Source organism: Beta vulgaris, chromosome 5, assembly GCF_026745355.1.
Source record: "Beta vulgaris subsp. vulgaris cultivar EL10 chromosome 5, EL10.2, whole genome shotgun sequence".
Lineage (NCBI taxonomy): Eukaryota > Viridiplantae > Streptophyta > Magnoliopsida > Caryophyllales > Amaranthaceae > Beta > Beta vulgaris.
Window position 1 is genome coordinate 6,249,528 of NC_079206.1, and position 144,179 is coordinate 6,393,706.

General features: G+C 35.7%; 11 protein-coding genes and 1 long non-coding RNA gene across 18 annotated transcripts in view; 7 read left to right on the plus strand and 5 right to left on the minus strand.

The window, feature by feature from the left end:
* Nucleotides 1-117: 117 nt before the first annotated feature.
* LOC104892422 (methylsterol monooxygenase 1-1) lies at nucleotides 118-5,233 on the minus strand. Its single transcript, XM_010678351.4, has 5 exons — nucleotides 4,710-5,233; nucleotides 3,683-4,005; nucleotides 1,061-1,208; nucleotides 931-963; nucleotides 118-584 (listed from the first exon to the last, which is right to left on the minus strand). Exons 1-5 carry the CDS (start codon nucleotides 5,037-5,039, stop codon nucleotides 531-533), a joined length of 888 nt encoding a protein of 295 aa, XP_010676653.1. The 5' UTR covers nucleotides 5,040-5,233; the 3' UTR covers nucleotides 118-530.
* A 9,311-nt stretch (nucleotides 5,234-14,544) lies between these two features.
* On the minus strand, nucleotides 14,545-16,765 carry LOC109134941 (uncharacterized). Its single transcript, XR_002039821.3, has 3 exons — nucleotides 16,524-16,765; nucleotides 16,361-16,432; nucleotides 14,545-14,827 (listed from the first exon to the last, which is right to left on the minus strand). It is a non-coding gene; the product is annotated as an uncharacterized LOC109134941 (long non-coding RNA).
* A 7,517-nt stretch (nucleotides 16,766-24,282) lies between these two features.
* Nucleotides 24,283-28,348, plus strand: LOC104904164 (uncharacterized). The gene is made up of 3 exons (XM_048645674.1): nucleotides 24,283-24,362; nucleotides 24,600-26,757; nucleotides 26,849-28,348. Exons 1-3 carry the CDS (start codon nucleotides 24,283-24,285, stop codon nucleotides 27,083-27,085), a joined length of 2,475 nt encoding a protein of 824 aa, XP_048501631.1. The 3' UTR covers nucleotides 27,086-28,348.
* On the plus strand, nucleotides 27,186-28,052 carry LOC104897314 (uncharacterized). The gene has a single exon (XM_010684174.2). It carries the CDS (start codon nucleotides 27,186-27,188, stop codon nucleotides 28,050-28,052), a length of 867 nt encoding a protein of 288 aa, XP_010682476.2.
* Nucleotides 28,349-28,515: 167 nt separating the features above from the next.
* Nucleotides 28,516-35,256, minus strand: LOC104892706 (uncharacterized). The gene is made up of 3 exons (XM_010678694.1): nucleotides 35,137-35,256; nucleotides 34,757-34,800; nucleotides 28,516-28,936 (listed from the first exon to the last, which is right to left on the minus strand). Exons 1-3 carry the CDS (start codon nucleotides 35,254-35,256, stop codon nucleotides 28,516-28,518), a joined length of 585 nt encoding a protein of 194 aa, XP_010676996.1.
* LOC104892423 (pentatricopeptide repeat-containing protein At4g22760) lies at nucleotides 34,977-38,585 on the plus strand. Of its 3 annotated transcripts, none has more exons than XM_010678352.4 (2): nucleotides 34,977-35,421; nucleotides 36,432-38,585. In XM_010678352.4, the coding sequence occupies exon 2, from the start codon at nucleotides 36,709-36,711 to the stop codon at nucleotides 38,428-38,430; it is 1,722 nt and encodes a 573-aa protein (XP_010676654.1). In that variant the 5' UTR covers nucleotides 34,977-35,421; nucleotides 36,432-36,708; the 3' UTR covers nucleotides 38,431-38,585. The 3 variants fall into 3 exon arrangements, with proteins under 3 accessions (XP_010676654.1, XP_010676655.1, XP_010676656.1); XM_010678353.4 differs by having other exon boundaries at nucleotides 36,490-38,585; XM_010678354.4 differs by having other exon boundaries at nucleotides 36,968-38,585.
* A 7,016-nt stretch (nucleotides 38,586-45,601) lies between these two features.
* On the plus strand, nucleotides 45,602-49,335 carry LOC104892424 (hypothetical protein). The gene is made up of 3 exons (XM_010678355.4): nucleotides 45,602-46,284; nucleotides 47,627-47,831; nucleotides 48,513-49,335. The coding sequence occupies exons 1-3, from the start codon at nucleotides 45,940-45,942 to the stop codon at nucleotides 48,794-48,796; spliced, it is 834 nt and encodes a 277-aa protein (XP_010676657.1). The 5' UTR covers nucleotides 45,602-45,939; the 3' UTR covers nucleotides 48,797-49,335.
* A 6,196-nt stretch (nucleotides 49,336-55,531) lies between these two features.
* On the plus strand, nucleotides 55,532-59,898 carry LOC104892426 (deoxyribodipyrimidine photo-lyase). The gene is made up of 9 exons (XM_010678356.4): nucleotides 55,532-55,958; nucleotides 56,826-57,166; nucleotides 57,259-57,499; nucleotides 57,680-57,837; nucleotides 57,930-57,966; nucleotides 58,122-58,180; nucleotides 59,014-59,095; nucleotides 59,227-59,298; nucleotides 59,386-59,898. Exons 1-9 carry the CDS (start codon nucleotides 55,650-55,652, stop codon nucleotides 59,563-59,565), a joined length of 1,479 nt encoding a protein of 492 aa, XP_010676658.1. The 5' UTR covers nucleotides 55,532-55,649; the 3' UTR covers nucleotides 59,566-59,898.
* Nucleotides 59,899-79,214: 19,316 nt separating this feature from the next.
* LOC104892427 (SNARE-interacting protein KEULE) lies at nucleotides 79,215-102,388 on the minus strand. 2 transcript variants are annotated; one of them, XM_010678357.4, is made up of 21 exons: nucleotides 102,063-102,380; nucleotides 100,839-100,897; nucleotides 100,401-100,482; nucleotides 93,517-93,595; nucleotides 90,935-90,985; nucleotides 90,687-90,783; nucleotides 90,562-90,594; nucleotides 88,894-89,019; nucleotides 88,630-88,821; nucleotides 88,455-88,538; nucleotides 88,242-88,340; nucleotides 88,093-88,169; nucleotides 87,154-87,250; nucleotides 85,716-85,841; nucleotides 85,551-85,646; nucleotides 84,327-84,443; nucleotides 84,169-84,246; nucleotides 81,374-81,573; nucleotides 80,267-80,357; nucleotides 80,087-80,176; nucleotides 79,215-79,566 (listed from the first exon to the last, which is right to left on the minus strand). In XM_010678357.4, exons 1-21 carry the CDS (start codon nucleotides 102,130-102,132, stop codon nucleotides 79,513-79,515), a joined length of 1,998 nt encoding a protein of 665 aa, XP_010676659.1. In that variant the 5' UTR covers nucleotides 102,133-102,380; the 3' UTR covers nucleotides 79,215-79,512. The 2 variants fall into 2 exon arrangements, with proteins under 2 accessions (XP_010676659.1, XP_057250901.1); XM_057394918.1 differs by lacking the exons at nucleotides 79,215-79,566; nucleotides 80,087-80,176; nucleotides 80,267-80,357 and having other exon boundaries at nucleotides 81,434-81,573; nucleotides 84,086-84,246; nucleotides 102,063-102,388.
* Nucleotides 102,389-107,979: 5,591 nt separating this feature from the next.
* Nucleotides 107,980-109,810, minus strand: LOC104892428 (hypothetical protein). Its single transcript, XM_010678358.3, has 2 exons — nucleotides 109,601-109,810; nucleotides 107,980-109,505 (listed from the first exon to the last, which is right to left on the minus strand). The coding sequence occupies exons 1-2, from the start codon at nucleotides 109,667-109,669 to the stop codon at nucleotides 108,123-108,125; spliced, it is 1,452 nt and encodes a 483-aa protein (XP_010676660.1). The 5' UTR covers nucleotides 109,670-109,810; the 3' UTR covers nucleotides 107,980-108,122.
* Nucleotides 109,811-132,280: 22,470 nt separating this feature from the next.
* Nucleotides 132,281-137,336, plus strand: LOC104892429 (uncharacterized). Its single transcript, XM_010678360.3, has 7 exons — nucleotides 132,281-132,474; nucleotides 134,958-135,386; nucleotides 135,465-135,637; nucleotides 135,751-135,831; nucleotides 135,903-135,978; nucleotides 136,069-136,149; nucleotides 136,924-137,336. Exons 2-7 carry the CDS (start codon nucleotides 134,978-134,980, stop codon nucleotides 137,094-137,096), a joined length of 993 nt encoding a protein of 330 aa, XP_010676662.1. The 5' UTR covers nucleotides 132,281-132,474; nucleotides 134,958-134,977; the 3' UTR covers nucleotides 137,097-137,336.
* A 1,877-nt stretch (nucleotides 137,337-139,213) lies between these two features.
* LOC104892430 (uncharacterized) overlaps nucleotides 139,214-144,179 on the plus strand; it is a 6,156-nt gene continuing 1,190 nt past the window's right edge. The window contains exons 1-4 of one of the 4 annotated variants that reach the window (XM_019249455.3): nucleotides 139,214-139,372; nucleotides 140,539-140,827; nucleotides 143,716-143,775; nucleotides 143,860-143,942. In XM_019249455.3, the coding sequence (XP_019105000.1) occupies nucleotides 140,539-140,827; nucleotides 143,716-143,775; nucleotides 143,860-143,942 (432 nt within the window). In that variant the 5' untranslated portion in view covers nucleotides 139,214-139,372. Of the gene's footprint in view, nucleotides 139,380-140,462; nucleotides 140,828-143,715; nucleotides 143,776-143,859; nucleotides 143,943-144,179 lie in introns of all 4 variants that reach the window. The other 3 variants (XM_010678363.4, XM_010678362.4, XM_019249454.2) reach the window with 3 other exon arrangements.

The following is a 144,179-nucleotide window of genomic DNA, read 5'->3' on the forward strand; positions in this document are numbered from 1 at the left end:
CTACTTTTATATTAAAATTAGACCGTCTCTTTTAATAATTTTTGAAGAAAAAATTTCAAGAAAGGGGTCAAGTGTCGATATTTGATAGCGGATTTACTATATTCAGACCCAACTCGATAACCCAAATAACCCAACCAATTAGATACATGTAGAATATTTTAGAATTAGATTGTATCTTACATAAGTTTTGATATATTTGAGCATGGCCCAAAATCAACCCCAAATAAACCCTGAACCTGACTATTACAGATACTACCAGTACCAACCCTACATAATCACTTTCATTAAGTTTTTTCAACCCATAAAAGGGTTTCAAAAACGCAACTACAAAAGAAGAAAAGTATAACACTACAACATATCCCCCCCTCCCCCAAAAAAAAACAAAAAAAAAGGAGAAAAAAAGGAAGGGGGTAACAGTTAACTACACAGGTCACAGTTGGATGATCAGCTCAGCATAGCGAGCGTCATATACTTAAAGCTACATGAAAAAATCCACCCAGAGGAACAAACAAAGTATTCCAAGGATGTTCCTAATCGAGTTTGAGTCCGTTTTGTTGATCGTTGCTGCTTGATCCTTCTTTCAACTGCATGGAAAATCATTCACCGTGGTTATTTATAGATAAAGAAACTAACAAACTGACCGAAACCTATCTGTTAATAACTTAGTATAGATATAAACTGCATTATAACTATATAATAGAAGAAGTGTTATTCTGTTAATTATTGACTTAAATTCTAGTCCGATGAAGCATTAAACAACCAGGTGGTGAGAAAGAAAATCTCAGACTTTCTCCGTTCCAAAACTTGTTTTTACGCGGTCCTTAATGCACTTATTTGATAAAGTTTCTGTTTTATTGATAAAGATAGGTTTCATAGCAACTACTCCTTATTAAGCACAAAAGTCGTGGTATCAAATGTATGTCTATGTACCTTTGCAAGGAGTTTTTTCTGGTAACGAAATCCCTGATAAGACAATGAATAAAATAAGCATTAGCAGTGAATATAAGATGAGATTCAAAAGAAAACTAAGTAATTACTGGAAACAGAATAATGCAATCACCTTATCAGTCCCGTAGATGTAATCACAGTAAGTGAAGACTGAAGCAAAATTGCTTTGGCTTTGTCCGCCAACATAATGATGGTAATCATGGTACTCAGCACCACCATAGAATGGGATATACTTTGTGGGGCTCCATGGAAAGTCATATCTGCATGACAACGGATAAGAAAATTTATCTCCAGATAAGCAACAATGAAAACTTAACCTGAATCACTGACAGAAAACAAAGGGTGTGGAGTGCTTGTATTCCACTTCAAAGAGTGTGTTTGGATGGGAGGAAAACAATTTTGCAGAAAAGCGATTTTCCAACTTTTTGTGTTTTGGTTTGTGAAGGATGGAAACAAACCCCCAAGAATGGCGAACAGTCCTCCCAACGATGGTAAATTTTCATTTTTTCCCTAAAGGAAGTCCACATTTACCTCCTTATTTCCCAATTCTCATCCACCTTTTCGGCTTTTCCCCTCCGTGTTCATTTTTCCTTTTCTCTTTAACTTTTCTTGTAAAGAACCACACAAGAGAACACTAATTTACAATAGTATGGTCCCTTAGAGTACGTCTTTCTTGGAAAATCATTTTTCGTTGAACATATTAACCATCCAACCAAACAGAACCAACATGTACGAAGGCACTACATGATGACAAACTAGAGTACCAGGAACAAGCACCATATTGAAATTTAATAGAAAACTTCCTCAGGTGAGACTCTATAGCAGTGTAATAAGGAGTTATAAGAACTAAGAATATCACTTTATTAACATCTTATGTCTTGGATGAAGAACATCCACATTGAGATTTGAAAAATGACATGTGATACTTGAGCAAGGTAAGCAACATAGAATCTTATTATTGTTAGTGTCTTTGCAAAAACAGAGTAATCTGTTTGTAACCATGACCAACACAGAATTTGTAAATTACATGTGAGATGCTCAAAATGTGCTTTATTGTGCGAATTAAAGTCAAAGCAAACAGTAAAAGATATCCAAATAAATCACACTTGTACAGCCAAAAGCTAATCAAGCATATCATAGGCCCAAAGCCAAAAAGTTGCATCAATTGATTATTTAACATGATTAGTGCCTTCTCTACAATAAAATGGTCATACTTTCCAGATAGACATGAAAAGAACGTAAAAGGATTATGTATATCAGATCAAGTAAAAGGTGAAAAATCTTACAACAGATACTTTCTAGGGGAAAACTATATTTACCATATCACTTTATCGGTCAATAAACTCCTTCATAAATGACAAATGCTAACAGGAAAAAGACAATTCTCCCACTTTGCACACTAATCTGTTATTACTCTTCGAATAACGTTAGAACAGGTTGATAACAATCTAGCCTCAAGGATAGAAACTTTCCGTCATCCTCCGCTCATGATAAAAGTTTAAATCTATCCTATGATATTGTGAATAGTTAAATGCAAACTTTGACAGGAATTTATAAAAGCCCAAGACAAAGATGTGCTCTTTAGAAAAGAGATACCTTTGGTCTATCAGACATTCAGACTTAAGATACATCTACATGAGACAACACTGTGCAGGTTTCTCAAGTTACTTTCTTCCTTTCTTGCCAATTGTTACAGCTAGAACATTTCTATGAATTCATTACTAAGGGTGCAACCACACAATATATGTTTACAAGCAAAATTATTACTATATGATAATGAGGAAGGGGCTATGGCAATTACAATCCACAACCCAATCACGATAGACATCAATGCATGTTCCTGAAATCACATCGCTTGACCTTTTACATCCATCACATGAGCAATGCATAATTCTGAGACTCACAATCTGAATTCTGATACAGTTAAAGGCCTCACAGGCACAAAGTTTGATCACCAACTGATTCCTAAACCTAGGAAAAAGCAATAATTCTTATGCATAGTCTTTGTAAATGATTAAAAAAAAAACACACAACCAGCCTGATGGCCTAAGTAGAGTAAATTTGGCTTGTACAAAGGGCTGGAAACTAATAAAGCTAACAAATAATGGATAATAACTTCTCTATTGATTCATTGAAATGAGCTATAGTACTCGCACTCTTCATTTCACTTAAGGTACCCATCTCGGTATGGATACTTCAACACTTCAGTTTGGGAGTGACTAAGCAGGGATATGAAGAACCAGAAATTTATCAACGATGACTAGGCAATGCTATTGGACATGAAAGCCATACAATCTTCTATAACACAGAATTGACCGTGTCAAAACATATTAATAGTACAATGATAGAATGTCAAAATCATTTTTCAGGCCTGAAGAAAATAGTAAACTACATAGATGTAAGACTGATACTCACCTCCATCATTTAGTCAATGATTACAGCTATTGTATAAATTTTACAGTTCACCAACAGGTACATTTTAGGAAGAAATGTGAAATTCAAAAGGTGTACAATGAGTCAAAGAAGATAATCATTTTGATTATGTTCACTGTGGACAAGAAGCATGGTGCTACTAAAGATCATTAAATCCAAATGCCTTTCTTGATAGTCTACTTAAGACATGAAAGAAAAGAAGGATAAAAGGTAATAATCAACTATTTATAATCATTGTGTTAAAATGAATGACCATCACAAAAATTGAAAAGAAAAGAGAGAGGGCCATAAGCATGCTTACCCACTGTGTGTTTCAATTGCCTCAATCTGTCTCAAAGCAATCCACGCCCAAAAGGTAATCATGTGACCCGGAACCAACGCAGGGCCGAGAAATGACGGAATCCCAAGGATCAAAATTTCAGCCCAATGTGCATATGGGGCTGCAAAACCAATCGGCGCAGTATACTCATGGTGCACCTTGTGAATCTTCTCGTACCCCCATGTACAATGTAGAAATCTATGAACCCAATAATTCGAATAGTCCTCAACTATGAAATATACAGTTAATTGGATCAACATCTCCCACCCTGACGGCAATGGCAGTCCCGTCCTTATCCCAATTAACTGTCATATATCATAATCAATCAATTTAGTTCCAGTAATCATCAGCTAACAATCACTCAATTGAAGGAAACAAAGAAAAGGTTCCAAGAAAACTATATCAATTTACTACTAATAGTAGCTGTTTATGTTCTATCCAATCTGTTACTTCCATCCTCCAGTATCACAATATTTTGAGAAACAATTTCCACTATACATCAGAATCTGACATTTAAAGATTATGAATCCCAATTAATTCCCATTTTTTATGAAAACATTCCCCATATCTTGTGAACAATTGAACATACATATCAAATTCACAAAACCCCAATGTCATTGGACCATCACACTATTCCAGCAAAACAAACCATTATAACAATCTATATTCCAACACATCAAAAAAACAATCATTCAATACAAATTGATCAAATCTACAATCACAATCACTTCAAAAACTTCCTTAACCAAAATCAAATCAACAAAACAAACATCAAAAATCTATGTACCAATACAACAGTTCAAGTCAAGCATGTAATCACAATCAACATGCAATCAAAATTCATCTCATGTCACCCATCAACCCCAGTAAAAATAAAATAAAATAAAATCTTTACAATCTTCTCCTCAAAATCTTTTTTTAAAAAAAGACCCACCTTTGAAAAACTCAGATTAAAGAAACAAAATTACACAAAACAAAAAAAAAAGATTAAAAATTTAAGAAGATTGACCTTGACAGAAGGGTATGAAACGAGTTGAAGTGGGCCCACAACAAAGAAGAACATCTTCATAACGGTCTTATAACAAGATATCATTTCAGCAAACGATAATCTGACTTTTGGCTGGATTTTGTAACGCTCAATGTTGGTTGCGCGCATAAGTTCAGCGACGACAAGAGGGACAGGGATGAGAGAGAAAATCACGAAGAGAAATAAAATGTTGTGACAAAACAAGAAATAATCAGATTTATTAGCAGAGTAATTCAACCAAAGAGTTTCTGAGAAAGTCAGAGTTCGATTTAAGAGAGATTCAGCCTCTCCAATGGTTTTGTAAGGCAGCATTGTTGAGTTTTTGTGGTGAGAGAGAAAAGCAGGGGAGTTGAAGAAGAAGAGAGAGTATGTAATATTGTAATGTATGTAACTATGTGTGAGTTGAGTTCTTGTTTGATTTGATTTTTTTTGTTTTGTAGTTTGTTTTGTTCTGTTTTGGTGGTTGTTTTGGTGTGCTGGGTTGGGCTGGCAATTGGCAAAGGAGAACAAGTGATTGATATTTAAAGATGGGGGTGATCACTGTTTAGGTAGAATATAATGGTGGAAATGACATTTACGTTTTTTACCAAATTGAATTGAATTGAACTAAATTTGTCTTAAGTAAACTGAAGTGAATGAAATTGTAAGAGAAAACTATCCGAACAGAACTGAATTTGTCTGAATTGAACAGAACTGAATTTGTCTGAACTAAACAGAACTGAATTTTTATTAATTTAGTCCAAAAGAATTGTCACGGGTGTTTGGCAATTGGCGATGGGCGATTGACTAGTTTATTTGGTTGATTTGATCGGCTATGTGTATCAAGCGATTTATGTTGACTGTGTTGAATATTGGTTGTTTATGGATGTCATTGGTAAAATCAACTATTAGTATTGGTTGTTTAGTGCTAAATGAAAGCTAAAGCCAAACAAAGAGCAAAGTCTAAAACCAAATTTACACTTTTGGGTGAGAAACAAATTCTTTAGATGCCAAAAAGTCATTTGCCAACAAATATTTATTGTTGTTTGAATATATGAACAAGCCAAAATTAGAGTTGGGAAAAATTAATCTAATCTAAACCTAACCTGAAATAAATGGGTTAGGGTTGGGATTTTCAACCCATTTAAGTAAATGTGTTGATGCGACTTAGTCGTTTAATTTAATGAATTAGGTTAAAGTTAACATTTTTAACTCGAAATCAAGTTGCTTTGACCAGTTTAAGTCGTATTTATATAAATTTTCCAAAAAATCTGCTTTGAAATAAGTGAAAATTTAAGAAATACTAATTGTAGAAAAAAAAAATCTCTAATTATGCATACTTTTAGGTGAAGTTATTGTTGAAAAATAATTAGTTGTAAAAATATTAATAACAACAAATATACAGAGGACGAAACCAAAAAATTACTCTTAGGGTGGATCAAAAATGTAATTTGTATTTCTAAATGAGGTAAACATAAAAAATATTTTATTTTATTTTTAAAAAAAATATTTTTTTTCATCTTTTATAGAAATTTTTTAAAATTGGCTGGGACAACAGCTCCCACCCACCCCCTTGATGTTCTGCCCCTGGAGCCTTCATATGATTTCAAAAACTCTTGGATCTCTTGATTCCACTGTCTATTTTGCACAATGGAGACCAGAGATCAAATTCTAAGGACAACAAAGGGGGAAAGGGGAGGTGGGTTGGCTTTAAAGACACGAGCCTCAAACGACGCCTTAAGAGGAAAGACCCACGATGCTCCTAGTAATGTGAGATCTAGTTAGTTTCATCTCGACATAAAATTTTCAAATATAACATTGTCATAAAGTTTAGTTGTTTGTAATTACAAATATTAATGGTCAAATCATTATGTTGACATTGACAAGCATGAAAGTCAGATTGTATAGATTTAAAAGAAACAGAGGTACGTAGTAATACTAGGAAATTGTTTGAGTAACCCTTAGGGTTGCCAACCTTCTTAGACACATTAGAATAAAATTTTGATATGTATGTAATAAATGTGGAGAGAAGAGATATAAAAATAATATTTTTCCTAACCAATGAAAATTCAATAGTAAGAGGGTTGACAACCCTTAGGATCACTCAATCAATGTACGTAATAGTGCAGATCATAATGGAATATCCCATAGATTGATGTGAGAAGTTGGCCATAATTGAAATTATTCTCGTAATAGCTTAGTATTCCCTCCGTCCCTTAATAGAGTGCCCATTTCTCCAATGCACGTTTGCCAATGCACGTTTTGTATCGTTAATATCTTTAATTTCATATTAGTAAAAATTATAAAAGTTTGATTTTCTTAATGTACGTAATGAGACGAATCAAACAAGACCCCACATGACTATGTTTTTTCTTATATATTAGAAATATTTTTGAGGGCTTTCTTTACCTTTGAATAGTGTCCAAAAAAGAAATGGGCACTCTATTAAGGGACGGAGGGAGTATTTTAGAAGCATTTAATGACTCCATAATTAATCTGATATTATTGTTTTGCTAGATTTTATCGAAATAACAAATATACATTAATTAATGAAGGGAATTTTGCTAGCTTTTATTGAGTTAGATCCCACTATTTATTTATTTCTATTAGTAGTGGGTTGTTGACCCACTGGGTAGATAAAGTTTTTTCCAGTTTTATGTATATATACCTTTAAGACTGCATATAATGGAACCGTAAATAGTATAAGAATATTTTTCATTCTTTTTTCTCTCTAAAACCCTAGCCTCCCTCTTTCTTTTTTCTCTCTAAAACCCTAGCCTCCCCTACTTCTTCTTCATCAGTTAGGGGCTGCCATGGATGATTTCATCCATGGTAAGCCCCCTTTTTCCTTTTATTTTCAGTTTTTAGTTTATTTTCTTGTTTTGTTGAATAAATCAGTATCTCTTTATGAGATTTCTTCAAACCCTGTTATGGGGTTTTTAGTCTTTGTTGTGGAGATCTCCTTCTCCTCTATGGGAGTTGTGAGTGTGGTTGTTTTGTTTTTAGGTATGAGAAATTGTTCTTGTTGGTTGAAGTTCAAAACTCAACATGAAGGTATTGGAATCTCGGATGCGGTTAACATGGCTCGATCAAGAAGGCTCTTCCCAAACTATGTCAGAATGATAGACTTCCTCATCAATAGCTGTTTGATTCAGCAAATACAAGGGGGCTGCGCTGTATTGCTCGATCTGGTTCATTATAGTTTCTTCGAAGACGAATTTGATTTAACCTTGTTTAATTGTATCTTGTTTTTCTTTAATATCTATTGTAGATGCCGTTTGGCTTTCAATTAATGAAATTTCTCTTTCAAAAAAAAAAAAAAAATAGTATAAGAATATTTATTTGTTATTTTCGCTCCAACTAATAGAGGGAGGAACTATTGTAGTCTTTGTAGATGGGATTAATATAACAGTTATAGTGGCAGTGAAGTAAGCCATTAAAGGCTTAAAGCTAAGGCAAAGTGACTAAGTGAGAGTGTGAGACTAGGGACCAAAGCTCCCAAAAGCACTATATGTAGACCCCATGTTATGTTGATATGGGGGGCAATACCCAAAAACCTTCAATTTATTAAGTCATGTTCTCTAATTGTTTAGGAGAGGGGGTATTAAGAAAGGCCAATATATAGGGTAATGGATCATGCGAGTGGTGGTTTTAGTAGTTAAATCTTCATACTTAGTGATACTTCATACGTGAGTCTTATGGCCATTGCCAAAAGCTGCCTCCCCTTTTTTTACAAAAAGAAAAAAGAACCATTAATATTGAATCTTTCTTGGTATGTCATCCACTTGGTTCTCAAATCTTGATTTAGATAACTCGTTTTTTTAATTTTTATATTATATCTATAATGCTCTTTTGATCAAAGAAAATTGATATCGAAATGGTATATGATGTTATAATACTTCCTCCGTTTCTTTTTACTCGCTACACTTCTCATTTCACGGACTCCTAGGCAATTTTTGGAGAAGAGAGAGATAGAGAATAAAAAGAAAAGGGACCCATGTGGGAGGAGAGAGATAGAGAGAGTAGTTTATTGCCCAAAAAAGAAGTGTAGCAAGTAATGTGAAACTTCCCATAATGGAAAGTGTAGCGAGTAAAAAGAAACGGAGGAAGTATAACACTAGAGAAGTGGACAACAATTAATGATTTTTGATGATTTTACATTCCCCTTTAAATATGTAGTTTTCTTTGTTTGTTTAGTTGATGTCAAGAAAATTGATTTTAGATAAATTTCCTATGTATTTCTCTAGTCGGACAATTCTCGTGTTGGACAAAACGATTGTGTCCAGACATTATCGAGCATGTATGTAAGAAAATTAGGTAAAATAATTAAATTTTCACATGTAATATTTGATAATACTACAAATTGAACTATTTATTATAAACATAATAATATAAAATTTACTCTTCATCATGCCAAGTAATTTGAAGTTTAATTTTACATCAAAAAAGCATATCATACTATACTAATGGAGAATATATTTTTTTAAAAAGGTAAAAAGAAGGTGTTGTAACCGGATCAGAATTTCGCACAGGTCAAATCCGATTCGGGTTTGCAGGCAATGTTCCTTAAGAGTAGGGGGGATGGTAAGGAAAAATTCCTATCCTAAAGTGCCTCTAATAGGGTTTGATCTCACAATTTTGAGATACAAACCAAACCACTAGACATTAGTTAGTCTACAAAACGAAATTAATGTTGTCGTATACCACCATGTGACGAAGAACACATGAGTATGTGATGTGACACCTTCATTGCATCGTCGAGATTGCTTTAAGCCTCATAGAGCAATAATCCTTTAATCTTTTGCATATGAATTTTAATATACATTCGGGCCAAACTCATACGTTTGTTGCTCTAATTGTTCATTGAGTCACTCAGTCATATATTGACATCAATCTTATATGGCCCATGCTACTTGCGAGCATATATAGTAAACTAATTAAGGGTTCCTTTATAAAAATGAGTCCAACCAAATAGATAGCTCTTTTCTATGAAAAAAAAAAGGAATTGTAAAGCTTTATTATTTTAGAATTCTTGATATACTTGTAGCACATTTATTGACACAATAATAATACTTTTTTTTGCATCACACATAAATACATTTTACATATCTCCCTACTATCTCCATAGAATAACTCCTAAAATACCATAAGTGAATTATTTATATTACCCTAACTTAGTCTAGACTATTGTTTAATTTAGTAATATCGGATAACCGGATCATGTTAACTATCGAACTGAAAATTGTTATTTACCTTCTTATGTTTTTAGTTCATTACATATCTTTTTATCTAATAACTTTTGAAATCTTACACAAAAACTGAAAAGTTATAGTTATATTAAACGGGGCCCTCAAATAATTAGCTTTCTAAATCTTTTGTTTTGTTAGGGTGTAGCTTATCACGAGTACTATTACTATATTTGCCACGCACTAATTAGAAGTTCAAATAAGCCAAGGGGTAAGCATGCTAATTGCTACATCACATCCAAAACCATTACACATTTTACTTGATAAAATTGAAGCCTTTTCTCTCGTGGTGAACTAGTAGTGGAGTTCCCATCATTTGAAGATTTTCTTATTGCACTTGATGAGCCAAATATGGGGTCCGGGATGCAAAAGACTAGTACTTCTTGATTGTGATTACACTCATAATAAAAGTTCTCCAATTTTTAGTTTCCATAATATTTAATTGCCTATTTAATTCTACCTTTTAATTCTAAACTATAACTATTATATAAGGAAAGAGGAGGGTGGGGGACACTAAAAATGGTAAACCCTTTTATACCCTTAAGTAACAAAATACAAATTCACCATCTTTTACTATTATACCCTCAATTAACAAAATATTTACATCATCATTGATTTATTGGATTTCAAAAAACAGAAGAAAAATATACAATGAACTTTATGAACAATTTTTCGTATATATTATTACGCAATTGACCTTTTGTTTGTTTTCGCACGTATTGCGTGCATACAAGACAAGTTAACCATAAGCCGAGTACCTAGAGATTTTTTCACCACATAAAATTTCATAAAGGAGAAGACATGGTTATTGGTTTTGTACATCTATCACTTAATGTGTTGTTGCATTTTCTTCAGGTGTAAATACACTGTGACAGTAATAAGGTCCTGAACTTAGTCCCTATTTCATTTCTCAAAATAAAATAGTCAAATTCATTGCTATTGCGTGATTAGAGTTTGGTCAAAGACACTTACATCATGTTGTACTCACGGACTCACCACCTCAACATTCCTTCAAGCTCAACTTCGATGGCTCAGTTCGTCAACAAACAACAACCAATGGTCCACAACATCTCAACTCAGCAGCAGCAAGCATCATTATAAGAGATCCAGTTGGAGAGCTTCTCACAGCTCTAGCGGTCAACCTCGGCTCCACCACCGTCTACATGGCAGAAGTTTTGGCACTTCATCACAGTATCATCTTGGCCCTTAAACACCATATTCAACACATCATCATTGAAGGAGACAATATCATGATCATCAACTCAATCAAAGGAATTTGATCACCCCCGTGGCAGATTAATTACTAAATCGTCAGAGACATTCATACTCTCCTCAACTCTTTTACATCATGGGATATTCGTCATATCTATCGGGAAACTAACAAAGTGGCTGATTGGATCGCTAATGTTGGTCATTTAGTAGATAGTCAATTTTGTATAGAAGATTGTACTTCTTCCACTCTAGAAAACATACTTATAACTGATAAGGTAGGAGCTCCCTGATAAGTCGGTTTTTAGTTGCATATAGGTAAGTATTAAGTCTCATTTTCATGAAGATTTTAGTGCATATTAGGTCTAATTGCATGATTTGGGCATTCTTTTGAACCATTGTGTTATTTCGAGATACTTTCGGGTCTTTCATGTGATTTTCAAGTTATTGAGGCCGATTGTGACTAAGAGGAGCTAATATGGTTCGTAGATGGTCTAGATGGCGGTTTTCGGATGCGAGAAGATGAGTTTGAGTGTTTTTTGAGTTGAAGGAATGACGATATCAAAGATTACTCTCTTTGCAGGACCAAGCAGAAGTTTGCTTGCCCACGCATCAAGGCGCACGCCCAAGCAGGATCTCGCTTGCCCACGCACCAAGGTGCACGCCCAAGAGAGATCTCGCTTGCCCGTGCATAATTGTAACAAAACCATCAAAAACCTTATGTTTCGTGCGCACGCCCAAGCAGAATTCTGCTTGCCCGTGCATAGTCTTGCACGTCCGTGCAACTTCTCGCTCGAATATGCACGCTGTTACCCGAATATTTTCGCGACTTTTGATTGTTCTTTTTTTTTTTTTAGTTTAAGGAGGCATTATTAGGTTTTGTTAAACAAATTTTTTGAGTACTTTTTCATTATTAGAGAATAGAGTATTACATTTTAGAGAGCTTTTGAGAGGAAACTCCATTATTGAACCTTGAATTCTACAAGTTTGATCCATTCAAGTAAAGACTAAGTTTTTCTAATCTCTTCTTTTCCTTTATTATTATTATGTCTTTCAATTTATTTATAATTGTCTTGTTATTTCAATTATGAGTGAGTATTTTTATAATTTAGGGTTAAGTTGAATCCTAGCAATGATTAATACATGAATCCCTCCTATAATCCCAATTTGATGTGATTAATTGTTCTTGCTTGATTGAATTGTTCTTCTTTTCATTATCATATTAAGGATAGGTGATTTTGAATTGATTCCTTATGTCTTGTTTTTCAATGGGAATTGAATCTAGATGGTATTTGTTGATTCAATCAAGAGTATGAATATCTCTATGGGAATAAGTAGATAGGATTACTAGGAATTTATTTGTGATGCCATGTTTAATGTCTCTTTCTTGCATGATTCCATGGGAATAGGTTTGATTGCTTGTTTAGAGTAGCCATAGGTACTCGGGAGAGATCTTTGGTAGTTATAGAGTGCATTACTCCTTTTGAATCATTGATTATGTTTATTGGGATGAGAATTATTCATGTATTATTCGTGCTAGTGGGGATACTTAATTCTAGATGTCTTTATTGATTGATTATACCTCGTGTGTTCTGAGCAGTTGTCATAATTTAGTATTATTATTAGTTAACCTTTTTCATCATTGTTTGTCACTTGTTTAGTTAAATGATACCTAGTGTTTGATACCGTTTGTCCCTGTGAATTTGACCTTGACTTGCCCTGCTACATAGTTAGGAGGTTAGTTAGGAAATTACTTTTGTTAGGTGCGCGATACGCCTATCACTCCCCTCATGCGGAGGGTCTCCTAACCTTCTTTTTCTTACCTTTCAAAAAAATTGTTATCGGATGGATATAACTCAAGGAAAGTTTTATCCTTAATCACTTGGTAATGAGAGATAAAGTAGTTCTTAAAGCTAATTAAGTTGGTTGAGTTCTATCTTCTTCTCTAATATGGGACAACTTACATGTACACACACTTCTGGGGTTTAACACATGAAGTCTAATACTTCATAATTATTTATTTTAAGTTGGTAGGATGAAAAACCCTACCGAACTAACATCTCGTACAGGTATATCCAGCCAGGTTTGCACGTCAAACTCCTTAGAAGGAGGGGGATGGTAAGGGAACCCTCACCCAGTGAGATTTGATCCTATAACCTTGAAGCCATGGGGCCTAACTCTTATCACTAGGCCAAGCCTTGCTTGATTAATATATACTTCATAATTATATCAACCCGTGTGATGCATAATACATAATTATGTATTGTGTACAATTGTTTAGTTGGCATCATACGGGGTAACACATGACAGTAAAAAAGGGTGTTAAATGTTGAGGTCTCGTAAAACGGCTTGTCGATGAAATATATCGATCTATATCTCCAACATGGCATATTGCATGTATACATGGGATATTGCATATATACATGGCATTCCCTTAAAGAATGATGAAAAAATTTGCGTATGAGATCTCAAATCTATAACCTTTTACTTTGTAATGTTATGATTTTATCACTAAATTATGATTTGTATTTGAGATAAAATTATTAACCCCAAATTATACGTCCTTATTACCTTTATAATTACCTGGACCATATGACGAAGCACAAGAGATTGACAATTTGGCTAAAATTCGATGATAAGGTAGGTATTTTAAACAAAAAGTGTCAATATGACGTATTTTCTTAAAATAAAATAAAATAAAAATAAATAAAATGTATTTGTTTTCACAAAAAATGTAACAAATGAGCTATCTATTATTTTTATTGTTGTTGTAGTATTATCTTTTAATTAAGAAAATAAATAATGACAATGATTATACTATTAGCCTTTCTTACAAGATCAAATACTACATTATATACTTCTTCAGTCACAAACACTAAGACCAACCTACACAACTTCATCGACCAATTCATCCTAACCATCTTCATGGATTCAACAATGTTCGGGATCGAGAATGGTGTTTGAAGATCCCTAACCGTAAATAGCACTACAAACACAATCATCATCAGAACCTTACACTATCTTTTTTAGAGGATTTACACACACCCATCTAGTTAATCATATATACCAAGGATGTCTTGGCCTAGTGGTTAAGATTGAGGTGCTGTGAACAATAGGTCACATGTTCAAATCCCCTCCTTTTTTGTACTTTATGTTGCATTATTCGTGGTTCATATGAATAAAAAAACTCTAGTTAATTAATTACAGATGCTAAGAAACGGAAGAAAGCATAATTGAGTCCTCGCTCGACCTCAAATCAATATGCAAAAGGCCAATGAGACTTACTGTAACTGCCCGCCCGCTTAGTTGCTTAACTTACTCATAATCCAATCCATAATTCTCTTATTATGCATGAATTAAGCATCTAGTCGTGTGAGCGTTACTGGACTACCTCCAACTACTAGAGAGGTAGCTTCATGATATCATACTTACTCTAATCAATATCAACAAAAGTAGTTACTAAATTATTACATCCTATACTAGAGGATTTAAACTAAATTCCCAATTTAATTAATTTACATAGCTGATATTAACAAAATTAATTATTTAGATAAAGTAGTTTAGGTGACCCGCTTCTGTTCTTCTTATTACTACTACTTCATCCATAAGCTTAGACAATGAAAATGATCCTCCCACCTTTTCTCCTTAATCCTGCAAATGTGGGGACTTTGCCCCCACCACAACAGACAATCCACAAGATATTCAATCAGCAAGACTGGTACACAAACTCCACTTATCACAAGAAGTAAATAAAAGTGATCTTTCGTAAAATAATCATTTTCTGGATTTCGTTCAAATCACACAATACCAAACTAGTTCCAAAACTCCATATATTTGGCTTATGCCTATATTTGAACGGTTGGGAATAAAATAAATAGTTGTACGACTTAACTTTACAATCACGTAATCTTGACTAGGGAAAGAGAACCTGACTAGAGAGAGATATTAATCATGTCTCTAGACTGATGAGGGACGTCTCCCTTATCATTTCTGCTTGCAAGACTTTCAGGACATGTCCAAATACATATACATATTCCTTATCATATTCCTTATCATTTCACATAAATGTTCATCACTGCTAAAGCAGCTTCTTTTCCTAATCGCTTAACAGAAGGAAATGATAGCAAAATTTTAATATTAAAATATACGGAAACAAAGAATACTTAAGAAATTTGTGGAGACCTCATTTTCTTTTAGGAAAAGATTTTAGCAACTAATGGTGTCATGTGAAGTTCCCACTAGAAGAGATTCTATTTAAAAGGAATGTTTATAACAAAATCTACTAAAAGTCATCTCTCTTGAGATTTAAGAAACCGTTTAGTTGTTAGGAAAACAAGAGTAGTTCTTTCTTTTAAAACAAATTAGTTATGTATTAGTAAGTAATTGGCTCTTAAAGAAAAATCATCAAGTACTTTAAGTTAAAAAAAATATCATTCTTCAAGAATTCCACCTTATTAAGGTAATTAGTGTAATTTACGAATGTATTGTTATTCTACTCCTTCGTAATTAAGAATTCAAAATCCTTATATTGCGATTACCTTTGTAACCTCCCTCTTTATGAGATACTTGTCATTTAAAAGTCTGTTTATGTTCCCTATTTGTTTTCTTCGTATTATTACTCTTAGTAAACAAGTTTAGGATGTGTAACATGCCTTTTATTTTCTTGACTAGGAGACTAGTTTAAATAGTATAAGTTTTCAATCATGGTGATACATAGGTTTTATCCTCTCTTATTAGACCTTTATGCTACTGTCTTATACATGTTAAGGTTGCTTGGGATTTAATTTATAAAAATCTTACCATTTCAACATAATCGTTCTAGCAAATATGATAAAAATTCCCAGTTTTAGTACTTTGACTTAAGATCTATTACTTTAATCTTTTAACCATACATTTTCTATTTAAAAACAATATAGCTACTGCCCTAATGGAATTTCCATGTTTTAATTTCATAATAAGAATTTGATTCAAGAATTACAAAGCTTTAAGTCCAAAATCACGTTTTAGAGCAAAATAGGCAAAACATAAGTGGAAACTTCACATGCACTTAATTAAAAACTAAAATCATTGTATTTAAAGAACTATAACCCACATAATTCAACATGCAACTTCCATTTTCGTACCAAACACAACACACATAACAATTTTCATAAATTTAAACCAAAATAGAGTATTCTAGAGTACGTAGTGCTTGTGTACCTTGCCTTCTTTGCAAGTTTCTTATACTTAATCCTCCTTGAACTCTTGCTTACCTTCTGTATTTTCTACTACCTATATCCATGTTTATATTTCCATATCAATCTCTTGATAATTCATTCAAGAATCACCCTAAAAACAAGGTTACAACCTATAAAACACTTACCTCACTGACCTTCTTCTTTCCTGGTTTTAGATTAGCTTCCTTGGATCTTTGGCTTGTATAAATTGCTATCTATAACAAGCTAAAGTACTTAGATATTAGTTTGCATGTAAGTTTTAGGAAGTTTTGATGCAAGATTTTTAGAGAGAAGTGAAGACGTGCTGCTGTTCCAAGAGGAGGAACAGACAGGCGAGTAGAGAGAGGGAGAAAAGAAGTTCTGGGTCTTTCTAAGTTTTACTCCAAATGCTTCCAAATTTCAACCCCAACTTTCCATATGTATTTAAGACAGTAGGGTGTGGTTTATTCCAAGGTTGGACGGATTTTCCTAAGCCAAATTCCTATTTCCCACAAGGGTGTATCTGGAAATTATGATCATTCCACCCTTATCACTTTACCTTTATTTATCCCTCCTAAGCTTTAATATTAACTTTAAAACTTGTACATATGCTCCTAACAAGTTGATATCCATATTCCAAGTTTTACTTTTCCACTTATGTATATTCTTATATTAATTTTAAGCATTTTTTTTTATCTCCATATCTCAATTCCTGTAAAAGTGCTATTCTAACATTACATATTTGGGGACTAATAATTTTTAAGAAGTAAATCCTAAATCCAACTATTTAACTTTATGTATTTATTATCCTTAATGACTTTCATTAATTCCTAACTAGCCTTTTGTGCACGCGATGCGTGCGATGATATTTTTAGGCCTAATACTATTTAGTAGACAAACTGAAAATGCAAGTTAGTATTTAAGTTCACCTTCATTTTGTGAATAAGATTCTTCCATGTTCTTTTTATGTTGTTATTCATTTTTGTGATTTTAAATAGTTTTTTGTTTCTCAAGTCTTATATGCGCATGTTCTTTTATAATCAATATGATGTTCTTTACTAAATGTCGTCATGTTTTTTTTTTTTTTTTTTTTGGTTTTATTCATTTTTGTAATTTATAATAGTTTTTGATATGAATTTCAATAATTTCTCTATGATCCCAAAATTGAAACCGAAAAGTATAATGCAATTTCAGTTTTTTTTTCCTTGTCTAACTTCTAAATTCTGAATATTTAAGAATTTTCATCATTTTAATTTTTTCTCCTTTTCTAAATGTTCACACTTTGAGTTTCAATTATATTTGAAAGGAATTTTAAGTTTTTCATACCCCCATTTTGGTATTGAGATTCCTTTTGTAATTTAGAAAGGGAAGGAGGGCAAAATAGTCGGTTCAAAAGAGGACACCGTTGCTCTCCACTTCCCTTATGTAATAGAGATATAACACTATTTTGGAAAGGCTATTTCACTTACACTTGGGCCTTGGCCAAAATCATCTCAAATTAGCCCCATCCGAACATATACTAGTATAACACATTAGCTCAGACATGACTTTGCACACGCAACACACTTGTTTTCCTTTTATTCAGCTGTTCGTTTTTCAAAATTTAGCACCATGGTTCTCATTCATTGACATATTATTGTTATACTCTATGTTGAAGATTCATTGCTCACCCCTTTTGCAACTACTTTTTGGGTGTTCCTTAGCTACTTTCCTAGAACCCTCCTCGAACATTATATTCTATAAGAATCACAATTGATAAAGAAGATAACTTCGAGATTATTTGCTATAGTTGTTCACAATGTTGCTGCGTAAAGCATATACTATTTATACACACATGTATGTCGCTAAAGTTTTTTTCTTATAGTGAAGTGAAGGATATATAATCATATGAAAACAGTAGAAAGGTTCAAAAGATAAAAAATAAGGACCCAATATTGACTATGCATCCACTATTGTTGCATGCCATGCCAACATGGGAAATAACCGCACAAAATATATGATGTGCAAGGCACGACTGTAACGAGTCCGGATCCTCTAGAGTTTTAGTGAAACTCTACAAGGTAGAGTTGTATCTAAGTCATACATTTTAAAATCAAAGGCTTATATTGGTGGAATGGAAAGATTTAGGGGTGGATTTTGATGAGATAAAATAGGGGGGATTTTGGAAAGAGAATATATGAGTCATTGATTTTTTATTCAATGGTTGATATTGCTCAAACTCTACCTTGTAGAGTTATTTTACAACTCTAGAGGATCCAAACACCGACTGTAACTGTTAGAATTCTCAATCTAGGGTGGAAAGAAGTGGTGTTGTGCCATGGAAGATGGCAGATCGAAGGAGAGAGAGAACAGATGAGAGAGATAGGAAAAATATAGAAATTCTATTATTCTGATGATGTATTGAAAAGAGTACAAATACATGTATTTATAACTACTAATCTAATAACAAACTAACTGAAATTAAGGAAACTAACTAACAAACTTATACTAAACTATATATTCCAACATCCCCCTCAAACTGGAAATGGTGAAAACCATATCCAGTTTGAAGTAACAAGGGACTACGACACAAAGAAGCAGCTGTCAAGAAGTAACAATGGGAAGCAAGTACTTCCAACCAGACTTGAAGAAGAACTACATTCCATGTAATCTCAGATTTCATCACTTAACAAAACCAGAAATACAATCTTGTTTGCCAGATATCCATTTGTGTATATGATGACCAACATCCCATCCAAATTGCAACAACAAACAATTGCAGCAGAACCATACTAGTTATATCACCTCGATCGTCAACATTATAACACACCAAACGAGGAACCACCAATATCCAACCAATCAATCACAAAACAAACCAAAGAAGAAAAAAAAATGAATTTGAGGGAGTTTGTGTTTGAGAAATTTTTCGGGAAATAAGCCACTATGGGCTGTCAAAACCACTTTGGGCATTCAAGGCCACTATGGGCATACAAGGCCACTATGGGCATAAGAAAAGCCACTATGGGCAAATGACCAACTATGGGTCTCAAAATTCAAAGCCTCTTTGGGCAAATGACCAACTATGGGTCTCAAAATTCAAAGCCTCTATGGGCAAATAACCAACTATGGGTCTTGAACAAAAAAAAAATCAAGAACACTAGAGGAAATCACAACTTGATTTCAAGAAAAAAAAAACAGTAGGAAATTTGTGGTGAAAAACAAGTGGAAGAATTATAGAATAGACTGTGTTTTAGAAGAAGGAAAGAAAATGTTGAAAGAACCAAGAACAAGACAAATACACCAGAATTTGGTAGAAATTATACCCAGAACATGAAACCTATGATAATTGCTCAACCATAAGCGAATTATTAAGCGTACTGTTCTTACAGCTCTTCAATTCATCAGAAGAACTCACTTTCCTTCTCAGCCACATTTCATCAAACACCACCAACTCAACTTTTTTTTTTTACAAGATACATCTCATATCTTCTCACAAATTCAGTGTAATCCCATGAATTTGAATGTGATTCATCTTTAAAACACAAATTACTCAACATTTTACAACTAGTATTAGCACAAGCAATCTCCTTCACAAAAATCCTCCCACCATCAACAATTAATCTATGAACAAGAATCAAAAACTTCAAGAAATAAACGTTCATAAAACCACCGAAAAACATCAGCAAGACCCTTGACTGCCACATTGTCTCTCCGCGCCAACAGAGAGAGAAAGCTGGAGAAGCTATTAGAAGCATGTTAACAATGGCGTAAGTTTGAGGAGAGAGAAAGAAGAGTTGAAGACGATGAGATCCCATAATTTCGAGGTTGATGAATGTTCAATCTTCGAGATTAAGATTCTCAATGAATGTGTAAATTTATACAATCAAACCCAGAAACGCAGTTGAGCGAATTTCAACCTCTAATTGCGGACGAAGAAACCCAGTTCGAAGAAATGAGAAGGAATAAAAAAGAAACACAAAAGAAATTTATTGAAACTGATTGAATCAATCTGATAAACGAAAAATCGAACAAGAAATCGTATCAATTGATTAACGAACAATCAACCGCAAGAAATCGAACAAGAAATCGCAATACCCAGAAAAATCGCAGAAAATAAGATGAAATTTTGTGAATTTGGAAGAGAATTTGCGGAAGAAATTGAGCTAGGATTCGTCCCGCTCTGATACCATGTTAGAATTCTCAATCTAGGGTGGAAAGAAGTGGTGTTGTGCCATGGAAGATGGCAGATCGAAGGAGAGAGAGAACAGATGAGAGAGATAGGAAAAATATAGAAATTCTATTATTCTGATGATGTATTGAAAAGAGTACAAATACATGTATTTATAACTACTAATCTAATAACAAACTAACTGAAATTAAGGAAACTAACTAACAAACTTATACTAAACTATATATTCCAACAGTAACACATGCATTTTGAATTGTATCCGGAAAATTTGACGTGACAAATTTTTTTACTAACTTAAAGCAGCTTCTTTTGACTACACTTTGAAGTCATCATCATTATATCTTCTATGAAAATGAAATAACCACTATTAAGGATGACGATTCAAGTCTCCAACCAATATAGCCCTAGTAATGGAGTAGTATGTGTTATGGATTTTGGACCCGTTATTTAATCATGACTTCATTAGACATGATGAAGATGGCTCTACCTCTGATAGACTGATAGTTTGGCAGTTTATAAACATGATCATGCATCTCATCGACACAAATTTTTTTTGGATAATCCTAAGAGTTTTTAGCTAACCCTTTATTTGAGGGTAGAAATTAGTTAGTGGTGATAATGATAATTATTGTTGGAACACAAGGTGACACTCAAGAAGGAGGGGTTGAATTGAGTGGTGAAATCTAATCGATTTTCGCAAAATCTCTTTTATGGCACTGTGCCAAACACTCGTAAATCGCTGATTTGAATTTTGCGTAAACTAAAATTGAAACTATATTAAATCAATACTCAAACTCAAGATATAACGTGGTTCAATCTCACCTCTGAGATCTACGTCCACAAGAAACAAAAACTCTTTTATTTCTTTAACTCCTAAAATATCAACCTCTTGATACAATAAGAATTCCCTCACTACTAACCCTAGTAGTGACCCCCAACACTTAACTCTAAGTGTTGACACTCTCTATAATGGTGAAATTACAGAAAGAAAACGATTCTCAATTATGTGCTTCTTAGTCAAGCAATTTCGAGGACAATTACAATCGTATAATAGTTACTTGAAACTGACTCACTCAGTGCTATGCTCAGTGCCATAGGAAATAGTTTTCAGCTTTTATTATTTTTGATTTTGCTCTATGAAAACGTGAGAGCTAAAAGTGAATTATAAAACCCTTTTATAGGACATGGTTTGGACGACCATCCATCAAAATTATCTTTATCTTTTAATCCTTAATTTAAGGGATTTAATTCTCTTTTAGAAAAACAAACTTTATCTTTTTCCATCTTTATCTTTAATCTCAAAAAGATAAGTTTTCCATATTAGATTTTCTTTTCAACTCAAATTCTATTTTTATCAAAATGTATTTTCCAAAATCTATTTTATAAAATCTGAATTTATAAAACACGTTTTAGTAAAACTCGGTTTTATGAAAATCTTTTATTTTAAAACACGTTTTTATGAAAACACGATTTTTGTAAAATCTTTTTCTAAAACTCGGTTTTATCAATTTTTTTCTAAACACGTGTTTATCAAATTCTTTTCTAAAACACGTTTTTCTAAAATTCTTTTTATTTCTTATTTCGAAAACTAATTTTCTTTTTATATAGATATATAATATTAATACAATTATTTATTTCCTTAACTCTAAGAAAATAATAATTATACTAATTTTATATTTCTATATTTAGCACATAGCATATTACCAAGTTCGAGCATATTACATTTGAATACAAAGTAACTATTCTAAGGAACATATAAACTTGACTTCAATCTTGATTCTTCTTTTCTTCAAAGTCTTCATTTGTTTATTCTTTTCTTCATGCATTTGTTGTAACTGTTACACACTTTCATACTATAACATATTATATTAATTTTCATCATCAAAACATAACATGTACATGCACAACAATTATTTATACTGATATATTAAAAGGCATTCTTAAACAAGGAACAATGTCACGTGATATTTTTTCTTTGAGTGTTTCATTCCATGTAATCCTCATACACAAAAAAAATATATAGAAATGTATTGTATAAGATTTCATCAAGTGATCACAAACATATATATATATATATATATATATATATATATATATATATATATATATACGAAAGAGAGAAATTATGTTATTTTCAACCATGAAAATTGGTGCCCACAACATATCGTTCTTAGAAGTGGATATTTGTCAGGCTATTGGATCTCTTCTTAGAGGAGCACTACCCCCTTCCCCTCACCCCCTCCCTTGGCTACTCTTGTAGCCTGGGATCCTCCACCTCATTCTTTCTACAAATAAACTTCGATGGTTCTGTTTGTGGTTTGGACGCAGCGACTGGTGTCATCATCCGTAATCATGAAGGCCATCTTCTTCACGCCAAAGCTTTCAATCTTGGCCACACTTCAGTTCTTATTGCAGAAGCCACGCACCGTGCTGCAACAAGGTATCAAGCTAACTCTGCATTCGGGTCTTCACAACATCATCATTGAAAGGGATAACCTCTTGGTCATCAACGCCGTTAATAATATTTTCTCTATTGGAAGATTGCCAATATTATTGCTGATTGTAAGCTCATGCTCACTCATTTTGCCCTTACCAAGTCAAACATATGTTCAGGAAAGCAAATCGTGTTGCTGATTGGATAGCCAATGTAGGGCACCTAGTAATAGTGTCCAGTTTTGATATTTCTCCTTGTAATAACTCTTCTCTCTCTTCTATTCTTGTATCCGACACATTAGGTAATCCCCTCGTGAGGAGGGTCACCTAATGTTCTTTTCTTACCTTTAAAAAAAATACGAAAGTCTTAAACACCAAACTATGTGATACTTGATGTTATCACTTCAAAGTAAATTATTAATAAATGAATGATTAGTGGAATATGATGAGGGGCAGGAAGTAAAAACAGAATACCTTAACTTAACTAAGAAGAATCGGACCTGAGAGACACATATTTTTCCCTTTTTAGGGAGGGTACACTGAGTAGTGAGATATAATTATCCGAGGCATATTGCGGACCTAAAATCTAGTTTAAGCATTAAAATTGAAAGGAACAAGATATTGAAAGCACATTTGTTGCCCATTAGCTCTAGCCTCTAGACAAGGAGGGCGGTTATCCATCCATCCTCCCATTTGTTTGGTTCAACTTTGCCATGTATCTTTCACTATCTTCCCTCCTCCCATCAATCGTTTCCCGTTATTTATATTTTGATTTTTCTTTCTTTAATTTTTGGAATAAGGTATGTTATGTTCAACTTACTTTAACTTATTAAAGATCTTATAATATAAAATAGAGTTTTTTGTCAGAAACAACCTTTTATAAGTGTCATTTTGTCAGAAACAACCTTATAAAATTTTTTTTGTCAAAAACAACCTTTAAACTCAATTTTTTTGTAAAATCAGACCTGGTGCCTATTTTCCGGCATTGACTTTATTTTTACCCCCCCTTCCCTCTCTTTTATTTTTAGGGCAATCAACTTTCCCTCCAATTTCATTCTTATAACCCACCCTATTTCAAAACCAACCCACCCTATTTTTCTCTCTCCTCTCTCCTCTCTCGTTGGAACTGCAGCAGCATTGAAGTGTTTGTCTACTTTGATTGAATGCTTCCCATCAGTAACAAGTAAGAGACTTTAAACTTCCCATGCTCTAATTTCTCTCTCTTCAGTAAATTACTTCTCTTTTTCTTCAGTAATTCTATCTCTCTCTTAGCTGGACATTTTTCTTTTCTTTTTGCTAATTTTGGTGATTGTTGTGTTATGAAAATGGCGGCTGACAAGAAGGCAAATACAACATCATCTTCAACAAGAAGGAAGGGAATTATAAAGTTTAAATACAAACCCAGGTAAAAGTTTAATTGATATACGTAAATTGACATTTGAGTTGGTAATTACAAATTAGCGTTGGTATGGGGTAGGTTAATCAACAAGAAGTCTGTTTAAGTAAGTTGATTAATCTGGGTTTTTGATTTAAAACCTGAATTTTGATTATACAATTGATGGTTGATTTATGAATGTTAGTTTGTTGTGATTGAATTACAAAATCTTGATGTTGTGCTTGTTGTTTTCTGTGTTTTATTCAGGTTTAATGGTAGAATTAATGTGTTAGAACCTTGGTTTAGTTTCATGGAGCCTATAAATATTAGGGTGTTTTATGGAGGTAATTCTGTGACTAAGAATAATAGAACCATATACCAAAAATCTGATCCAAAGAAATGGGGAATTGCTTTGCGTTTGAATGTTGAAGAAGTGTGCTACTTTGAGTTTGTATACTGGATTAAGACTGATTTGGGGTTTGATGATGTGGGGGAGATTTGGTTCAGGAAAAGGGGATGTAGTTTGCATAATGGTAGGGCTAAAATTGAGAGTGATAAGGACATTCCCCAATTATTGGAAGCACCTGAGAGTGATGGTTATTACCATATTTACATTGTACATCCAACTGAAAAAGGGGAGTCAGCAAATAAGGGGGCATATGGAGGTGTTGTTGGTTTTTATAGTGACAGTGCAAATACTACTGTTGGTAGTAGTTCAATGAGGGAAAGTGAGGGTATAAACAATTCAATGGGGGGTCCACATGAGAATAGTGAGGGTCCACATGACAACTCAGCAAGCATCTTTTTAGATGCAAACCCTAGATCTGAGAACAGTGGTTCAACTCATAACATCACACAATCCTTCAGTCAAACTACAGCAGCTTCCACACCAGCTGAACAACCTCCTCTTAGACTTCAAAGAAAGTCAAAAAACACTACATCCCAGCCTGAAACAGCAACTTCCACACCCCAACAACCACATATCAGAATACTACCTCCACCACAAAGAGCTAAGCTGCCTATAATTTCTGCCTCCAAAAAACCCATCAGCAGGCCACAAATCAGTGAAGCTGAGCCAACTAAGGAGGGAACTGAGGTGCATGATAGTGAGGGTGATGGTAGGGAGGCTACAGAAAATAGCAATGGGGAAGGAGATAGTGATGAAGAGGATGGTGGATGCAGTGATTCAGAGGGGAGTATTGTGTGTTTAAGTGAGAATGACTTTGAAGATCAGGAAGATGATGATTTATTCAATGAGTATGTAGATCATGATATTGGAGAGAAGGTTACTGGTAGTTTAGGTGGGCTACATAAGAACAGTGAGGCTAACAGTGAGGGGCAGGGTTTTGGTGAGGCTAACAGTGAGGGGCAGGGTTTTGGTGAGGCTAATGGTGATGAATTTGGAGAAAATAACAATGATTTAGGAGAGCACGAGGAGATAGTTGACAGTGATGGGGAGGTTGGTAGTGTATTAGGGTCAGATGATGAAGGACCGTTGTACCCTGAATTCAATCCAGATGTGGATTTCAAGGGTAAGGTGGAGCTCACTAAAGGATTGAAATTCCCTTCAAACACAATTTTCAGAAAAGCCTTAACCCATTATGCCATTGATCATGGCTTTGACTACTACTTCTTACACAACAATAACAGTAGAGTTTCAGCTTATTGTGCCAAGAGATGTAAGTGTCCTTGGAAGAAAGCAAGGATTTTGAAATGCAAGTGCAAGAGTCCAAGAAAGTGCAGATTTAGGGTGCATTGTAGGAAGTTGAAGGGGGAGGAAACTTGGCAAATAAAAAGCTTGAGGTTAAAGCATATTTGTGGGTGGCAACATCAGAACTCCAAGCTCACATCACAATACCTAGCTGAGAGGTACCTTGAAGATTGGAGGGATGACCCTACTTGGAAGCTAAAAGCCTTTATGAAAAGAGCAAGAAGGGAATGCAAGTGTGAATTAGGGTATTATAAGGCTTACTATGCTAGAGAGAGGGCTTTAAAAATGATATTTGGAGATGCAGATGTAGAGTATGAGAGGGTATGGGATTATGCTGCTGCCATAAGAAAGTATAACCCAGGTAGCACAGCTGTGGTGAAAGTGGAGGGAGTTGAAAACCCATTCCCTCAGTTTCAGAGGTTATATGTATGTTTGGCAGCTTGTAAGGCTGGGTTTGTTGCTGGATGTAGGCCCATCATTGGTGTGGATGGAGCCCATTTGAAAGGACCATATCCTGGGATCCTTTTGACAGCTGTTGGCAAAGATGGAAACAACAACATTTACCCAGTAGCTTGGGCTGTTGTTGAGACAGAGAGTTCAGAAACTTGGAGCTGGTTCCTAGAGCTTGTGAGGGATGATATTGCATCAGTTGCAGATTCAATCACTTGGGTCCATGAACAAGATGAATTGACATATATGTCTGACAGACAAAAGGTAATGCAACCCTAAACTTGGGTGTTTTTCAATTACTTTGTGAAGCATATGCTAATAACTAACTGCTTCCTAATGTGGTTGTCTGTGCAAGGGTTTATTGGATGCATTCAAGACTGTGATGCCCAATGCTGAAACAAGATACTGTTGCAGACACATATGGAGCAACTTCAAGAACAAGTTCCCTGGTGTGGTGTACAAGGAACACTTCTGGAAGGCAGCTAGATCTTCTACTAAGGTAAACTTCTTAAACTTAAATGTGGTGTTACAAACTCAGTGCTTAGATGTTAATGTTTTCACTATCACAGCATCATTTCAACCAACACATTGACAAAATAAAGGGAATAAATGTGGAAGCCTTCAATTATCTTCAAGCAATTCCACCATCCCATTGGTCCAGGCATGCATTTAGTACTGCTTCCAAATCTGGAATGCTTCTCAATAACTGTTGTGAGAGTTTCAACAGTGTATTGAGAGAGGCAAGGACTAAGCCAATTCTGCAACTCATGGAATGGATCCGTAGATATGTTATGGGTAGGTTTTTCTCAAAAAAGGAGGGCTTAAAAAGTTTCAGTGGTCTGATTATGCCATCAGTAGTGAAGATGGTGGAGAGAGGCTTGCAAGAAGCAACAAACATGAAGATTAGTGAAGCAGATTTGCATGAATTTGAGGTTGACCATGAAGATGATACATATGTGGTTAATTTGGAGCAACAACAGTGCACTTGTTTCAGGTGGCAACTCATGGGCATACCATGTTGGCATGCATTAGCATGTATGCAGAAGAGGAGATTGAACTATGAGGAGTTCATACACCCTGCATATCATGTTCAAACATATTCCAAGGCCTATGCTCCTAGCTTTAGAGCCATGCCAGGACAACAACAGTGGGATGTAACTCCTCATCCTAAACCTTTGCCTCCACCACACAGAAAGCTACCTGGGAGGCCATCAAAGCACAAAAGAAGAAAGGAAATAGGTGAGGATGAAGAAAGAAATGTGAAAAGGGCAAAGAAGCAAAACCATTGTAGTAGATGTGGTGGGCTAGGTCACAACATTGTGAAGTGTAAGAATCCACCTTTGGACAAGTCTGTTGTCCCAAAGAAGAAGGTTGGGAGGCCTAAGTCCACCACTAATGCTTGTTCAAGAAATGTTCAGGGTACCTCAACTTCAGCTACTGCTTCTGAGACTGCCAGAGCAACTGCACCTAATGCTGCTGTTTCAAGAAACTCAGGTGGTAGAACAGATTTCCATGGTCCCTCCAGTTCAGGTGCCAAGAAGGGCAAAGGGAAGAAATGATCAACAACAACAAAGAACACTGCCAGAGGAAGGAGGGAACAGCTAAATGAACAAGTCAATGCATCTCAACACTCAATTTCATGTTCTGCCCCTATGGATGCTTCTCAGACTTAGCTTGCCTAGGGGATTGTGTTGGATTAATTAGTTATAAGTAGTTGACTGTTGTTTTTGGAACTAATAGTAGTTCATACTCTTTGTTTTTGGAACTAATGTTAGTTCAATGATGGTTTTTGGAACTAATGTAACTTCAAAATCATGATTTGCTTCTAATGCTTATATATTGGGTTTTTTTGCAACCTTTGTTTTGTGGTTGGAACTTGATTTTCATAGAATGTTAGTTCAATAATGATGATGAAACTGCACTGACATGTTAGGGAAAAGAACAATCTTTTCATTCCATAGATGGACCATGACATTTGGTCAATATTACATAACACAACCACCAATTCTTTCTTATGCTAACTTAAGCAAACACTTTCACAAACATGAAACTCACAATTACAGAAAGTAAAACACAAATACAAACCATTTTACAACCTAGAATTTCATTCCTAGCAAAAGATTCTTTCTTCCTCATTAATGGCTTCTTCCTCAGCTTCTTAAGGTCATGATTTAGCCTATTCTTTTCATGCTCCACACAAACCAGCCTTCCCTTGATGATGTTGTTATCAGTGGCTAACCTATGCTTCTCTGCAACAAGCACATTTATGACTTCTCTTTGCCAATCAGTTTGGCCCTCATCAACCCAGTCAAACGTTTTACACCCCCTTTGACCTGTTTCATGGTTGTAAAATTTGCAAGCTCTAAACTTTCTGCCTGGGTTATCATGAGTCCATGATGTCCTTGTTGCAACTGCAAATCCACAACCGCATTTCACCATAGCACTGAAACAAAGAAAGCAACAGATTAAGTTCAAAGGAATGTTATGAACAATTGATAAGATAAGCCCTAATTCAATTCAAAAGATAACCCTAAATGTTATGAACAAGAAAGAAATTAATTGAGATGAAAAATCATAAACTTACCAACTGAAGAACCCTAAAACACCAGATTTAGGGATTTTGGTTGGGGAATTTTCGAATTTGGTTGGGGATTTTGGTTGGGGTTAATGAGGAAGAGAGAGAAGAAGTAGTTATATAAGGGTGGGTTATAAGAATGAAATTGGAGGGAAAGTTAATTACCCTAAAAATAAAAGAGAGGGAAGGGGGGTAAAAATAAAGTCAATGCCGAAAAATTTCAGTCAATGCCGGAAAATAGGCACCAGGTCTGATTTTACAAAAAAATTGAGTTTAAAGGTTGTTTTTGACAAAAAAAATTTTATAAGGTTGTTTCTGACAAAATGACACTTATAAAAGGTTGTTTCTGACAAAAAACTCTATAAAATAAGATAAGATAATTAAGATAAGATCACATAAGATGTTATGTTAACTTATCTTCACTCATTTCAGAAAAAATAAGATAAGATAAGATAAGATAAGACAAAATAAATTGAATCAACCGAACCCTAAATCAAACAAAGAAATTTGTTTTCCACCAAAAATGTTTTTTTATGTAACCAAATGAAGTGATAAGCGAATAAGGACAGAGGAGAAAAGGTTAATTAATGATCATGATATTTTCAAATAAACATCAAGGCATGATGAAGATTGATAATTTTATGTAGCACATTCAAGTATTTAACTTTCTCCTACACAAACAACACTATCGACCTTAATGAACAGCATGCCTGGAGCTAGCTAGTTCGACCCCCACCACATATCAAGTGGAGAAGGCTGTAGCTCATGACTCATGAGCAAATCTATACAAAAGCATCCGTTGAACTTTTTTCTTTGTTCACTTATAGTTTGTAAATTGTAATAATACGTTATAAGCTTTTTAACCTTTCCTCATCCCCACAATAAGTAATTGATACACAAGGTACAATATTGTACTCAACAAAATTTCTATATAAAGTGGCATGATTTATGTCATCCGCCTAATAATTATAAGTTACTTATCCTCATCAAGTTCACTTACAAACAGGAGTAAAGCCATGTTTGATTGTGAAGAGGATCAGTTTAATAAAGGATTTTAAGCATGGTTGTGGAAGGGGGTCAGTTTACCAATAAAACAAGATACAATTATTGATTATCATTGATTTTCTTCAAAGTTAAGTTGAGACTTGCAGGGGTCATGACCGTCTAAGGCTCCAACATAGTCTCGTCACTGCTTACAAAATGCACTCCAATTCGAGTGTATAGCATATTTGGAGTGCATTTTTAGCATAATATATTACTGTTTAACAAAGCCTTGCTTGGAGGGTTGGTAATGGTAATGACATAAATTTATGGGGTGATTTGTGGTTAAATGGTCAATCTTTAAATGAATTACTTATTGGGCCACCGAATCTTAATGAAGAAAAACTTAAACTAAATGAGCTAAAGAATAAAGACATCACACAATTGATTTCATTTCCAATGGAGGACCACATAATACAAAGAATACGAGGCATACATTTTAATGAGCAAAATGACCGTGCTTACTCACTATGGACGGATGTTAATAATTTCAACTCGAAACTAGCCACTTCTCATATAACAAACGCTAATAATACGGATGTCGTGAGCTGGGACTGGGTTTGGGGGGCTCCGGGTCATCCAAAACAAATACTCTTCATCTGGCAAACTTGGTGGGGAAGAATGCCAACAAATGAAAATCTGAACTGGAGAATAAAAAATATAAGCCCTTATTGTACCTTCTGCCCAGGGGTTGTAGAAAATATGGACCACATACTTAGAGTGTGCCCGCGTGCAAGGGAGGTGTGGAGTCTTTCCAAAGTGGACACCCAACCTGCTACCCAATTCAAAGCCTGGTTTAAAAACAAAGTATCAGACCAATCCTCAAAGTCTCACACCCCCTGTAATGTAACCTTTATATTTACAGCTTGGAATATTTGGCTAAGACGTAATGCTTGGGTATTCTCTAAAAAAAACGTAACATCTGATGTCCTAATTAAAAAATCAACTTGGGCCGCCACTGAATGGTTCTTCACCCAGAACCAACCTAAAGTGGGAAAAGCTCCTAAAACCACCACATGGAAACCACCACCTCTAAACCACCACAAAATAAACACAGATGCCTCGTTTTATGCCAATACCAAACAAGCCACCTTAAGCGGAGTTTGTCGTGACCATAATGCCGATTGGGTTGAGGGCTTTATAATGTCAACCTCATCAAACAATGCCCTGGAAGCTGAAATATATGCCATCCTACTAGCGTTAAATTGGATTAAAAGGAAAAACTGGAGGGAGACCATATTATCTTCAGATTGCCTTCGAGCAGTACTAACCATTTTGCAGGAAAAAGTGTTAAATGATATCTCCTCGGAAATGATTACATCTTGCAGGGAGTTGCTCCAAGATCTCAGAGGCGTCAAGCTGGTTTTTGAGGGAAGGGGTTCAAACAAACTTGCGGATAGCGTGGCAAAGAAGGCTAAAGGACTAGCGGATGGGTTTAATATTTTTTGTACCTTAAGCTCCCCCCCTTGGTGTGTAATGAAATTTTCTTAGCTGACAAACAAAACTTTATAGCTAGCATATCGGAGGGAGCATCGGATGAAGTCCATTCTGTAACTGGACTCCATGGAGATGTTGTTTTGTAATAACTCTTAATATTTAGTAATGCTATCCTTCTTTCCAAAAAAAATAATATTACTGTTTAAGATGGGAGTAAAACAACCTAGATAATGTGGATGTATATATGTACCTTTCTGATCAACTCTACACCAACAGAAAGGTTATGCACAAACCAACTTTATACGACAAGGTTATAACTCAAGATATGCCTCATCAGTCATAAGTCAAGAAGCTTAAATTTAAACATAGTAAATTTAATTAATAGAGAATCACTTTATAAGGTTTTATAACTTCTCTAATAATCTTACGCCTAATCTCTTCACCTTAATAGTCAATCACTTTATATGTGCCAAAGTGAATGTATAATTGTAGAAAGGAGGAAGTATAATACAAAGTAAACTACACATAAGTTTTATACTTACTCAAGTAAAGTGACTTCTTTTAGTAACTAAAACTACTTATTAGGTTCGAGCTCTGCCCCGGGTAAGAAAAAAAATCATTTATTAATATAATACTTTATAATAATAACAATAAATACAACTTAGGCTAGTGGTTAAAACTTTAGTATATGTACTTGAAGTCTCAAGTTCAAATTATATACTCTACAATTTCTTAATTTTTTATTGTACATGGATTATATGAATGAAAACTCACTAGGAAGAGCACCACGTAGCACATTTTCTTGTTTTCGCACGCCTTTTAATATATTTGCATAGATTTTGGGTTTTTTTTGTACACAGTGCTCCTGAGGAACTTTGGTTTTCTATGTTATAGTATTAGACTATTAGTACCTCCTCTTTTTAGGAGTTTCCCATGATACCCTTCAGGTGCAATTAATAATCTGTGGTACCCTTAATTCTGATTAATAACCACGCTACAAGCCTATGAAAATCCCCCACTACCCTAAGAAAACTAGCCCACCTCTCAGACAACCCTCCCGCCCAACCCAACAACCCTCGAAAACCACCCACCATCCCAGAAAACCCAGCCTACTGTTAAAGATAGAGAGAAGAGATGTTGTATCATTGTGCCTGCATTAACTACAATTACATTACTTATATATAGAACATAACATAAACTTAACCTAATAAATTTAACCTAATGAGCCTTGCCCGTAGATATAGACCTACGGTTCAATATCCTCTAACACCTACCCACCCTTAAAAACTCCGCCATGCACCCTTAAAAACTCACCCACCCCCACCCTAAAAAGTCCCAGTACCATGTGAAAACCTAGCGAGAAGGAGGTGATTGTGGTGGTTGTCATGATTTATTTGGATTTGGCGGTGATTGTCGTGATTTAGGGATGGTGGTTGTGATTTTGTGGTTTAGTGGTGGTTTAAGGGGGTGATATGGGTGGTTTATGAATGGTAGGTTGTGGTAGTTTTGGGTTTTGGAGGTATTTGGCATGACGGTTTGGTGGCTGAAACAAAAACTAACATAACTTTTAACGTCTAGATATCAACTCATGTGGATGCTAATTGGACCTGAGGTACTATGTGGAACTCCCCAAAAGAGAGGCTACAATAAAGAAAACTCAATTACTCAGGGACAAAATGTAGAAAAATCCTAATTTTTTTCAAAAGTCACGGAACATACATATTCCGCCGTATTCTTTACCTTTCTCACTTTTGTCCTCCCCCCTATTCTTTACATTATTCCTTTTCTCCCGAAGTTTTCATGCAAGGAACCAAACAATAGATTGGTAATTAAGCTAAAATTGTGTTCTCTCAAACCAAAATGGAGCATTACTATTTAAGGTAACAAGTGAATTGAAATTAGAAATCTAAACATCATTGTGTTGACTAATTAATATTTTCTTTTAAAACATTAAATTTTTGATTGAAACATACCAAACTATGCCCTATGGACATTTTGTTATTTTCAGTCCAATTTTAGATTATCTTTTAGGAAAACTTGACATTGTTAGTCCGAACTATGCTTTAAAAGGTCCAAATTTTTAATTATCTCATAACAATCTCAATTTTGAGAATTTTCTTTTCACAATAATCCTTTAACTTAATTAGTTTGCCAAATAAGTTTTTAAAATACACGAGTACATGGGACTCATCCAAAAACCCTTTATCTTTATTACATAAGGGAAGGGGGGAGCAATGGTGTCCTCTTTTGAAATGTCTATTTTGCCCCCTTCCCTTTCTACATTACAAAAAGAATGTCAAAATCAAAATCGACACTCAAAAAATACTACCGAAAATTAGTTTACAACACCCATTCACAAATCACTTAAAAGAAGAAACTTTACAAATCACCCAAACAATTGAGAAAATCACGATACGCAAATCACTCAAATAATCGGGAAACTTTATTAAAATTTAGAATTAACATACAAACTAAAACTAATAACCTAGAACGTCAATACATACGAAAACATTTACAAAAATTTACTTACAAATCACTATTCTCAAGAATCATTCACAATTAATGGTGGGTCATGATAAAAATAGAGGTGTATTTGTAGTAAAATCAGAATTTAGAAGTTAGACAAGGAAAAAAATTATTTACTTTTTTATAGTGTTTAGAATTTAGAAGTTAGTACGGTACTTAATTTAAAAATCAACTAAAAAATTATAATATTAGAATTCATAAATAAATTCAATAAAATTTATATTTTGTTCATAGAATTTAACTTTGAAAAGTAAAAAAAAAAAGACAAAAATAATGGTGAGAGACTTAAGTGACAGAAACTAAACTAATCAAATTTTGCAACTAAAAACAATTATACTTCATATGCCTAATATTCGAATTTTGGCTCTCATGTCGAAGAAAATCGAGTTTTTGTTTCAAAAAAAATTCAAGCACGCATCGCGTGCAAAAAATTCTAGTTTAAATTAATTAGAGGCTAGAGCCAATGAAAGAGTTTTTTTTTTTTTTTTTTGGTGAAAAGGGACTTAAATTACTTAGTTAAAATATTACATACTGGCCACATCCGGCCTGGAATACATTCTGCACGATATAAATCCATACAATAACTAGGGGGGAAGGGGAAAAACCTAGTTACATTGATACAACCATATAAATCATCATCCCGTCGCCGGGCCATACAATCCGCTATGCTGTTTAGGTCCCTACTGCAGTGCATAATCTTGATCTCCTGGAACATCTGTCGTAACTCCCTGCAAATATCAATGATATGAGAATATTGGTTAGTCTGAGAACTACCGTTGGACACGAGGTACACTGCCACTTTACCATCCGAGAAAAGGACCAATTTTTGAAATCTATGGCTAATAGCTAATTGAAGGCCTTCCCAAATTCCTAACAACTCCGCTAATAATGCATCTCTCGCAAAGGAGTATCACTTAAACCCTACCACCCAATTGCCCCTATGGTCCCAATGAAAGAGATTAATGCATCATAATTATCGGATTTAGCAAGTTGAATATGCTGAAAGACCATTTTGGGAATGGAACCCTCCAAAGATGGGACTGCACTACCCCTAAACCCCTCACCTTGACCTTCACTCCATTTTTCACCCCCTCTTCTCCCCCATTTATGCTACCCATTTGAATCTCTTTGGCATTCACCAAATTCTTGAGAAACCCAAAACCCCAAATTACCTCTCTTGCCATATTCCTGTTCGTCGGCTGCTTGTTCTTGCTGGTTCTGTTGTTCCTCCATCGATGCTGCTCCTCTTCGTTAGCTACTGTTACTGCTGTTAATTGAGTTTCGCAGCTTCACGATATAATCATGCGTATTATTCACTTGTTCAGCTTGAATATTGGTCTTGTTCAGAGGTATAATTTAGGCCAATTCTCCTAAGTCTTGCATAATTTTAAAATTTACTCCATATATGAATATTATTGTGTTGCTTTTGTTGCATCTTATTGCTTCACTTCTATTTGATATAGAATTCAATTCTTAGTCTGGAACATCTTTTCAGCTTGTTTGGTACATTCTGTTATTAGGATTTTTGGAATCAAATTAGTTTGTACAACCCATCTTAGTGTTTCTGATTTTCTAAGGTAATCTGTTTTATAAATTATTTGGTATCTTCTTTGAGAGGTTCGGCGGTAGTGGCTGTCACTGCTGGGGGAGTAGGGAATGGAGAGCAAAAGCACGGAGCTGGTTTGATGGGGGTGTGTGGTCGGTGCGAAGAAGGGAAGAAGAAGACATTAAGGGGGGGGGGGAATTAAACGAAAGCTTGTTTTACCTCTTGTAGCAGGTCATTTACGTATTGAGACCATTTTTGTAAAAAATGTGCAAGAGTTGGGACCACTGAGGAATAATAAAAAGTTGGGAATGAAAATGGCAGAATGCCCATAGTTAGGATGGTTTTTTCCTAAAAAAAATTGAATCCTTAATTTGCAAACCCCGTGTGAAGTTCAGAAGTGGAGTTATTTGTAATAAGATTCAGGATTGGATTTATCAGTAGTAAGATTCAGGATTGGAGTTTTTTGTAGTTAGATTTGAGGTTTTGGTCAATTTTAGATTCCAATATGTGATAATCGATTAATCATTGCTCAATATAGATGAATGTGCCTAGTTGTGATACAATATGTTTGAGGGAGAATTGTGCTTGACTGGCTGTAGATTGCAATTGTTTGCAAATGGATTTTGGTTCTTGTAAATTAAACTTGTCCTAGTGAAATGAAATATAGTTTGCTTTTGCAAAGCTCTTCATAGGGAGTTTATTGTATGTAAAATTACAAGTAATTCAAAGTTAGTTAAAATAAAATATGTGAGAATGTACTGTGGTTTTTGTAATGTGGACACTAAATTCTTTGTTCTTTCGTCTTCTTTTCAGCATGTCTTATTGATTTGAGTTTCTTTCTTTCATCATGTTATTTGATGTGGGTTATAAGCCAAGTTGTGGATCATATCTAGTGGTCTCAATGTCACCAGATAGGGGACTTTGGCATTGGTGCAAAAATGTTTAAAGAATTCCTTTTCGCATGAGGAGTATGGGCATGAATCTTTGGTTTCGGATGGCATGGTAGGCTCATCCTAGAATCTCCTTGATGTAAATTTAAAGGTTGGATACTTTTGGGAGAAAATTGTAGTTTTCAGCTACTGCCTTCTGTATGTCTCTCTCTGACTTGAGTACAATATTGACCAAGTGTTTGACTGTGAATACGGCAAAACAAATCCATGCTCAGCTGGTTGTTAATGGTCTCGTTGATGTTGAGACTGAGCTGGTCCGTCAACTAGCGTCATCTGTCCGCAATTTTACCCCATCTGTTGTTCGTTATGTCAAAACTTTACTTTGTTACCTGCAATATCCTGACTGCTTTTCTTGGTCTTGTGTCATACGTTCCTTCGCTCAACATGGACAATTCAAAGAGGCGTTCTCTCTTCATGTTCAAATGCAAAGATTGGGATTGCAGCCAAGCACATTTTCGCTCTCATCTTCTTTGAGATCATGTGCTCGTATCCCTTATAAGGTTGGAGGTGTTTCCATTCATGCGCAGGTCCACAAATATGAAATTTTTCAAAGTGTCTATGTGCGAACACCTCTTCTGGATTTCTATGCTAAATTGGGTGATATGAAGTCTGCCAAGAAGGTCTTTGACGAGATAGGCGAGAAGAATGTGGTTTCTTGGAATTCGTTGTTGGCAGGATACTTGGCATCTCAAGATTTGTTGACGGCAAAACAGTTGTTTGACAAGATGCCATGCAAGGATATTGTTTCTTGGAACTCGATGCTTTCAGGTTATGCAAGATCGGGAGATATGGATAAGGCATATCTCTTATTTCAACAGATGCCTGATAAAAATATAGCATCTTGGAATGCCATGATAAGTGGTTATGTGGAGTGTGGGAAGATAGATATGGCACGGAGTTATTTTGATGCTATGCCTAAGAGAAACAACATTTCTTGGATGACGATCATTTCTGGTTACTCAAAATGTGGGGATGTCGATGCCGCTCAGGAACTTTTCTTCCATATGCCAGAAAATGACGTGCTTTCATTCAATTCCATGATTGCTTGCTATGCTCAAAATAGCCGACCAAAGGAGGCAGTCCATTTGTTCAATGAGATGCTAGAGAGAAAGTTAATTGTTCAACCTGACAAAATGACTTTGGCTAGTGTTATATCCGCTTGTTCTCAGCTAGGAGACTTGGAATTTGGCTCTTGGATAGAGTCCTATATGATAAGACTTGGTATTGAACTGGACAATCATTTGGCTACAGCATTCATTGATTTGCATGCCAAGTGCGGAAGCATTAACAAGGCTTATGAGTTGTTCCATGGCTTGGTTAAGAAAGATCTAGTTGCTTATACTGCTATGATAGCAGGATGTGGGATAAACGGCAAGCCTCATGATGCTATTAAGTTGTTTCAAGAGATGCTAGATTCTGACATTCACCCAAATTTAGTCACATTTACTGGGATTTTGACTGCTTATAACCACGCTGGTCTTGTTGATGAAGGATATGAATGCTTTAATATGATGAGTGAGTTCAGGTTGGTGCCTTCTGCTGATCATTATGGAATCATGGTTGACCTCCTGGGGAGGGCTGGAAGATTAAAAGAAGCACATGATCTGATTAAGAGCATGCCAATTCCACCTCATTCTGGAGTTTGGGGTGCCTTGCTTCTTGCTTGCAGGTTACACAACAATGTTGAGCTTGCTGAGATTGCCGCACAACACTGCTTCGCTTTGGAACACGATAAAACTGGCTATACCTCACTTCTCGGCAATATCTATGCATTGAATGATAGGTGGGACGATGCCAATAAAGTGAAGAAGAATTTGAAGTGTGTTGGATCAGAAAGGATTGCTGGTTGTAGTTGGGTATAAATTAGCATTGAAGTCCTACTAAATTTTTCAGTGATGACTATTCATATGCAGTTTACTTCACAGTAGCATATCTTCAGGTATGCAACAATCAACATCTGTACAACTTAGCTTGATTAATGATTATAGTATCCACCAGCATGCTGTGTTACACGGGATTTCGGAGTTACGAGTATTTCATTATGTTCCAGAAATGCTAGATAAAGGGTACCATTTAAAGTTAAGGTACCACACTACCACCGCAAGGCACATACCGCTACCGTCACAAGCATTCAAAGTTCAGCATATACATCTACCACCATAACCATATGAGATACTCCCACACCTACCAAAGCTATTTTCTCTACCCGGAGTTGGATTTTCTTCACTTCCCGGTGATTTGTGCAATATTTTTCAGTCTTAGAGCCTGATAGAGCATTCATTATTTCATTCAGTACTTGATTAGTTGAATTGATTAGTCTTAGAGCCTGATTAAGTGGTAGGTTTGTCATCAGATCGTGATTAGCGCCTAATCATGTCGTGAATTGTTAAATGATGCATGACTTGGGTTTTACACTTAGGCTCCGTTTGGTAGGGCGTAAAATATTTTCAGTGTAAAATGATTTTCATGGAAAACAATTTACAATGGAAAACACAATTCCAAAATTAGTTTTCCGTTGTTTGGTTCGATGAAAAAAAAATGATGAAATGAAAGAAAAATGAAAGGGAAAGTAAGGAGGTAGTGAGAGGAGTGTACAAGAGAGAGAAGGAAAATATTTTCCCTTCATTTTGAAAGGAAAATGGTTTTCCATCCTTGGGAGAGTAATTTTACCCCAAGGAAAAATGGTTTTACACTCTTTTGCCAACCAAACAATGTAAAACTGAAAATAGAGGAAAACAGTTTTCCGGGAAAACGTTTTACGTCCTACCAAACGGAGCCTTAGTGACAGATTTTGGTGTCATGGTACATTCTTTTTTTTTTTTAATACGTTGGAAATGAGTGGACGAAAATCGAACTCATAGATTTGTGTTTGTCTATATGCTTGCTCACATCACAGCTTCTAGTGTGGAAGATTATAACTTGTATAAGCAATAATCAATATGTACACATTTGATATGAGGTGGTGTTGGAATGACGTAACGTTTAAAACTATACACATGGTTGAAATTTTGCCCCTCATTGCAGTTTCTTTAATATGAGACTATAGCTGATTTATGAGTTATGACTAATGCTTATGATGATAAGCTATGAAGGAGACTTGCCCTTTGTCATAAGATCTCTTTAATTGTCTACATCTTGATCGTACGTTAAGGCTGAGGAAAGCGACATGGATAGTGGAAATTACACCCAAGTTGGTTCGAATAATGTTTGATATTGGGTGGTTGACAACTAAATTAAGATTGCCCAATGGAATATGAACAGCTACTTGATAACAAAGATTGTAGTTCTTTTCGTCGACCAAACAACTCTCCAATTTTATTTGCGGGACGAAAAGATATAGGTCTTGTTTGGTAAAGAGAAGATTGTGTATTAATAAGTGGTTTTGAAGGATTAACATGTTTAATCTTTTAGTGTTGGTGTGTGATAATCAAAGAATTAGAAAAAGTTGTTTGGATCCAAAAATTTGATTCTGCAAAATGCTGGTGAAGGGAGTAATTTTTGGTGAAAGTGGACTTAGGATGATAAAATGAATGATAGATATGCCTAAAAAATTACCAAAAATGACTACCTTTGTCTAATGGTGGATCCAAAATTTTTAAATGGGGGTGTAAAATAAACTTGATTTTAATATCACAATTAATGAAAAAAAAAGTTAATATATTTATAGAAAATAAAGTGTCAAAAGTATATTGAAATGGGTCTTTTCTAAAAAGATTTAAAGAAAATAAAATTGGTATTCTCATTCAAAAATTATTAAAAGAGACGGTCTAGTTTTAATATAAAAGTAGACCTAGTCACTAAATGGATTAAACTAGTCACCGAAAGAAATTAACCTAGTTACTATTGGGCTAATTCTCTTATTGATATTGAGCTTACTATTGCCTAATTTTACTTTTTGCTTAGTATTTCTAAAAGTAAGGCAATTTAAATATTTGCAATGTCCTTTCTCCCTTCCTTCAACACACGATAAGTATTATTCCCTCTGTTTTTTATCATTCTCATTTTATTTTGCACGTCTCCCAATTCACATCTTCGAACTTAAATATCTTTCATTATATCAAATTTGACCACTCTTGTTTGTAGAGCACTGCTGTAGAATTATGCGCTATAAATAAGTTAGATGTGATCATGGGTCGGGTCGGGCCAGACCGGCCAAAATTCGAGACAAAATTTTGTGCCCAAAGCCTGCTATTTTGGGCCAGAATGAGCGGGTGTTTCAGGCCAAAATCGGGGCGGGCCAAAAAAATAGACTAAAAAGTCATTTTTAGCTTGCCTAAAGCCCGCCCAAAGCAAAAAAAATCGGGTCGGATCGGCCCAAAATGATCAACTAAAATAAGTATAATTGTTTGCAAAGAAAGGTTCACAACTACTTAATGACCCTTAAATGCTATTTGCCTATCTATACAAATATATTAAAAGGCATGCCGCGTGAATGAAAGTCTATGGGTCACGTGACACTCCATTCAAATTTCTAATACAAATGTTTTATGTCTATGTGTACTATACTCTTTACTTTAAAAAAAAAGTGTAAGTGCAAGATATCAAACACGTGACCATTGAAATGAAAAATAAGAGGTTAACCATCAATACACTATGATTTTGTTGTTTAATATTTTAAATAATATATGATAAAGTCTTATAATAATTATAAAATTAACTCAAAAAACTTAAACAAGTATATACCACTTTTATTACGTAACTTACAAGAGGATATTCATGTCATATTCTCTTACCACAATTTCTTTTAAGGTGTTGTTTTCAAACGCAAATTTTTCAATTTGTTTTTATTTATCACGTCGTGATGTGAATTTTTCAATTTTTTAATTGACAAAAAAACGAAAAGTGGTAAAATAAATTATGAAATTTAAAAATAATAACATATTTGTTTATTGTAACTGACCCGAGGCATAGTTGGGATAAAAAAAAACTAGTTTGGTATTATTTTACGTGAAGCTTGTGATGAGTTAATAAGTCTTCCAACAATTGGATTTGGACGGATTTGATCATTATATATATGATTGAAATGTGGTTTTTCTTTCTTTTGTTCTTCTCATTTTCTTATTTTGGCAAAAATTATGGTTTGCTAAAAAATCCCATAACTAAAAGATATGTTCCATATATAGGATATATAAATAGTTACACAAGTCAACTTCATTGCAAAGAGTATAAATTTTTCCATTCTTTTTATAAAGAAAAAAAAATTGACATAAATAATCCTAATTTTTATCGTGTAAAAGTGCAAAATGTAATTGAGTATTATGATTAATCAATCATACATTACAGATGGAGTGCTAAGAAAGAGGCCAGCTTATATGTCCTTCTATTACTGATTACTCCTATACCAGTTACCAAACACCAATGACCTTGCGTTTTTATTGTTTGTCATCTTCCCAACTCCTAATAGTAGTTACTAGTTACCTCGTTGGCCTTTTTGTTGCGAGGAAGGGACACTTTTTGCACATTTAGAACTTCAATTTTCTTAAAGTTTTTGTTTTTTTTGAGAAAGACATTTGAAGTATTCAATAATATCCAGCTTTTTGTGACAATTGATAAATTATTTTGTCTATTGAGGTTCATGCATTTGATTTTCGTAGCTATATAGAAGTATTACTAATAGAGCAAAATTTAATCTTAGGTTTGTAAAGGAAAATCTTCCTATACCAAAACAATTTCAAGTTGAATTAATTACTAAGTAAGATTAAATTACGTTTAGGTTAATATAACTTGTGAAGCTGTAACAAAGTATGTCCTCAAGTTTTAGTTATTATACTCTTATATATGTAAAAGAAGACAAAGGATCCGATGAAATAAAGGCTAAAGTAGAAAGAAATCTATTAAAAGATGTCATTTCCGTAAAGAAATATTATACTTCTTGTTAGGATTTGTTCCTAACTGAAATTATTACTATATCTCAATTGTTACTTGTGAATTTCATAATTGGCTAGAACACTGCACATCGCAAAAATCCCATCAATTTTTTTTTTATATAGAGGAATCCTTATTAATTTAGCATTCAACTAGAGGGTTGTTACTACCATTTTTATGTGATGGCTAGCATTTATTATGATACATTGTATTAAGACCCAAAGGATTTAATAATGTTTACATTAATAATGTAAAGGTCCAATTATACTAAGAAGCCCATGATAAAGAGTCAAGGAAAGTCAACTACTAGAAGGCCCATAAAAGAACGCCTATGAAGGCCAAGAATGTTCAGGAGATATAAGTCATATGACATCAAAACGTGGTCATATGACATCAAAACGTGGACAAGGACGTGGGTAACTGTAAACCTTATGAAGGAGCATGCAAGATTACGTGGGTAGTGGGACATGATCACTTTAGCGCCAGAAAAGAGCAGTTGTGATTTGAATCATAAACGATTCAAATCGTTTCCCTCCAAAGAGGCAAGGAAGTTACGTGTAATGATGAAGTATAAATACAAGAAGAATGATCAATTGAACGACAACAAACACAACACACAACAACGTGCAATTTACTTCCTTTCTAGCGTAACTTTAACCTAGATCAGCCAACCCCCTTCTGGGGTTATACTTTAGTTCCTAGCCTAGATCTAGAGCATGTACTAAGTGATACGTTTGTTCATCTCCAGTTTTAGCCGGAACTCGTGGAGGTATCCATCTTCGTGTTTTCCTTTAATTGTCCAGCCTAGTTTATGTTCATTTGTGTTATAAAAAAATCTTTCTAGAAGTTTGTGATATGAGTGGGAATATTCAGCTTTAATTAATAGATTAATTATTGCGTTGTTGTCTTATTTAATACGTATCGCCTGAATTTATTAGGTGTTGTAGTTTAATTAACTTAAGCTATAACAAAATACGTTAGCAAGGTTTTAACTAACTAAAACTGGTAACCCCAGGGACTAAGACTCCCGTGAAGCTCAGTATCTAACTATTGGTGTGCATTGACTTGTTTACAAAATCATCCAACTGATTTTGCACCAATAAAAGCTCAAAGCTCAGTATCTAACTATTGGGTTCTATCTCTCTCCATGTGAGAGTTTAGAGAATTTGTTTTTGGGTTTTTGTGTGATTCAACATGTTGAATTGTTGATCGAAATTTGTGCGGAGTTGCAACAGATGTCAAGACTTTGTTTACAATCACTTGAATTGAATCCGATTCTATTTCAAAACTACAAAAGATCGATAGACCCCCTTGCAGAAGGCTGCATCAGACAGCGATGGGAAAGACAAGGGTTTTTAGAAGTGTTAGATCTACTCAACGATCGTGGTTTTATCATATTAGATTTGTATTTATTTCATTTTGATATGTATTTGTTTAGTTTTGACTTCTATTGTAGGTGTCGTATGACTTTGAATCAATGAATTAATATTATTTTCAAAAAAAAAGTTCTATCAAAATGAATCCTTTATGTCACCTCGTTTGAGCTAGGAAAAATTATGAAATATATGGTGTCACCTCATTCCCTACCATTGCATATTAGATTTTCCATCCACCATCGTCATCATATTAAATTTACTACACCGACCACGAGTAATCTCTATCAGAGGACAAAATGCAGAATTTAAGCGATTAATTTTCGTGTTAGAACTTTGGTAAGATATGAGATAATATTGACAAAGTCGGTATGAAAAGCGCAACATAGGGAGGAGATTTCGTAAAAGAACAATACCGTAGAAATGTAGAATATTCTCTGAACAAAATTGTATTTTAGTCGCAAAATGAGTACATCAGAGGACAATCTTTGTACAACCAAAGTCTTGAGAACATAAATGATGATCCCAAAAGAAACAAATTTATGTGGCATTGTGAGTTGCAAAGTTTGAGTACATGATTTTTTTTGTGTGCAAAAGACTAAAAGAGTGAAGGATCAACCAATTATTCGCCTCCTAAAATAAAGCAACAGATCTCTCATCGAAAATTGCACCAAATCCAAATACTATATTACTTTTTTTTTTAATCCATATGAGCCACGAAGGCAGTACAAAGTACAAAAAAAGGGAGGGGGATTCGAACCTGAGACATATTGTTCACAGCACCTCAATTTTAACCATTAGGCCAAAACATCCTTGGTTTTTTTTTGTGTTTCTATTAATTGCAAGAGAAATTAATTTCTAGGAAGCAAGATAGTTTTTTTTTTTACCATGCTCGTTATATACCATGCTCGTTATATACCATGCTCTACACAACTGGTTTAATAATCAGATCGTGTCGGTTGCAACCCACTTACTTAAACGGGTGGAAACCTTAACCCAAATCCATTATTTTCGTGTTTGATTCTGGTCGAGATAACAGGTGGTATCAATTTTTAGTACCTTTGTAATCGATATTGGATGATGTCAATTATCTTTTGCTTTTTTCTTTTTTTTTTTAAAAAAATGAGAAGTTGGTTTACATCTAAATATGTGCACTAATAATATTGAGTAGCATAATCATTGATAATGGTACAAAAAGGTGGGACAAAAGATTTAGCCTCAATTATATTATAGGCATTATACAATCATTCTTATTACAAAAAATTATTAGAATAGACTGTCATTTTCTTAACAATCCCATCTCATCTCACTACAATCCAACACTATCTCTAGACATCCACACCAACCTAGTCATCCCTTTTCTTCTCCTCCCTTTTGTTCCCGTTTGAATCTCGAAGTACAATAGAAATTTTAAAAAAATAATCCAACAGTTTTAGTGAATGGATTAAACTAGCCATTAAACGGATTAAAGAATATAATTATTAAATGAATTAAACTAGTTACAATATAGATTAAACTAGTTACTATCGCTGTTTTTAGTAAGCTTAGTTTTCCTTTATACATATGAGCCATGAAAGCCGAACAAATTACAAAGAAAAGGAGGGAGGATTCGAACTTGTAACCTATCGTTCAAAAGTCACAACACTTCAACCAACCACTAATGTAAGACATACTTAATTTTTAGTAAGCTTAGTCATTGTCTAATCTTTAATTAAAAGTAAATGATTTCTTATACAACCAACTCTTTATTATAATCACAATTACAATTAGTTTTAAATTGCACGGATTCAAAAACTAGTTAGGAATAAAAGGACGGCAGGGAAACCGTATTAAAGAAACTTAGCACCATGCCAAGGAGTGGTGGAAATTGTAGAGAGAAAGCTTACTAGCACCCCAACTTTACCTTTGTAGAAGCATTCCCATATTCTCCCCATTAGCACGCAAACAATAACCAATACATTTTTGTCATTCACATAACAACATCTAACTTGGAAATATTTTCTCCTATCATTTCTCAATCATACAATATAAACTAACTAATTAAGCGTCAACTTTCCCTCTACATACATAGTACATACATACATACATACATCCCCTTCCTTTGAATTTTGATCAGTGATCACCATCATATTCATGTCACCCGATATAACCACCAACGATCTCCGCAACCGTGGCTCGTCATCGAGCCGAAACCTTCGTTTGTCTCGTAAGATATCGCCTACATCTTCGCCGTCGCCTCGGGATTCGCCCAAGAAATTAAAACAGCTGAGGCAGTCACCTAAGCCTGTACAAGTCATGAACAAATGTTACTCCGAGCCTCTTATTTTTCAGCCGATCGGTGATGGTGATAGCCTCGTCGGAGGTTGCCGGAGTTTTGATTCCGGCGAAGGTGGGTGGTTAACACGGTTTCATACGTTGGATGATGTTTTGTTGGGTACTTCTCAACTTGTTGACTCTCCTCTTAGTCGAATTAATGTGGTATGTACATGCCTCTGCTTTTTTTTTCCTCTGTTTTTTATGAAATTTATTTAATGATTGCATAAATTGAAGACTTTTTTTTATCCATATGAGCGAAGACAGTACAAGTGAAGGGGGTTCGAACCTGTAACCTATTTGTTCACAAATAAATCACAACACCTTAATATTAATTACTAGGCTAAGACATTCTTGGTGTATAAATTGAAGACTTGTTAATCATCACGATTTTAGTGGTTGTTAGCTGACTATTTTTTTTGAGTGAAAAACGGAAAGTTAGTTGAAGCAACATTTTTCTTTTAGGAATGAACGGAGTTATTTGACTTTATACTGATTTTAGGGAAAAAAATGAAGTATGTCTTTATGTTTTTGCAAAATTGTATAACATGTCAATCTTATGATATTCAAAGTTAGGTGAGTTTTTGTAATATTTTCAAAAATATTAGGGTTATTTGTGATGTTTTTTTTGATGAGATAATTTTTTCGAGACAAAGCTTTGGTTTTGTATTTCGGAATTTTGTAAAAACTTCTCTTATTTGTTGAGATAATGTTAGAAACTTTTTTTTTTTGGATTCGTCAGTGTCTATACATTATCCGAATATATTGGTGAATTATGCTCACTAAATGGTATTAATACACGTATATAATTCGTAGAAACTTGAATCACTTGATAGTTGAATACTAAGTAACAAATCTATTATGTTTTTTGGTATACCTTAAAGATAAGTGTAACTAAAAGTTTTTTTTACTCAAGATGCTGATTAGATAAAATGAGCATACATGTACAGAAAAATTTGGATACATCTAAGTCTAGATGTACATGCGAATGCCGCCTAAAATTAACTTTGTAGATAGTAAGCTAAGCAAGTTTCTTAAAGTTAAGAAACGCATCCTTTGATCCTTATTCCTTAATGCAAAAAGTGATCATTTTTGTGTACACGACATTTTATTTATATCAGCTACTAGTTAAAATTTGGTGAGTAAACGTGATAGATTTCCTTACTTTTGTTTGAAGAATGAACTTCTAAACTAATTAAATTTGGAGAACCATCAAAAGTCTTTACTACTAACTAGTAATCCCTTTTGTTTCCGTTTGAATCTCCATCATTTTTTGATTCCGGAGATCTCCCTTGGATTTGATTGTTGAGGATATATGTGGGTCTAGGGAGAAGTTTGTTTATTTTATGATTTCGCAAGTTAAAAAGGTCGGAAACTTAATGGTGTGATTTTGCATACTCTTCACCTTATACTTGTTGAACTTATTGGAACTTATTAGAACTTGCGCATATATTCCATCTTTGTGCAATATATATGACTAAGGGGTATTTGGATTGTAATGTTACAGGGGTATGAGAAAGATGCAAAAGTGGTGATTACAGTGACTGTGGAAGGGAGTCCAGGACCAATAAGGACCCTGGTTAAATTAGGGACAAGTGTGGAGGAAACAATCAAGTTAGTCGTTCGAAAATACGGAGAAGAAGGTCGAACTCCTTACCTTGACAAGGAAGCTTCTTCTTTTGATTTGCATGTTTCCTACTTCAGCCTTCAAAGTAAGTTCTCATTAGTACTTTCTTAGGCTTCTTATTAAGCTACTTTCAGTTTGGTTGAAAAAATCTTATTGATGCATTTTATAGTGTATGTGTTATTGCATACACATTACATAACTAGGAATTTATTAGTTGGATAAAGGATCAGTTATAATTAGCTAGTAAAATAGTTTCAGCTAAGTGAAATCCAAGTAAAGTGAAGAAGACATTGTTTGATGGTTTCCAATTATGATTACAGAACTTAGCCAGGTGGCTGATGGTTGAGGCCCCAGGAATAGATTTATACTCTATCACGCCCCCTCACGCAAGAGCCCTTTAGGCTTGAAGTGTGGATGCAACACAGGTTGCCCTCATACCTGGCGCTAAATATTCCACCGAGAAAGGAGGGGTGGATGAGCTTCGAACCCGTGACCTTTTTGTCACGCTGGCTCTTGATACCATGTCAAAGGACCAACTCAACCAAAAGCTTAAGCTGATGGTTGAGGCCCCAGGATTAGTTTTATACTCTATCACTTATTAGTTGGATAAAGAAATTGAAATATGAGCATATTAGAGCAATATTGCAAGTGTTATCATAATTCTCTGAAATTCATGTGTTAGTTAATTAAACAATTACTAACCTTGATGCAATATATTAAGGTTAATGACTAGATGGAAATATGGTAAAATCATGTATATATACAGGTTTGGACAGAACAGATGCAATTGGAGATGCAGGAAGTAGAAGTTTTTATCTTCGAAAAAGCGAGAAAATGTGCCATGACAGAAATAGTGCAGAAGCTACAACTACTAGTCTTGATACTTCAGAAATTCAGCATGACGATGTGCCTAGAAGCATGCTTTCTCCGTCTAAACAACTAAGGCCACCTATCGCGGTTTTGCCTCCTTTTATTGCAGGAAAAATGAACAAATTTGAGCGAAGATTGCTAAGGGTGCTTAAAGTATTGGGCTGCCTAGATTCTAGATAACCAAAACTTACCTTAACAAGTTATAAAAATCATAAGATGTAATATATTTCCCGCATATTAGTAGGGAGTTTACAGGTTATGGATAATGAAGAGATTCTGCTTCTATTGATCAGTATAATTAATGCTGGAGTCTTTAACATTTTTCGGCGTGGTCATTCATTTGTATGCAAGGAAAACAAATGGAGCAACTGCAAAAGCATTTTATCAGATGGTGCTAAAAATCAAGAGGTTTGTGACTGCTGCTCATCATTGATTGGAATATTTTGTGCTGCAGATTATTGGTTAATAATATAGAGTACTTCATAAAAATAAATGGTGTAATTTGCATTACGTTGATGCTTGAATCTATGTTAGCTACTTAGCTCAGTTTCTATAAGCTATACTATGGACAAAAGATGCATTAGCAAGTAGCAACATGTGTGTGTACCGTACCATTTATGATTTAAGAGGCAAATATTGTCTTGGGGATGGTTGAACTGCCTTCTTTTTATGATTTTATCTCTTACTTGATGTATATATCTATATTATATACATTTCTATGATAATGTTTCATGGAATTTCATCACGTGACACCTTTCACTTAATTAGTAATTACATGAAATTATCTATGTCATAATTTATAGAGAAGCATTGTTGTTAAATCTCGATCCGGGTATTAAGATCCTATGATTATGAAAGACCTTGTTGATCTCAATTTTACATAGAATCTTAATTTTGTAGTATCTTTCGAGACCCAACTAAAAAGTTACATCACATGGTAGGATCTTAATACGATTCTACAATCATACAGTCACATTCCTTCATGAAATATTCATAAAGTATTATTACATATTATCTTTCTCCTATTAAATTTTGGTAGCATGTCAGTTCAATCTCAAATTATTGAATTACTATCACTATTTGCTAATGAAATTAGTCATTTTTAATATGTGCTAATTTTCAACAAGATTTTTTCATCAAATTCTAGTATAGTTATTTCTATTTTATCTAATTTGTATGATCTTAGAATCCGATCCCGCCAATTCAATTCCACCAATCTCTATAATTCAAAATAGAATTTCGATCCTGATAACGTTATTCACTAAGTCCACATTTCCTCACTATCATGCTGGCAAGTACCAGCCACCACTAGTCTCATTGTCTCCTGCCCCAATTCAAAACACCATGTGTGAAGTGCGATGATTATTATTACAAATGTATTATAGTGTGACATTTTCTATATCATGTGACATTATCATGTTAAAAAATACAGCAAAATACTATCATGTCAAAATACATTATATTATCTCAAAATACACTATATCATGTCAATACTCAATATACATTATATCATGCAAAATACTCGTGCCAAAAAACTCAATAAAACACTATCATGTCAAAATACACTATATCATTTTAATATACACTATATTATTTCAAAATGCACTATATCATTTAAAAATACACTATCAGGAGAAAGACGTTATCAGAGGAGAGAGAAAGAGTGAAAAACTGAACGCGGCAAAAATTTTAAAGTTGTAATCATTACAACTCACGTGAGATGGATCGGGTGCACTGGGTTCATATTAGTTTTTTATTCAGGTTTTTCCCTTCAATATATTTTGTCAAAAAACAACTAAAAATAGATGCTTTTTTTTATATATTTTTTACACATTTTAAATCGGAATTTGCATATTTTACACATTATTTATTTCAATAAAATATGTGACAACTATGTAAATAAATATACTTGTAAGCACATTATTTTAGTTGTTCTTTAAATACCTAAAAGAGTTTGCACAAATTTACGAATTTCCTTAATTTTCTTGCTTTATTCATCCTTTTTCTTCTGCTTGACATATGATTTTGACAGAAACTCTAATATTATGTTCCGTTCAACTTATTTTGTTTTATCTTATCTTATTTTATCTGATCAGATCTTATCTGATCTTCTTTTATCTAATCTTATAAAATCTTATATAAGTTAAAATAAAATGAACATAACGGACCCTAAGATATAATATACCTAAGTATTTCATACGTAAAAATACTACTCCATTAACCAAAAAATAATATTTATCAAAACTGTTTAGTCAATAGATACTTGCAGCCCACAGATGCACATATATAGTAATAAGAATAGTAGATGACCTTTCGCAACAAATGTAGAGCTCAAAATTATCTAACACCAAAGACGTATTTCCAGATATCCAATAATTGGATTAAATTATGGCAATAACTCATAATCGATGGCGTATACCATATAATTAATCTATAATTTCCAATCAGTCTAGTTCACTTCACTCACGTCCACCAAAAATCTAATCAAATCATCGATAAACTTTCATAATCTGATCATAATATTCCATATGCAATGCAAGAAATTGATATCTATTCATATAATAATTTGTTTTTCCTTATTTAGATGTAGCCACTATAATTATTAAAATCTTAATTAGCCTTTTATTTTTTAAAATTACTTGTCTATTGATTTATTGAACCTTAAAAAAAAATGGAGAGCAGATCATATTCTTCCCATTAGAATATTGTTCTTTTATTTCTTTATTTTTATTCTAAGAAAATTTGACCTTAACAGCATCAACTATCACTAGGGGAAAAAAAAGGAAGGGCTGCGCAGGAAGGGCTGCGCTTTTTCTATAAGCGCAGCCCTACTAGTGAAGAGCTGCGCTTTGCTTCAAAAGCGCAGCCCTACATAACAGAAGGGCTGCGCTTTTTCTAAAAAGCGCAGCCCTTCACTTAGTAGGGCTGCGCTTTTAAAAAAAGCGCAGCCCTTCCCACAATAAGAAGGGCTGCGCTTGTCTAAAAAACGCAGCCCTTGTAAAGAAGGGCTGCGTTTTTTAGACAAGCGCAGCCCTTTATGGGCTTTTTTTTTTTATTTGAAAAGAAGTGGCATTTTGGACTTGTAAAATAATAAGCGGGCGGGCTACTAGGGTTATTCTCACACCCTCATTCTCTCTTCTCTCTCATACGCCCCTCTCTCTCACCCTCCCTCTTCTCTCTCACGGCCGTTCGTCTCGCAGTTAGTCTCTCATACTTACCGCCGTTCGTCTCTCATATCGCCTTCAACCGTTCGTCGCCGTTCAACTTCTCTCGCCGTTCGTCATACCCTCTCTCTCCTCTCTCGCCGTTCGTCTCGCTCCTCACCACCGTCGCCGTTCGTCTCGCTCCTCACCACCGTCGCTGTTCGTCTCGCTCCTCACCACCGTCGCCGTTCGTCTCGCTCCTCACCATCGTCGTTGACCTGCGCCGCGCGCAACTTCTCCCGTTCGCCGTTGTCTTCGTCAGATCTGTAATTTTAGGTTTTTTTTTTCATTTTTGTTTATTTTCGTTTAATTCTCATTTTTTGTTCATTTTTCGTTCCTTTTTTTTCTATTTGTTCGTTCATTAGCAGCAATTTCAGATCTATAATTTTAGGGGTTTTTTTCATTTTCGTTTATTTTCGTTTATTTTTTGTTCATTTTTTTCATTTTCGTTCCTTTTCGGGTTTTTTTTCAGGATATTAATTTCTGTTTTTTGGTTTATATTCATTTCTTTTTGTGTAGTTACTCTGTAATTTTTTGTATTCTAATGTAGTTGGTCAATTTTTTTGTATTCTGATGTACTTCCTCCGTTTCTAAATAAGTGCAACATTTCTTCTTTTCACGTTTGCCAATGCATTATTTTAACCATTAATATCTTCAATTATCAATAACTAAAAATTATAAAAAGTTGATATTAAAAAAAATCACATTCAGACGAATCTAACAAGATCCCACATGACTATGTTTTTCCTAAAATGTAAATCACCAAAGCTAATTAAAGTTTAAACTGTGAATAGTAAATACTATGCAAATATTGCACTTATTTTGAAACGGAGGAAGTAGTTGGTTTGTATTCATTTCTTTTTGTTACTCATTTTTTTCGTTTGTATTAATTTTTGTTAATTTTTTGTATTCTGATGTAGTTAGGTAAAAAAAATTTGTGTTCATTTCTTTTTGTAATGAATTGTGTTTGTATCTTGTACAAATGTATTAGTGTTATGCACTTCGGTTTACCTTGGTTAATGAAATATCATATATTTTCTGATTCATATCTCCTTCTTTGAGATAGTTTATGTGACAGATGAAGTTGTGACAAAGTTCTGGTTTCTTGTTATCACATTAACATTGTCAGATCTTTAATATCAAATTTTATGTTTTTTTAGTAAAAAATGTCGAAAATTTTTTTTTTTTTTTTTTTTTTTTTTTGGTAGGAAGGGCTGCGCTTTTTCCTAAAAAGCGCAGCCCTTCAAGCTTGGAAGGGCTGCGCTTTTTAGGTAAAAGCGCAGCCCTTCTATGCTTGAAGGGCTGCGCTTTACAAGCGCAGCCCTACTTAAAAAGTGAAGGGCTGCGCTTAAAAAGCGCAGCCCTACAGGTCATTTTCAGCGCAGCCCTTCTTCATTTTTCCCCTAGTGTATGGTTTATGTGTAGCCAACAACATGACCTTAAAGGCTTATAAAAAAAACTAATATGAACCCGGTGCACACTAATTAGTGTGCACTCGATCCATATCACGTGAGTTTATGATAGTGTATATTGATATGATATAGTGTATGTTAAGATGATATAGTGTATGTTACAGTGATATAGTGTATGTTACAGTGATATAGTGTATGTTAAAATGATAAAGTGTATATTAAAATGATATAGTGTATGTTACAATGATATAGTGTATGTTAAAGTGATATAGTGTATGTTAAAGTGATATAGTGTGTGTTAAAATGATATAGTCTATGTTACAATGATATAGTCTATGTTACAATGATATAGTGTATGTTAAAGTGATATAGTGTGTGTTAAAGTGATATAGTATGTGTTAAAATGATATAGTGTATGTTAAAGTAATATAGTGTATGTTAAAAGTGATATAGTGTATGTTAAAGTGATATAGGGTGTGTTAAAGTGATATAGTGTATGTTATAATGATATAGTGTATGTTAAAGTGATATAACGGGTCACGTGCCTGGACCTGGTCCACACTATTTTTAGTGTGAACCGGGTCCACGTAAGTCGGATTGAAAGGCTTAAACGAATACAACCTACATCATGAACTATAAACTTGTATGCGAGAAATAACATAAATGACATTAGAGGTGAAATAAAAAATATATTGTATTCTTTAATTTCTTTTATTTCTTGCACTCAAACTCATATAGCTTATAGAATATGCAGAATTGTGATCAATCAAATATTGCAAAGTCCGGGTATTTATACCGATCCGAATTGGACCATAACGGAATTTCGATTTACACCAACATTGTAATATCAGATTGGGGAGGAAGATCAGAATATACATTTCCTTTATGTCATTTATTGCAACCAAACTCATAATTCATGTTGTGGGCTACCCCAAGCTCATAGTTCATAATGTTGGCTACATCCACTTAAGGTCAAGTCATTGATTGCACCTAAGCCACAGTTGGTGTTGTTGAAGTTATATTTGCCTTTTTTTTTATCATTGTTAACATAGTTTTGTGGAATATAAAGCAAAATAATAGATACATATATTAGTGAACAATTCATTTATGTATAAATCTTAATTATAGTTTAATTATAAAATCAACTTAACGAACATTGTGGATCTAACATTTAAATAGTTCAAATTACACAAGTTATATATATATATGGTGGTCATGGTAAAATTGTCATGAGAAAATGGTATTCCTAAAGTTTCGTCCCTCAATGCAAGGTTCTATTCCCTCCATCTCAAAATATAGTTTCCATTTCTATTATGGGAATCAAATTTAAAAACTTTGACCAAATAATCTTATTAATGTATACAAAAAAAATATTCATGAGGGGTCTTGTTAGATTCGTCTCAATGTGTAAATTCGTAATATCAACTTTTTATATTTTTTACTAATAAGAAATAGAAGATATTATAAGTCAAAGGTACGTCTTAGAGACTATGCAAAATGAAATGGGAACTATATTTTGAGACGAAGGGAGTACATCTCTATTATATAAGCCAAGGGAGGAGGTGTGGTGTCCTATTTTGAAGTGACTAAAATACCCTTAATGATCTAATTAATGAAATGAAAAAAATTACAAAAGCAAATCATTTAAAAATTCTCATTCCAACTTGCCATTTAAAACAACTTTAAAATGGATATGCATCAAATACTTCAATCAAAAATTAAATGGACAAAATATTTATACCTTATAAAAAAAATGGCATACATAACGTGCACATGAAAAGTCTGAACATTCACTACCTTTGATATTCTTTAATTCAGTTAACCAACTCATTATTTTTGTTCTTCTGTTCAATATTCATTCACAAAAAATTAATGTTAACAGTCACTCACAACCTTTTTATTTTTTTACATTAGCGAATTAATATATCTAAATTCATCTAACGGTTGAATTTTTCCAATTTAAGTTTAATCATAAATAAAGTACGAATGGAGTATCTAATAGAATAACAAAATTTGAAATTAACGCACGCATCGCGTGCATATGAAGGCTAGTTTTTCTATATGTAATCACGGAGCATGCTCGTTTCAAGCAAAAGTTTTTCAGCAAAGCCCATTTTGGGCTAGGCTAAGCAGACTTTTTTCGCCTAAAATTGGGTCGGGTCGGCCCCAAACGTGAGCCAAAAATATTATCGAAAATCCGCTTATTTTCGGGTAGGACCCTAGTTGATCATCCCTACATTCTTCCCCCCCCCCCCCCCTCCAAAAGAACACCAGTGCCTACGTGTCAAAAAAAGGCAGCATCCACGTAGGTAACTCCAAATCCACAAAAAAAACAAACACACACCCAGAATTTCCCTCCATTTCGTCTCCCCTTCCCTCAACCGTCACCTTCCTTCTCTCTCATCCTTCGGCTGCACAATGACCTCCAACCCGGGCCCACCAAGAACGGTCCAACCGGGTAGGATTCGGGTTCTAAAAGCGGGTTCAAACCCGAATGGGCCGGTGGTATACTGGATGTTCAGAGATCAACGGGTGAGAGATAACTGGGCATTAATCCACGCTGTTGATGAAGCCAACAAAAGAAATGCTCCAATTGCAGTTGCATTTAACCTTTTTGAAAGTTTTAAGGGTGCAAATGCCAGACATTATGGCTTCATGTTGAGAGGTTTGAAGAATTTGCAAGCTTCTTTGTACAATTCCCTTAATATCCCTTTCTTCCTTTTTCAGGCAACTTTCTCTCTCTCTTCTCTTCTTCATTTTTTTATTCTTGGGTTACATTTATTTTATACTAGTGTATTATCATTATGTCGTTTGTGGATGTCGCCTAGCTTAGTTGGTCAAGTCTTGTGAGGGGTGGTACCTAATACTTAGGGTCGAATATCGTCCACATCACTTGACTTGCTGTAGTGGCTCATTTGCACTAAGAAATAAGAATATTATAATGGAGATTCTGGATTATTTATAAAAGGGTGGTAGTAACATATTGGTAATTCATGTATCAAGTGTTTTTTTATCAAATGAAAAGGGTGACAATTGACATTGGTGGTTTTAGGCTATGTTGTCCCTGTGCCTTATATTCGCTTTCTTAAAGAAAAAATAGTTCCGATAAGTTAAGTTCATGGCTAATAAGTTCGAATGAGTGGTTTTGACCTTTTGTGTTGATAAGTTTAAATGAGTTTAGATAAGTTAAGGGCAAAAGGACTATAGGAGTTACCCCGAGTTAAAATTACAACTACGATAAGTTCTAATAAGTGCTATAATGTCAAATAAGAATTTATATGAACAGACATCTTAGCGATTGAGAAATGTGTTTGTTTAGTTAATTCTTTTTCTACAAATTTATGGATATAGAAACAATTGAATCGGATACTTTGTTTGTATGGCTATGTAATGGGTAATATCCTAAGCATTTTCCTTAGAAGTTGTTTTTTTTGTGTTTTTGGTGAAAAAAGATTGCATAAGAGCCTAATACAATATTTGGATAGAATATGGGACTAATGCTAAAATAAAGTTGTTGCATTGCTTGTTGTTGGTGAAAATGCAATATTCTGCTCTGATGATCATCTGTGCACTAATTCATTTGTACATATTCAGGGAGATGTTATAGAGATGATACCAAATTTTTTGGTAGAATGTGGGGCTTCTTTGCTGGTGACTGATTTCACACCGTTAAGGGAGATTCGAGGATTTAAAGATGAAATTTGTAAGAGAGTGGGTGATTCTGTGTCTGTACATGAAGTTGATGCTCACAATGTGGTACCTATTTGGGAAGCATCAAGCAAGTTGGAGTATGGGGCTAGGACTATTAGGAGTAAAATAAATAAGTTGCTTCCTACTTATTTGATTGATTTTCCAACCCTTCAACCTCCAAGTAGGAGATGGGCTTCTTCACCTCCTGCCATAGATTGGGATCAGCTCATTGAAGATCGTCTCAAGTAAGATTTTGTCGGATATAAATGCAGTTCTTCGGTCTATGTATTCTATGCATAACATGATTGCTAATAATACTATCAATTTTTTTCACTAGAAAGGGAGCAGGGGTGCCAGAAATTGGTTGGTGTGAACCTGGTGAAACTGCTGCATTGGAAGTTTTGAAGGGTAGCCAGAATGGGTTTTTAACAAAAAGGTTGAAGAACTATTCTACTGACCGGAATAACCCATTAAAACCAAGGGCCCTATCTGGACTCTCTCCATACCTGCATTTTGGCCAAATATCTGCTCAACGTTGTGCCTTTGAGGCACGTAATGTCCGGAAAGTTGCTCCTGAGGTTTGTCCTATGAATCATGATTAAGCACTTGAGTCGGATGATATACTTTCAGTTAGTAGATGCCATTATTCTATTGGCTTCATTTTGCTCAGAATATCCTGTGTCTCTTTATTTTCTTTATCCAATTTCAGCATTTAAAGTTTGATGCTATATCTTGGCTTATTGTTTCTGATTATGAAGGCAGTTGATGCGTTTTGGGAAGAATTAATTGTCCGTCGAGAACTTGCTGACAACTTTTGCTATTATCAACCTCACTATGACTCGCTTATGGGAGCATGGGAGTGGGCACGTAAGACATTGATGGATCATGCTGCTGATAAGAGGGAACACCTGTACACGTAAGTAAAACACAAAAAAGAAATGTCATTTGGTTAAAGCTTGCTGATTTCTTTGTTACATGTCAGTATTGAATTGACTAGTAGCACTGCAGGAGGGAGCAATTGGAGAAGGCACAAACTGCTGATCCGGTAAGCTAACAGGTTTTATCTGCAGAAGTAAGCTTCTGTTTCATGTTTTTTTTCCGCCATTTGATGTAATGGCTATGATCAAACCATCTAAACATGTGCCTTTGCATTTACTTTTAAAAATCAACACTCATTGCATTGCTTCGTATAATTTTCAGCTATGGAATGCTTCTCAGTTGGAGATGGTTCATTTAGGCAAGATGCATGGATTTATGCGGCAAGTAACATTTTACTAGCAGAACTCTTAATATTTATTGTCCGATTTATATATTTTGCTACATTAACATGTATAGTATCATCTTCACTGCTTCAGTAAGCATCTGATTTATTGCAAGTCCACATGTTAGAATTACTAGGCATGTTTCCTAGGCTTTCCCTGTAGCTACGAGCTGCTTCAGACATCGGATGCTTGATTTTGCTAGATAAATGCTTCAAGAAGAAAACGCACTGAGACATCATGACTGGCTTGTGCCTTTTTGTAGCACATCTCAATGTGCCTGGCAAGTAGTATTTATCTATGCTATGCTTTGTTTCTCAGTTGCTCTTAGTCAGTCATAAAGGATTTGTATGGTCTTCTCGTATCTTGTTTTTGCATTAATTTTCTGAATATGATAAATGACAAGCCTTTTCGGAGTGTTTTTCAAATGGAAATCTGGTTAATTGGGCTTCATCTGATGTGTTGGAATAAATCAAAGTTTAATACTATAATGGTAAGGTAGAAATTACATGCAATAGTTTGAGATGGGAACAAGGCTCTTTTCATCTTGGTCATGTTGTTGTGCACGAATCAACTTGCCAAAGTTTGGTTGGTATGGGTGGAATATCAATTTTGGAGCTAGATTGCTGTGAAAGTTTTGTCGCTTTTTTTATTTCCATCAGAACACATTTAGCTGGATTTTATAACCAACATAAATATGTAAGCAATATAAGGTCTGTTCTGTTAAATTTCCATCCAGACATGGGCTAAAAATCCTTGATTTGTTTTGATTTGTCGTGCTTCACTTAGGAATTAGGATAAACATTTTATGTGACTGAATTGATTATTTGCAGCATGTACTGGGCAAAGAAAATACTTGAGTGGACAAGCGGACCTGAAGAAGCCCTTGCGATAGCGATCTACTTGAATGACAAGGTAACACTTATGCAATTTACTGTCAAATAAAAGAGTACAATTAAAACTTGTTTCTTAGTTCCTAATCAAAAAAAAAAAAAAAAAAAAAAAAAGCAACAACTTGTTTCTTAGTTCATTTTTGGTGTATGCAGTATGAGATAGATGGTAGAGACCCAAGTGGATATGTTGGCTGCATGTGGTCTATTTGTGGAGTGCATGACCAGGTATTGCTTCTTAGCCTTTTTGCTCGCCTATGTTCCTTTTTTTTTTAATGCCTTCCTGACTCATCTTTTCTTGGATGGTGTTTTTAGGGATGGCGAGAACGCCCAGTATTCGGTAAAATTCGTTACATGAACTATGCTGGCTGCAAAAGAAAATTCGATGTCGATGGGTATATTGCATATGTGAAGAAGTTAGTTGTTGAGACCAAGAAACGAAAGGCTGAGACCGAGATCCCATCTGGTAGGAAGGAGAAAGAACCTCGTTGCTGATACTGATACAGTGATACTGCTGTTCGAGTGCATTCATTTAGGCCAGGGTATTTGCTTATTGTTATGTGACAATCTAGACTTAGGGTATGCCTCATTTTCTTTGGCAGAAAGATTAGTTTAGAGCTTTAACTTCTTAGCAATTTAAAGCGGATGAAGCGCTAATGCCTAATAGTGTAGTTGACTGGCTAGCAGCACCACTTGAGCTAGTTACTTGCTCGCCTAGATGAGCTATCAGATGGTAGCCCTGCATACAGGGATTGCTTAGTGACTTTTAACTAAACTGGTAATTTGTAAAGAATGGATGAGATCAAAGATTTCTTCTTTTGGGCGAAAGACTAATGCGTTGTCCTTTCCAGTTTTCACCTCTCAAAGAAAAAAAAAACTTAGGTTCAAACAAGGGATTAGTAAGTAATAAGTTTAGATATAGGCAAGTATACTATGCAAAAAGGGTCAATTAGTCTAGATCATAGTAAAATTCATCGTAATACGCAAGAAGGTTTTTTAGATAGAATATAACTTGAATAAATGTGTAGCTCTATGTGTATTTCATCTATCATTTTTGCATATCTCAAGAGAAATCTTTCTTTTGTTGGTGTTTCCTACAGGCTAGTAGCCTTGTAGGGAAGTTAAATTCTTTTAACTCTCGAAAACAGCCCTTAGGGGGTCAAGGGGGGAAGGCCGTATTAAAATGCAGTTATAAACTACAAAACCAAGAGCAACATTAACTACATAAGGATAAGATAAAGGTCCCCTTACTCTATTCCCCTCCTAAGGTCCGGGAATAGAACGGGGTTAAATAGCAACATTAGCTACAGGAAAGGAACGCCCTCATCCCATTTCTTAGCAGAAATGGTACGGGCGGATAGGACAAGAACTACAATAACTACAGTTACAGTAGCTGCAGTAAAGATTAAAGAATTAAGTTACAGTTAATTGAATCAACTCAGTTGAAAAGAGAAGGATAACTCTGTATTTTGCAAATACCATAAGTGACCAATGAACCTTACTGATGCAAGACTCCCTGGCTAAGGATCTCTTTAGCTTGAAGGTGCAATGAAGAAATCGCATTTTCGCGATCTCGAATGCGATATCCGTTAGCTCAGTAAGACAAGACGGCATTGGTTGCCGCGGTATAAAATGACTAAGACGACAAACCCGGAACTCAGGAGAGCTTTATATATTTTATATAAGCCCGGGGTAGGATCGGAACCACCTGTGTGATGCAGGCCGAGACCTACTCGTTTTTCGGGGTTTTACACTTTTATACTAAGGCGTGAAAAGACTCAAGACGGAGGAGTTGTGACCTCCTATAAGCTTGAGACACCTTCACATGCTATACTGCTCACGACGGTGGCTCCATACGGTATCAAAAAATCCCATGAGCATGAGAAGAAAAGAAAAAAAATTTAAAATTTTCGCCGATTTTTCGGAACGCCCTAATTTAATTTCCTTACGGAAATTGAACGGGCGAGCAAAGGGGATAAAATCCCCCTGTGACCCCCTTTCGGCCTTCCCCCTTGACCCCTAAGGGGGAACCGAACAGAAGCAATTGTTGACTGCCCTTGCCCCCTTTCTCTGCCTTTTTGGAGTACGAGAAAGGGGCGGGGGCAGAAATAAAGCAACCGGAATCGTTCAATACAATAAGATCATAAGACTTCCTCTACTTATTGATCAAGTACGAACTACTCGCTTTTAACCTTTTAAGGAAGTCCTTTTGTTACTAGCTTCTTCATAAACGTTCGGGAGCCTTTCGAGGGCTCCCTCACTTCTTGGAAAGCAGTAGCAACAGGCTCAATACAATACAATCTCTTATAATATAACTAACGAGAAGTTAAATTCTTTTAACTCTCGAAAACAGTAAACTTCGCATTTTTAAATCCATACAATATTTTCAAATGGCTCATGGGATACCGGTGGTGAACTAGAGAAGTAGGCAGCCCTCGGGGGGGCGTGCTGCATTGCATTTTAATAGGAAGTTAGAGCATTAAATTACAGTTATAAACTACAAAACCAAGAGCAACATTAACTACATAAGGATAAGATAAAGGTCCCCTTACTCTATTCCCCTCCTAAGGTCCGGGAATAGAACGGGGTTAAATAGCAACATTAGCTACAGGAAAGGAACGCCCTCATCCCATTTCTTAGCAGAAATGGTACGGGCGGATAGGACAAGAACTACAATAACTACAGTTACAGTAGCTGCAGTAAAGATTAAAGAATTAAGTTACAGTTAATTGAATCAACTCAGTTGAAAAGAGAAGGATAACTCTGTATTTTGCAAATACCATAAGTGACCAATGAACCTTACTGATGCAAGACTCCCTGGCTAAGGATCTCTTTAGCTTGAAGGTGCAATGAAGAAATCGCATTTTCGCGATCTCGAATGCGATATCCGTTAGCTCAGTAAGACAAGACGGCATTGGTTGCCGCGGTATAAAATGACTAAGACGACAAACCCGGAACTCAGGAGAGCTTTATATATTTTATATAAGCCCGGGGTAGGATCGGAACCACCTGTGTGATGCAGGCCGAGACCTACTCGTTTTTCGGGGTTTTACACTTTTATACTAAGGCGTGAAAAGACTCAAGACGGAGGAGTTGTGACCTCCTATAAGCTTGAGACACCTTCACATGCTATACTGCTCACGACGGTGGCTCCATACGGTATCAAAAAATCCCATGAGCATGAGAAGAAAAGAAAAAAAATTTAAAATTTTCGCCGATTTTTCGGAACGCCCTAATTTAATTTCCTTACGGAAATTGAACGGGCGAGCAAAGGGGATAAAATCCCCCTATGACCCCCCCTTTCGGCCTTCCCCCCTTGACCCCCTAAGGGGGAACCGAACAGAAGCAATTGTTGACTGCCCCTTGCCCCCTTTCTCTGCCTTTTTGGAGTACGAGAAAGGGGCGGGGCAGAAATAAAGCAACCGGAATCGTTCAATACAATAAGATCATAAGACTTCCTCTACTTATTGATCAAGTACGAACTACTCGCTTTTAACCTTTTAAGGAAGTCCTTTTGTTACTAGCTTCTTCATAAACGTTCGGGAGCCTTTCGAGGGCTCCCTCACTTCTTGGAAAGCAGTAGCAACAGGCTCAATACAATACAATCTCTTATAATATAACTAACGAGAAGTTAAATTCTTTTAACTCTCGAAAACAGTAAACTTCGCATTTTTAAATCCATACAATATTTTCAAATGGCTCATGGGATACCGGTGGTGAACTAGAGAAGTAGGCAGCCCTCGGGGGGGACTGTGCTGCATTGCATTTTAATAGGAAGTTAGAGCATTAAATTACAGTTATAAACTACAAAACCAAGAGCAACATTAACTACATAAGGATAAGATAAAGGTCCCCTTACTCTATTCCCTCCTAAGGTCCGGGAATAGAACGGGGTTAAATAGCAACATTAGCTACAGGAAAGGAACGCCCTCATCCCATTTCTTAGCAGAAATGGTACGGGCGGATAGGACAAGAACTACAATAACTACAGTTACAGTAGCTGCAGTAAAGATTAAAGAATTAAGTTACAGTTAATTGAATCAACTCAGTTGAAAAGAGAAGGATAACTCTGTATTTTGCAAATACCATAAGTGACCAATGAACCTTACTGATGCAAGACTCCCTGGCTAAGGATCTCTTTAGCTTGAAGGTGCAATGAAGAAATCGCATTTTCGCGATCTCGAATGCGATATCCGTTAGCTCAGTAAGACAAGACGGCATTGGTTGCCGCGGTATAAAATGACTAAGACGACAAACCCGGAACTCAGGAGAGCTTTATATATTTTATATAAGCCCGGGGTAGGATCGGAACCACCTGTGTGATGCAGGCCGAGACCTACTCGTTTTTCGGGGTTTTACACTTTTATACTAAGGCGTGAAAAGACTCAAGACGGAGGAGTTGTGACCTCCTATAAGCTTGAGACACCTTCACATGCTATACTGCTCACGACGGTGGCTCCATACGGTATCAAAAAAATCCCATGAGCATGAGAAGAAAAGAAAAAAAATTTAAAATTTTCGCCGATTTTTCGGAACGCCCTAATTTAATTTCCTTACGGAAATTGAACGGGCGAGCAAAGGGGATAAAATCCCCCCTGTGACCCCCCTTTCGGCCTTCCCCCCTTGACCCCCTAAGGGGGAACCGAACAGAAGCAATTGTTGACTGCCCCTTGCCCCCTTTCTCTGCCTTTTTGGAGTACGAGAAAGGGGCGGGGGCAGAAATAAAGCAACCGGAATCGTTCAATCAATAAGATCATAAGACTTCCTCTACTTATTGATCAAGTACGAACTACTCGCTTTTAACCTTTTAAGGAAGTCCTTTTGTTACTAGCTTCTTCATAAACGTTCGGGAGCCTTTCGAGGGCTCCCTCACTTCTTGGAAAGCAGTAGCAACAGGCTCAATACAATACAATCTCTTATAATATAACTAACGAGAAGTTAAATTCTTTTAACTCTCGAAAACAGTAAACTTCGCATTTTTAAATCCATACAATATTTTCAAATGGCTCATGGGATACCGGTGGTGAACTAGAGAAGTAGGCAGCCCTCGGGGGGGACTGTGCTGCATTGCATTTTAATAGGAAGTTAGAGCATTAAATTACAGTTATAAACTACAAAACCAAGAGCAACATTAACTACATAAGGATAAGATAAAGGTCCCCTTACTCTATTCCCCTCCTAAGGTCCGGGAATAGAACGGGGTTAAATAGCAACATTAGCTACAGGAAAGGAACGCCCTCATCCCATTTCTTAGCAGAAATGGTACGGGCGGATAGGACAAGAACTACAATAACTACAGTTACAGTAGCTGCAGTAAAGATTAAAGAATTAAGTTACAGTTAATTGAATCAACTCAGTTGAAAAGAGAAGGATAACTCTGTATTTTGCAAATACCATAAGTGACCAATGAACCTTACTGATGCAAGACTCCCTGGCTAAGGATCTCTTTAGCTTGAAGGTGCAATGAAGAAATCGCATTTTCGCGATCTCGAATGCGATATCCGTTAGCTCAGTAAGACAAGACGGCATTGGTTGCCGCGGTATAAAATGACTAAGACGACAAACCCGGAACTCAGGAGAGCTTTATATATTTTTATATAAGCCCGGGGTAGGATCGGAACCACCTGTGTGATGCAGGCCGAGACCTACTCTTTTTCGGGGTTTTACACTTTTATACTAAGGCGTGAAAAGACTCAAGACGGAGGAGTTGTGACCTCCTATAAGCTTGAGACACCTTCACATGCTATACTGCTCACGACGGTGGCTCCATACGGTATCAAAAAAATCCCATGAGCATGAGAAGAAAAGAAAAAAAATTTAAAATTTTCGCCGATTTTTCGGAACGCCCTAATTTAATTTCCTTACGGAAATTGAACGGGCGAGCAAAGGGGATAAAATCCCCCCTGTGACCCCCTTTCGGCCTTCCCCCCTTGACCCCCTAAGGGGGAACCGAACAGAAGCAATTGTTGACTGCCCCTTGCCCCCTTTCTCTGCCTTTTTGGAGTACGAGAAAGGGGCGGGGGCAGAAATAAAGCAACCGGAATCGTTCAATACAATAAGATCATAAGACTTCCTCTACTTATTGATCAAGTACGAACTACTCGCTTTTAACCTTTTAAGGAAGTCCTTTTGTTACTAGCTTCTTCATAAACGTTCGGGAGCCTTTCGAGGGCTCCCTCACTTCTTGGAAAGCAGTAGCAACAGGCTCAATACAATACAATCTCTTATAATATAACTAACGAGAAGTTAAATTCTTTTAACTCTCGAAAACAGTAAACTTCGCATTTTTAAATCCATACAATATTTTCAAATGGCTCATGGGATACCGGTGGTGAACTAGAGAAGTAGGCAGCCCTCGGGGGGGACTGTGCTGCATTGCATTTTAATAGGAAGTTAGAGCATTAAATTACAGTTATAAACTACAAAAACCAAGAGCAACATTAACTACATAAGGATAAGATAAAGGTCCCCTTACTCTATTCCCCTCCTAAGGTCCGGGAATAGAACGGGGTTAAATAGCAACATTAGCTACAGGAAAGGAACGCCCTCATCCCATTTCTTAGCAGAAATGGTACGGGCGGATAGGACAAGAACTACAATAACTACAGTTACAGTAGCTGCAGTAAAGATTAAAGAATTAAGTTACAGTTAATTGAATCAACTCAGTTGAAAAGAGAAGGATAACTCTGTATTTTGCAAATACCATAAGTGACCAATGAACCTTACTGATGCAAGACTCCCTGGCTAAGGATCTCTTTAGCTTGAAGGTGCAATGAAGAAATCGCATTTTCGCGATCTCGAATGCGATATCCGTTAGCTCAGTAAGACAAGACGGCATTGGTTGCCGGTATAAAATGACTAAGACGACAAACCCGGAACTCAGGAGAGCTTTATATATTTTATATAAGCCCGGGGTAGGATCGGAACCACCTGTGTGATGCAGGCCGAGACCTACTCGTTTTTCGGGGTTTTACACTTTTATACTAAGGCGTGAAAAGACTCAAGACGGAGGAGTTGTGACCTCCTATAAGCTTGAGACACCTTCACATGCTATACTGCTCACGACGGTGGCTCCATACGGTATCAAAAAAATCCCATGAGCATGAGAAGAAAAGAAAAAAATTTAAAATTTTCGCCGATTTTTCGGAACGCCCTAATTTAATTTCCTTACGGAAATTGAACGGGCGAGCAAAGGGGATAAAATCCCCCCTGTGACCCCCCTTTCGGCCTTCCCCCTTGACCCCCTAAGGGGGAACCGAACAGAAGCAATTGTTGACTGCCCTTGCCCCCTTTCTCTGCCTTTTTGGAGTACGAGAAAGGGGCGGGGGCAGAAATAAAGCAACCGGAATCGTTCAATACAATAAGATCATAAGACTTCCTCTACTTATTGATCAAGTACGAACTACTCGCTTTTAACCTTTTAAGGAAGTCCTTTTGTTACTAGCTTCTTCATAAACGTTCGGGAGCCTTTCGAGGGCTCCCTCACTTCTTGGAAAGCAGTAGCAACAGGCTCAATACAATACAATCTCTTATAATATAACTAACGAGAAGTTAAATTCTTTTAACTCTCGAAAACAGTAAACTTCGCATTTTTAAATCCATACAATATTTTCAAATGGCTCAGGGATACCGGTGGTGAACTAGAGAAGTAGGCAGCCCTCGGGGGGACTGTGCTGCATTGCATTTTAATAGGAAGTTAGAGCATTAAATTACAGTTATAAACTACAAAACCAAGAGCAACATTAACTACATAAGGATAAGATAAAGGTCCCCTTACTCTATTCCCCTCCTAAGGTCCGGGAATAGAACGGGGTTAAATAGCAACATTAGCTACAGGAAAGGAACGCCCTCATCCCATTTCTTAGCAGAAATGGTACGGGCGGATAGGACAAGAACTACAATAACTACAGTTACAGTAGCTGCAGTAAAGATTAAAGAATTAAGTTACAGTTAATTGAATCAACTCAGTTGAAAAGAGAAGGATAACTCTGTATTTTGCAAATACCATAAGTGACCAATGAACCTTACTGATGCAAGACTCCCTGGCTAAGGATCTCTTTAGCTTGAAGGTGCAATGAAGAAATCGCATTTTCGCGATCTCGAATGCGATATCCGTTAGCTCAGTAAGACAAGACGGCATTGGTTGCCGCGTATAAAATGACTAAGACGACAAACCCGGAACTCAGGAGAGCTTTATATATTTTATATAAGCCCGGGGTAGGATCGGAACCACCTGTGTGATGCAGGCCGAGACCTACTCTTTTTCGGGGTTTTACACTTTTATACTAAGGCGTGAAAAGACTCAAGACGGAGGAGTTGTGACCTCCTATAAGCTTGAGACACCTTCACATGCTATACTGCTCACGACGGTGGCTCCATACGGTATCAAAAAAATCCCATGAGCTCAGAAGAAAAGAAAAAAAATTTAAAATTTTCGCCGATTTTTCGGAACGCCCTAATTTAATTTCCTTACGGAAATTGAACGGGCGAGCAAAGGGGATAAAATCCCCCCTGTGACCCCCCTTTCGGCCTTCCCCCTTGACCCCCTAAGGGGGAACCGAACAGAAGCAATTGTTGACTGCCCCTTGCCCCTTTCTCTGCCTTTTTGGAGTACGAGAAAGGGGCGGGGGCAGAAATAAAGCAACCGGAATCGTTCAATACAATAAGATCATAAGATTCCTCTACTTATTGATCAAGTACGAACTACTCGCTTTTAACCTTTTAAGGAAGTCCTTTTGTTACTAGTCTTCATAAACGTTCGGGAGCCTTTCGAGGGCTCCCTCACTTCTTGGAAAGCAGTAGCAACAGGCTCAATACAATACAATCTCTTATAATATAACTAACGAGAAGTTAAATTCTTTTAACTCTCGAAAACAGTAAACTTCGCATTTTTAAATCCATACAATATTTTCAAATGGCTCATGGGATACCGGTGGTGAACTAGAGAAGTAGGCAGCCCTCGGGGGGGACTGTGCTGCATTGCATTTTAATAGGAAGTTAGAGCATTAAATTACAGTTATAAACTACAAAACCAAGAGAACATTAACTACATAAGGATAAGATAAAGGTCCCCTTACTCTATTCCCTCCTAAGGTCCGGGAATAGAACGGGGTTAAATAGCAACATTAGCTACAGGAAAGGAACGCCCTCATCCCATTTCTTAGCAGAAATGGTACGGGCGGATAGGACAAGAACTACAATAACTTCGGCCAAGAGAAAACAGCGTTTATCACCATATTAGGTAGGAGGGCACGTTCTGTTACAAGGTGATGCCGTTTGGTCTAAAGAATGCCGGGGCGACGTACCAGCGAGCCATGACTGCGCTCTTTCATGATATGATGAACAAGGCAAGGAACTTGTGGGCTTTGATGCTTACTTTTCTTTTTTGAAATAAAAAAAGGTAGTTTCTACTCACTTACGAGCGTGATGTAGCTATATGTTATATTAAGCCCATCCATCCGATTCGACATCCTATTCTCGAATGAGAACTGGCAGATTATGTCACACTAGTCTTTTTGGCCTTATACCTCCTCCTTTCAACAAGAAGCATGGCAAATAAGTCAGTTATGGATGACACTCTTATTAAGGATAGAAAGAAGGGGCAGACCTGACGGAGGAAAAAAAGAACTACTGTGTCAAGCGAAGAGATATATCTTTCCGCTTTAGCGGCTTGAACCCTTCGATCAAGAGATACCTTAAATCAAATCAACTAAGTAGCTGACCTCTTAGACGTTCGTGGGTATTCAAATTCATACATAATCTTCTCCGACATGAGATAGAGTGAGAGGGCCTATTCCATAGAACAAACTCAGCAAAGAAGGATCCGTATTCCACCTCAGATGGTAGAAGGGGCAACTCAGCCTTGTCTTTTTCTTTGGGCTAGGAACCCAGGAGAATGTTCAAAGCGATAAGAGAACAGGTCTTTTCAGAGAAGCTCTTGCCGCTCTTCTGTTAGAGCTCTTTAGTCCCATCCCTACCAAAAAAAGATCTCCCCTTAAAAGGTACGACTGAAAGGAGTCGTCTCGGTCTTCTCGAAAGGGAATTCTTTGACCGGCGGGTGCGAATCGGTAGCTCTAAAACTAGCTCTGGCGAGTTTACTTCTTCTTCTCTTGTGTAATTGTAAGTCGGTTTACCAGATCCATCATACGACGAGAATCTAATCGATATGGAGAGAACTTCCTCGGACATTCACATTTATCCAGTATCTTTTGGGAAGCATTGTTTTTCATGAAGATGAGAGATCTGTATTGCGGGCCAAGAGGAATGATATCCGAGAAGTTGTCCAGCTACAAAAGAAAGCGAGGATCCGGGCCGCTTTAACCAGGGTACCTAAAAGATGTTAGTCTCCAGCGCAGAATGAACCGCGCTAGACGCGAACGACCTATCGAACAAGCATAGCATAGTTTCAAAGAGCAAAACTAAAGACCACCCGCCGGTAGCCGACTGGAGAAACTATAGCACACCAGATTTCCAACTAGCAAGTCAAGAGGCCGAGTCCGGTAGAATGTACCCTCTTGTGGTACGCAACACCGACATGAGAAAGTCATGAACGGGGCAAAACAGCTGACATTTTAAAGGAAAGGGTTTCGAAGCTCTTTCAAAGTCAAGTTTAGGATTCGCTTTCCAATCCGCAAGGGACCTAATAATCATTATTAGAAAGAGTTAAGAAAAGACAACAAGTTAAATACTTGCTTTCGCGTACTCCTCTTTCTTTTTCCTATATTCATTCTAAACTAAAAAGAATAAGAGCCTTTCTTAACTCTTGAATTGGAAGGGGAGGCCCGTTTAGGAGCGCCGTTTTCATAAAACTCGAAATATCGTACTATTCTTTGGTTGCGCTATGCGCTATAGCTTTCTTTGCTAAATAAGACATTCTCACTTTTTTATAAGATATTACATAAGCGGGGGCTAGACCCTGAAGAAAAGACTCTGTACAGGGTTCAACATCTTCTTTTTAGGTTGTGAACAGCGTCTTAGCGCCTTAGTATGATAAGGGCATCTTTCATGCAAATAAGAAGATTGAACTCTGTCTTTCGGATCCAACCTCCAGAGTCAGTCAAGGTTTTGATAGAAGTAGGCTTCTCGTTAGCGGAAATCCTACTTTAGAGGAATCAATAGGGTCTTCATACCCCGCCTTAGAAAGAAAGAGGCTAAAGTGACTTTCCTGCGAAAGACCTCTTGATCTTAGACTTTGCACTGCAAGGTAGTTGACTTACTTAGTGCTTGCATTAAGGTATGTAATCGCTAAAGCGAAGCTTTTGGAACTCTTCCTTTTATTTCTTTTACAAGTGTAATAAAGAAAAGTACTCCTTCTCTTTTCATGCCTTAGAGAAGAGTGAATATACTCTCGGGTCTTTTAGAACGAGTAACTCTTCTTGGTCCTTGCCTTTCGTCTTAAGCTCTTAATGACAAGGGGCCTCTGAACTTCTTAAGTTCACTTCTCCTGAAAGAGTCTTAATGGTAGAAGAAACAGCTGATGGTGAAGTCAGTGAAGAAGATTTTTCCTATAATACGCATCGAATGGGCAGAATGCGCTCTTAGCAATTGAATCAGAATAGGCTGTTGGAGAAGGGCTTGTTTGCTATTAAATAGAATCGGTTGTTAACGAATAAGCTGCTTGAGTAACCGATGTGATGTGAGAGTATGAGTTACAGAAAGAATAGGGTTTGTTCCATCAGACGCTCTTGCTGGACTAGCAATTGAATCCGTAACCTTTGTTATTTCATCTCCGGCTATTGAATCAGCTGAGAATGCTACCGATACCGGAGCTGCTAAACTAAAGGAAGTGACATGACATAGTTAATGAGGAAGGGGTATGCATCGTAAAAATGAAAAAGACTTCCTTTGTATTCATCCCATCTGAGATCGAATGAGGGTAATTCTTTATAGATCAGATCTGCAGCGCTTACTGATTCAATCACAGCTGATACGCATTCAATTGCAAACAGAACACTGGTTAATTGAACAGTTAGCAAATCTGTACCCCTAGCGGCCTATTCTCTAGCAGCTGATTCTAGACCAGCCGATTCAATTGCAGCTACTTCAAAAAAACTTCCTATTATGGCTATGTAAAGGGACCGGCTTCCCAGAAAGGTTAATGCCCTAGGATTTCCTTCGGAACCATATGGAACTGGGTGAGGGATTCCCTGAAACCAGAGCAAGAACCTAAAAAGCGATAACAAGCTAAAAGGCGCATCTCTCTAAGCCAAGATCGTCTGCTCCTCAGCAATTGATCCAAAAAGCCCCACAGCTCCTTCTTAGGCGAGCGAAGTGACCTCCGTTGGACGTTGGAAGAAAGAAGCTAATAGAGTCATAGAAGATCCCGAAAGAGGCGAATTGCCAGAAAGTTTCTCAAACCCGATCCTTGCATCATCTGATCTCGATCGGGTTAACTCCTAACAGTGAGCATCGAATAAGCCAATTGACACTATCGTCTGTTTACAGCAAATCAAGATTAGATGGACAAAGAGAGCTTCAGTCAACACAGTCCTAGAAGCTCCATTCATGCCCACTTCTATTCCTAAGAGCCCATCATTCTACTCAAAAGAGGACGGAGGCTACTTTCGGGACATTGGTTGCAGCGATTTGTAGACCAATAGCAAAAGCAGCAACGATTCGATGCTCTCAAGCAGATCTTCCTCCAAGAGTCAGAGCGCATTCGAGGTCTAATGAAATTCCCGGATCGAGTTCTGACCCTTATCGAGCAGGAAATAGGAATAGAATCGGACAAAGAGCTGTTAGCAGGGCTTGTTCACGACTGTTAGAAGGAATCATTGGACAAAAGGAGGAGACGAAGATCGGCCGGCGAGAGGGTTCTCTGCTTCAATATCCCACTAGTCAATAAAGGGGGTGAGTGCACCAATCCAGAAAGAGCCCGTGCCATTATATCCATTCCCATTTCCTTGGAAGGAATGGAAGGAATCTCCGGGGATCAGTACTGCTTTACTAAACCCGAGTTAGTCAAATGCTATTGAATTCTTTATTAAGGGGAATGGAATTTTGTCCAAAAAAGCGGTTAATCAAAGAGGAAATGAAGAATCATAGGTTATTCAAGAGGACTGATGACTTTCCTAAGGGCGCAAGGCCAGGAAAGGTTGCGGGCTATCATTCGTATCTTAAGGCAGTTCAGTTACTTGCATCAACAGGAAAGGGATCAGCCCCAGTGTCGTTTTAGTTCACCGGCGGCGGTGGGATCGCTTAGTGTCTCAGGTTTCTTTGGATGATCGGACTATACACCCCCTAGCCCAGCCTCTGGCTTAGCGGCAACAGCCTTTGAAAACAGAGACTTCTGGAAATAGGTCGAATTCTTATCTGGTCGGAAGAGGAACGAACCGCCCCCATTGTTTCTCAGGAAGAATTTTGACCAGGATCTAGTGACGAGAGAGGAATCGAACCTACGAGTTCCCCAATGATGAGTTGGGTGCTTTAAGCAAGCATTCAGCCATGGATCTCACATCGGGTTTCGAGATATGGGCAAACTAATGCTCCTCAGCTATTTCAACTCAAAAAGGAGCTATGGGAGATGCAGCAAAACAACCTGTCAGTTGGAGAATATTACTGCAAACTGAAGGATCTGTGGGATCAGATTGAAGAATTGGAAGAGATACCAGAATGCAGCTGTGGTGCAATGGCCAAATGCACCTGCAATGTTGTGAAGAAAGTGTTAGAAATGGAACAGAACAACAAACTTCTCAAGTTTCTCATGGGACTGAACTCAGGTTATGACCAGATGAAGACTAATTTCCTAGGGATGGAGCCCTTGCGTCAATAAAGCCTACAACTTGGTTCTTCAAGTTGAAAGGCAAAAACAGATCACTGGAGAGATTAATCTTGGAGCAGAAGTGAGTGCTTTGGCTGTGAACAGACAAGGTCAAAGCCTTGGACCACTTCAGAACTTCCAGAAGAAAGATTACAAGAAAATGAGGATGGAAAGGGAAGCCAAAAGGTGTGACCACTGTGGGATGAGAGGACATCTCAAGGAAGAATGCTTCAAGCTAGTGGGATATCCAGATTGGTTCAAAAACCCTAAGGGAAAACCAAACCAGAGACAGGCTGCAAATGTGACAAGGGAAGGAAATCTCTATGCAGGAGACAACCCTCTAGACTTTGGAAATCAACAAGGTGAAAGCAGTGGAGTGAAACCAGATAACAATTTCATTTGGTGCAGGAAATGATGTTGGAGAGAAGCAGAATGGAACAGTGACTAGCCAGAGCAATTTTGCAGGTAATGTTACAGTCACAAAAGAGATGAGTGATGCAAAGTTGTGTGCTTTGAGTGCATGGCTTATAGATTCAGGTGCTAGTGATCACTTTACAGGGAACAAAGAAATTATGAGCAATGTTAGAACTCTAAGGAAAGAAATTAGAGTAGGTTTACCTGATGGAAGTGTTAAAACTGTTAATGAAGTGGGAAATGTCAAGATATCTCCTAATGTGACATTGACTGGTGTTTTATATGTCAATGATTTTAAGCATAACTTACTATCAGTAAGTAAACTTCTTGAGAGTAGAAATTTGAGGCTGTTGTTTGATAATCAAAGAAAACTATAGCGCGTTACTAACGCTATAGGCTTTCGCGCTAGCTCGCTCACCCGTTGCTTGTTCCCCCTGCCTCGAATCGACTAGCTAGTGGACGCTACAAGCGGACAAGCTCTGCTCAGCTTCATGGATGCATTTTCAGGATATCATCAAATCAGCCTATATGAGCCTGACAGAAACAGGACAGCGTTCGTCACTGAGGAAGGAGTCTTCTGCTTCAGAGCTATGCCTTTTGGCCTGAAAAACGCAGGAGCAACTTTCCAGAGGGGAATGGATCACATATTCACAAAGCAGAAAGGAGGAACATAGAGGTATATGTCGATGATTCAATAGTCAAGAGCATCACCGAAGAAGTTGGCTGACCTCAAAGAAACATTCGCCACATTGCGCAAGTACAAGATGAGACTCAATCCCAAAAAATGTTGGGGTAAAGTCGGGCAAATTTTGAGGTTTCCTCGTTAGCGAAAGAGGAAGAGATGCTAACCCAGAGAAAGTGGAGGCGATCCTTAATCTGCCTGAGCCCAAGTGCACCAGGGATGTCATGAGGCTAACAGGCAGAATGGCAGCTCTCACCAGATTCATCAGCAAATCAGCTGACAAGGCCTTACCTTTCTTTCAGCTCCTTAGGGGTAACAAGACCTTCAAATGGGGAGAGGAAGAAAGGACAGCGTTCGCAGCAATAAAAGAGCATCTAAAGAAACTTCCTACGGTCACAAGACCGAAAGAAGGAGAGAGGTTGCAGCTATACATTTCAGCATCACCCAAAACGGTAGCAGCAGTTCTGTTGGTTGAGCGCATCAAGACCCAACTACCCATCTATTTTGTCAGCCATGTCCTAAACGAGGCTGAGCAAAGGTACCCTTTGCTGGAAAAAATGTCCTTAGCCGTCATGATAGCCGCAAGGAAGCTCAGGCCCTATTTCGACGCTCACACTATACAGGTGCTCAGCAACCACCCGTTAGAAAAAGCATTGCAGAAGCTGGACACGTCGGGTAGGCTGCTCAGGTGGGCGGTAGAGCTCTCCGAATTTGAAGTAGAGTACAAGCCAAGGACAGCGATCAAAGCTCAAGCCTTGGCGGATTTCATAGTAGAGGCCTCCTACGAAGAAGAAGAGGAACCGGTTGGGGTCTGGAAATTAGCAGTAGACGGATCTGCGGCGCAGACCGGTTCAGGAGCTGGGATCATCATGACTTCGCCAGAGGGAAATGTGTTTGAATACGCAATCAAATTCAAGGCCTCGAACAATGAAGCAGAGTACGAAGCAGCAATAGCAGGTATAAAAATGTGCATGGCAGCAGATGCCAAAAAGATAAGGCTCCAGACCGATTCCCAGCTGGTAGCAAGTCAAATCAGAGGGGAGTATGAAGCTCGAGAACCAGCTATGCAAAAATATCTGCAGATGATTAAAGATCTAGCAGCACAGTTGATCAGCCTCGAAGTAGTGCTGGTCCCCAGGGCCGACAATTCTCAGGCGGATGCCTTGTCAAAACTAGCCAGCTCTACACTCCAGGATCTGAACAGAACAGTCATGGTGGAAGTCATGGAACAGCGCAGCATAGATAAGGCAGAGCGCATCAACTGCGTTACAGCACAAAAGGAATGGTACGATGACATCCAAGAGTACAAGTTAACAGGGAAGCTGCCCGACGACCAGACAATCGCGAAGGCAGTAAAAAGAGACTCACACTGGTACATCATCTATCAGGGGCAATTGTACAAGAGGTCTGACTCATACCCTCTATTGCGCTGCACCTCCGAAAGCGAGAAACTCCCAGCAATGGAAGAAGCTCCTGAGGGGATCTGCGGAAATCACATCGGAGGAAAAGCACTAAGTCATGAGGTGATGAGAAGAGGAAACTATTGGCCTACAATGGTGAAAGACTGCCTCAGATACGTGAAGAAGTGTGATAAGTGTCAAAAATTCGCCCCAGTAATGAATCAGCCAGCGAATGATCTATGTCCAATCCTTAACCCTATACCTTTTGCTCAGTGGGGAATGGATATTTTAGGCCCCTTCACCACAGCATCAGGTGGGCGGAAATATTTGATCGTAGCTGTTGATTACTTTACCAAGTGGATTGAGGCCGAACCCACCAAGTTTATCAAAGCCAGGCAAGTCAGATCCTTCATTTGGAAGAACATCATTACAAGATTCGGTATTCCACAGTGCATTGTGTTTGACCATGGCACTCAATTCGACTGCGACACCATCAAAGACTACTGTGCTGAATTCAAGATCAAGTTCGCGAGCGCTGCGGTATGCCACCCTCAGAGCAATGGCCAAGCTGAAGCGGCAAATAAACAGATTCTGCTAGCCTTACAGAAAAAGCTGGAGGAACACAAGGGGCTATGGGCAGATTTAGTGCCAGAAGTACTCTGGGCTAATAGAACCACAGAAAAGGGGGCTACAGGCAAAAGCCCATTCTCACTAGCCTTTGGAGCTGAGGCGGTGGTCCCCATAGAAGTCGGTTTGCCTAGCTTTCGAGTTCAGCATTACGACCCTGAAGTCAACGAACAACTCATGAGGGAAGCACTAGATCAACTGCCAGAGATGAGGCTCCAAGCAGCTCTTAAGCTAGCAGCACAGAAGAACAGGATGAGCAGGATTTACAACAGGAGAGTCAGGCACAGACCTTTGACAGAGGGAGACCTGGTGCTGAGAAGAACAGCAGCGGTAGGAAAGGGAAATGTACATGGAAAATTCACTGCCAACTGGGAAGGCCCCTACCAGATCTGCGAGCAGGTGGCACCAGGGTCATACAAGCTCATGACTGTAGAAGGAGAACCACTGAAAAACAGCTTTAATGCAGATGTCCTGAAAAAGTACTTCGTTTAAATATTGTCATTAGCAATATGCTTTGTAAGAAAGGCCAGTAGAGCCCAAGTATGAAATAAAAGAACTCTTAAAGTTCTTATTATGAATTATTCGCACTAACATTTGCTCTTATCCGTGCACAACACAATTAGATGACGTTAATAGTCCTTTAACAAAAAGGGGCCCAAAACGCGTCAATAAGCGCAGAAAAAAAAAAAGCAGAGGGAGGAGCATAGAGCCCAGCCAAAGCCCTCTGCAGCAACGCAAAGGCTTGAGTTACAACTCAACCTAATCTACGACTAGCAAGACACGAAGAACGACTGGCAAGGTTGAAGCATAAAGCTTAGCCCAAGCCCACAACAGTCGAGGTAAAGACTGAGACCCGAGCTCAGTCAAGCCATATAACATGGTAAAGCTAGGCAAAGATCTAGCTAAAGCCAAACAGTCGCAAGGTGGGATTGACCAACAGGAGTGATTGGCTATTTTCCCTTAACTGAATCAGTGGAAGAAGCTACTCAATGAGAGATTCGGGCGTTCTCACGCTTAATCCCCTACAGCAACTGAAAAGGGAGAAGAATGAGAAGGTGCCAGTATACAAAAGAGATGGAGTAGAGGGGGTGAGGAAAACAAGAGCCTCAAAGAAGCCCCTCTGAGAGTGCCTCAACCAAGGCTTTCCTTGCTGCTGCTTATCGACCGGCAGACCGGCTACCAGCAGCAAGAATGGAATCTTTTGAGCCTTCAGTTCTTCTTGCCTACATTTAGGATGAATACCAAATCTACAGTTTCACTATCTCTTTCAGTGCCTTCTTCGATTCCCCTTGAAGTAGGGGGTTTCCGTGGGAACGAGATCAATCAATGAAGGGTCAAGAGGAAGAAGAAAAGAAGACTAATCTGGCCCGAAGATGCTTTACTTCGAGTTCTTGGAGTGACAGCTTTGTAAACAAAGGTTCCTTACTCTATTACTTTTTGATCTGAAAGAAGTGACAGAAGAAAGGGCATATACCCCCGCCCAGGCAAGTGCCACCTCAACAGCTATATTCTAAATCGTTAAGCCTCGCAACCCTTTCCAAAAACTTCGCTTTAGCGAGTCGCTACGCCCCTCTAAACTGTTGGGGTGAGGACTCGTTGAGCAGGATAGGAAGCATTTTGGGTGTTCCACTTTATGCAGATGAGTGCACAACTCATCAATATAGAATTTCCTTTGCAAGACTTCTGATTGAGATGGATGTTACTAAGGAACTTCCTAAGGAAGTCCAGATTGAAGATGTTCATGGTAAGGTGTTTAAACAACAAGTGATGTATGATTGGACTCCTCCGTTCTGTGGGAAATGTAAGATGGTGGGGCATGATTGTTCAAGCTCTTGGCAGCCTCAACCTAGATCTGTTAGACCTGCCATTCAGAAGAAGACGGTTCAGAAGTGGGTTCCTAAGGTGCAACAAAATGATACTAGACCTCCTATTGTCACTGTGGTGGCTACTCCTAATCAGCCTATATCACAGGTGACTGATAAGGATGGTTGGCAAGTTGTTGCGAGGAAGACAAAAGAGAAGGGGAAGAGTTTTTTCTGCTAATGTTCAAACCCTTATATGATTCCCGAAGAAGTGGATAAAACTGGTACAGATACAGATCCAGAGGATCTTGGAGTTTTCTATGAAAATAATAGGGGCGGGACCCTTATCCCTCCAGTTCCATGATGGCTATCTGTACTTGGAACATTAGAGGCCTAAATGAGCCTCTTAAGGTAACTGAAGTAAGAAATTTGATTTGTAATAATATTTTAACAACTGACTGTTGTCTACCTTTGATTCTGTCTTCCGGGTGAAGGTCCTGCGGAGGTCTTTTTTAGTGATCCAAATTGATTAGGGACAGTGACCCATGATGAAAGGAGCTATTGACCTGAGTGGTTTTCTATTTGTATTTGAAAAGCAAGGTAGGTTAGTTAACGAAAGGGTAAGGTGAGGCTGGAATGGGATATAGTAAGTGTGCCACGAGTGCTCCCTTCTAAGGCTTCTGCTTCTCTCTAATAACGAGAAAATGACTTTTTCAGAAAGCAAAGCTACAACTCTTCAGTCTAAGCCGTTTTCTGGGTTTGGAAAAGCGCCGATTTTCAAGAACGGGAATCTTACGATATGTTGGGAATCTCGTAGCTGTTGATTACTTTACCAAGTGGATTGAGGCCGAACCCACCAAGTTTATCAAAGCCAGGCAAGTCAGATCCTTCATTTGGAAGAACATCATTACAAGATTCGGTATTCCACAGTGCATTGTGTTTGACCATGGCACTCAATTCGACTGCGACACCATCAAAGACTACTGTGCTGAATTCAAGATCAAGTTCGCGAGCGCTGCGGTATGCCACCCTCAGAGCAATGGCCAAGCTGAAGCGGCTAAAAAAAAAAAAAGAGAAATATTTCTTTCTGATATACTGATTTGTTAAGGAAAATCTATATACTTTCAGTAAGAACATGAAAAATAAAACTTTTCCCCCAAACCTCTTGTTTTTGGTAATGAATAATAACATTGGAATACACCCAATTTACACCTGTTAGATTGTTAATCCTAACAATAATAACATAATACTTCAAGCCATCTGTACTACGAGGAATATTTTCATATATAGTAATAGTATTCAGGAAATAGAAGTGCCAAATATTCCTCGTAGTACAGATGGCTTGAAGTATTATGTTAGTAATGTTAGTAAATCACAAAATTCCCCAGGCTTTGTGAGTAATACATAAACGGATAGGTGGATAAGAAAGTGTAGAATCAACAGCTAGATAAACATTTGAGTTTGATGTAACTGAAAATTGTATTGATCACCAAGAGGTACAAAATTATTGACAGTGATATAACTTGACCCATACTAAATACAGCAAGACACCTGCGATTCTTCTGGTATCAGAACCACATTCTTTCTTTGCAATGGTAATTATGATATGATACAGGCGGGGTTAGCGTGAGAAACAGATTGCTAGACAATCGCACGCATCTTAAATGTATGAGTGCATTTTCCAAGGACTAATGACACACGATTTACACATTAAGAAAAAGAATGAATTATCAAGATGAACAGTTTCATGCTAGACATCTATATCTCAAGGTCATCTAACGATAATTCACTTGCTGATAGCAGCTTCAATTTCTGCACAAAATTAAATGATATGTCAGTGTTACTGATAAGTAATGACAAGCTTGTTCTGCGTTCGGTTCTCATAAGGAATATATGGGCAGGGAAGGGGGTGGGGTGGGATTCACATAAGTGTCCTTTACTCCTCCCTGTGGCTTGCGGCCTGTGAAGATGTGTACATAAGTTATGATCATTAATGCAAAAACTAGCATCTATTTGACTATTTGCTTGCAACTTCACAGTGACAGGGGATGAACTACAGAACCACAACCTGAATACAGCCTCAAGAACACTAATGAATACACTAATTCAGGAAATGGAGAGTACTTGTTACTGACAAGCCACTGCATTGGTGCCTTAGGCAAGTTTAGACATAGGGGTACCCGTTGACACAATTTACCCATATCTGTGTATAGCATCCAAATCAGAAAAGGTCTCAAACAAACAATATATAACATGTATAGCTTGCTCCGATATTTCCTAGAAGACAAAACATAAAATATAAAAACCCTTAACAAGGATCTGTGTGATTTACCGTGATGAATTGTGGGGGATCGTCGATACTAGATGAACCTAAAATGATTTCCCTGTTCAACTTTGTTGAAAGCTTGTAACAAGTTCGCATCTGTAAGGAGCCATAAGGTTCAAAAAAATAAATCAAATGCACTGAAAGAGCTGTTCTCCAAAAACAAAAATGCAAGTAAGTTCCACTTACCTCTGACCTAGTAGCACCACCTACAATAAATACAAATATACGCTTTCCCATCTTCTTAAAATCACTAGAGGCGTGTCTCAGAATAGAATCACTGCAGAAACAAAAACGAAAAAAGATTCCCAAATTTAATTTCCAAAGAACACACCAGAGGGTGCGGTGCACCATGTGCAATGGATACATGAATTGAGTATTTTAGTATCTTACAAGAAGACTATAAGCATTGTGGACAACCGCAGAAAAAAATTGACAAAGAAGAGTTACTAAAAGGGGAGATGAAAATGAAGATAAAAGAAATAATGAACAAATAGATTTAGTAATCCGACAAAAACACATGGCAGCACTGGAAGACATAGCTAGACAACAAGCATCCAGTGCTCTTGATATGTTATGTACACCACTGTTCTCCACGGCACATGGATAATGATAAGTACAAATTGCAAAAATTACCACTCCATTATATGTTATATACACCAATGTTGAGGTTGAGTTGAGGTTGAGGTGGTGGAATAGTGGCATCACTTCCCACCTCATATTCCTAAGGTCTAGGGATCAAACCTCATTATAGGTTATGTACACCACTGTTATGTACAGCACATGGAACCATGATGCGTACCTGTTATGTACAGCACATGGAACCATGATGCGTACCATTGTTACATGGAACCATGATGCATATCATTGTTACATGGAACGCAGAACGTTCCGGAACGTGGTACGGAAACGGGAACGCAACCTCTAGAGTAAACCAGATGGACTCCTAGACCACGTACCACGTACCACGTTCCATGTTCTGCGTTCCAGAACGCGTCCCCAGGAACGTGGAACGTGGCCACATACCACGTTCCCGGTATCAATGATGCATACAAATTGCAACAAATTACCACTCCTTTATTTAAGTTTTACTGACTTGCCTATTTAAAATAGTAATGTCGGATCTTGTTAGATCCGTTGTAATGTTTATTTTCACAATATCGACTTCTCATAATTTTTACTAATACACACGAAAGATTATTTTAGGTCAAAATTATACATTACAGACCATGCAGATTTTAAACGAGTAGAATTCAAGGATAGAGGGAATATTTCTTTAAAAAGGCTACGTCTTACCTCGAATACCCATCATCAGAATTACGAGGTCTAGAAGCCCATGTCGGAGTCCGTCTTGACCTCATAGAATGTGCAACTGGGGTCTCGGTATATTGAATTGCAGCAGGATGCGAAGTTCCATGAAATGTAGGACTTGGGTCATTCATACACGGGTATTCGTTCTTAGGAAGTTCACCTTTACAAAGTTTTTCAACAAGCTCCTAAAAAAATAAATTGCGTCAATCCCCCTCGATCCAAAAAGAAACAACAGACAGATTAGATGAAACACAAGGACATTCCAAATTCATAGTATGAAACAGAGACCTAAAAACCATCATGTCATCTGCTCATAAAGCCAATTTATTAATAAATTTTTCAAAAAGAATAAATAATTAAAGATTCCACCCTCTTTTTTCTCCCCATTATTTCAAATTGTCATAGAATACCATCTTAAACTCCAAATAGTATTATAGCAGTATTAGATAGAACAATTCAATCATCAAACTAATAAAAATTACATAAACCACCTCTTAACATTAATTACTTATTAAAATTTAGATAACTCTACATTAGCATTTTATATCATAAGACTTTGACATAAAATAACTAAAACAAGCCAACTTAATTATCAGATATAAAAAAATTCCCCAAACATCAGACGAGACATGAATATTTGCTTTTGATTTTCCAGCATCGCCAGCAGCCATGAGAGATTAAGGTCCAGCTGGTGGTGATGACGATGACGATGACGATGGTGATGATGATGATGATGATGATGATGATGAGAGAGAGAGGGGGGGGCAGCAGAGGGTTATGTTCGGGATGGGGGGAGGGGAGAGTTTTTTTTTCCTAAGACGAGTCCGGATTAAAATTAGGACTACTTTTAGTATTAAACTAGTTCATTTTGCCCGGGCGATGCCTCGGGTCAATTACAATAAACAAATATGTTACTGTTTTTTATTTCATAATTTATTTTGCTACTTTTCGTATTTTTTGTCCATTAAGAAATTGAAAAATTCACGTCACGACGTGATAAGTAAAAAAATTTGAAAGCTTTGAGTTTGAAAACAATACCTTAAAAGGAATTTTGTAATAAGAGAATATGACATCAATATCTCTTGTAAGTTACGTAATAAGAGTGTTATAGATGTACTCCCTCCGTTGTTTTTAATTGCTACTCCCTCCGTTGTTTTTAATTGCTATTTTCTCCTCCTTTACCACCCATGTCATTCACTTTTTAATATTTTAACCCACTCTTTTGTTTTTCTCTCACTTTTCAATTTCTCTCTCCACCTTTTCAGTTTCTCTCTCATACTTCTGTACTTCCTCCTTGGTTCTCCCCCAAAAGTGAAGTGAGTAAATTAAAATGAAACGGAGGGAGTACATTTTCTTTAAATGGTTGTTTCTTTTTAATTGTTACATTTTCCTTATTTGGAGTACTTGGCCCACCATAAAGTAATACTTTTATATTTGTTCTTCTCTTTTTCCACCCAAAAATACTACTTTTTCACCTTTTCTCATTATTTTACATTAAATGGATAAAAAAGTACACTCCAAAAAGCTTGAAAATGACATTGCATAAATTGTTGTGCATACAACAATGTAGCAATTAAAAAGAAAAGACGAATGGGGTATATACTTGTTAAGTCTTTTTAGTTAACGATAATTATTACAAGATTTTATCATATTTTATTTGAAATATTAAACAACAAAGTCATAGTGTATTGATGGTTAAACTCTTACTTTTCATTTCAAAGGTCACGTGTTCAATACCTTGCACTTACACATTTTTTTAAAAGTGAGGAGTCCACATGAACATAAAGCGTTTGCATTAGAAATTTGAGGAGATTGTCACGTGGCACATAGGTTTTTTTTTGCACGCCTTTTAATATATTTGTATAGATTTGGGTTTTTTAGTTAATTGGATAACTAATGATGAAGGGTGGCTTTGAATATATACTTAAGAGTTAAGGGTGGTTTTAAACGATTATTCGGGATTTGACCTCCATTTATGGGTTGTTTTATACTTCCTCATTTTACTTTTACTTGCAACATTGGAAGGGGGGGGGGGGGGGGGGATGATCCAAGGGGAGGATAGAAAGAGAAATAATAATCGGGACCCATATGATGAAGAGATAGATAGAGAGAACTCAATGCCAAAAGTAGTAGTGTTCTAAGTAATTTGAGATTGTCATAAAAAGGAAGTGTTATAAGTAATTTGAGATTGTCATAAGAAGGAAGTGTTGTAAGTAATTTGAGATTGTCATAAGAAGTGTTGCAAGTAGAAGTAAACAAAGTATAAAATTTTCAGTTATGGGTGGTTTGAAAAAGGAAGGAATATAATTAGTTGAGAATCTAGATTTGCCTTTTTCTTACAGTGGCTTTATTCTCTTTGATAGCAAGCATCTTTAAGGTCATTGATGGATAAGTAGATCAGTATATGTAGGTGGTGCTTCACTTTTCAATGAGCACCGAGTACAGACTCTGAGCACCTCTAAAAGGTGTTCATACATACATACTTCATTCACATTCAGCACTTAGTGCTAGGGAAACATTGTACCCTTATTGTAAAACAAATATATATACCCCACGAACTCAAAGATACCCATGTTGCAACACTTGACCAGTAACCACTGACCAGAATAATCCTCAAATAACACAGGCTGAAAAAGATTACAAAGAAAGCAAACAGGTTTCGTTTCCTGGTTTGGCGAGGAAAAAGATATGCAGTACCTTACTGCATAAGCAAATTGTCCAACTCAAGAAAATTAACGATGCAGTCTGTTTCTTCTTGATACCACATGATTATTACATACCTCAATCATTGGGTAAAACCGAGATAACTGCCATGCTGTTTCTTCTCCGACACGTTCCTTCCTGACTCCATGCTTTTTCTAATTGCAGCAGGAATTAAGTGAGAGGAGAGGTCATAGCCAAAAGGTAAGAGTAAAGCAATGTCACAGTGATGGCACACCTTATTATCAAATTTCAAGGCAAAAGCTCCAAGAGAACTTTTCTTTGTTTCAGGGGGTGTGCCGAGCAATTTCATGTTCTTAACTGCATTTGTGTCATCTGATGACAATCCTGCCAGCTGAACCAAACAAGAATAGAATATAGTGAATTAAAGCAACAAGTGAAAGCCTAGATTCATGATAGAGCAGACTCCGAGTTAAATTTACAACTACACAAAAATCATTTCTCCGCCATATGAATCAAACTAATTTTACTTCACTTAATCCGTTTACTCTTCTCTAACTTGGTAGAAACCCGATGAAAGAGAAGTTATCACTTGTAAACAAGAAATATGTACAAGTAAATAAGGTAAATTCATGGAAGCGTTTACATTTAGGTAGGAAGGAGGTGAGAAAAGTCTATATGCTCAAAGTGTGTTAAAATTTATGCAAAACATGAAAGTATGTATAGCATGCAATATTGCAATCAGTGGTGGAAGATACACCTGAATTTAATTTTCACTTCTAGTGAAATGGCAATGATGGTCAAAAGATCTCCGGAAAAATGCTCGTGTTCTTTACAATTTCAGTGAAAAAAGTGAACATGGTGGTGCCTGATGTGACCAGTACAGTGGAAGATGGCCACACTTTTTCTCTACGTTTTTCTTAATCTAGTGTGAGTAGTAGGTGACTAGGTGAGGTGGACCTCACCCCGACCAGTGCAGCATTTATCCCCAACCAGAGCGACATTGAATTGACCCCCCCCCCCTTCTTTTCCAATTACAAGATTGTGTGGGTGAAGTAATGATTGCTTCTTTTTTCAATTGCTCGTATTTACTTTATTCTGTGCTTTACAGAGAAAAATCAGAACACAAAAGCGGAAAAAGATAGTACAGGTACGCCTTGCGTGAGTAGTGCATGCCTTCACTTTGCATCTAGGGTCCATAAACCCTGTGCACGTCGCATATTTCAAAACTAACAACAGAGCTAGGCATGTATGATAGAGAAGGAAGGTGAAGTAGTCCATGGATTCCAGTGAAATTGACAGCATACGAGTGTGATCGGAAGAAGAGGGGAAATTAAATTTATTTTCCACGGCTTTCTGTAGCTTAGAATGTTCTAATTCATTAGGAAACTTGTAAATTGGAATCTGAAATATGAAACTAGAGGATAAAACTCAGAAAGATGGTATATTTGTTTAACAAAACGCACCCTAAAACTATTCCGGCACCAGCACAAACAATTACCTGCATCAATTTTGAACCTTTGTCACCCTCAAATTTATCAGGGTAAACAGCAGCATATACCATCAATACCCGCAACTTATTTTCACGGCTCACATCCTGCAAGAGAGTTTTTACAATGTAAGACCAATATTATATCAAAAGTTATAATAACAGCAAAACCCCTACCTCATGCAGCCTGAAAAAGTTGATGACCTCTTTAGTTCCAGCATCACCGAAGACAAGGTCCTGCTCCAGTTGACCAATCTCTTTAAGTTTTTGATCCCTAATAATACGATTAATTTTTCCAGCTATCTGTAGGACCAAAAGCAAGCAAGCATAAAGCACCATGGCAAAAGTACTAAACTTAAACAGATGTTAGTAACGTGATGGCTTTCCTTGCATGTTAATGGGTTAGAATTTGAAATGAAAGAAAACCGGAATTCCAATCTGAGAAAGATTTCATAAACATCCGTGTAATATTATTTGGTGCAAATAGTTTGTTTAGACTTTAGACTTAAAATTATTGAACAAAAAGTTCAGTGTAAGAACCTTTGGACTTACTCCCTCCGTTTTTTTAATTGCTACATTGGTTATGCATAAGATTTAGGCAATATCACTTTCAAATTTTTTGGAAGGTACTTTTTGACCCATTTAATGCAAATAATGGGGAAAAGGAGAAAAACAAATATAATAGTGTTATTCTTTGGTGGGCCAAGTACCCCAAATAAGGAAAGTTCAAACAATGTTGCAATTAAAAAGAAACCATCTAAGGAAAATTTAGCAATTAAAAAAACGGAGGGAGTATAAATTACGTTACATTGAGTTATAGACGAGAAACTGTGAAAAAGTAAAGTTGTGAAAATATGTCAAAGCCTTCTAATAATAGTATTTTGTTTTCCTATCCACAAACTTTCCTTGACAATTGATGAAAAATTGGTGGGAATGGGAAGCCGAGGAAACCTAAAACAAGAGATATCTAAAGTTGATATATTGATACGCATGCTTCCTCTTCTATAAACACTAGAAAAAATGGAAAATTGTGTGGTGCGCTCGCTTATTGATATTCTATTACCACATATAAGTTAACGAGCAAGTGATTGCTTGTCTACAGTTTCCCCTTGTTTTACTTTTCCATAAAAGGGCAGTTCCCAGATAGGGAAAATTCCTAAAACTGAGTTACCATGTCATACCTAATGAATGATGCAACAATACACATCTATTTCAAGCATTTGGCAGGGGGAGAGCAAGAGGTGTAAACGGCAGGAACCATTGCAGTAAAAAAGGCTACTGACACCATAGACTTGGTTACCCTTAATAGCCTGGAATAGCTAGACCTCACATAAGCACCATTGCAATGCCATCTTGATCACACCTCAGTGAATCAATAAATTTTGGTACTGTAAGGGTATAAAAACCTTGAACTCCAAATTTGACCATATAATTTAACTAGTACTGTGTGTGTCTCTCTCTCTCTCTCTCTCTCTCTCTCTCTCTCTCTCTGTGTTTATATATATATATATATATGACTAGAGATAGTAAGTCAAAATTGTGAGTTTACAAATGTTTGTAATTTTAGAAAATAGAGGAAGTATAACTTGGCGCTTGCTCATCAGAAAAAAATTACCTCAACATGCAGTGAAAGCTTTTCAATTTGTTCACTATATTGTGGCAAAGCCTGAACCATTTTTTGCAGCTCACGTGTTGACAATTCACCACTTTCTCTGTGACATATATAAAGCTTAAGAGTAAACAAGCATATTAAGGAAATCTTTAGAAGCAGGCTGGAAGCACCTAAAACTTACCTAGATATCTAAAAGTAACTTTAACTAGAAGTGGGCTTACAAGTTATAATGTGAGCAAGCAGACAGGACATTGCAATTACTTTCCACTATTGGGGTCTTTTCGTATATCAAATATTATCTGCAATAGAATACAAACGCCTATATCTAAATGAACAGTCTTCAACCCCATCCCCCAAAAGAGGCCTCTTTCCCACCACAATGGACGTTCCACTTAAAAGCTAGCATAAACATCCAAATAAAATGTAACTGTATAACGCGGTAGATACTTATTGACTCACTGGCATAAATTCGCCTTTTAGTGATTTATTCATCAACCTCAAATTCTGCCAAATCTTATCATATTATCAGCAACAATTCCTTTCACCAATTGATTATTACAAGCTAGAAACAGAGCTTCCAGAATCAGTACATGTTTTCCATGACTATTAACAGCTCAGCTGACCAACTTCTGCAAACAAAAACCTGCTGGTCTAATGTTCATTTAGCAAGTGAAGACTGAGTCTCATTTTATCATTAGATACAAATTTTGGAATTTTATACTGTTGTTGTATTGGCATTTCCTAGAGTACACATGCATAATGAGAAAGACTTTGAAGCCATGTAACATAGAGCACATATCAAGTAGACAAGATCCCTGAGAATCACTCAGGACAAGACTATGGTAACCATACTACTATCATCATAATAATAATGCATCTCAACTTACATACTACCTTACAAATATATACAAAGAGGAAATACAGACTGAATGGATAGCAAACCTTGAACTATGATGGATTTGAGCTGCTTTATTCTTTGTCACAAAGTTGGTCATTTTCTCATGTAGCCGTTCACTAGCCTGACATCACAGATTGAGGTCAGCAACCATTCACATGCTTTAAGAGAGATATATATTAAGGATAGAACGCACATCAGCAATATGTAAATGTCGAAGCTCAAACCAGATAGGATCATGCTCCTCCAAAAGGACCTCCTTTTTCTCTGGAGGCCCTCCAGTGTTGCTTGGAACCTGAAATGGAAGACTCTTTAGATATATATACATATATAGGTAAACAATGAAGCATAAGAAAAAGTAAGTATTATAATCACAAGGGACTATGAACATTGAAAATCTATAACGCACCTCATAGATATACTTATTTCCCTCCAAGTTCAATAGATCACGGCACATGGCATCATAAGTCCACTCATGTATGACAGGAGCAATCTGAATAATTAAAAGTGGAAGACACACTCAACATGTAAAAAGTAACAGCTATTGCATCTAGCATGTAATCAAGCAACCCCCATTCAAATACCTGATCAACAGATCGGTCTAGAACGAGCAACTCACAAGTTTCTGTCTGGGGGAAGTTAGCGATGCTAGTCTTATATTTTGTCAGATAGTTCCAGATTCCAGCCGCTAACTTTGTAGGAACCAAATCACGATAGGTAGTCATTGTATTGGCATCAAGAGACTTGGCAGCACGATACCGAACAAAAGGAAGCTCCTAAGGCAATACAGTATGAGTTTTGATGAAATTTTAATATATTCTGGACCATAAACAGGATGATGTACGTACCCTCATGGAAGCAAATGCTGTTGCAGCTCGAGCAGCCATCATATTTAAACATGCGTCAGCTTTACGATGATTCTCATCATCTCCAAAGAGCTCATCCAAAGACATTTCATTATCAGTAACAAAACCCTTGAGACAGGCACAAACTAGACTCAGGTTCCATTAAAGAGGAAAAAAAATCAATACCAAGGAGCTTTACCCCCAAAAAAAACAAAAAAAAAGGGAGAAAAAAGAGACACCAAAGAGATGACATTCAGGATCCATAAACTGGAGACAACAAACAGATAAGAACTAGCATGCTCTAAAGCATGAAAGGAAGTTCATCATTTGAGACACTGCTGTTATAAGCTAACTAACAAGTACCAGACACTAAGATCCACAAGAATGCAACAGATTCTTCATTCTTGGAGACCACTGTAAATAAGCCTTTACCCCCTCTTACAAGGGGATAAGTAGCAATAGTAACAACAAAAATATATGAGCCTTTAATCCAAAAAGTATAATATGTCAAAATTTTATTTCTGGTGGTCGTCCACATAACTTATTTGCCTCCGAGAGCTAACACTCCCACACCTAAATTCTTCATAACATTTCTTGACACCCTCTGTCCAAGTCATCCTTGGCTTCACAGACTTTTTCTCAAATCTTCCATATCCCAAATTTCCACTACCCTAACCGGGGCACCATCTAGTCAAAGCCTTACATGCCTGAACTACCATGTTCAGTTCTCTTTTCTCTTCTCCCAATATTTGGAACTTCAAGTCTTTAACCCTCTTTCATATGTCTTCATTCTTAATTCTCTCTCTTATTGTGTTGCTACTCATCCATCTCAATATGCACATCTCTCCTGCCCCGATCATCCTATATGATCCTTCATAAATTCCCAAACACTTATCAACTCGAACCCATACAATAATGTTGGTCTTAGATGTCCTTTTGAATTTTCCTTTTAACCTTAGAGGTACACTAGGGTAGCATAAGAACCTCAGTTGTCCCTGTCCATTTAAGCCACCTTGCCAAAATTATGCAGAGTCACGTCTTCGTCGATGTTACCATTCCTCTATAAGTTCAGCCTAAAGTGCTTAAACACTCGAATGGAAAACTCTTTCCCATCTAATGTTACTAAATCCTCGACTGACTCCTCTAAATTACCCTAAAGGAAATCCATTCTCTAACTTAGCCTAAACCCCCCCTGGAATTGTTATGTTTGCCTCCATCGCCTCAAGGTAGCATTAACCCCATCTAGTCTCGTCCACCAACACAACGTCATCACCACTGTATTACATCCTAAATAGGTCATGCTATCTCATATGTCATTAATGGACTTAAAGCATATTCCTGATTTAGTCCTATCGAACTAACAAAATCCACTATTACTTCTCAACAGATCTTGACATTTGTGTACAATTGCAATACAAAAAGCATTCACACACGCACGCGCGCGCCCACGGCAAAAGCTAAGACAAACATATTGATGAGATCACAACTTGCTTGGCTACAAATATGTGAATAAGAAACCAAATAATCGTTGATGATTGCTCTAACAAAAAAAAAATGGCTTACTCCTTTAAAAATACAGAGACAAGGAGGGAGGGAGGGAGAGAGAGAGAGAGAAGAAGTCACATCAATAACAAATATAAAAAAGTTGTTCAAGAATTCAACATTATTCACCTGTCTATCAATAGCAAAATACTCCAAATTCATCTGCACTCAAAACCAGAAGAAGTATTTTATTATCAATTATATAAATTTAAACCAAAAAAAATCAATCCAAAACCTATCAAATAAAAGACAACCTCACTCAATGCGCCTATCCGGGGCAAAACTGTACTGTCCTTCTTGATATGACTGACCAATTCTCTAGCAACAGGTGAACTAAAAAAAACAAAAGCTCTGGCCCCAGCACGAAAGGGTAAGAAAACAAAAGTTTACGTTAGGTTAAAAAAAGAAACTAAATCGAAGCATTTACATTCATGGTTAAAAATTAAAGAATTCATTCTTAAGATTTAAGAATAAGAAGCCAGTTGTAAAGAATACCACTTACTTCTTGTATAAAGGCTTTTTCCCAGCCATATCGGACAAAAACATGACAACACTGCAATTGACACAGAAAAAAAAAATGGCAAAAGTTGAGAGGAGATGCATATTCCACTTCATAATGTTCTCAGACGATATGGGAAAAAGATAATCAGAATTCATAAAAAGTAAAAACCTAATAGCATCATGGAGTGTAAAGGGCAGGAGATAATCAGAAAACATGCAACCTAGCCACTTATGACATTTTATGCATATCAATGACACAGAATACTAGAGAACCATACTAATACTGTAAAACAAATATTTTAAGCAAGCATGTAACAAAGAAAAACCACAGGATTTTGGAAAAGTCAAAAAGAGTAGCTTGCACTCAAGAAACCATTTATGTTAATAATCATGTCAATGAAACTTTACACAGTAAAAGAAACCGAAAAATTGACATTAGGCATTAAAATGGTTGCCTCTACTATCAAACAGGTTGTTTCCAACTGACCCTTAACACGACAGGTAAAAGGACCGGATGCTACTTCACCACTGAGCAAGAAACCCCATTCAAACTGAACAAAATCCCTTTTGTGTGTACATTTACACGAAATTATCTGGGTATGGCAGAGGACATAGGTGTGAACCAGGAAAGAAAACAGACACGCATGACTCAATAACAAAGATACCTTCTTTTCTGTGTATTAAGTCTCATACAGGCATCCATCAATTTCTCCAATCAGCCAGGAACACACAGTAAGATTGACAGCGTCCGAATCCCCCACCCCCCAAAATGGAATCTTTGGGTCATCAATCAACAAGAAGGATGAGAAAAAGTTTATGACTTTCATTCCATTCAAGTCAGGCAATGCTTCTGATGGTATGAACTACACCGCCAGTAAGTAGCTGGAGAAAAGGGCAACATTGTTTCACACTTAAAGGGACAAGGTGGAGGAGAAAGTCAAGCAAGGAAAGAACGCAGAACAGAAAAAACGATGGGGGCCTACTCAAAATCTCAGACAAGATTATCAAGTAGTTCAAGGCTGTTAAAAAGTTTATTCCGCATTTCTACGTCTACGTTTATCATTTTAAGATGTACACACTACACACATACTTATTTCATCTTCTTCTTCTGATAATTTTAGTTATCGATTATTGAGGAAAACAATTTACATTAATAAGAAATCACATTAATATTACCTGAACATTGCCTCTAATTGGAAATAATTGAAGCACATGGTTCTCAAAGGTGAAACTTCACCAACCTTCACTTTATAATTTTGCTAATATATATTGAAAGTTCTTGCCACCACAGTATGGTTGAGTTGCTAGTACCACTCACCTCACTTGCCCCACGTCAAAGGTTTGGAGGTTGGCATGGGAACTTTGGGGATGAGACTACCTTATCCTCCTCCCCCCTTCCTCAACCTCAAGCTGCCTAGGGCTTAATTGGGTTAGGGGAACCGTGGCAAAGGGGCCCAAGTCCAATTTCATTACCACAAAAAAAAAGTAAAAACTATCATATGGGATCTTGTTAGCTTAGAAAAAAGTGTTAGTACATAAAGATATCAAAGGTCATAGTTGTGCTTTTGGACCATGAGAAAGGAAGTATTTCATTTACTTTAAAAAAAAAGGCATATAAGAAGCTTAGGGCACCCTTCTCTTAGGGGGTCAAGTATTTCAAGTATTTAGAAAGAGAGCTAATATATATATATATATATATATATATATTAGTTTTTAGTTTTTATATTTCCCAAGTCAGACACTTAAATCCATACTCGGGCTTTACGCAAATGTCTCTCTGGACATCAAAGGTTGCGAAGTCACTTAAGATAGTCCACTATAATCCAGAAGTTAAACAGTAGTGATCTGCTAGCAACGGATAGTGCTATAAGAATATAGATCAGTTCCAAGTTTTCAAGAAAATACACTTGAATACTTTGTGCAACTACCATTTTGCACAATTGGTCTTATCGAACCTTCAGCTAGATTCATGAGCTTCTGCTTAGAAGCAAGAAACAACATATATTTGGGCCTTTGGCTGCTATTTTATAGCCCAAGTGATGATCCTTCCAAGCAATTCGACTGAAGAGTAAGGTGGCAGGGACCTTATCTCAGTGCAAGAATCAGGAGATATAAACACCTAGAGTGCAAGAAATACCAAATTTAACTTAGCCAAATATCCAGCATCATTGACATACAGTTCTCACACATTTTCTCTTCCTGAAAAGACTCTGGATCCAGAATCCCAGTCACGAAAATTTCTTATATATCTGCCTAAAAAAAGGAACCAACAACCGGAATTCACTAGCTTCAAATATTTCTATGATTTGACCATGTCATTCAGGAATCAGACTTTGAACTTAACATTAAAAGTTATCCTCGCATAAAAGTGACAGACAGAGCAACTAAACAATAAAATTTGCAGTAATCTTATCACTGCAAACATGACGCAAAGTTTATGCTCACCAAAGGTTACTGCAGAAAGAAACTAACCAGAAAATATTACAAACAAGTAAACAACAATAGAGTATGAAGGGTATGAGATAAAAATTTAAAATTAGCAACATGACTGACGAGAATGATGAAAGAGAATATGAGCAGTACTTCTCCTTGGATGGCTGGATATAGTATATAGCATCCATTGTGGGTAATGGTTGTCTTCTTTTATATATGTCTTCCACCACTGTTTCACCAAAGAAACAAGAAAGTTCAGATTAAAGAGAAATATGATATTCATAAAAAAGCCTAAAGAGTACTGCATAAGCTCCAAGGTGTCAATCAAGCAAAAAGTTAAAGCCACAAGAGCTCCCAAATGTATTAGGAGTATTAGCATCTCCACAAATCCCCCTAAAGCCCCTTTTACCAGCTCTACAAATCCAAAGGTATTTGATGGCGTTTCTGGTCAGGAACACTGCCAATCACGTGCTCTAAAGAAGAATGAGCAAGCCACTATCCCAGTAAACCATAAACCCATGATAGAGAGCTAAAAAGAGCACTGCCTCAAAAGATCTACTCCCAAAAACCAACAAATTCATCACTCGAGATGGTCATAGTAATATGACAAACCCAAAACTCTCCAGAGTCAATGCCCACCATATGAAACATACTGAGAAACTGCAAGATAAAATATTAAACTACTTTCAAATTTCGTACTTGGAGAGCATAAAACATCGAATGAATCAATGCTAGCATGTCGCTAATCAGATGCGTGTTAGTCAATGTTGATTCTACAAAGATTTATAGAGAAATTTAAAAAAAAAAAAACATTTGAGTTATTAGAGCTTAAAAATTCCAGATAGTTACATGATTAAAATATTTACACTTAGAAAACAACATAAGGAAGTAAAAGTAAAAAGATCTGTAAAACAAACTGTCTGCTTGAAAAAGGTAAAGGAAGAATAGGACCATAGAAAGCAAAGATCCACACTTCTCGACTCTAGGTTTACTTTATGAAATATTTTCATGTCTGAAAATCTCTCCCACACAAAGAAGGCAGAAATAAGAACATAATGTAAGTTGAAGAAAGAAGTGGGGAAACTAACTGAAAAAGGAACATCCTCTCCCAAGTCACGTCTGGAATATTTGCCACCAACCTGTTTCTAAATTTTATTTAACCAGGAGCAAATAAGAATGACACCCCAAACATGATATTTCCAAGCCAATACATGGGTACACGAACAATATACCCACTTCACTTTAGTCCATATTAACTTCCAGTGATGCTAACATAATACTTTGCTGTCTTGACATGCTGCAGGTTGCACATCAATGCCTAATTTACAGGAACTACCCATTTCATTGACGGCTATATTGACTTTGAAAGGCTAAAGGTCGCTTCACACAATTACTTTATCATCACCATCATTCAAAAGCACCTACCAAATCTGTTGTCTACGAATCAGAAACCACATGGTCCTAATTAACACCTCAAAAGAAACTTAAGCTTAGACATAAAATGTAAGCACAACTCAAATTAGAGAATACTCCCATATAAACAATATATTTGATGGACTAAATCTACATGGAGATTAAAGGGTTTGAAGTAAGCATAGCAATGATCTAAAACATAAAGGTATCTTAATAGCAAAGATGGAATCCGTGAGATAGATCAAAACGCCATCCCCATGTTGCTCATGTAAAACCTAATCCAATCATCCTTATCCAATGAAATATGATCCTAGAGACCAGACTGTTTCGTGTCCTTCTTTACCCTTTTCGTTAGTGTCGCCTTTGGTCTCCCTCCACTTATTTTAATATCTCCACTATTTCAACCTCCTTTACCGGATATTGTGTCCCCTGATGTTGGCATTGGACATATCCAGACTACCTGAGGCGAATCCCTTTATATTATCCTTCATGGTGTCTACCAAGATCGCTTTCCTTTAACTTCATTGTAAATTTTCTCTCTTCTTGCGTGTACCTTTCACCTATAGAGGCACGATGCATAAACGGAATGCATACTTGGTAATATTCATAACATCATGATAAATGTCTTCATACAGCCAGATATAGAACCCAAAAACTTAAAAGTAACAACAGTCACTCTTGAAAATTTCCCCTTCCACGAGTTCCGTCTAGCTTTGCAATATCTTCTCAATTTAAATCTTACTCAACCTTGATGCTTGTGAGTCCATTGATTGTTTCCGAAGTTTTCACTTATAGATAACATCTCCCTGCCAAAAATGTACATCGTGGCACCAAATCTTGCCTGAAGCTTGTCAACTTGTCCATAACAATTTCAAAAGCAAAGGACTTGGTGAGCATCTTAGATAACCCAATATAAAATACTGAAAAAATTGACACCTGTTTTCACATTTCTTATCACATTTAATTCCCACCAAAGTACAACTAGTGGCACCCATCACAAGCCCTCTCAATATCTATGTAAAAATTGTGCATAATTATTTTCTTTATAATTTTGCTCCATGAGTTATGTAAAGGTAGATGGCTTCCATAGCTGATATCGGAGAGTAAATCCAAATTAGATTTTTGTCAACTTTACCCCATTCCTCCACACCTTTTCTTATATAACTTCATAGTGTAAAACATTAGTTTTAATATTTACAGCTCAATCAAACGAATAATTTAGCACATCACATTCTTTCTAGTGAATTGGCTCTAAAATGTTTTTCCTCCATTCCTTAAAATTTTGTTGGTTCTATTAATCATGTCAAAGAGGTCATTTAACCATTTCACACCAGCCTGCATCCTTGCCTATATATAGTCATACTTCAATATAAAGTCCATCCGCAACAAATACATTATATTCATCCTCTTTAATGCCATACCTAGTTCTATTCTTTATATACTACACATATACTTCCTCTATGTTCTTCTTAAAAATTACTATATTTTAAATTTCATGCTCTCGAGCGCACAATTTTTACCATTTTATCTTTAATAGTCTATTAGCTAAAATTATGAAAGTTTGATAATTGAAAATATACATTAAGTAACACTTTACCTACTAAGTACTAACATTTGTTTTTATATATTTTTGGAAAAGCAGGATAACTACATAGTCAAAGTTAGTGTATGAATAGTGCACAAGTCAAAGTATTGCAAATGCGAGAAAGAGGGGGGGGGAAATGATAAAGGTAGTAGTATTTTATAGATTCATGTATTCTAATGTGCAACTTCACCTCCATATACTCTTAACCTACTCATCCTAAACAATCACTCTATGATGTTCTAACATTCATAGATTTTACCACACAAAGATCTCTATTTTTCATCCCTCTATCTTGCCATCTTGTACACATCTTTATCCTCATATATATATATATATATATATATATATATATATATATATATATATATAATATATATATATATATATATACATATATGTATACATATATGTATATGTATACATATATGTAATATGTATACATATATGTATATATGTATACATATATGTATATATGTATACATATATGTATATATGTATACATATATGTATATATGTATACATATATGTATATATGTATACATATATGTATATATGTATGTATATATGTATATATGTATACATATATATGTATACATATTACATATATGTATACATATATATATATATATATATATATATGTATACATAATTATATATATATATATAATATTAATATATTATATGTATACATATATATATATATATATATATGTATACATATATACATATATATATATATACCTTCACTTTTGCATTCCAAACCACTTCCTTTGCTTTTGTTCTTGCATTCTTGTGATTCCTAATATCCTCTTCACTCTACATTTTTCCATCTTCAAGAAGTACTCAAGTTCCTCTAATCATGATATATTTCCTTACATTTCTTCCGAGTGGTCCAAGTGGCATCAAGATCTACATCTAATAACCAACTTATTAACTACATTGTAATAAATAGTGGTACATTTCTACCATGAAGCCTCATCTTTCTTAGACTTAGTTGGATGCACGCTTCAAAATCTTGTCTGTTGTGTGAAAGATTTTCACTGAGTGTGACCTCATTAAATCTAGCCTCGTAATAAAATATCAAATGTAGTGTCTTCCAATCTGCTTCGATTTCTCATATTTGGTGATAAGATTAGGTAATACCATAGCAAATGACAAACCCAAACTCCCCTACCTCACTCCTGCCTCCATAACCAAATAATTCTCCACGTGCACTCTCTAAGTCAGGGTTGCTTGCCCCTAAGAGCTCATTCATATCCCAAAAGGCGATATCTCTTATTTATTAACATAATGGAACACATCATCTTCAATGTTCCTGAACTATTACTCCACATATTCCCCAAAGCCAACTTAGGTGCATAAATTACTTGTGTACTTCTAAGTCGAGATGAAAATTGAAGTTCAACCTTAAGATCCTGGCTGGTTTTGTTTAAACTTAGTGTTGGATTTACAATTCTGGTAAGCATTAATCTCCCCTCCATGTTATTTTTTTCCTTCCTTGATGTCTTCACCATTCTTCATGCGTCTTCATTTGAAGTTTATTTTTCCCCTTTTATTTCTATTTCTCTTCTTTCTTCATATCTCAAATACTCTTATTCTTTGGTAGTTGAGATCACTGAAAAAAGAGGTTTGAAGTTACATGAGTAACCAGTTGAAAAATAGGGCGTATTTCACATTCCTACCTTGTTGCTAGATCTCTTTTTACTTTCTTTTCATTTTGATTCTCTAAATTTTTTTTAATGATAGGATACAAACTCAAGAAAGAACAAAATCTTCGGTAACTGAGATCACCGAACAAAGAGGTTTGGGGTTACATGAGTAACAAGTTGAAAAATAGGACATGGGCAAATAGACTAAGGATCCACTCATTCTTTGATCTATCATTATATGGTTTGACTTTGACCTTTTATCTTTCTAATTCCTTTTCTCCAAAATGAAATGTATTTGTTTTAGCTTTTCATTTTCAATATTTAAAAATACAGAAACAAAACTATTTTTACAAAAACTAATTTGTAAAAATTTTGTACTTGTTTTCTTTTTCCAAAATACCTGTGAGTTATCAGAAACCATACATTACAATTTATTTTTAATTAAAAAGGTTTAACATGTGTTTTATTCAACAATTATTGATTAAAAATTTCATTAAAAAAATAATACAATAGTTTGCGCCAATAATACACCTCACGTGCGTAAGGTTCACGTGCACCTTCACCTTGTGTCTTGCACCCATCAATCAACCATCATTGCCTCATTGCTCCTTGCCTCATCAAAATTAAGATTTGGGTCCAAACATGAAGAGGTGACAAAGTATAAACTAATTATCACCTAACTAAAGCAAAACTCCTTATAACAGTGAATGAATAGTTCTCTTACTTAATTCACAAGGTCTTCATCATCATGAGAAAGAGGCAAACATACTTCTCGTCCCACAATCCATAATAATCCTGGCCTTCACTTTATAAAGTGAGGCCTCCAAGCAGATGGGAGGCATTATGCCCGCAAGGCAAAGGTGTGTGTATCAAATACATGGCATGCACCTTTTGTTCACAAATGCTTACAAATCACTTTTTGTAATTCCTCTTATACTTCGATTGCATTCCTCACTCGAAAGACTGCTATCACTTCCTCCTAGCTACGTCCTCTGTTTATAAGATAAGCATCCAATATTCCAATGTCTTCTCCGTAAAGAACATAGTTAGAACTCATATCAAGCTAATGGGATGCTGACCTTAATAGATTGGTCAAGGCATACAGGCCTTCTCCCTATATACATTACACATCATGCTGGATCTCCTTTTTCTTGAAAGGCAGCTCCCACCAGTATCCCATTCTGTTGGACAATTGGATCCCAAAAAGGCCTAACCTGATGGGATAAAGTTGCAAGATACCAATTACCAGTTACCAGTTACCAGTTACCACCCAGGAGAAATACTGATCACATATGCTAGAAAGGGCAAAAAGGTAATGTGCTCACTCATCTAGAAGGTAGACAGCAGGAAATAAAGAGGCAATGATTGGGAAAAGAGTATCCTGTAATTCCTGGTACAATCCCACAGGTGGTAGATTTAGCAGAGCAAAGAATAATATGTGGCTTGTAAGGAAAGGGGCTAGGGCAGTAGCTCAGTAGTATAAATAGAAGAATAGGTTGTAATGGGAGGGCAATGAGAAAATAATTCATGAGGTTGTAATGGAAAGCCTCACCTCTTGAAAGTGAGATTAGTTTGTATTGATTTGCTCACAGATTAATACATCCATATCCTAAGTTACTAGCTTAACCTTGTGTCTAATCTGAGTTCCTAGCAAAAATCCTTGACATTAATAGAATGATTCCTCTGGTGATCAAGGCATAGAGGCAGTTCCAACCAGTACACTCTGATTGGGCAATTGGAGCCCTGAAACCTCTTGTACTTCTAGTAAAAATGTCTGTTCTTATTAGCATCAGCTAACCAAATAGTTCTAGCACATACAATTTTTAACCAGTATGTTTTATCCGCACTAAGATAAATGCACTGACTGAACAATGCTTACTGCTATTTAGCATGCCATATGCAGGAGAAATAATAGTCGATAGCAAATTTAACTCATATTGAGGTTCAATCGGCCAACTCTTAATTGTGAAAGTCCTGAAGTGTAATATTTAGAAGTGATATCAACAGCTTGCCACTAAGGGAAATAGGGAAGCTTGAAGGTCTCATGGATTTCAGTTTTATCAAGAATACAGAACCTCGACAGAACTCATATGACATCAATTTAGAAGTCTGCCACTGATTCCTTCTGTAAAGATATCACACACTAACACCACCTCAATTAAACGATTGAAATTCATGAACCAGCAGAACTACAGAGTAATTAGAAAGAACTAAGATTAGGAAAAGCCTTGACGGTAACAGGATAGTAACAGCGCTATGAGACTCGTATTACAAATTCATGAGTCCATACAAATAAGCAAAACATCGGGTAGGAAAATTGCATAACTTCATGAGATTAGTTACAATAATACACGCGTAAAAAACAGAGTAGGGTTTGTGATTCTCACATGAGACTCCGGCACCAGTGATGTCTGCCATTTTGCAAGCATAAGACATTATCTTAACTGTAAATCTGTCCATGATGAGAACCTAAAAGTTAAGTCGCACGGGTCAGACAAAAACAAATGAGCCTCACAGAAAACTTCATTTATATGCCGCTTAAATGATAAGAGAAAAAATGTAACTAATATACGTAACAAGAAAGTAAAATGAAACTTTACAGGGGCCCTAAAAGGTTAATCAGAGTGAAGGTAACAAGGTTTAGTAATATATAATACAAACCCCTCACAACCTTGCCCAATAAGCAACGGTCCTATGTTGTCAGGATAAACCCAAAAAGACAACCTAATTGTCCATTCCAGTATAATTGAGCTTACTTCAAGAAAATCAATTTAGCAAGAGAAGAAAAAGTGGCACCATCAACATCAAATAAAATACAATAATACCTTCCAATTTGACCGGGAGTCCCCCTTCTTTGTTGATCCAAGCATTTCATGAAGCAATCCTAATTCAATCATAAGACAAAGGTGGGAGTGATATTTTTTTACTTTGAAAATAACAGATAATAAAACCATCTCTAATCCAAATTGATTGTATGCACCTTCACTTGATAAATTAGCATGACAGACTAGTCAGTTATCATTCAGATTTCATTTGTTTGTTATTCTTTTTTGTTTCCAATTTTCAGTTTTTCTAAAAAAAAAACAAAAATATGGAAACCCAAAAAAGTAGTTTCCAGTTTTGTTGTCAATTTTTCATAATTGACATGTTTAGTATAAGTATAACTAATGTTAAACCTCTTGTATTATATGACTTTTATATTTGTAAAACCAAAAACTAGAAACTAAAAGTGATTTCGATCAGGCCCTAACAAGTTGAATCAACTTGCAACTCGGAAATCAGTACAAAATGTCTCTAGTTAATTCCTTACATCCACAGCATTATAAACTTAAATACACCTTCTTACTTTTGATTAAATAAAACATTAGAATGCCGAGTAATCATAGACAGACCTACGAAAGATCATTTTCCAGCTTGACAAAAATGGCCTCTCATCCCCATACCATAACTAAATGTCACATCCAACATTAACACAACTCTTGATCTCTTCCCAAACTACTTCAAATAAAAAATCCAAACACCACAATGACTAACACTCGGGCAATATTATAGTTTTAACCACAATCGTTTATCCCAAAGTTCAAACAACATTTATCCATCAATACCATGGCATAGATAAGGCATCAACTCCAACTCACTTGAAAACTATGTTTATCCACAAATGCTTCCAACAACCATTCCAACCCTATCAAATCCAAAACAAAGTTGTTAACTTATTCAGAAATTTCACTAACCAACTCATCAAGCAGCTAAAAGCATACATTTCACAAAACACTCAAGTTCATCAATCAACACCACCAATGAAAACAAGTTACTCCTCCAGAAAATAAATTGTTCATATCCTTTACTCGATAGGCAAATCATTTCGCAAATCCAACAAAAATCCTATCCATTTGCAGCATTTATAACAAAATTTCAGCTTTTTCCTGAGTTCAGTAGTCCACATAAAAATTAATTCGCCAGTTGATTTCGATTCGAAAAAATAAACTAAAACCTTATTGAACAAAAAGAAAAAAGTAACAGTACAATGATAAGAGAAATCGACTTACGATCGCGAGTCATTTGTCGGAAGTACTTATAATCGCCGGCGTGCGAGGAGGTGTCTGAATCCATCGACATGATTAGAATTCTTCTGATTGAGGATAGAGATCAGGAATTCTGGGTAAAAATTTAGGGATTTGAGAAATTAGAAAGGGTTTGGTGAAGGTTTTTGAGAGAGAAAATTGGGGGGAAATTGAATTAATTAGGGTAAGCCGATAAGATGATCGGGAGAAATGGGTTGAGCAAATTGCCAACCGTTGAAGAGTGTGAGACCGACGGAGATTTGTAGGACGCGTTTGTAAATTGTAATGTTATTAATTAAGTATTGTTATTTGTTACAAGTTTTAGACGCCCAAATTGGAAATAATCCACATTCTTCTTCTCTAAGCGATGGAATTGACTTTTCCGTTATTAGTTTAACCGTGTTTCTTAATTGTACGCTATTTGTTTCATTTGTGAGGACTTGAGGCATGGGTGTGATGGGACAAACAAGGTCATGAGTTGATAGGTGAGAACTAGGATGGGAAAGGAGAGGCGAGGCCAGGTTCATGATGTTATAATCTTTAGCTATAGCGTGAGCAATGAATTCAATCTGATTTGTGTTAGAGATCTTTTAAAAGATTTTGAACTGTTGATAACTTAGATCTCATAGCGTTATCTAGTTAACAAATTATGATGACTTTTGTTTGTAACAAAATATCAAAGTCAAGTATTGTAAGTCTTCCTTCTTCCTTTTCTTTAAAAAAAAAAGATTAAGATAAAAATATATCGTTGGCAAACATTTAGAGAAAGTCGTCTTTCTAGACCAAGATAATTGAATTTTTAGATGTGCACTCGTCAATTATGAGACATGACATGACATCTCATTTTAAACTTTCTTTTACTTCTCAAATAAAGAATAATAATCCTTGAACCTCTACCATCTTACTTTGCATAATATCACACTAGAAACAGCTATAGCTTCACTCTAAAAAAATAAATATAATAATAATAACTTTAGTGAGAACGTCTCAATCATTAATATGACTAAGACGACAATGTGGTTCGACAAATACCAACAAATAAGAATCTGCGCATAATTTAACAAACATGTTCTTGGTGGAGCGGTTACCGTATGGTGAATTACACTTCTTGCAAGTTCAAAAACAATTATATTACCAACAAGTTTAGATTTTTTTTTCTCCTTTATCGGCACAATTGTTTGATAGTTGATACTCCCTCCGTTTCCTAAAGATTTTCCCTCTTTCCGTTTAAGGGTGTTTCTAAAAGATCTTCCCTCTTTTGCTTTATTCCTTATTTGGCAAAACTAATTTCCCTATTTACCCTCTCATGTCACTATCATATGGTCCACCATTACATTATTAATTCAATTTTACTCCTTTTCTCTCTCCTACTTTAACCCTTTTTTATTTGTTTGTTTATCTTAACCCCTTTCTCTCTCCTACTTTACTCACACCATGCCCCACACAACTTGATTTTCCTTGGTATCTGTAGGAACAGTAAGTGGGAAGATCTTTAGGAAACGGAGAGAGTATATGTCAATTGTTGATTTGCTCATGTTGATGGTTGCAAGCACAACCTATATTTTCTCCCTTTTTTCTTTACCATTTCACTTTTTTTTCCCTTTCTTGATAGATCTTATATTATATTATATAGGTATTAATATTTAACTAGGTTTGAACTCTTTTTCCTACAATATAAATATCCAATTTCGTATCATTCTTTTGCTTGAGATTTCCTTTTAAAAAAATAAGAATCTCAAAGTAAAATTCTTAATTTGAAAGGGCAAAAATATTTTGTTTTTGGTCGAGTCTTTTTGAGGTTTATGTGTTAGGTTGAGTTTGCATCGGGTTAGGTCAATTAGGGGGTCATTTGGGTAAAGTCAATATTTAGATTAAATATATAATTTAATAATAAATAACATTAACTAAAATAAAAATGTTCAAGTCAATAATTACAAATAACATAAAGGAGATAATGTTCAAGTAACTAAGATCAATTTCTCCGTATTTTCTTTTTAGTTTGTTCACTTGAGATCTTGACAGTGTTGACAATTAGAGAAATTTTTAAAAAAAATTCTCGATATATAAGAAAAAAATATAGTCATGTAAGGCCTTGTTTAATTCGTCTCAACGAATACTTTTTTAAAAAATTGAATTTTTTATAATTTTTACTAATATGTAACGAAAAGGACAAAATATTGCGTTGGCAAACGCGCATCAGCAAAACAAGCAAACTAAAAAAATACACAGTCGATATCAAATTAATCAATAATAAATCTTGGTTTAGTTTGTAGTAGAAAATCATAGTTGATGGTATCATCGAGGTTGATTTGGGTGGGGTTTGCATGGTGTGGGTTGATCGAGTAGCGATGTATTGCTTCAAGTCTTTAGTAACTTCAGTTCACCCATATTAGGTCTAATTCAAATCTCAAGTCAGGTCAAATTTGTCAATACTTGCTGAAACTTACCTTAAGTCCATGACAATGGGTGTTCGATGGTGTATGCATGACAAGAGCAATCAATCCAATATGTTTTTTCGAGGAGTCGCTTATAAGATAACTACCTCTGTTTTACATGTAGAGGCAGGCTCTTTAACAAAATCTAACACTTGTTACCTTCTTAACTGATTCTACTAATCTAGTTTTTCTTTTGCATGATAATTCTTCTCCAAATACTACGCATGATTAGTAGGATTAAAACTCCCAAATTCTTTTCGTGGTGTATGATTATCAAAGTTCTCCAACCTAATATGAAAACCTCATACAATATTACCAAACAATGTCTAGTTACTATGCCGACATTTAGTATTTAGTACTACTTCTATGTAATTCATTTTTACTTCAGCCAGTATATATAAAAAAAAAACCCACAAATCCACCATGCAAAAAATTGAGTTTATTCTTTCACATGTTCGTCCTTTTTCATATTATCATAATGTACTTTGATCATATAGTTTTTTGAATTAAAGTGCAATTAGATAGGGAAGTTGATGTCCAATTCTAATTTTGGGACATGATTTTGCCGCACGACTCAAAGTAACTGGGCTTTATACACGTGGGCCTAACCGTTTTATGTGATGCATTATCATAATGTACTTTGACCAATTTAGTACTCCTATCTCGTGGTTTTGTTGTTTTCTGACGAACTTGTTCATATGACAAGATTTTGTTGATCTGGGCACGAGGATGATTATAAAAGCCAGCTAATTTTGTGTGGATGGACCCAGTTGTTAATTGTTATAATAGTCTAGTATGTTTCAAAATCTTCAACTACATGATAATATTTGCAATCAACGAAGTTGTTTACTAACGGTAAACCGTGAGACTTTTCCTCTGATATCTTCTCTTCATCATCACACACACTATCTGCCAAAGTAACGCAGGTCGTTGTAACTAAGAGTTTTCAAGGCTAAATAAATAACAAGATGGAGACGAATTTCAAGAACTTGTTGTGCTATGTTAAACAAACACCTGTCTTGAAACCGAAATTCGTTACAAATGGGGTGCACAAGTTGTAATTACCGTTTTGTTTCCTAAGATTTACACAATTCTCAACACATCATGACACTCTTGGATGTGAGATAGATGAACTATATCTTATGATCAAAAGAGAGGAAATAATAGAAGACGAGAGAATTAGATGTATCTACCAAAATAAATAAAAAAGAATAATATTTATAGGATTAGAGAAGGAGAAGTAGCATCCCAAAAAAAAAAAAAATCAAAGGACTCCAAGGAATCTAATGATCATAATCAATCCAATTAAACTCATGACAATGAAGGACTAAAACTCCCATCATCAATAGGAATTATGGACTAGAATAAATCACTATTATAAGGATGAAAACCATCCTTAAACCACGTAATTAAGAGGAGGTTATAGAATGGATCCAATAAAATAATCAAAAAACCCGGAAAACATAAATTTTGGCCTTCGCCCGAGACAAAACAACCAACCCAAAACAGGGATCGATCGATCGGGAGATCCCCGGATCGGGCCCAACTGCGACAACTAGACACTCGTCTGATCCAACGCCTGAAATTTTCCCGAATTCCCAGCTTTAATTCCAACACAGGTAAGAGTTGGAAATTTCATGTATACCTCCAATGATTGGATTAAACTAATCAAACTGGTGTATGCATAATATATAACTTATGCACTTCATATAACAATTATCAAACATGTGTATGCATAATATAAACTTTGGCTTTTGGGGAATGACCATGTGCGAGGGCAATTTAGAGAAAAATTTTTCTTACGATAATTTTTGAAAGGGGTCCAAAAAAATTTGTCAAATGAAATCACTTCAATTAAAGAATGAAATATAACCAAGTTGCAGCCTTATATGTATTTAAAGCTAGATGTCGAAACTTACCTCTTTATCTTCAAAGTAGACTTGGTAATTGGGTCGTTCGAATCCATATGAGTTGAATCATATTGGATAGGGACATATTCGAGTGTATACTACATCTAGATTGAGTTTGAATCATTCATTCGTGTCTAGGGTCTGGTTCGAAATATGATATTAAGTTACCAGCTAAAGTCATATCGGTATCAATTAGACAACATCATTTACCAATTATACCACTTTCGGTACCAATGCACATATTTTTGGTACCAAATTTGTAAAATGGGTACTGGAAGTATTTTAATAGGGTAATTAATGGTTGTGAGTACTAATTATACTCACATTGGGCTTGTTGAGACTCTGGGTTAGTGACCCTGTGCAAGGGAAGTTTAGAGGAAATTTTTCTTACCATGAGTTCTCGAAAGGGGCCAAAAAAAATATGGACAGTGATTTTCGTTTCTTCATTTTGTAGATTATTTTTGGAAAGTGCGATTATGTAATTAATTTTTTTAAAAAACACAATTCTCCTTGTGTTAGCATGTACCAGATGTCATCTAACTTAGTTGGTAAAGTCTTGTGGAGGTGATGTCTAAAACCTGAAATTGAATCATGTCTAAGTGAGTACAATTAGTCGCTCTTTTACACACAAAAGAAAAGTGGACTTATGCAGTTGTGTCCCTATACACCTCGTTTCTTACCTAATGAAACTTATGACAAGTGAAGTAAATTATTATACTTTTATTTCCTCTAAATAAAAGTAATTTTTTAAAATAAATAAAATTACCAAATAGAATTTTTTTTTAATATATAAGTGTGTAAAGAGACTCTTATAACATGAAATTTGATAGCTAGACCACCAATTAATTAAAAAAAAAAGCAAGAACGGTCACAAAAAATAAGTGAAAAATTAGTTTACTAATACAATTTTTTTTATATATAACTTGTATAGCTCAAAATCAATTTTTTTTTAAAAAAACTAAGTCATTTGAAGCAATAGTAGCTCACATTTTGATCAATTTTATTTAATTACAAAGAATTTTAGAAAGTGAAAATAAAAAAAACCATAAGAACTCGTTTTGTGGGATCGCATCTTGCATCAAAATATTTTCACCATAAAACTTCCAAAATTAAACTCTTACAACTCAGTTACCTATCCTTGTAGCCAAAATTCCATTATTCCAAACTCTAACAAAATGACACAACAAGTTTCAAATCAAATGAAGTATCCAATATTCCAATATGGTGAAACTAAAAATTCTCCTAAAAAAAATGAACAGTCATCTTCACCATAGAGAATGGTGAAATATTGAAAAGGACAAATCACTTCCTTTTCTTCACAAAGTATAGAAAAACCCAACAAAATGAAGCCAAATTCTTACTTTGACTCTCCACTAAAACACAAAAGCTAAACACCAAAAATATTGAAGCATCTAATTTGGCTCCATCAACATTTCAACCTTAGATTATATTTGGTCAATTAGAATATACTCCCCTCCTCCCCCCCCCCTAACAACCCTAACCATATTGTTAATCCCCATAATAATTTTCAAAACATAAATAATAAAACTTTTGACATACCAACAAAAACAAACTTTATTATCATCCATCTATTTTTTTTCTTTTTTTGGATTTGGTTAAAAAACCTTACACCATAAGTACATAGATAATCCAATCCCATAATCACAATCCATAATCGATAATCCATAATCGATAATCGATCACATACCATTACTACTAAAAACACTATAATTACTATTATAATACCTACAAATGACCTTGCACTTAACCACATTATCATAAACATAAAACCCTGGTGCCACCATTATCCTAACCATTGTGGGTATCAACTTTTTAGCCTTATCCCCACCCATATCCTCCATATAAACCGGGTCGAATCGGGCCGCTTTATCGACCCGAAATATAGTCAACGTCGGGTGGACCGAATTCGCCAACAAATGCACTAACCAAATACTCTTCGACGCCCCAAAAAAAGCCTGCAAAAGCTGCTCCGGCCACGCCCTATTCCATCCCAACAACGCTACAATCTCACTCATCTTCCGATCACAAAACCTACTAAACTCCTCACTAAAATGCTTAGTCCCTTTATTCAAAACCTCCTCCCACGCTAAAACCTTTAAAGCATCATAAGCCGAGTAATTCGCCTCACATCGATCGATTGGGTTAAGGATGTGCGCAACTGAATTCTTCACAAACCCACAACACTCGAAATCTTCGAAAAATGCCGCGCTCAACAACGCCTCTAGATACAACTGGATCATCCTACTCGACGACGATGTCGACGACATCGTTGTCGTCGACGAGAGTTTCACATCGTAAGACTTCAAAACCGTCGACAGCCTCTCGAACACTCTCACACCCATCAACTTCAGCTGAGATGAGAGAGATTTGCTCAAGTACCGGATCGAACCACGCGCCTCCGACACCGCTACTAAGAAATCCCTTATCACTCCCTCGTGCGGGCCTTGTACCGGGCCAGGACTGAGCTGTCGGGCCGGGCTGAGGGATTCGAGCCCGGATTTGAGGTTGTGGCAGTAGACTTCGAGACGGTTGAGTTTCTTCTCGAGCTCGGACATGGAGTATTTGAGCTTGGAAGCTTCTAGAATGGCGTCGTCTCTTCTTCTTGTCGCTTGTACTAGTTTGTGCGAAAGTTCAGAAACTGCGATTCTCCAGTGCTCTTCTCTTTCCGACGCCGACGAAGTTTCCGGCGCCGGCGATGGAGATGGACGAGGAGTAGTCCGGCGAGATAGGCCGGAGATGAGAGACTTGAAGAGGCCGTTTGGGGTGGGAGATGACGTGGAGGAGAGAGAATTATTGTGGTGGTGGTACTTTTCAACAGGGAATACAACAACGGAAGCTTTCTCTCGAGTTGATGGACGACAATCATTGCAAGATACACCGGAGAAATTCGCCGGAGTTCGGCGAGTTTTTCCGGTGGGTTTTTTCTCGTGGAGAGGAGTTGGTTGGTGGTGGTGGAAAGTAGTGTTATCAGTAGTAGTAGTACTAGTAATAGTACTTGGTGTTGTAACTGATCCAAAACGATGTCGTTCATCTGTTTCTTCACTCTCATTTCCTTCTTGTATCTGCAAATCCAAAATTCAACAACAAAAATCATTACATAATACACAAACAAACAACATAATTTAAATTAGAAGGAAAATGAAATGGGAATTATTACAGGAGTGAAGAGATGTGAACGAGAAGGAAGAGAAGGGCTGACAGAGGAAGAAGAAGAAGGAGGTGCCATTGATTATTATTGAATTGAAGAAAAAGTTTGTTTGTTGTTTGTATGTTTTCTCTCTCCTCGGTATTATTTGTAATTTGGCGGTGAGAGAAAGGTCTGAAATCAGGATGCACTGTAAAAAAAATAAAAAAAAGAGATTGTCAGTTTGTAATGATGGTAAAATATAAAAGAAGGTTTGTTTGTTTGTTTTAAAGAGTGGGATTTTCTTCATGGCACGAGGTTGCAACGAGACATGGCGTTGTTTACGGTTTACTACTAGTAGGAGGAGTACATGTTTATGGGATCAATTTTATTACTCCCTCCGTCTTATAATATATTGCCTATTTCATTTTTGGTGGGTCAAACTTTAAAATCTTTGACTGAATATTCTCATTTATATATATATAAAAACATATTCATGTGAGATCTTGTTAGATTCGTCTCAATGTGTAGTTTCATAATATCAACTTTTTATATTTTTTATTAATATGGAATTGAAGATATTAAAGGTCAAAGTTACGTCTTGGAGACCGTGTAAAAAAGAAACAAGCACTATATTATGGGACGAAGGGAGTAGTATTAAAATGTCAGTAAAAAGTTGTATCTTATGTATCATTGATTTATTGGTCTAATGTGTTTGGAGTATCTAAATAAAATCCTTTATTTTTGGAGATATGGTGGAGGTAATATTAGAAAGTTTCTTATTTAATTTTAGGGATTTTCTTATAGCTAGATTTCATTTTTATACCAATTTTAAATTTTATAATTATTGATCTTCAAAATGATAACTTTTTCTTTAAGGTTCGTTGTTTCCTAAATTTTTTTATAAAAGGTTTCGTTCCATTTAGTAAATGCGAAAAAATTTATATATTTAATGGAATCTAATTATTTAGCTAAGCTATAGAGATTATAGAGTTTTTTATTATTATTATTGTTTATCTCTAGCGAGTACTCGAGTAGTTATGATATTCTCTTTACTAGTCGTATATGCACGCGATGCGTGCGTCGACATATCTTTTTTTAATCTAAAATTATTTTGGTAGTGATTTAAATTATTGAGTTTTTTTTGTAGATGTTATTATCTTTTTGAACTACAGGTGACCGATTTTTACTTGTTAGAAAATTTTGGTCAAGATTTAATAATTCTTTGTCAACGGCTTTAGTATAGTTCTTTAACAATTGTAAATGTTAATAAATCATGCACATTGTTTGAACTTTGTAAATACGAAGTATTATGCTGTCATGATATATCACTAACTTTTTTTAAATTGAATATTTTAATTAATTTCGTGAATTGATTGTGTCAATCTAGTCAAGTTATTAACGGTGATTGCATATTCTATTTTTGACTTATTCCATATGGCAAGTTACATTGATTCTCATTTGTAAATTTAATATAAAAAACATATTTTAATTTATTAGACGGTATTCTAGTTATTTCAAATGAGGACACCACACCTCCTCCCTTGGCTTATATAATAGAGATTAGATACTACTATTATTAGAAATTTCCCTAGTTTTCGACACAATTTTCAATGCTTATTTTTAGTTGAATTATTGGGGTTTTTTTAACCTTATAATAGCTTTTAAAAAGATTTGATATATTGTTCATACTAACATGTGCATCTTTCTTTTATGAAGCACATGAGTGAGGACTTTTATTTTGTTTCTTTTTTCTTCTTCTTTTGTAGTACAAGGAAATAAATTTGAAAGATTGTCTTGGAAATTTTTACATGGTATATCATATGGTTACAAATATGAAAATTCTTTCTTGTAGAATTGACCGTCTGGACAACTAGTTTGTTAATAACGATGCAAATAAATCAACGTTCGTTTTTATTAGATAAGAAGAAATTACGTGGCATGTCCTTGCATAAGATCCCCACCTAGAGGCCCATTACAAATTTACAAGCGAGACATCATCCAAATCGTGTGAGCAGATTAGACTCGATGTCATTAATATAGTGATATTCAATACTTACATTATATGTGATTAGTATTGTTTTTTAACACTCCTATTTCTTACCATTACATATAAAATTATGTGAAATTTATATATGCATGCTTTGCATATCAAATACATTCCCCTATATTTTTGTTAGGGGCATTCCCTTATATTTTTGTTTCCTTATAACTATAAAACACTGGGCAATTATAAAATAGCCGACAAATATCAACTATTGACAATTGGGTGAGTCTATTTGATATTATAAAAATTTTATAGATGAGATTTTCTACATAAATAAAGTTCTTATTGGTGAATGAAAGCGTACTTGCTCCAATATAATAATAATAATACCTAAGGTCTTAAAATCAAGTTGTCTAAAATTAAAAATCAACTGGTCCTACAAATGTCCCAAAGACCTAACCTAGTGAGTAGTGACCTACATCAACAAACTTAACCAACGAAAACACACGGGATGAACAAGTGAGGACAAGTTAGATTTATCATACGATATCTAATAATGTTTTTTTAAAAAAAAAACAAAAATTATTTTATCGTGTTTTGAGTTGGTACTCCTATAAGTATGAAAACCTGGCTTTGTAATTGGCACCACTTTGCAATTACGAAACAAATAAAAATCTAGATTGAAGAGAAGTTAAAGTTTATTTTCTAGTTTCTAATACCACCATTTGATCCCATGTAGTCTAATGAATAAAGTTTTATGGAAGAAATATTTAAGCTTTATGTTGAAATTTAATTTTCATCACTCTGCTTAATCTCTTTATAATATTATTGGCCCACTGACATCCAAATTAATGTTTGTTATTGCATAAATTGCTCATAAGAATTACCTGATGGTCATTTTGGGAGCAACCATTTCATCTCTAAATCTAGATTTGTTCCCAAATAACATGTGGAACTTCCAAATTTTGGAATTGAATTAATTTCAACATTCCAAGTGCATGCATGTAGGGGAGTGCAGTTTTGGATAGGGGCCAGAATTCGGATCAGATCGAAAAAAATCCGGTCCGATCTCCAGTTCATGAAAATTTTGGATTTCGGGTTTCATGGACCGGATTTTTTATTTTTAAAAATAGATTTGAAGGTAAAAAAAAAAGCTTAAAACATAGAAAATGAAATTTCATAGGCAATGCAAATTCAAGGGAAGCTATACTTCCCAACTTCAACCAAACGACCCTTAAGGTATGTACATAATGCAAAAAGCGGAAGAGTGATGGCGGTTAATTTTGGTGGTGGAACTGAGATATTATTGTTGAAGTTGTACGTACCAAATATAAAAAATTCATAGATTATCATGTATCATTTACAAAAAGTTTACAAATAATCAAGAATAGAAGGATCATCATGTAACCTAATAATTGGATTCTAATACAAGTATGTAACATTAAGCCCTTTTTAGCTTGAGGTCCAAGATTGACATTGTAATTACTTACAAGAAAAATCTCGGTTATTTTTCTATTCTTGCAACGGATTTTTTCTTACCTTTAAAAATATTAAGCCGTTCTTAACATTTGACACGAGGCGAATCTTTCCCACAAAGGAAACTGAAAAAACTAGAAAAATGAGCTTTAAAAAAGTAATGAAAAAAAAGATTTGGACATAGCCTTTCTATGGGAAGGCAGCATGCATGCATGCATGGCTGATGGCTCCATCGTATAAAGGGTAAATCACTAGATTTATGTGTGTCTCAGAAAATTTTGACCACCCACGCACTACCAGAAAAGTTTGGCTGCATATGCATCATCTTCGTTTTTCAGATCGATGTAATTTTTATATAATGGCCATGGGTGCCTACTGCCTAACTCGAATGCACTGATCTTTTACATTTGACATATAAGGGTGCGTTCTGTTCAACTTAAAAAATTAAGTTTCAGGTCCAATAAGTTCAGATAAGTTCAGATAAGTTCAGATAAGTTCAGATAAGGTCTAATAAGTGCAATAAGTTCCAATAAGGTCTAATAAGGTCCAATAAGTTCCAATCAGGTGCAATAAGTTTCAATCAGGTGCAATAAGTTCCAATCAGGTCTAATAAGGTCCAATAAGGTCTAATAAGGTCCAATAAGGTCCAAATAGTCAATGTTTAATAAACATTTGTATTATTGTCCACTATTTTGTTATTCATAATTTCATATCACTATTAGCGGATTATGTTATTATTAGAATTTTAATTAAAGTACCACAATGATTATATAGTATTATACTTGTATTAGTGTCTATTATTTTATTATTTATTTGTATTATGTCTATTATTTATTATTTATTTGTATTATGTCTATTATTTTATTATTCATATTACTATTAGCTGATTATGTTATTATTAGAATTTTTTATTAAAGTACCACAATGTATAGTATTATACTTGTAAGTTGTATTATTGTCTATTATTTGATTATTCATATTGCTATTGAATAATATTATAATCATTGTACATCATACAATTCTCAACCAACATCTCGTCCATTCTACAAGCCAAACATAAAAAGAAGATGGAGATAAGCAACTAGTATTTCTTGAACAAAGTAAGCATAGATAAGCATCGTCATAGCACCCATGAAAATAAAAATACATATTAAAAGCATGAAATGTCGTCCTTGAAAATAAAATACATTTAAATGCAAGTAGTTCTTATGTCTTAGAAACGACGCCCTTGAAAAATAAAAATACATAAGAGATAATTAAGTCGTGTTATGCAGATTTTGAACAAAAAAAAGAAAAAACAGAAGGAAGAAAGGAGAAGAAAGGAGAAGTAATGAGAAGAAATCTGAGAGGTGTTGAAGCTACTGTCACTTTGAACATTTTTTTCTCTTTCTTCTAGTAACATTCAAATAAATGAAAGGTGAAGAAAGCTGAAGAAATGAATGAAGGAGTTGTTGTTAGCAATAAATGTTCAGCTTATTTTCATTGATTAGGAAAAGGAGAATCAGGCCCATAATCAAGCCCTTTACAATGATAGTTCACTGCATTTTGCTCATCTTAGATTAGTAACTACTAGTATTTTATAAAATTAATTTTTTGATTTTCTACTAGTATTTTATAAAATTAAAACAACACTATTAGATATATTAGTGATGAAAGTTATGTATAGGCAAATATATAAATAATAATTTTTTTTGTTAAATTAATTATCATAAGAGATAATTAATAATCATTATTTTTTAAAGGACGAATTATAATAATTATTATTCCATAAAAAATTTTGAGGGGTAGTATTTACGTTAGTGGTAATATTTATGTTATTCATGGTCAATGTTTTTGTCTAATAAGGTCAAATAAGTTTCAATCAGGTCAATAAGGTCTAATAAGTTTCAATCAGGTCCAATAAGGTCTAATAAGTTTCAATCAGGGTCAATAAGTTCCAATAAGGTCCAATAAGGTCAATCAAGTTCAATCAGGTCCAATAAGTTCCAATCAGGTTCAATCAGGTCCAATAAGTTGAATCAGGTCCAATCAGATCCAATCAGGTTTAATAAGTTCCAATAAGTTCAGTTCAGGTTCAATAAGTTCAGTTCAGATAAGTTCCAATAAGTTCAGGTCCAATAAGTTGAATAGAACGCACCCTAAGTCAGACTATAGTAATTCCGTACAAAGTTTAAGTGTCCAATGAAGCTATTTGCTTGGTGATAGCAGAAAAACACACACTATAGTATAAAATTTTTGGGTTAATATTGTATAACAATTTGACAAATCACATGTTGCCAAGAAGTACATTGTTCTTATATAACCGAGAAGTATCTTTTTAAGCACTAGTATAGATTATGGAACACAAGTAACAAGTTGTAAAAAAAAAAAAAAATTGCCAAATTAAACTGTCTAAATCATGGTAGAACCATTGAATGTTCTATATAGGTGTACTTGTTTTATTATGTTAGATTTTTTTTCTAATAATATAAAAATATATAATTAGTACTAAGATAAGAAAATTACAAGAGAACTATCCTACTTATAAGCTATAGTATTATTTATAAGGACGTCTCTTTTCATCTTGGAGCTTCCATTAGAGGGTTTGGAACGAAGATCTGTCATTGAGTCACTACAAACTAGATATAGTTTAATGTATTTTTGATACCCTATTAATTTGTTCTAATGACATAGAAAATCTTAGCTTTTCACAAATGTCATCCCTAGTATATTTACAACAACTTGCTCAACAAGTATAAGGACCCTGTGCCAAAAAGAATCTTACTCAAAAAGAGAAACAGTCACACAAAATTTAAATTATACATGTAAACATATGTGATATATAGTTGGAGCATGAAACACTTAGATTTCCAACTTTCAAAGAATAAAGAGAAATATCTTTGCCAACTAAGGACCAATTCAAACATAAAAGATCACAATATTTCATTGATTGGAATTGAATTAAATAGAATTGATTGTAACTGAACTGAATTGACTTGAACTGAAAATAAATTGGGAAGAACAAACATTTAGTCCTCTCATATAAAATACTGGTCGTATCAGTCGCAATCTAAATAACGACTTTATTTCTTATATTTTGTGGTTGTAGACTTGTAATAGTAAAAAATCGATACCTACTTATATATGAAAGAGCGAGAAATTGTATTTTGTTTCTTTGCCTTCAAATACATCGACAAAGAGCTGAGAAGAACACACCAACCCATCAATGAATGATAACTAGCTCGAAAACTATCACATAAAGCATAAAGCTAAGTATAAATTAATTAATATGAGCTACCTTCATTCCTTTTTAATAGTTGCACTTATACTTTTCACGCATGCCAATGCACTACTTTCAGCCTTTATATCTCTAATTTTGTATTTGTAAATATATAAAAAGTCGATATTCTAAAAGTACATATCGAGACGAATCAAACAAGACCTCACATGACTATATTTTCCCTTAATTAGCCATATCACAAATGATAGTCAAAGGAAAATTTGTAAATAGTATCAAAAGTGAAAGTCTAACTATTAAAAAGGAAAGGAGGTAGTATCGGAGGTAGTATCCAACTTGAGCATGATTCCCTAATCCCTATTGTGGAGTCCGTTCAAGATATGGCAAAACCCTGAATGTTGCTAACATATACTTTCTCTGATCCGTTCTTTTTCTATTGCAACATTAAATCTTTACACTATTCATCCACCAATCCATCTTTTCACTATTATTATAATATTTACATAATGAAATATAGTCATATAGGATCTTGTTAGTTTTGTCTTGATATATACTTTCAAAATATAAAATTTCTATAATTTTTACTGAAAAAGTAATAAAAGATATTAATAGTTAAAGTTGTACATTGACAAGCGTAAAAACTCAATGGTTGCATTAAAAAAAGAACAGAGGAAGTATAGAATAGCTCATGATATCAATCCGTGTAACATTTGAAAATAGTTACTATTACTCAAGATAGCACTTGGCTCGGTTGAACCGCTAAAAGTGTAGCTAGCCCATGCCCGCTTCATCTTGTTGTTTACATGCCATGCCCAAGTCGCCTATGTTTTTGTTAGCCTGACCTTGAGCCATGCTTATCTGATCCCAAAGTCCGAGCCATTATCATCTTTAATATACTATTATGAAAAAAACTCTTTTTATAGTTATATCAATACATTTGCATTCTATAATACATACCTATTTTAGTTTTAGATAGAAAATAATGGTAGAACTTTTGCAAAATATGGAGCAAAAAGAAAGCCCCATTTCTTTCAAATAAGTATATACTTTCTTTCTTTCCAAAAGTGTGACTACACCAAATTTACACATAATACACAAGTGCGTACAAAGAAGTTGATTCACTTCATAGCTTTAAATAATCTACGAGTACATAGTTGTGTCCCTAGTCCCCCTAGTAATTGATGTTTTATACTGTAACACACTAACACTACATATATCAAATTCTAAGTTTCAAGCATCAGCTCATTTTAATTGGAATTTTTTTTTGTTTATCTACTGAATAATTTACCTATTAAAAATAAACATTAATAATTAGTAAAGTTCGATTGATTAGTAAAATTTATTATTTTTTAATTGTCTATTTCTAATAGATATTCTACCGTCTATCCTGTGACTAGAGCGAAGTCTCCTTTTAACTGAGTATATAGTAGCGAATTCTCACCAAATCCAACGCAGTTTCTCCCCTCTCAATGCCATTGATTGTCTCCTTGCAGATGTTTTTCAAGCACAACATATACAATTGGACAAAAATAATGAACCAAAGTACTACAGTACAACTTATTTACCCAATTATTGCTAATTAGTTAATTACTCACTTTGGTAATCTCATACTCCACTTATCTAAACAAAACAAGATTAGTAAACTCCAATCCTATACTCCACTTATCTAAGCAAAACAAGATTAATTAGTAAACTCTAATCCTTACTCTACTAGCTAACATATTACATACCTAATTAATAATCTATTTAGGAATGTGGTGCTTTCAAAGGCATTAAATGTGGTTCTCAAAAATAGGGTGCATTGGCGCATTGCACGCAGTAATAGGTCATGAACATTAATGTCACTTCTCATTTACTTATTCTGAAATTCTCAACTACCTCATATTTAATAAACCTTTCATCCATACCATACCAAAGAGCCAAGAAACTAAGAGAGGAGAGAGAGTCTGAGAAGGAACTATTAGCTAGCTAGAGTGAAGGGAGAGTGTGTGTGTATGTGTATGTGTTGTCTAAGTATGAAAGAAACATGTGAATTCAATTAATGAGAGAAAATGATAGGAAGGCAACTAGGCTTCGTGAAGAACTACTATCATTTATTGCAATCTCTAGAGCTATCTGTTATGCTAACCATGTTAACTAAAGGTGTCATTTCTATATGTTTCCACGGTGATAAAACTACACCTTGGCAATCTAGAAATAATAATAACAAAAATACTTTCAACTTTATCATAGGCTAAATTTTTAAGATATGATGTTACAATAATAATAATGGAACGAAGAAGGAAGTATTATAGAACTCTGATAAGGTCGCAGAATCGTGGATAGGGATGGCAATCCAGTCCGGATTCGACTTTCGTCCGCTCCGATCCGAAGAAAAAAATTCGAGTCGAATCCTAATCCGTTCAAAAAGTCCGACTCCGAGTCGTGGGAGGGTTGGAGTCGGATCTCATAATATAATCCGACATCTGAATCTGATTTAAGTCAATTTGTATTATTTACGTATAACCTGACTTCGATTTTCAGCCAATTGTATTATATCAGATTTTTCCACGGGAGAAATGATTGTTAAACAATAATAGTAATATTTAGATTATTAATACTATATAATATTTCCATATGATTATTAGATTAATAGTACTGATTAGATTATTGTGTTGTAAAAGACTTTTCTATTATAAAACATGGACAAAAAATAAGTCAGATCGGAATCAGAGCTGGATGTGCGGATTTTAAGTCGGGTCGGAGTCGGAGTCATATGTTCGAATTTTAAGTCGGATCGGATCGATTCGGATGCCAGAGTCGGACTCAGATTTAAACTCCGACTTCCTGAAGGGTCGGAGTCGGATTATGCATAATCCGGTCCAAGTCCGACCCATTGCCATCCCTAATCGTGGATACTCTCTTTGTGTATTTTTAGGTTGCTTGTTTTGATTATGCACGTTTATTAATGCGCTTTTTTAATCTTAGATATCTTTCATTACATATTAACAAAAATTATAATGATTAAGGGGTTGTTTGACAATCGGTTGTTGGCTTTTGGTTGGTTTAGTTGGCTTGTTTGAGTGGCTGGAAGCATTGAATGTATGTATTGGCTTTTTAGGTTGGTTGTTTAAGTCAACTGTTTCCAAAAGTGATTGGCAAAATTAATTGTGGTTGTTGGTTGTTTATAAGAGAGATTGTGGGCCAATAAGCCAAAAGTCAATCCAAAAAACTGCTCTAGATAACTTTTTTATTTTGGTTTAAAGCCAGCTTTTCAACCAACCAAAAAACCAATAACCAAACACTTTTTTTGGGCTATTTGACCAAATTGGAAAGCCAAAAGCCAATGAAAAAGCCATTGACCAAACATGGCCTGAATCTTTATTATATAAGGGAAGAGAGGAGGTTATTGTGTCCCTTATTAAGTTACTAAATTGTCATTATAATGTTGAAATTTTAAAATCTATCCATCAATATTTCATACATACATACATAAATAACTTAACAAAAATAAAACTATGTTTATTTTTTTCCACAAACCCAATTCAAAAATCAAACCAGATAGAGCTTGTAAACGGCACCTGTCATGTCAAATTCGTTTCGGTTCTAACGGTAAAGAGGTTGAACACCTTCAATCCTAACCCGACCCGTTTATTGAATGGGTCAACAACACTCAACCATAACCTGACTTGTTTATTAAACAGGTTACCGACCTGTTTATCAATCGCGCCTACACACATAAACTAAACAAATGTACGTCATATATTTATTTACCCACGTCTTATATACCAACATCTTACCTAAATAAACCAAAACGGACAAACAAAAGAATAAATCTTACGTATTTATGAAAAATATTCAAACTCTTTTAAGGCCAACGAATAAAATTGATAGTAGAATTGTAGTTAAACGGGTTGTCGTGTCGAATTCGGGTTGAAATGTTCAACCCTCACCAAACCCGTTTAATAATTGGGTCGTGTTGGGTCCACCCGCTTACTTAACCAAGCTGAAACCCTTGACCCAAACCCTCTAATTTCAGGTTGGGTTAGCGGACCATGTCGGCTTCTGCCACCTCTAAAACCAGATAAGGAAATATTACACAAATATAGAAAATATCTCACAAGTATAAACTAACAAAAATATTTATAATAAATTTGAAATTTGTAATAAAAATAAAGAAATACGGAGTAAATAATTAACCAATTTGAAAAATAAGACGAAAATTTCGTTAAAGATAAAAAAAGTTAAACAAAAGAAAATAAAAGTTTTAAAAAATGAGTAGCTAAAATCCTAAGGGCCTGTTCTCCACAACTTATTTTCAGTTTAGTTCACAGTTCAGTTTTTAATTTGTTATCATTACTATTGATTATAATTTAATTCAGTTCAGTTCAGTAGCAATCAGTTGAGTTGCAACCAGTTCAATTATTTTATGCCGAAGATAACAAGCCTAAACATATCGTGAGCATATAAAACTAGCTGCTTAAGATTACGAAAGTTCAGCCAACAAAAAACATTATACTACACGCACCGCACATGCAAAAAATGCTAATACTAATTAGTTAAACTACTCATTCAGATGAATCAAACAAGACCCCACATGACATTTTTTCTTATATATTGAGAAGAATTTAAGAAATTCTCTGTAATTGTAAACAATGTCAAAACTCTAAGTGATAAAACCAAAAAAATTCAGAGAAAATATCAAATGATTTAGGCAATAATGATTTTTAAGATTTGAAATCGACTCTTATCTATTACTTTCTCTTGTAGCTCTTCATAGACATTACCGGTTATTGAGTAAAGCATATGTTTGAGAATCAAACTTAGCTTGTTACACTTATCATGTAAAAAGAAAAGCTTTGTGAGATAGATTTTTAGAAATGGCATCCATTAATATATAAAAATTACCTTTAAAGTGTAAAATCTGTGTTCCATGCATTATAAATTTAAGTAATGATAGATCAATGTTGTGGCATAATCCTCTACTTAACATGTACTTATGTTACAAAACCTAGCTATCTCTAAACTCTTCTGAATCGAGAGATTAAGAGATATATACATATAATGACCTGTAATGTTTTTTCTTGATGTTAAATAAAGGAATTTATCTTATAAGAAATAGCCTACTTTTAAATTAAAACTAGTCATTAGGCCCGGGCTATGCGCCGGGTAAGAAAATATTTTATTTATTGATATAATATTTTATGATAATAACACTAAATACAACTTAGCCTAGTGGTTAAAACTTTAATATATATACTTGAGGTCTTGGGATCAAACTTTATATTATGCAATTTCTTAATTTTTTTATTGTACATTGATTACATGAACTAAAACTTCCTAGGGAGAGCGCCATGTGACACAGTTTCTTGTTTTCGCACGCCTTTTAATATATTTGTATAGATTAGACAATTATAAGCTCATATTAAAAAGAAAATTAGCTCAATATTGACTAGGTTAATTTTTTTTCGTGACTAGTTTAATTCATTTAGTTACTATGTCTACTTTTATATTAAAATTAGACCGTCTCTTTTAATAGTTTTTGTATATAAAGAGAGATTACGTGCTATGATATATGTAAATGAGATTTGATCCAAATTTCGGATACTATCTCCACAAGACTTTAAGGATTTTTGCTAGGGTTTTAATTTACCGACTAGACTTGCATTCGATTGTATTGAAAATTTGTATTATTAATACATATTGTATTAGTATATATATAACGTATTATTTAAATTATCTTAGATAGAATATTTGAGATGTGTAGATAAGTTATAAAAACTACTTATCAGATTCTTAGGCCTTGTTTGGTTGACAAAACAAATCATGGGAATTGCAAATTCCTAGGAAGTAGAAGTATATGAAGTTGTTTGGTTGGCAAAACCATGAGAATTTGCACTTCCTAGGAAGTTCTACTTCCTCCAAAATGGAGGAAGTTACTTACCTAGGTCCCCCTAGGTAAGTAGAGCTTCCCATAGGAAGTTCTACTTCCCATTATCAACCAAACACAATTTTACACTTCCTAGGAATTTCAAATACATGGAAAAAATAACTTCCTAAAAAGTATGACTTCCCATATCCAACCAAACAAGGCCTTACAACTTGCTCTTTCATTTTTATAAAACTAGTTTTCTATGCACACGATGCATGCGTCGATTGTTTGAGTCTATTCTTAATAAATTTTCATCAAAATATAATTATAGAAGTATGATTTATAATTATTGGCATACAAACTACTATAATTTATAAAGTTTTTAGAAATTGAGATAAACATTTAGATGTAATTTGTAATTTTTTTTTATTGAGTAATCATTTTTCTCATTATGTCAAGTTATTTTGTTAATGCTTATTTAGTTTATTATTGGAATTTTTGACCCATCTTTAAATTTGAAAATGATATGATTATACAAAATCTGAATATCCAATTAAGTATATATATTTATCTAAAGATAAAAAAGACATTTCATTGGGCTACACCATAACTCCCCTTGACTTAGGTCATGTTCTCCCCAGCTTATTTTCGGTTTCGTCAAGTTCAGTTCTGGACAATACTTTTACTCTCACATATCACTATTTATTTCAGTTCAATTCAATTCAGTTCAGTTGTTTTATGCCGAAGAGAACAAGCCCTAAATATAATAGAGATTTGTGAAAAATATGAATGATAATCAAATGGCAAATGACTAGGAAAAATAAAATTATCTTCCTTGCAATTTTCTCAAAGTTAGGCAAACGAATAAGAATAAATTAGTCAGTGCATTGGTACAGAACTGAATAGTGATCAGATTAATACTGGATTAGACATTAAAGTGATTAGGCAATTTAATAGTTGAAATTTAAAAGTCAAGTTGATCATGATGAAGAACCGATAACTCTATGACTTGGAGATAAAAGATTATTTGAACTTTTATTTACAACTATATTCTGCTTAAAGTGAGCAATTTGGGCAGGAAAGTAGTGAGGCTTTTAAAGTGAAACAAAATCAAATATTGTACTAATCATCCATTCTAATTTTCTTTTCTAGATCTTATCTAATTTCAATATTTTCCTTCCAAACCCTTCTTAATTGGAGCGTTTGTGTTCCATCTAATTGGATTCATATCAATTTTTACCATATTAAGTTTGTAAAATTTTTTTTAGTATTCGTATGTAACTAAAAAATTAATCGTCAAAGTGAGCATTAGGTATTGTGAAAAAAAAATCAAACAAAAAGATAGTAATACGATAGATAAAAAAAATATTAGATGAAGTTGATGTCTTACTTGTTTCGAATTTTCTAACCTTTTAGCTCTTAGAGTAAGAATTATATACATTTACCATGAACTAATATGTTTTATTGATTCTTACGTCTACAAAATCCCTTATACGTCCTGTAAAGCATTTTTTTAAGTAGGGGTCAACTCATTCCTCTTGTCATAAAGTTGGAGTGTTTCCTTAGTGTGTTCTACTTCATGTAACATACTATGAAAAAAGTAACAAATGCATCGTATAAGATTTGATCACATGACTTTAACCTTATTTACTGAAATTGTAACCACTAAACTAGGTGATATTTGGTGTAACCATTTTAAAGCAAATAATTAATAAATGAAAAACATAAATACTTGGAGACCGGGGTAAAGCCCGGGCTTAAAAATTAGTTTAACAATCAAACATTGACATGTAACGTATATTATATTTTTTTATTAATAATAGTATATGTACTAAGGTCCTGTTCTCTTCAGCATAAAACAACTGAACTGAACTGGATTGAATTGAACTGAACTGAAATGAATTGAACTTGACTAAAATGAATAGTGATATGTGAGAGTAAAAGTATTGTTCAAAACTGAACTGAACTGAAATGAAATGAACTGAAAATAAGCTGGAGAGAACAGACCATAAAACCTTTACTCTCATACTATAAATTATGAGCAGATATTTGCTCCTCCTTTAGCATCACCCATCATTAAAACATTTCATTTTCTTCCTTAGATACAGACAAGGAAAAAAGAAATGGAAAGTCAATGATTTGAACTAGATAGAAGGTCAAGGATCAAGTTGGAAGAAGAATGCTGTCACTATTTTGGGTTTCTATAACTTAAGGAGTTAAGGACAAAGTGGAAAGACTTTGCATTTGTCCATTTACGTTCTTCGTTGTCTTGATAACGCAGAATTGTCGAGATATATACACAAGCTTTTTTGGAACACTAAAGTAATACTTAAATGTTTTCACAAGAGGTTAAAACAAATTAAAAGAGCGTATGGTCTTGTAACTTTCCTAACCCATTAACAAATGCAAGTGAAAGTTTAAATCTCAAAAAATATCCAACATATGACCACAACTTTAGTGTTCGAGTCTTGCTTATTACTAATATTTCGTTCAACTGAACTTTAGCACATCACTATTGGCCATATCCTACATCCATACTTTGCTAATATGACCCTGTTGGCTGTTGTTAAAAGTATAATTAAAAGATGAGAACGTATTGTGTCGGACTCGTCCGACCATAATCTTGGTCGGACGACTTTCAGGTGGTTCCAATTTTTTTTCAGGTAGTCTTCATTTTTTTTCAGGTGGTTCCAATTTTTTTTCAGGTAGTCTTCATTTTGTTTTCAATTAGTCTTCTTTGTTTTTCAGTGGGTTTTTTGTGCTTCAGTTAGACTTACTTGAGTTTCAGTTGGTCTTTATTCTTTTTCAGGTAGTCTACATTTTTCTTCAGGTAGTCTTCATTTTGTTTCAGTTAATCCATTATTTCTTTCAGTTGGCCCATTACTGAAAGAAAAGAAAGTCTAACTGAAAGAAAAGAAAGTTTAACTGAAAGAACTGAAAGAAAAGAAAGTCTAACTGAAAGAAAAGAAAGTCCAACTGAAAGAAAAGAAAGTCCAACTGAAAGAAAACAAAGTCCAACTGAAACAAAACAAAGTCTAACTGAAAAAAAACAAAGTCCAACTGAAAGAAAACAAAGTCCAACTGAAAGAAAACAAAGTCTAACTGAAAGAAAACAAAGTCTAACTAAAAGAAAACAAAGTCCAACTGAAAAGAAAACAAAACACTAACCTCGAGTTCAGGGCCATGTCATTCATACCCAAGCATTTCTCAAGTAGTTGAAGGAGATTTCTCAACTGAAAGAATCCTTAATTTGAGTTCAGGGCCATGTCTTCCACCACTTTTGGAATTAATAAAAACAACCATGGTAGATTCTCTATCTCACAACTTTCTCTCTCTCGTTCGCACATTTTCTCACATTTTCGCACAACTTTACTACTACTATGTCACAATCAGATTTAGCTACAGAGAAAGAATACCAGTAGCTGCAAAGGATAAGGAAGAGAAGAAAGGGGTGGGGGGAGGTATGGCTGAATAGCCGTGTACTCAATGTGGGGAATTTTCATCCACTTTCCTTTTCTAATTCTCCTTGTTAGCGACCTTTTCATCCTGGTGCGAGTATTGCCTTCTATGATTCTCAAGTTATATTCTGCTTGTTGGCGTTAAAGAGTGCGGGACGGTAAGAAGATGTATTGGGCTCAGCCCGTCTGACGGTAAACAATTCGTCAGACGGTCTGACCCAATACTTTCACTTAAAAGATATGTATTTATTTCAGTAAAGTTAGTTAGTTAGAGTTAGTTAGGATGCTACTCTATAAATAGACAAACTGTTAAGTCTATTACTAACTTTTACATTTGTAAGAATTCTATCTTTCTCTCTCAATAAACTTCCACATTTCTGAGCTCATTTGCTCCTTCATGGTATCAGAGCCAAGTGTTCTGCTGATGTATTATCACAATACAAAGTAATAGGCAGAGAGATTGAAAGTTGCAAGTCTGTGAGTAAACCATGAACCCGGACTAACTCACTTGCGGCATTTGACATACTCCTATACTCAGCCTCTGTAGATGATTTGCTAACTGAAGATTGCTTTTTGGTTTTCCATGAAACAAGATTAGAACCAATGAAGACAACATATGCACTTAGTGACCTGCTGCTGAATGTGCATGAACTCCAGTCAGAGTCACTATAAGCATGTACATTGAGAGTACTGTCTGCAGCATAATGTAATCCATAGTCTAAAGTCCCCTTCAGGTACTTAACAACATGCAAAGCTGCCTTTAGGTGTGGAACTCGAGGAGTGTGCATAAACTGGCTTAGATGTTGAACAACATAGGATAGATCTGGTCTTGTGATGCCAAGATATAAAAGTCTCCCAACTAATCTCCTATAAACATCAGGTTCTTCTAAGAGATCTCCAGTTTCAGTACTCAATTTCAACCCAGTAGAGAGAGGAGCATTTACAGGGAAACATTCTTCCATGCCAGTGTCAGTGAGAATGTCTTTAATGTACTTTTTCAGAGACATAAAAGTACCTTTACTAGATCTTGTGATTTTAACTCCAAGAAAATAATTTAATTCACCAAGATCTTTGATAGTAAAAAAAAAGCTAAGTCAAGAGCTTGTTTTACTTCATCAATTTGAAACAAGGAAGTCCCTGTGACCATCATGTCATCTACATATATCAATATCACCAAGAACTCACCATGCTTTGTTCTTGTAAATAAAGAGTAATCTTGCTTGGACTGTTGAAAACCAATAGACAGAAGGAATCTAGTTAATTCCTTGTTCCACTGCCTAGAAGCTTGTTTTAGGCCATACAATGACTTCTTAAGTCTGCAAACTTCTCCCTTTTGAGCCTTAGTGTAACACCCCGACCCATACGGAGTCAAGTATATCGTCACCAATGCGCATCCAGGGCCAACAATTGTCCTCAATAACCAACACAAGTTCTTCCGGCGCATTTTGTCCTCACTCACGCGCACCCTGAGAAACTTCCCAGGAGGTCACCCATTTTGGACTACTCCTAGCCAAGCACGCTTAACTGTGGAGTAACCAAGGAAATGAGCTCCCTAAAAGAAAGATGCATCTTGTTGGAATGAGTAGCCTGCTAAATCCCTTTGAAACAATCATGAGGGGTATTACATACACCCCCACTTGAGAACAGCAACGCCCTCGTTGCGCCTGAGGACTGCACATATTCGGCCACAATGACCTATGGGTCGCCCCAGCCTGGAAACTGATCACCGGAAACTCCATATATTCGGTCTAACGACCTCTAGGTCGTTCCATATGACAATGCAGTCCCAGAATCCTCCCCCACTAGGCGCTTAAGGACTCCTAATATTCGGCCTGACGACCTTAGGGTCGCCCCAACACGCGGTCGCTGGGTTGCTCTGATACCATTTGTAACACCCCGACCCATACGGAGTCAAGTATATCGTCATCCATGCGCATCCAGGGCCAACAACTGTCCTCAATAACCAACACAAGTTCTTCCGGCGCATTTTGTCCTCACTCACGCGCACCCTGAGAAACATCCCAGGAGGTTTATGTAATACCCCTCATGATTGTTTCAAAGGGATTTAACAGGCTACTCATTCCAACAAGATGCATCTTTCTTTTAGGGAGCTCATTTCCTTGGTTACTCCACAGTTAAGCGTGCTTGGCTGGGAGTAGTCCAGGGATGGGTGACCTCCTAGGAAGTTTCTCAGGGTGCGCGTGAGTGAGGACAAAATGCGCCGGAAGAACTTGTGTTGGTTATTGAGGACAGTTGTTGGCCCTAGATGCGCATTGGTGATGATATACTTGACTCCGTATGGGTCGGGGTGTTACAAATTATGTAATACCCCTCATGATTGTTTCAAAGGGATTTAGCAGGCTACTCATTCCAACAAGATGCATCTTTCTTTTAGGGAACTCATTTCCTTGGTTACTCCACAGTTAAGCGTGCTTGGCTGGGAGTAGTTCAGGGATGGGTGACCTCCTGGGAAATTTCTCAGGGTGCGCGTGAGTGAGGACAAAATGCACCGGAAGAACTTGTGTTGGTTATTGAGGACAGTTGTTGGCCCTGGATGCGCATTGGTGATGATATACTTGACTCCGTATGGGTCGGGGTGTTACAAATGGTATCAGAGCAACCCTGCGACCGCGTGTTGGGGCGACCCTAAGGTCGTCAGGCCGAATATTGGGAGTCCTCAAGCACCTAGTGGGGGAGGATTCTGGGGCTGCATTGTCATATGGAACGACCCAGAGGTCGTTAGACCGAATATCTGGAGTTTCCGGCGATCAGTTTCCAGGCTGGGGCGACCCACAAGTCGTTGTGGCCGAATATGTGGAGTCCTCAGGCGCAACGAGGGCGTTGCTGTTCTCAAGTGGGGGTGTATGTAATACCCCTCACAACAAGATGCATCTTTCTTTTAGGGAGCTCATTTCCTTAGTTACTCCACAGTTAAGCGTGCTTGGCTGGTAGTAGTCCAGGGATGGGTGACCTCCTGGGAAGTTTCTCAGGGTGCGCGTGAGTGAGGACAAAATGCGCCGGAAGAACTTGTGTTGGTTATTGAGGACAGTTGTTGGCCCTGGATGCGCATTGGTGACGATATACTTGACTCCTTATGGGTCGGGGTGTTACACTTAGTATAACCTGCTGGTGGCAACATATATACCTCCTCATCCAAGAAATCATGTAAGAAAGCGTTATTTACATCCAATTGACATAAAGACCAATTATGGACAGTAGCTAAAGCAATCACAATTCTGACAGTTGCTAGCTTAGCAACAGGTGAAAAAGTTTGAGTGAAGTCTTGACCCTCTACCTGTTGATATCCAATAGCTACTAATTATAATCTAGCCTTATGTCTCTCTATGGTTCCATCAGGTTTAAGTTTAGTTTTATAAACCCACTTAGAACCTATAGCTTTCTTTCCACTTGGTAAAACAGTTAAGTCCCAAGTCTCATTTTCTTCAAGAGCCTTAAGCTCTTTATTCATAGCTTCTATCCAATGAGGATCATTCTTAGCCTGATGATAGTACTTAGGTTCAACAATGTGACAAGAGTTAACAGCAAAGGATTGTGATTCAGAACTAGAAGATGTTGTATGATTAGTGGTATGAGGTATATATGTGTTAACAAAATCAGTTAGTTTGACTGATGGTATTCTTACTACTGCACATATTTCAACCAAGCAACAGCTAGCTGATGTTCTTACAAAAGCTCTTGCATCTCCTCAACATTCTGCTATTTGTTCCAAGCTTGGACTTGTATCTCAGTCCAGCTTGAAGGGGGTGTAAAAGATATGTATTTATTTCAGTAAAGTTAGTTAGTTAGAATGCTACTCTATAAATAGACAAGCTGTTAAGTCTATTACTAACTTTTACATTTGTAAGAATTCTATCTTTCTCTTTCTTTCTCTCTCAATAAACTTCCACATTTCTGAGCTCATTTGCTCCTTCAATAATTCACATGCGAACTGAGAATAATTGTCCTATTAAAACAATAGAAAAATAATGACTAACATATATATTGATTTCAAATTAATTTGCTTGATCAATAATGAACTTTGGTCTTCAAATTATTGGTTTCTTCACTCCAGAAGGATCTCTACAATAACATTTGCACAATGTATACATAAATTTAGTTTTTTTGGGTGCTAGAAAGAGTTAGTTTGTGGGTTAGATGTTGAAATTTTATATAAAAGTACTCGTAAATATTAAGGAGTTAGTGATATATTATTTTATTAAAAAGGGAAGGTGAAACATTTATATTGTATATTTTTTTTAAATAGTGGACAGTCAAAGAAAAAACAATATCGGGTTATTTGATAGTTGGGATCAACCAAGCAAAGGAAAAATAATGTCGGATTATTTCCATTTAGGGAACCATTGTAATTATTCTAGGGTGGAAAGAAATGTAAAGCACTACAAGTACTTAGAAACCATGTTATATTGGGATAAAAATAGTACTATGTTTTCTAATACTTCTTGTGTTCTTTTGTAATGTCAATATTATAGCTTTTCTACTATTTACAGTTTACATTTTGACTGTATATGATAATTTATATATGCACAAGGATAATCATAGTCATATAGATATTGGATTAGACTCAACGTGTAGTTTTTTTTTTCTTTAATATCTCATTTGCATAAGGTTTACAAATACATAACCAAAGTCACTAGTGGTCAAAATTGTGTCTCGCCAAGTGTGAAAATACAAATGTTATAATTAAAAAAAAACGAAGGAAGTATTATTAGTAGCCCTCTACTTATATTATTGTTCCCTAAACATGAGTACATGGCCATAACGATGATCTATGGTCAAATATCCGTTTATTTATTGCTGGAAATATTCTTCATAAATTTGGACAAGCTCTCCACTTTAAAATGTCAGGTATAAATATAAACTGAAAATCAAAATTTATCATATTTAATCAAGTATAGTAACTTTATTTCAGATAAGTTTAGCCGAATAAAATGCGAGAAACTCATAATTATAATTGTTATAAGTTATATCACACAAATACTCACATTTTTTTACTGTTTTTTCGAACCCCTTCTATATTTTTTTTATATTTCTATTGTAACAATTAGGAACATGTTGTAGCTCGTACAATATAATTTCTAATATACTACCTCCGTCTTTTATTAGTTTACCCACTTTGATTTATAATACTATTCATCTTTATTACTTTGACCATCATTTGTACTTTATATGTAAGGAAAATATAATCATGTGTAATATTGTTTGATTCGTCTCAATATGTAGTTTTGAAATATTATTAAATTTTTATAATTTTTACAAATACATAATTAGCGATATTATTACTCAAAGTTTTACATTGATAAATGTGAAAAGTTAAAAGGGGTAAACTAATAAAAGACGGAGGGAGTATATGACAGCACATGGGGAAATCAAAAAATAGAAAAAGGAAAAAAAAAAAAAGGAGATAACTTACTAATTCATTTAAACAAAAAGGGGAGGGGGGAGGGAGATAAAGTACCACATTTAAACTGATTAAAAAGCAAAATGCAAAGACGGACTAGACACTTCACATTAGGGGTGTTCATAAAAAATCAAAACCGAAATACCGAAAAATCGGTCTAAATGGGTGGTTACCGTGCCGACAAAAAAAAGTTTTAACGGTAGGGTTACCGAACCGATAGATGGTACGTTTACCGAAATATTTTGGAGTGAACGATTGTGAAATATTTTCAAACAATTACATTAATTCTAATATTTGTTGCTAAGTTACAACAATTAGAGGAAGTATGTAATTATTTGGAAACTCTAATACTAATATAAACACTATAATTAGGAAATGAAGTAAATTCTTAGTGTTGGTTATGTTTTCTAATTGATTTATTACAAACTTTATAATACATTTTATATTAGAGTATATATAATATTAAAATATATGCACAAAAAAAACTGAAAATATATATGTACATTAAGTAAAACATAATAATATAACTTAAATAACGGTTAATGGTTAACCGATAATCCGTATCGAGAAAATGGTTAACCGCTTAGGCGGTAACCGGTCTAAACGATTACGGTTCGCAAAAAAGATTTAACTGAAACTTTCGGTTACCAAACCCAAATATTGTTTCGGGGTGGTCAACCACCCATGAACACCCTTAGTTCACACGCATTGCGTACATATAAGGCTAGTTCCGTAGCCATTATCCCCTTCTCTCATCTCCACTCGCTCTCTCCTCTTTTCACATAAAACCCTATAGAGGGGATGTGATGGAGGTTTTCATCCATAGTAAGCCCCTCTTTCTCTCCTTTTCACAGTTTCGAGTTGATTTTCTTGCTTTTTTCTTGTTCTTTCGTAGTTTCAATAAGTATCATCTGTGTGATGAGTGATGACTTTAGTCTCCTTTATTCCTTTTGTTGTCACCTCCTTTGGAGTGGATGTATTAGTTTGGTTTATTTGTGTGTTAGCAGGGTTTGGATCATGACTCTAGTTGAAGGTTGATTATTGATAGGATCTTGTGCAAGATTGCAACGACGATCAGTATTTCTCGTACAATCGGTTGAATAAAAATCTAATTCTACATCAAAACTAAATCAGATCGTTAGACATCCTCATAAAATACCGCATCAGACAACGATGTAGAAGAGGATATATTAAAATGTATTTCTACTCAATGATCGTAATTTTAACATACTTTAAAATTAAGTTTTTTTCAATTTGATCTATATCTATTAATGAATAAAATTTCACAAAAGAATCCCTCTAGATTCTAGTGCGAGATGAACGGTTCAATAATAAAGAACCTAAATATAAGGAATATTTTTGTCTCGACGTTTCAAGTATCTTCTTCTTCTTTCTTCATTTCCCCAAAATTTCTGATCATCCTTCGCATCGCAGCTTAGGGTTTTTCTTTCCTTCTCAATTCGCCTCAATCTTTTTTGTCAATTTCCTCCAATTATCAGGTGAGTCATCTATCTCATGTTATACAAGATTTTCTTTCATAATACCTGTCTTCTTGCGATTGTTAATGTTTAATTTTGTGATTGTTGATGTTAGTCTACTATTATAATCGTTTGTATCATTGAATTAGAAACTGTTAATGCTGTTCATGAAATTGTACCATATATTGCTTGAATTTTGTTTATGTTTTTCGTCTTCATACATCACAAATATGTTTATGAATGAATTCGAAATTTCTCTGTTTTCTCGCTTCGGGTGCGAATGATTCTCGAGTGTTTTCTCATTTTCTGGCGACATGTAATATCGTAACTGTTTATTTTAGTTTGATTGTTAGTTGCTTTGAGCTTTTGATTATGGATATTGGTGTTTTGCTTTAGGGCTAAATCTGCAAAAATTGTGTGAACCTTTCGGTTTGATAGTTCTATTTGCACCATATTATTTTGGTTTTGGATCAAGGGAGTTTCCCTAGGATGTTAGCTTGTTCGCTCTTCGGCTGTTTCGGTGTTATTAGTTTATAAGATGCATGAGTTATGTTGTGCTTTAATTCTAGGAAGTAAATAGCTTTACCACCTTGCACCTATGTATCATGCTTAACAAAATAATTGTATCTGATGGTTGAACACTCTTCAGAGTTTACTATGATATCACTAGAACCAAAGGCGCCTTTGCATGTACTAATATCTAGTTGTTAGCCTCTCTATTAGGTGAAATATGTTGAAACTTGGAGAGCATGTTATTCCTGTAGGATTTGATACTTTGCTATCTTTTAGAGTTATCTGGTTATTGCTGATGAACTTATATATCTTCTCTTCGTGGTTGGGATGGGTGTCCTGTCATATAGGCGAGTAGGCGACCTGCCTTGTTTTCTGTTTTAGTGCAATGATGGAAATTGTAGACATGTATATGACTTGGTAAATTTTGTTCTAATTGTGAATATTGTGGAAGGGTAGTGAAGATTAAGGGGGAAATGCTGACAACTGTAGTCGAGAAAGGACAGGAATGAGATAATCGTTTTCAAAAGAGAATTTGAAGCAAATGCTAATTAGATATATATTTTGTTGATATTGATGAATGACTTGTGTTTATGATGACAATCCTCGCATGGTTACAAAAATAGTCTTTTTGACATGTCAAACTGTATGCTATAGCTGTACTCATGCAAACATTTGTGTGCAGTGGGAATTATTGTCACTTTAAGTTAAATTATGTGGAATAGCGTCCACAAGTGACTTCTAGAATAGTTTTTCCTTCACCCCTAGAGTTATGAATGATGATTTGGGTTTCTGCTTAAATAGTGGCTGATCAACGCATTCATATTTATGCTGCTTGTGGACAGTGGAACTTGCTTAATTTATAATCTGAATTCTACAATTTCCAATTCACTCTCCTTCTCTATAGGTAGCCTTGTAGAAGCAAAGCCCATTTTAGCTGATTATATGTAGAAGCAAAGCCCATGTTAGCTGATTATATGTAGAAGCAAATCTTCCAGTCCCAATTAATATTTGGAAATTATGATAATATGTAGAAGCAAAGCTTCCAGTCACAATAACTTCCAAGTCATTATGTAGTTTACCGGTGCAGTAGGATGATCATGTTTCACTTATCTTGTTAAGACTATCTGCTGTGATCATAGATACTTTACAAATTCCTGAGTGCGAATGTTTAACCAAAGGTAGACATTTGAAATTTAGTGCTGCAATTGCTATAGACTTGGGTGTTGTTATGAAAGTCCTGGTGCTTAAAGTTTTTCAAAGAAAGGAATTGTTGATATCTATGACATTTAAGTAACCAATGCCCATGTTAGCTGATTACATTTTGTAACATAGTTTCCCATTAGTAACTGTTTGGACTCTCTCAGCTAAATAATCTGAATATCGGAGTTTGGGCTTTCTAAACAGATATGTTGGTACTGCTATTTATATGTGTGCCGTAATATAAAGAAGGGCTATAGTTCCTCTTCTGGTGATCCCTGTATTTCTATGATGCTCTGAAATTTGTTTCTCTACTTCCTCTGTTTTGTTGCAATATGGGGGTTATGAATTGTAGTTTGGGAGAGCCATGTGGTAGGGTAGAGATAGCATAGTGATGGAAAAGGTGCTCATATGTAGAAGAGGGGGGAGGGAGAGAGAGAGGGGGGGGGAGGGGGAGGAGAGAGGGGAGAGAGAGAGAGGGGGAGGGGAGGAGAGAGGAGGGGAGTGGAGAGAGAGAGGTAGAGGTAGAGGGAGAGGGGGGGGGGAGATAGAGGGGGGAGGGGGAGGGGGGAGGGAGATTGAAAGGTTTGTGTTTGTTGTGGAGAGAGAAACTATATATACCAAGGAAGGTATGTTGCAACAATTTCAAAGAATTCATGATGGGGAAGTGTTGCAACTAAATAATATGTTTTACAATATCTCTTCTAATTTGCTGCTTTATCATAGATGACTTCGTTGATTTGCATCTTAATCGAAGGACACTTCAGTGTTAAATTTCACTTCTCTCTTTCCAGGAGTTATTGGCAAAAGGAAAATGCAGGGAGGGAGAGGCAGAGATAATTTCTTTGACCCCTTTGCAGGCTTTAATGGATTCGGTGGTATGGGAGGCCATCAGAATTTGTTGTCAAGTGTGTTTGGGGGAAGAGATCCATTTGATGATCCTTTCTTTACTCGTCCATTTGGAAGCCCATTTGGAAGCATGTTTGAGTCTGGCTTCTTTGGTGCTAATGGTAATCCTTTCACTAATACACATCCAGCTGGGTTTATACAACAGCAAGAGCCACAGCCAAATAAACGAAGGGGACCTGTTATCGAAGAGTTGAATTCGGATGAAGAGCATGCAGAAGGAGGTGCTGAGAAGACGAAAGAGAATCCCAGAAAGCATTCTAGATTAGCCAAAGAGCCTCATGTTGAGATCCCTGATGATGAATTAGATGGTAAAGGTACTTCTTCCTTTGTTTTTATTTATTTATTTGCATATTATCTTATGTCTTTGTAATGTAACGAGTGATGTGTTACAGGTAGGAAAAACAAGCAAATTCAGTACAGAAATGAATATAACAATAGGATGAACAATGCGGCGTTTCCTTCTCAGTCTCAATGCTACACTTTCCAGAGCTCATCTGTATCATATGGTGGTGCTGATGGGGCATATTATACTAAATCTACCACCCGAAGGGCAGGGAGCGACGGAGTAAGTACCTGGCTTTCAGTAGGGGATTGAAAACCATAGATGTTCCTCTCTGTGCATTGCTGTGCGTAACTTCATGTTTTCTGCATGTCAATATACTGCTGTTTGCTTTGTAGGTGGTATTTGAAGAGTTCAAAGAAGCTGATAGCACTACTGGTCAAGCAAATCACAAGGTCTCGAGGGGACTCCATAACAAGGTATAGTTTTTAGTCAATTCTTTTTTTACCTTGAAGAATGTATTGTGGATAATGGTTTATTTCATGTATAGGGCCATACTCTTGCAAGGAAGCTTAATTCTGATGGTAGAGTGGACACAAGGCAGACACTGCATAACCTTAATGAAGGTACATTCTACATTCTTACAAGAGTAGATATATCTGCGGGAGTACAATGACGATCACTTACATATTTTCCTTAATGTGCATCGGTTACAGATGAGCTTGCTGGCTTCGAAAATGCCTGGGAGGGGAGTGCTGGAAGGCATTTGACTGGTGGGAGGCTGAGGTTGGATGAAGGTAAGAGCTATTCTTTGCTTGTCTTAGCGATAGGGAAGTTTGCGTGCTACTGTGCATCAGAGCATGTGGAGTGAACAAGTTTTATTCAGAGTTGTGAGTTGTGACAACCAATATACCTATATCTGTTGACAACTCAGAAGAGTGTCTCCTCTTGTCGCACCACAGCAGGGCCCTCTTTAGCGCCGGTGTCCCCGCTATGCGCTACTTGGTGTGAGTGAAGAAGGATTTGTATTTCAGCTGATTATATTCCTGATGCCGGCGAACTGTTTGTGTAAATGCGTGAGAGAAAAATAAAGATATCAATTTGTTCCAAAACAAATAAATAATCTTACTAGTAGTAGTATGTTTATGATTTTATGTGCATACTGGTTAGAGGGAAGCTCTGAGCTGTCAATAGACTAATGAAACAAAGCTTTTTCTTAATTTAAATTTTACCCATAGCTCTTAGGGGTGCTCACATTGTTTGTGGCCTTGGCTCCACTCCCTTACCCTGAAACAAGTTCTAGATGAAATGAGAAGTTGGACTTCCATTTCCAGGTGTTGATGTGGTCCTTTGGCTATAGTGAGCAGCACTGGTCCCCTGAACAGTCTACTTGCTCTGTGTCTGGGTACTCTGGCTGACATGGGCAGAAGTTGATAAGTGAATGGTTATGTTATTGTTAACCGTATAGGTTATAGTGAGCAGCAGTGGTTGTGTTATGCTGTGCCTTTTTTTTTTTCCCTGGCAACTTAGCTGTGCCTTGTACTAAATGTAGTTCATCCTGTGACCTCTAGGTAACCCACAACCTGGTAGCTTTGGACAAACAAGCAGGGGAGGTTGGGCACTTCCTTCTGTTCAGCATCAAGAGGACAACTCTGGCGTAACAAATGCAAATCATGCTGCTCGTATAAAGCAGACAGGGAAAAGGGCAGCAGATCGTGGATCGCATGGAAGAACAAGGGCTTAAGAGATTTGCTGGCCGATATCAGTTATTTACTTGATGTACCTATATATAAAAATATGTTGTCGTAATCCCTGACAATCCTGCTATCTAGTTCTATATGGCAGGCCAGGCGTTTCCCTACTGGCTATTTTAGAGTAAGAGTAAAAAGTTTCAATTCGCCTTCCATGGTGAAACTTGTATAAATTGTCTTGGTTTGAGCAATGTATGGAAGCCCACACATTTATATTGTGTGGCATTTGCATAGTTCGCGAGAGGGAGAAATGAACTCATAAGTTCGCGAGACTAGTGAGTGCATGCGATTTTGATGAGGGTGTCTATTTGAAGTGCGAAGAAACGTTCTTCACCAAATATATGAGGAGGGGGACTTCAATTAAGTTACTTATTGTGTGCTCCATACCGTTTACTCTTATCTGTTTGGTAGATGTTACTCGTTAATCCATGTATGGATATGGATTCATACAACCTTTTTAACTTCAAAGAAAACCCAAAAAAAGTTTGTATAAATAAGTTTTTCTTATCACATTAGATAATCGAGTCAGTTTGCTTTTCCGATTCAAAAATATAACAAGACTAATATTCTATCAATAAGGTAAAGACTTTTTATCTATAGCTTATATTTATGTTTTTCGAAATTTAACGATGTACTACCACTTTTAGAAAGTATCAACCTTTGGATTTTAAAATGGGCTTCAATTATACCATCACTGCCAATTTGAAGTCTTCAATTTTTTGCACTATTACTAGTTTATGTAGTTGCATTAAGAGTACCACATTCTAGCGTAAACTACCTCTACTGTTTATTAGTTGTAATGTTAAATTTTACACTATCTATTTTCTAACTTTTACCAGAAACTTTTGATTATTAGAAAGCTCACTTTACAATTCAAATAATATCTTTTCAAATAATTTTCACTAATAAATGTTTTAAACAAATTTTATGGTCAAAACCGTGTATTAGCAAACGTGAGAATCAAAATCTAGTAATTAATAAAAATGAGAAAAATTTGTTAAAAACATTCTATTGCTATTTTATGTGGTTGCAGGGAGCTCCAACAACTGCACCATAAGTTGAGAATCATATAAATTAGCAACCTCTTAGGTCATTTTCTGTAATGTTTTTGTAATATCTCAGATATTCAGAAACTTGTAAAATATAATTAAAGGCACGATTTTGGAGATATTACAAAGAAAATAATGATATAAAACTACTCATTGTAGCATATATTATATTGTACATATAAAATTTTCAGACAAAAAGTGAAAAAGAAAAAATTGAGATCAGTTAATGGAATTTTCAATAAGTAAATGCAGGTTGCATAGAGTACTTATGTAAGAATATTTGCATCTATAATATTGTTTCCAAAATCATCAAGTTTATCTACATCTTACAAGTTGGAGATTCTAAATAGACGAGATGACTTTTCAATCAATCTATGACCGCTCAGTGTTGCTATTGGTGCGAGTTGTAAGGGGTATTTGCTCCACTCGAGAAAATATATAATAGTCAATCTAATAATAGGGTTAAAAAGAGATGCAGTGTAAATAAGATGATGCATATTAAATAAAGGTAGAAGCTCCTACTGTCCAGCAAGGAAGAGCTAAACGGAAGTACTCCCACTTCAAGTAGACAATTCGAGATTATCCTTGCCCTCGACCCATTTCCTGCCCGTGTCGTATCAAAAGACTAAAATCATGGCACCTTGAAAGACCTTTTTGCAGGACAAGTTCCAACTTCGTTGCGAGATGAACTCAAGGAAACAAGTACTTCATCCTACAAAGCCTCAAGGCTTGGTATAGCTTGGATCTTCCTCTACGACTTTGATCGAAAGGGTAAAAAAAGCTTTCATTGTTGTGGAATACGAAACCTTCGTATCTTAATGCATGTATTTAATTGATTGACGTGCAAGTCATTCTAATTGTATAATATTTACAATAATTTATGATAAGACGTGAGTAACTTATTGTCCCTAAAATATTCACTTATAGTACAACTGTACAAGTAACTACTTTAAATACATGATCCATTATCTAAAAGTGACTATTTTAACTCATAGAATAAAGTGACTCTTTTAACCTTTAAGAAACAAAGTTATATGGGCGTATACATTAAGACAGTCTCACACAAGACTTATTAATAGGGTAAAACATAGGATTATCCGATATACTACTTAATTTGTCCGACCAAAACCGAAGCCTGTATTTCAGCAGCTCCATTCGCCATTTCCCGGCGACCAACTAGTAGCAGTTAGGCCGCAGCCACCGCTCGACCGCCGGTTATTGTAAGATGTAAATTCTCTGCTTTTTTTCTTGTACAAGTGTTAATTTGTGATTTTCACGATTATTTAAATTATTCGAATTGAGAAAGTTCCACAGAAAGGAATTAATTAGGATGATGAATTGTTGAATAACTTGAATTGTTGAGTTTAAGAATTGAAATTAGGTAGTGTTTGGAAACTTGTATTTCATTTCAAATAATGGAATTGAAATCTGGAATTCAGAGTTTGTATTTCAATTCCTAATCACTATTTTGTAAAGGGGGGTTTGATAGAGCCGAGAGGAGAGAGAAATAGAGGTTTAATGGAGGAGAGAGAAAAAGTGTGGGTTTACTAAAGGAGAGAGAAATAAATATTAGAAAATGTGGGTTTACTCATGGAGTTGGGATATGTATGAGAAGAGAATTTCAAATGACAAGGTAATAGCTTAAATTTGAAATTCTACTAATATAGGCTTTTGATAAGAATTTGGACAAATTCCATAATTTCAAATTCCATGCCATCCAAACAATAGATTTCATCCAAATCCAGAATTTGAAATAAAATCTTGCTATCCAAACATAGCATTAGTGAATTGCTGTGATTTTTTGGATTGATTGATTTATTAGAAATTATTTTAGTCCATGAAGAGAACTGTCTTGCCTATATCATAACATCAGTAAGTAGTTTATAGTTATGATCCTGTCTCATTTAATATCTTACGTTATTTTTATGAATTAATTGAAGGTTAATTATAGTTGATGGAGTTTTCGGCTTGTTTGGTGAAATTAGTCAATTAGGTAGTCTATATCTGGAAGCGGATTTTTCGTAATCGTTATTTACTAATGTGTTTAACTTTAGATGTTAAAATTGGAAGACGAAATCGGAAGTTTGGATTTTTTTTTGGAAGAAAGTGGAGGGAAGTCATAGAAGTATGATCCAGTGTCCATTTAAGATAAGAGATACAAATTAATGTTATGTTGACAGTAATATCTCTACTTTTCAAAAGTTTTACTTTTATGTTTAATTTGTTGTAAGTTAGTGATAATGAAACCATAAGCTGCCCCTCTTGAATTAGTTGTTTGTTAATGGAATTTTGGCACTGTATTTTGGTCAGATGATTTAGTCATCTATATCTTCACCCCTGAAAACCTGGATCCACTATTGCTCAAAGTTCAAATTCATTCTTGAAGATGGCAGCTATTAGAATGACAACCAACATCCTCCTCAATGGAGTTTCACAGTCGGCTTTTCGGGCATTATCAACGAAATGTGTCGCCTTAGCATTTTTGAGAAGCTCGCCTTACACGGGTTGCCGAAAAATCAGCATTGGCAGCTTCCGGTGTGCTGCGGCTTCAGAATATGGCGAAGGCCGTAAGAAAGCGTCAGCACGTCTCTCTCAGGTCCAGCAGCTTCTTGTGGAAGCTGAAGAGCGTGCTTCTTCTGGCGCCAACGAGCCTCCTCCTCCTAAGATCTCTCTTGGTAACCCATCTTTATTTTGCCCAAGGAAAATATTCTTGCTCTCATTTTAATAATTTGTACTTGAATTGCGGATGATATTGCTGCTTGAGAATTGGAGATTGCAAAGTGGATTAAAATTGATTATTTTTGTATTTAATGATGCTTCTATCAAAGTATGATGTCCATTAGTATGTGTTTCAATAATTTAGCAAGAATTATTGTCAGAAATTTTGAAGTTGACGTTCTGTGAGCAGACAGGCTGGAGTTTATTTTAATGAGGTTTGATCTTTATTAAGTTATATTTCTTCAACTGATAATATGTGGGTACAAGCATAAGAAGAGCTTACTGGATTTTTTTTTATGAATGGGGGTAATTATTGGTTGGTCTTTAAGCTAATTTGCACATAGCTGGATTAATATGTTATGGCTATAGCCTATAGCTATTTGAGTATATACTTCTAGAAAGAATGTGTGTTTTCTGTGCAATCTCTTTTTTTTTTTTCTATAATATGCCATTTCTAGATGAGGTGGTTGATCTTGAATAGCCATAGCAAAGATTTGAGAGCTAATTGCTGAACTATTTGCTTTGATAGTCCATCGAAGTATTACTATGGCTTTTCTGGTTATAAACACAAAGTGTCATAAAAAAGACCTTCAGAAGTGACACTAACACACTCATAGCAAAACCACTTCCCGACTATCCTCTTTCCTAGATGCACCTTGAATTGCCACATCTCAAAGAATCATACGCCCTTGGCAATGTTCTCTTTCCTCTATCCTCTTGTCTCATGCACACTGTTCTCTATTTTGGCACTTTTGTTCAACCCCATATAGCTTTACCAGCAATAGTAAGTGTCAGATGATCAGCACGGGGAGCACTAAGAACTCTCCCCCCATCTCCATCACCCCTGCCTTAGTTTGAAAGTGCTAGGCAAGGAGCACATCTAGGCACTTTCTGGATCTTTTCCACTTCAATCTCTCTATTTTCAATGTGTGTCTCTCTCTCCTTTGTATCATTTCGGCCTCTCTCCTTCCCTCTCTTCACGTCTTCTTCTGTCAACTTTTTCATTCTTGCTTCTTCATATTTCTCTGCCTCTTGAATTCAGCCCCTATTCTTGCTTTCTTTTATTCTTTCTCGTCCTGTACAAGTTGTATGGCAATTCTACCTTTTCTATTTTTTCGAAAAAGGCTATGTAAAATAATGAAAAAGTTGACATTCTTACCATTACTTATGATCATTTCTTTTAGCAAGACTTCAAATATTAATATGCTTTATTGTAATATGGAAAATGGTTAGGTTAGCTTTACTCTTATTTTCTTTCCCTTTTGTTCTATTGTGACTTGTGAGCTAAGGGCCTGTTCATTTCCCTTAAAAAAATAATACTGGGTAAAAATAAGTTTTGATTAGTAAAAATCAGTTTTAGGTTCATCTTTTCCTACCTTTCCCATAATCCCATCCTTGTTTTCTTCTTTTTCTAAAGGCTTTTATCTTTCAGTACTTTCCTTTGCCACTTATTGTGTACAAGTATCACTTTTACCTAAATTTGGGCTGTCTTACAGGAAACAAATACCACAAAGTAAGAAAGAAAAAATAATAAATAAAGTGTGCTTTGCCTATGAGTTGTGTGCGCCTTCACCTTGTACCTCATACTTTAGAAACTAAGGGATTCCAGGACTTCAATATGTTATTGTTAAGCAAGTTGGTCATCTATAAGAGTTTTTGCTCTTCATTTCAAGCTTTTGGCATGTGTACTAGCTCTACTCTAGGTCATTGAGAAGAAAATCTCACTTTCATTGAATATATAACACTCTGCACGTGATCTCATACTGTATTAAGCTATGAAGTATAGTAACCTCTGGGACATGAGGCTCTCTTTTGGGAAACATTTCTATATTCCAACATCTGAATCTTTTTAGCGCCTTAGCTAGCTAATCAACAAACCAAGCTCATTCTTGGGACTTCATGTAGTTCTGCCTTATCGCTATGCATGGGTTAATGAACAAGAGTTTGTGAGCAATCCTCCGTGTAAGCATGGATGACCTGGTTTTTCTCCTTTTGTCAGGGCTCAGTTTTTCTGCAGAACTGACTTTTTATGCTTAATAGAACCCATACCTATACATTCCTATGGCAACTTACAGAAGGTAGATTAGTCGTTGTTTGCCTATATTTTTAACTGAACTATGAGACAAATGCTTTTGGGAAATTGTGCTGTAACTATTGCTTCTACTTGATGTTCGCAGTAGAGAACAGGCGTAATATACAGTTACCCCCCCGCCAAGACACGATAGTACGAGGTCACAATTCCTCATCAAAACCATGGGGGTTAAGAAGAATTGGGGAATCCCCAAATATGGACGAAGCTTGAAGTTTTTCATTCCATGATTGTTCCCATTTTCAAAAGCCCAACCCTTTCCATGCTACATAGGTTTTAGTCCCAAATTTCCCAAGTTTTAACTGTATCTCAAATACCTATTAGGCCATTAGGTATACATGGGAGCATATAATCTCAGATGGGAACATAAAGGGTCCACTTTATACTCCCTCCACGAGATTGGTGCCACTATCGCGAAGCACTTGTTCGGAGATTTATCTAATAATTTCCTCAATTTCTGTTCATTTAAATGCGAAGCAAATATACTTTTGGAAGTTCCTGCTTTTCCTGAAGTTTGTCGTTTTCAGTTTCTGCAATGTATGCTATTTACAATTGTATTTGTGGGCTTATTAATGAACAGTCTTGTAAATTATAAGCTTTTTTTGCTGCAACATTTTTTTGTAGCAGTGAGTTCACTTGAGGGCATGTCCTGATCATAAGAAAGTCTTTCGGACACATATTAGTTTACATTACTCATGTACTATCATCTCTATGCTTATGGTTGAACAGTATTAATTAATTATTGTGCATTTGTAGAGCATGTGAGTGTGAGTTTTGCAAGGAGTGGAGGGCCTGGAGGTCAAAATGTTAACAAAGGTTTGTTCAGTTCCTTTTTTGTTTTTAGTATTGTACATTTTGAGCTGCTCTCCTAGTTTACATAACTCTTTCCTTTTTATGCAGTGAATACTAAGGTAGACATGCGCTTCAATGTAAAAAATGCAACTTGGCTTAGTGAAAGAGTCAGAGACAAGATTATACAATTGGTTTGCTTCTTGCCTCCTCATTCTCTCCGATTTCGTGCTCTTTGACACTCTCCTGATTACTCCCGAGTGATATGTTTGACCCACTTTCTCAAAGAGGAAAGTGGCGTTTGCGTAGGGACTAATATCAACATGTAAACCTTTTGAACATAATTGGTGAATAGAGGAATGAGATATGCTCAATTGATCAGTAGATGGACAAAAAGAGAAACAGCCCTTGGTTTCTCAACAGCTTTGCTT

Bases quoted from the DNA above. Each gene is read 5' to 3' on its own strand.
- LOC104892422 (XM_010678351.4), bottom strand. From the start codon at position 5,039: ATGCTGCCTTACAAAACCATTGGAGAGGCTGAATCTCTCTTAAATCGA. The intron at 4,006-4,709 runs GTCAATCTTCTT...GATATATGACAG, and splicing joins TTTCATACCCTTCTGTCAAG to TTAATTGGGATAAGGACGGG. The intron at 585-930 runs GTACATAGACAT...TTTTCCATGCAG, and splicing joins AGAAAAAACTCCTTGCAAAG to TTGAAAGAAGGATCAAGCAG.
- LOC104904164 (XM_048645674.1), top strand. From the start codon at position 24,283: ATGGCGGCTGACAAGAAGGCAAATACAACATCATCTTCAACAAGAAGG. The intron at 24,363-24,599 runs GTAAAAGTTTAA...TGTTTTATTCAG, and splicing joins AAGTTTAAATACAAACCCAG to GTTTAATGGTAGAATTAATG. The intron at 26,758-26,848 runs GTAATGCAACCC...TGTCTGTGCAAG, and splicing joins ATATGTCTGACAGACAAAAG to GGTTTATTGGATGCATTCAA.
- LOC104897314 (XM_010684174.2), top strand. From the start codon at position 27,186: ATGCTTCTCAATAACTGTTGTGAGAGTTTCAACAGTGTATTGAGAGAG.
- LOC104892706 (XM_010678694.1), bottom strand. From the start codon at position 35,256: ATGGCAAGAGAGGTAATTTGGGGTTTTGGGTTTCTCAAGAATTTGGTG. The intron at 34,801-35,136 runs GTGAGGGGTTTA...TGATATTTGCAG, and splicing joins AAAATGGAGTGAAGGTCAAG to GGAGTTACGACAGATGTTCC. The intron at 28,937-34,756 runs GTAGGGACCTAA...TCTTTGTTTCAG, and splicing joins GATCAAGATTATGCACTGCA to TGCTATGGTGAAATGCGGTT.
- LOC104892423 (XM_010678352.4), top strand. From the start codon at position 36,709: ATGTCTCTCTCTGACTTGAGTACAATATTGACCAAGTGTTTGACTGTG.
- LOC104892424 (XM_010678355.4), top strand. From the start codon at position 45,940: ATGTCACCCGATATAACCACCAACGATCTCCGCAACCGTGGCTCGTCA. The intron at 46,285-47,626 runs GTATGTACATGC...GTAATGTTACAG, and splicing joins CTCTTAGTCGAATTAATGTG to GGGTATGAGAAAGATGCAAA. The intron at 47,832-48,512 runs GTAAGTTCTCAT...GTATATATACAG, and splicing joins TTCCTACTTCAGCCTTCAAA to GTTTGGACAGAACAGATGCA.
- LOC104892426 (XM_010678356.4), top strand. From the start codon at position 55,650: ATGACCTCCAACCCGGGCCCACCAAGAACGGTCCAACCGGGTAGGATT. The intron at 57,838-57,929 runs GTAAGTAAAACA...GTAGCACTGCAG, and splicing joins AAGAGGGAACACCTGTACAC to GAGGGAGCAATTGGAGAAGG. The intron at 59,096-59,226 runs GTAACACTTATG...TGGTGTATGCAG, and splicing joins CGATCTACTTGAATGACAAG to TATGAGATAGATGGTAGAGA.
- LOC104892427 (XM_010678357.4), bottom strand. From the start codon at position 102,132: ATGTCGATGGATTCAGACACCTCCTCGCACGCCGGCGATTATAAGTAC. The intron at 100,483-100,838 runs GTATTATTGTAT...CTTAACTTTTAG, and splicing joins ACTCCCGGTCAAATTGGAAG to GTTCTCATCATGGACAGATT. The intron at 90,595-90,686 runs GTTGTCTTTTAT...TTTTGAGTGCAG, and splicing joins GGATAGGCGCATTGAGTGAG to ATGAATTTGGAGTATTTTGC.
- LOC104892428 (XM_010678358.3), bottom strand. From the start codon at position 109,669: ATGGCACCTCCTTCTTCTTCTTCCTCTGTCAGCCCTTCTCTTCCTTCT. The intron at 109,506-109,600 runs GTAATAATTCCC...TTGGATTTGCAG, and splicing joins GTTCACATCTCTTCACTCCT to ATACAAGAAGGAAATGAGAG.
- LOC104892429 (XM_010678360.3), top strand. From the start codon at position 134,978: ATGCAGGGAGGGAGAGGCAGAGATAATTTCTTTGACCCCTTTGCAGGC. The intron at 135,832-135,902 runs GTATAGTTTTTA...TTTCATGTATAG, and splicing joins CGAGGGGACTCCATAACAAG to GGCCATACTCTTGCAAGGAA. The intron at 136,150-136,923 runs GTAAGAGCTATT...TGTGACCTCTAG, and splicing joins GAGGCTGAGGTTGGATGAAG to GTAACCCACAACCTGGTAGC.